The 144,179-nt window shown below is 35.0% G+C and overlaps 6 protein-coding genes across 10 annotated transcripts; 2 read left to right on the top strand and 4 right to left on the bottom strand.

The window, feature by feature from the left end:
* Window positions 1–3,977: 3,977 nt before the first annotated feature.
* LOC123547387 (protein farnesyltransferase/geranylgeranyltransferase type-1 subunit alpha-like) lies at window positions 3,978–41,800 on the bottom strand. Of its 2 annotated transcripts, XM_053551659.1 has the most exons (7): window positions 41,633–41,799; window positions 33,400–33,514; window positions 18,334–18,438; window positions 11,970–12,242; window positions 10,836–10,898; window positions 9,487–9,661; window positions 3,978–8,540 (listed from the first exon to the last, which is right to left on the bottom strand). In XM_053551659.1, exons 1-7 carry the CDS (start codon window positions 41,769–41,771, stop codon window positions 8,409–8,411), a joined length of 1,002 nt encoding a protein of 333 aa, XP_053407634.1. In that variant the 5' UTR covers window positions 41,772–41,799; the 3' UTR covers window positions 3,978–8,408. The 2 variants fall into 2 exon arrangements, with proteins under 2 accessions (XP_053407634.1, XP_053407635.1); XM_053551660.1 differs by lacking the exon at window positions 10,836–10,898 and having other exon boundaries at window positions 41,633–41,800.
* An 11,687-nt stretch (window positions 41,801–53,487) lies between these two features.
* LOC128559327 (uncharacterized protein K02A2.6-like) lies at window positions 53,488–54,672 on the bottom strand. Its single transcript, XM_053550639.1, has one exon. It carries the CDS (start codon window positions 54,670–54,672, stop codon window positions 53,488–53,490), a length of 1,185 nt encoding a protein of 394 aa, XP_053406614.1.
* Window positions 54,673–55,820: 1,148 nt separating this feature from the next.
* Window positions 55,821–57,422, top strand: LOC128559326 (uncharacterized protein K02A2.6-like). Its single transcript, XM_053550637.1, has one exon. It carries the CDS (start codon window positions 55,821–55,823, stop codon window positions 57,420–57,422), a length of 1,602 nt encoding a protein of 533 aa, XP_053406612.1.
* A 4,228-nt stretch (window positions 57,423–61,650) lies between these two features.
* LOC128559325 (uncharacterized) lies at window positions 61,651–62,349 on the bottom strand. Its single transcript, XM_053550636.1, has one exon. It carries the CDS (start codon window positions 62,347–62,349, stop codon window positions 61,651–61,653), a length of 699 nt encoding a protein of 232 aa, XP_053406611.1.
* Window positions 62,350–62,716: 367 nt separating this feature from the next.
* Window positions 62,717–81,890, top strand: LOC123547386 (synaptobrevin homolog YKT6-like). The gene is made up of 8 exons (XM_045334439.2): window positions 62,717–62,905; window positions 70,142–70,268; window positions 71,290–71,372; window positions 72,229–72,388; window positions 74,796–74,841; window positions 76,545–76,610; window positions 77,222–77,323; window positions 79,332–81,890. Exons 2-8 carry the CDS (start codon window positions 70,162–70,164, stop codon window positions 79,365–79,367), a joined length of 600 nt encoding a protein of 199 aa, XP_045190374.1. The 5' UTR covers window positions 62,717–62,905; window positions 70,142–70,161; the 3' UTR covers window positions 79,368–81,890.
* A 3,588-nt stretch (window positions 81,891–85,478) lies between these two features.
* On the bottom strand, window positions 85,479–143,851 carry LOC123547385 (protein FAM53A-like). Of its 4 annotated transcripts, none has more exons than XM_045334436.2 (6): window positions 143,827–143,851; window positions 112,556–112,738; window positions 106,996–107,056; window positions 105,985–106,790; window positions 92,789–92,842; window positions 85,479–92,624 (listed from the first exon to the last, which is right to left on the bottom strand). In XM_045334436.2, exons 2-6 carry the CDS (start codon window positions 112,646–112,648, stop codon window positions 92,322–92,324), a joined length of 1,317 nt encoding a protein of 438 aa, XP_045190371.1. In that variant the 5' UTR covers window positions 112,649–112,738; window positions 143,827–143,851; the 3' UTR covers window positions 85,479–92,321. The 4 variants fall into 4 exon arrangements, with proteins under 4 accessions (XP_045190371.1, XP_045190370.1, XP_045190369.1 ...); XM_045334435.2 differs by lacking the exon at window positions 143,827–143,851 and adding an exon at window positions 125,089–125,275; XM_045334434.2 differs by lacking the exon at window positions 143,827–143,851 and adding an exon at window positions 115,451–115,647.
* Between the last annotated feature and the right edge of the window lie 328 nt (window positions 143,852–144,179).

Here is a 144,179-nt window from a genome sequence, read left to right as displayed (position 1 = left end):
TTCGCTGCCAAATCGGTTTAGTGGTTAGGGCAGTGTTAGTGATTAGGTTTCAATCTAGACAAAAATTGAAATTTTACATAGCATAAGGTTATATACATGGTATATAAAATGTTTCTGTCTCTGGTTGAATTGTTTCAGCTTCCATATAACTCATCCATATACGGCACAACGCAAGTGAGAACTGCACTTCATATTACAAGCCTTAGTTATATCGGTCAAATGTGACTTCAGAATTTGTTGCTCTGTTGCAATGAAAAAAACATCTATTAAGCATGTAAATTACAGTGTTTGTGGATTCATTGCTGAATCGGGGCAGTGACAGTCTCATTTGGACAAAGAACTGAAATTGTAGAGGTTACTATGTCCTCTAACCGACTGCATCCCCACCCCCCACCCCCCGCGCCCACTACGCGCCAAAATAGGGGTCTACTGAAAATTACCCAAGAGTTGATCTGCTGACCAAAGGCAATCATCCTGTGTAATTTGACAACTGTACTATAGGCCATAACATTCTTTACTTAAGCAGAAATAGTTCTCAGTCTCAAGGCCACTATGACCTTGACCTTTGGCCTTCTTATCCCAAAACAATAGGGTCATCTCCTGACCATAAGCAATCAACCTATGAAGTATGACCATTGTGAGACAAAGCGTTCTCTACCAACCAATCGAAAACCATTTTGGTCTACCAACTGAACAGGAGTTAAGCATTATACCCTCTCTTCTAATTCTTATGGAACTTGGTCATATAGGATGCAGCTGATGATGTGGAAAAAACTGTTTCATGTATGAAACAAATCTATTCAGAAATCACATAGACTGAATGAAAGCACACAGTAACAAAAATGGAATATTTAAGTATAAAAGGGGCAAAATTCACAGAATATTTCTCACAGAGTTATGGTCCTTGTATCACATGATGTGGGTAATGTTGAATATTTATTTTTAGTTTGAATCAAATCCATTCAGTAATATTTATTTATTTATTTGGGTTTTACGGCGTACCAACACAGTACAGGTTATATGGCGCCAAACAGGACTACAAATTTTGGTTTCACATCACATTTACATCGAAATAAAAACACGAGGTATGGAATCAAAATTTGTATACCTGCTGGAATCACAGCAAAACCAAGTGTTAAAACCCTATTAGTCGCCTCTTACGATCATGCAAGGGTAAGGCAGTGGTTCAAATTCTTTTCATACACAGATCGTCCCAGAACCACATGGGGCCCATTCAGTAATAACAGAAATAAAGTGGAAGTGAATCAAAACTCAAACCTGAAATTCTAAAAGTGGGAATAATACATGAAATATTGGTAAGTCATTACCCTTGTGTCATATGATGTGGGTGACAATGTGAAAAGTTGAATCCAATCCATCAAGTAATAAGAATGACAGAATGAAAGTGCATCAAAACTTTTACCCGATATTCTATGCAAGTAAATGGGGGCATAATTCATGAAATATTGTTGCCAGAATTATGGCCCATTTGGTCAGACACTGCTATTAATTTTTCCATAAGCTTACATTGTTAGAAATGACTCTGTAGGACCCCCTCAAAACTTTTGTTGACACATGAGGTGCCATTTACCCTGTCAAATAGCCTTCCAGACACAAAAATGTAACATTTTTACATGGGCATGCGCGATCCATTTTTTTTCTATTTCCATTCAAAGACAGCCACCCTCAACTGCGCATGGAATTTAGTGGTGAATTCCAACAAGTACTTACTTTACTAAATTGCTAATTTCAGAGTTAAATATATAGCCAAGCAGCTATAAAATACTTCAAAATGCACAGAAAACATTACATTTCCAGATTTTAAGGATATTTTCATGATTCAAAGCAACATATTTTTAACCCATCAGCTGAAGTCTCATTGAATGCTACAGGTTTTCCTACACATTTATCAACCAATCCAAAGCCAGCAAATAATAACAACATTTGACCAACAACATTTGACCATTTGTAAAATGAATTTGCTGTAAATCCATTGTGCAATAATAACCGAGATAAAGTAAAAGTGCATCAAACCTTTAACTACACTTCGGATGCAGACCCGGATACAAATGCAAGTAGGACAGCTAAACATACACTTCATACTGTTAATATAAAAATATTCAACATCCGGAGGTATCTTCCCCTAAACTATTCTTGTGATGTGCAACACTTTCCATTATATAGAAACTATAGGATAAAGCATTTGAGGAATACTTCATTCCCAGATACAGAAACTGCTAGCATCCAAATCCTAAAGCTGTGGTCAGAATAATTTGTTTGATTGGGTTTTATCCCATTTTCAATAGTATTTCAGTTATGCAATAACTTAACCAGTGGCCCTTGATTCTGGTCAAGTACTAACCTGTTCTCCACAAGCAACTGTCATCTTCTCAATATGACTCAGAGGTGGAGGACGAAAAACTTCAGGCAGCCAGTTTTGTCTCAGATCATCATCAAAAACTTACCCCACTCCGAGTACAAGAGGGCCATGATGGCCCTATATCGCTCACCTGTTATCATTGCACTTGAGGACAAGAAGGTCCTCAGAAAATAAGTCCAAAGGACAGGAAAAACAAAGGAAAGAAATTTAACCAAAAAGAAAAAAAAATTCTTAAAAGGTACAGATATGTCAAAATACACCTAAAAATTGGAGGTACCATCCATGTTGTACCACAGAAAAGTGGTCTCGGTTTTTCCCTACGGCCAATAATAAAAAAGTTACTAAAAATAAGCTATTTATATTAACGTAAAAGGGAAGTAATTAAAAAGAAAATTATTGTAAGTGGACAAAAGAAGGATCTGCCAAATAAATCTGTTGACATAAATGAAATTTCAGATCAGTACATGTATCTTCATTAGTTACGGAGATATACCCATTTTAATTTGAAAAAAAGGGAGGTAATTATCAGTCCATAGTTATCTACCCTGATTGACTCAGTCCAACTAATGATAATAATGAAATTTCAAATAAGTCCTTTAAGTACTTAATGATGTAAATCCATTTTGACTACAATCAGGGGAGGTAATCAGATATAAAATAACTCCGGAAGCTACGATTGGATCTGATTTGTCATGGAATCCAAGATTTATTGTTGTTGAAGATATTTTGGAAGTTTGTATCAAATAAAACCATAAATGAAGTCTCTATATGGCTGCAAAAGCCAAAATAGCCAATTTTGGACCTTCAAGGGGCCATAACTCTGGAATCCATAATGGGATCTGGCCAGTTCAAGAAAGGAAGCAAGATCTTGTGGTGATACAAGTTGTGTGCAAGTTTGGTTAAAATCAAATCATAAATGAAGTTGCTATTGTGCAGACAAGGTCAAAAGAGCTAATTTTGGCCCTTTCAGGGGCCATAACTCTGGAACCCATTATAGGGTCTGGCCGGTTCAATATAGGAACTGAGATCTTATGGCAACACAAGTTTTGTGCATGTTTGATTAAATTCAAATCATAAATGAAGCTGCTATTGTGCAGACAAGGTCAAAATAGCTAATTCTGGCCCTTTCAGGGGCCATAACTCTGGAACCCATAATGGGATCTGGCAAGTTCAAGAAAGGAACCAAGATCTTATGGTGATACAAGTTGTGTGCCAGTTTGGTAAAAATCAAATCATAAATAAAGCTGCTACTGTGCAGACAAGGTCAAAATAGCTGATTTTGGCCCTTTCAGGGGCCATAACTCTGGAACCCATAATGGGATCTGGCCAGTTCAAGGAAGGAACCAAGATCTTATGGTGATACAAGTTGTGTGCAAGTTTGGTTAAAATAAAATCATAAATGAAACCACTATCGTGCAGACAAGAAATTGTTGACGGACACACGGACGGACACACGACAGACGACGGACGAAAGGTGATCACAAAAGCTCACCTTGTCACTATGTGACAGGTGAGCTAAAAACAAACTTTTCACGTCTTGAGCCCCAGTCCCGTGTTCCATCAGGCAAGATGGTACAAAAAAAGTAAAACAACAATCTTAAAAGGGTATATTAGACCTTTATTTCAGTCTCATTATTTCTTTGACAAAATATTTCACTGAGAGGTGAAACATCCTGGTTTATATCGAAAGACCCTTTGTCATGATAACAAGTAAAAACAATTTTCTTAACATATGCTGATTTTTTTTCAGAACTATTTGTTTGCTTAATTTTAGCACTGTTCTTTAAATAGTATTTCATTTATATTATGGCTGTCAATTAACCTAACCAGCGTTCCTGGATTCTGTACCAGTAGTAACTTGTTCTCCATAAGTAACTTCCAACTTCTCCACATAAATCAGAGGTTGAGGATAATGATTTCAGACACTATGTGTTTCATCCATTGTCACAGAGAACACGTGCCTTGCCCAGGGATTAAACTAATCACTCTGCCATCTGTATAGATCTGCACTCTCCCAACTAAGCTAAGTGGGCAGGCTTTTTTATTCAGTCAGAGATTTCCCTGTATGAAACATTCTCTCCATATCAGAGCTTGCAATTACATACTTGTACTGGTAGGATTACGCGTAGGGTTTCACTTTTTATTTCAATAACAATCTAAGGTAAAAAGTAAATCATTCACAAAACTTGAGTTACGTCCTGTAGTTTTAAGTTTCTGAAGTGTTCAAATTGATATGATTTATCAGCAAATCTTTAGCAGACATTTATCATTTTTATGTTTAGGATTATTGCAGGTATCCCTACCCACACAAGTACAGAAATCACAATCTCTCTATTATTATTTTCATTTCCAGCCATGATCTTTTTTTTAACTCCAGTACAACAAATACATATAAAACTGACAAAAGTCACATACATACAAAGCATATTAACAAAAAAAAAAAAAAAAAGAAACATGTTAAGACATTTTAACAGTAACTAAATCCATTTGGCATTTGAAGCTAGTAAGTCTAAATTCAAACAAACAACCAATTAGGATTTTCTAGAATTTTACAACGAAGAACTATGTTGAGCACCTTAACTTTAATTGATAGAAAACAAGTGAATATAGTAATTGGTTAAATAGCCTATGTAGATAAACTTATACAATTCTGCTATTCCTGGATCCTACGTTATAAACCCCCAAGTTAAGAGACAAACATAAAATCTCAAGCACCCGATTGGCTGTGAACATTTTTCAAATTGACCAATGGCAACCAATCTACTCCAAACTCTGTTTTTTCCTAACCTAAGACCCTGGTAACTTCAAAATCTAGGCAATTTCAACAAATTGTTTCATACATCTATCAAATCTTAACTGATGATTTCCGCTTAAGTTCATTCCAAATCTAGGAAAATAATTACCTCCCTTTAATCAAACTATCACAATAAGTGCAAATAATTACCTCCCTTTCATCAAAAGTGAATGAGCAATAGCTGCCTAACTAAAAATAACATTAAATCAGAATTTAACACCATTCAACACGATCTGCAAAAAAAAATTCTAACAGAAATACATATCAGTTGTAATTTTATTTCCAAATTTTTATTTCATTTTTCTCCCCTCGTATAATGACTGTGAAATGTATAAAATATTTACAATGTTTCCATTGTATAATGTCAAATTCGGAATAACACTGTATATTATAACAAAATATATCAATCTTATTGTAGTCCATATTAATATAACTGTTTGACAATTCCTTCAAATCTATTAGCAGTGGAGAAACATCAAAATTAATATTGAACTTAACAGTAAATTCAGTAACAAAATCATATGAATAATTATATAAATTATAAACAACAAAATTTTTGCAAATTACATGTTTGCTTCTTCTCTGCATTTAAAAAAAACAACATTTGCATGAGACATTTCTGGTGTTTTCATCTTTTTCCAATATTTACATAACAAAAACCTCTCATATACTGCATTTATCAATTTGTATTTTCCCTCAATAGACTTGATTTTTATTTCTACTGGAGAAAAAAATTGGAAGTAAATGTTTAAAAAACTATAATACAAACCGACAAATTAATCATCAATTTATTAACTTCTTTCAGGTTATCCATTTTACTGTTCAAATTAAAAACAAAATAAATTTGAACACTACCTATTTGCAATCATTTCAGAAAAATCATATCAGGCAGTCGCCTTCGTGTCATTTGTGAAAATAAAAGTTATTTTCAGTATAGTAAATAAAGGCTATATATTTGCCCTGTCTATGAAAACTCTACTGGAAGTATAGCATCTACACAGAGAGTATACTATGTCCACGAACTACTTAAGTATAGCATCTACATAGAGTACATCAAGTCCATGAACTATTTACTAATATAAAGTAAAAATGCCCTAAACCTCGGACCTTTGCAAACATCTAATATCAATTGAGCAATACAATGAAAGACCAAAAACTAGCTAGTTTTTTTTTGTGCTGTAGGAAACAAAAAACTTTTTTTAGTATTAACTCGGAGCATGTTTTTACATTTTTTTCCTTATCATCTTAGAAACAATGGAAGAAACTTTAACTGCTAGATAAAAATTGTAAAATTGTCCTAGTTCAAGGAAGCGAACACACACCAAAAATCAAATGCTCACCAACACTATAACAGCATACAGTAAAAACAACACCAGCCTACTCATCTGAGTATATTACTGAAGAAAACACTTGGTAATGGAAATCATGTAAAAAATAGCAAGTAGTTTACTTTATGTATAACAAAAAAGTTTTACAGCAGGTCTTACCAGAATCTCTATAATTACAGTAAAAACGCTGTTAATTCCACCTCCAAAGAGAATTGACTTCGTCTGTACAGAAAGGAAATGGGCCTGTGTGGCCAGTAGTTAAGCCGTGCCATGAGAAAACCAACATAGTGGTTTTGCGACCAGCATGGATCCAGACCAGCCTGCGCATCCGCGCAGTCTGGTCAGGATCCATGCTGTTCGCTAACAGTTTCTCCAATTCCAATAGACTTTAAAAGCGAACAGCATGGAGCCTGACCAGACTGCGCGGATGCGCAGGCTGGTCTGGATCCATGCTGGTCGCACACCCACTATGTTGGTTTTCTCATGGCACGGCTCAGTTAAGGTCGCTGTCTTTAAATCAACTGCCCCTAATTGATGTGTGTTCAAGCCTCACACGGATATTGCTGGCTTACTGAAGGTCGATGGTTCTACCCAGGTGCCAGCCCTGATAGAATAATGCACAGAGGGACACCTGGGGTCTTCCTTCACCATCAAAAGCTGGAAGTCACCATATGACCTGTAACTGTGTTGGTGTGACATTAAACCAATAAAAAACAAAAACACATACAGAAAGGATGTTATTTTCTTTCCCATTAGAAAAAGTTCTTTAGAAAATTAACATCTTCAAAACAACAACTTCTGTACGTCAATAAACAAAACAGTATCTTCAGATCAGTGTATAAGAGTGGTTGCATTGTTGTATAAACTGGAAGTCTATAATTAATATAACCAAAGGGTTAGGCATACAAACTGAATCTCAGTAAAGCTTAACAATACTCAAATGGTAAAAAAATCAAATACATGCACACTGTATAACAATGCTGATACATTCTGATATAAAAACAGATAACCTGTTTATTAAACATTATAAATATGTGAAAAACTGAAAAAAAAATGAACATGTGACCTGTCACCCCTTATACACCTGCGCAACATTTTTCTTTGTAATACTTTAAACCTCATCTTATCAATGAAACTAAGAACATCTTGTGTCCATCTATGGTATTTTAAATTAACATTTGAGGTTTTGATAAGTATGATGCATATAATGGAAGTCCTGTCTACCAAGAAACCTTCCATTCTTTGATTTTCTTGGCATGTATCTTTTTCATGAATTCACATTCATCAATATTATCACCTGTAAAAATTGGTGTTTACTTCTTTGGGGAAAGACTTTATTTCTCTATTTAAAGCGTCTATAAAAGGATTTACTGTTAAAACATTAATATTGTTGGGATCTTATTTTCATGGATTTAATCCCTACAAAAAAGTGAATTTACAAATCATGTTATTTTCAAAAGCTGAAATCCGCGAATTTATATCCATACTAAAGGATTTTTTATCAAAACAATAAAATTTTGTGCCCATGAATTTAAATAAATTCACTGTAGTGTACACCTTTTCTATCATATGATCACAAGAAAAGTGCTTTATAGACACATAGCCATAATAGCTACACTATAAAAGGACAAATCCATTAACAATTTGAATCAGACATACTTAAGACTCGAGAATTCAAAAGAAAACACTAATATTTTCTGAACAGACGCTTAAACAAATTATAGTTTTGCAATAAACCTAAAACTCTATTTCCATTGCTGAATTCTCAAAATAATCTTCAACATCATAAATGCTAGGAAAGGTTCCATTTCAGAAAATGATCCCCATTTTGTTGTATTGGACTGCTCCGCTATTCTATCCAGGTTGATCCATTTTTCATTTCCAAGGGGTGACAGAATGGTTAGCATTATGAATCACATTCCTGCTGAACATTTTGTTGTTGAATGTCTGCACCAAATTTCATATTCAGCGACCTTGACACATAGTTCCAATATTCACTTCGAATTTGATCATATTCATCTGCTAGGCAATTACATAGCTGAAACAGAAATATCATGTTAGATATTTTGACAACTACGATCCTATGGTACAGAAAACTTTAGCTGTGATAGTCAGAAATACGAAACATTTCGCCAACAAAGACATTTCCAATTTTCTTAATACCTGTCCAATCTAGGAACGACAATAAGAAAAGTTCATAAAAACAGAAGAGCAATTAAATGCTTGCGACCAGTAAGCAGTTTAATTAAGGCCCATCTTTTAACTGTTTGTATGCATCTAAGTTTATCTATTGTCGCTATCGGTTACCTATATCGGGGACTCAAACAGAAATGTAAGTTATCTAAGGTTTTGGAGAATAGTGTATGATATACAAGATGCTCAAATTCCAGAAGCTTCCCCTGGTCCTGTCATACACTTACACAAGGCATCAATTTTGAGTCACATGAGACTGTTAGTATTCAAGTCTCTGGTGGTGTTTGAACCCATAACATTCAGCTTGTGAGTCACAGCACTAACCACTCAGCTATACTCTATTCCTATTTTTTAACTGAATTCATAACAACAGTTTATGTTGTACTATAAAGGATGTTTTACCAACACACATAAAATTCAAGGATCTAAAGGAAGCCTTACATCTCTTTACATAATTGGACTTGTTGAAATCTAAACAGCCAACTTGAACAAACTTGAAATAATAGCTGAATCTCAGTATCTCCAATTCCAAGGGATGGGGCTTTTTATTTTACTTCTAGATAATCGAAATTCAAAATATAAAAGTGATATTTGTGCAGGTTTTCAGGACAGGACTTGAAAATGTCTTCGACATAGCTGTAATTTTGAGCTAAGTGAGTTCGATATATCGAGTTTCAATTTATGTTGACACAGGACGACAGAAGCAGGACACCTGACCATCCACCTATGTGGGAGACAAAATTAGTCAAATTTCTGAAATCTTACAGTAACCTGTTAACATTTGATTTTACCTCTTCTGCCTTTTTAAGAGTTCCCATTTTATCTTTACATCCTTGTTCTAACATTTCCTCATATGTGTCAATCATGTATGCAATCAGATATGGTGAACGATATCTATCATCGTATAATTGCTGACAAAATTCCAACACTGACGGGTATTTCTGTAGCTGACGATCCATTAGTACACTAAAATAAAAAGTTCACATATACGTGAATCTCGATCAAAATATCTATCTAAACATACAAGAGCTGCTGTTTTAAACAATGCCTGTATTTTCAAATTGGCGAAAACAGAAAAGATAAGTGGACAATTTAGGCTCATTTAATATCTTGGTTCTAAACCTGCTACTAAACATTACCTGCAAATTTTCTTAGGTTTTTGAAACTTTCTGTTACATCTGTTTTATTTCCTTATTTATTTTAAAAATATTTCATGATTTATTTTATCCATTTAAAAAACAACTGCCGTTTTTCTGTTAAGGTCCAACTCATCATTATATATGCATTCAGATTCAGACTTTTATATATAATTGTAAATGAGATGTGAAACCAAAATTTGTAGTCCTGTTTGGCGCCATATAACCTATACTGTGTTGGTGCGCCGTAAAACCCAAATAAATAAATAAATATATAGATTGTATCAAAGTTCACTTTATAATCTGATTTAAGAAATACTGAAAAATCATTCAATTTTGTGGGCATGAATTTGCATGGTTTTGGCCAAAATGTCTATTAAGTGTGGATATGTATTTGTGTGGTTTTGGCCAAAATGGCTATTTAGTGTGGGCATGAATTTTTGTAGTTTTGGCCAAAATGGCTATTTAGTGTGGGCATGAATTTTCATGGTTTTGGCCAAAATGGCTATTTAGTGTGGGCATGAATTTTTGTGGTTTTGACCTAGTGTGGATATGAATTTCGTGGTTTTCAACTTCTGAATAAATTAAATGAATGGAAATTTTGTTTTTTTTTTCATTAGAATTTTTTTTCATGGATAGATGCAACCATGAAATACAGATGAAACTCAGTATCTTGAATTCTAAAGGAATGATGTTATACTTCGTGATAAATAAAATTCAGCTTAAAAATGATATTTTGTGCACATGTTTTTGTGGCAGGACGTGAATAATTCTTCGACATAGCAGGAATTTTGTGATAAGCGATTTCGAGGTACCAAGTTTCAAACTGTAAAAGGAAATTAGTCCCCCATGAATATTAAATATTTCAGAGTACTTCTTAAATCAGTTTGTGGTGAACTTAATACTCAAATGCTCTCTGAACAAAAATTTCGTTACAATATTCATATAATACTTGTAAGAAACTTTGTCTGCCCTAGACACAGGCTAAACATCATTGACTTTACCCTTTTAAATAATTCCAAGCACTTTCATTGTTTGGAGCTTTTCTGATATAGTCCTGGGTAAATCTGAAACAAATAATCTCATTAAACATACAAAAGCAAACAAACAACAACCTGTATAGTCACTAGCTTAACCCCAAATTATACTTGTATCCTATATCTGTACTAAAAAAAAATTCTGACGCGCAATGCCAAGTACGCAAAGCATAGAAGACAAGAGTTGTGTGTAAAACATACATGCCGATGGTCTGTTGGAGTTAATTATTTGTGTACATATGTGACATAGATGGCCATCTGCTTACACATTCTCCAACTTGAATGTGATCATAATCTGGTCTTAATATTTAGGCTGGTCTGGATCCATGCTGGTCGCAAACGCACTATGTTGGTTTTCTCATGGCGCAGCTCATATAATAAAATCATGGAAGTTGCCGATTGGCTGTATGGGTTAAGTAATGATTTAAGCATGCTGAAATAACTTGGCATTATTAGTCCATTACCTAAGCAAGCTAAAAAACATCAAAATAATTAACAGAATTGAAATTGGTGATTGCCCATAGGGGTCCATTACCTTAAGTATATTGTCCTAAGCATGCCGAAATAACATACACGAATACCGGTAGGCAATAAAATGGAAGTTGCCAATTACCATTATGCGTCCAAAACCTGAAGTAACGACCTAAGCATGCCTAAATAACATACTTGAATATGATACAGAATTTGAACTGCTGATTTCCATTATTGGTCAATTACCTTAATAGAAATATTTATTACGTTTTACAGTGAATTATCGAAATATTAGATTGAAATATACTAGTATTATCACAGTGAAAAGTATCAAATATATTTTTCACATGTAAGAAACTATAAAATCTGTAGATAAGAAAAGAAATTGTGTTTGTTTAACATGTAAGATTAAAATATCTTTCCTTCATGAACACCATATCCAACATTTTCACTCATAGCTATGCCACTTGTGAAAATATTGCATCTGGTATTCACTCGTGAAAGATATTTAAATCTGACACTGAAACATACAAATACCCTCTATGTCACTAAACTTTAATATAGTGACAATTATTCATATTCTCTAAATGCCTAATGTTTATCTATTGTCTCTATATGCCTAAAGTTTACCTTATCTCCCTGTCAATCACTTCATCAGTGAACTGTGATGTGTTGTTGATTACAAAATAACGCTGGTTCCATGCCGAATTGTTCCTCAAGTCCTCCCGTAGTAACTTCTCTACATATTCCAGCTCGTTATCCCAGAGGTCAAACTCGCGTATAACCCACTGACGATGCTGCCAGGCGTGGTAGTTCTTGGCATCGTCCTGTAAGATTTTAGCCGTGAAGTCGAGTTCCTGTGCTGGGTCCTGTAACCATTCAACTATCACACGTCTATGATGCCTGTAAAGATACAGAATGTTTACAGTGGCAAGAAATCTACACAGGGATATCCTATCTATTTATACTGCCACGCCCTCTTTCCGAGTATTACGTGCAGGTGTGCATCTGTGCGAGAAATTTAAGAGTGATGTACACATGTTAAGTCTTCAAAAATCAACGTTCTGCCTATGTTTGGCCTATCATCTCTAAAACCTTTGAAACACATGTTACTTACATAAAGGACTTCGGACACTATCATGTGCTTCTAGCCTACATTTTAAATGCAAATTTCTCCTTAAGTATTTAAACAATACCCAAATCGTTTCGAGTCAGTGATAAACCAATGTGTTAGTTAACTTATTACAGCAGAAACTGATTTGTATCTGTTCCTATCAAGATGTTTTTAATATTTTATCTGGGCCAGGATATATTTTCTTGAAAAAATAAAATGTTTAATTTCCGTAAAAATATAATGTCATCACTTTACCGAAGTTTTAAATATTTGAATTCCAGTCGAAAAAAGTGACACAATCTGTTTATTTAAGGAAAAAATAACATTTTAAGATTAAAATCGTATAAATAATTAAACAAGAGGGCCAAGATGGCCCTAGGTCGCTCACCTAAGAAACACTCCATAACAGTGTAAAACATGTTTGACCTAGTGATTTCATGGAAACAAATATTCTGACCAATTTTCATTAAGATTGGACCAAAAAATTGGTCTCTTGCGATAAAACAAGCATTTTCTTAGATATGACCTAGTTTTTGACCCTAGATGACCCATGTTCAAACTCAACCTAGATTTTATCAAGGCAATCATTCTGACCAAAATTCATGAAGATCAACTGAAAAATACAGCCTCTATCACATACAGAAGTTTTTTCTTTGATTTGACCAAGTGACCTAGTTTTTGACCTCAGATAACCCATATTCAAATTCGACCTAGATTTCATTAAGGCAATCAACCTGACCAAATTTCATAAATATCAACTGAAAAAAACAGTCTCTATCGCATACACAAGATTTTTCTTTAATTTGACCTAGTGACCTAGTTTTTGACCTCAGATAACCCATATTCAAAACCGACCTAGTTTTCATCAAGGCAATCACTCTGACCAAATTTCATGAAGATCAATTGAAAAATACATCCTCTATTGCATACACAATGTTTTTCTTCGATTTGACCTAGTGACCTTGTTTTTGACCCCAGATGACCCATTTTCGAAATCAGCCTAGATTTTATCAAGGTAATCATTCTGGCTAAATTTCATGAAGATCAGTTGAAAAATACAGCCTCTATTGCATACACAAGGTTTTTCTTTGATTTGACCTAGTGACCTAGTTTTTGACCCCAGATGACCCATTTTCGAACTTGGTCTAAATTTCATCAAGGCAATCATTCTGACCAAAATTCATGAAGATCAATTGAAAAATACAGCCTCTATCGCATACACAAGGTTTTTACGCGATATGACCTAGTGACCTAGTTTTTGACCCCAGATGACCCATTTTCGAACTCGGCCTAGATTTCATCAAGGTAATCATTCTGACCAAAATTCATGAAGATCAATTGAAAAATACTGCCTCTATTGCATACACAAGGTTTTTCTTTGATTTGACCTAGTGACCTAGTTTTTGACCCGAGATGACCCATTTTCGAACTCGGCCTAGATTTCATCAAGGCAATCATTCTGACCAAAATTCATGAAGATAAATTGAAAAATACAGCCTCTATCGCAAACACAAGGTTTTTCTTTGATTTGACCTAGTGACCTAGTTTTTGACCCGAGATGACCCATTTTCGAACTCGGCCTAGATTTCATCAAGGTTATCATTCTGACCAATATTCATGAAGAAGAATTGAAAACTACAGCCTCTATCGCATACACAAGGTTTTTCTTTGATTTGACCTAGTGACCTAGTTTTTGACCCCAGATGACCCATTTTCGAACTCGGCTTAGATTTCATCAAGATTATCATTCTGACCAATATTCATGAAGATCAATTGAAAAATACAGCCTCTATCGCATACACAAGGTTTTTCTTTGATTTGACCTAGTGACCTAGTTTTTGACCCGAGATGACCCATTTTCGAACTCGGCCTAGATTTCATCAAAGTTATCATTATGACCAATATTCATGAAGATCAAATGAAAAATACAGCCTCTATCGCATACACAAGGTTTTTCTTTGATTTGACCTAGTGACCTAGTTTTTGACCCCAGATGACCCATTTTCGAACTCGGCCTAGATTTCATCAAGGTTATCATTCTGACCAATATTCATGAAGATTAATTGAAAAATACAGCCTCTATCGCATACACAAGCTAAATGTTGACAGACGACGGACGACAGACGACAGACGACAGACGACGGACGACGGACGCCGGACATCGAGCGATCAGAAAAACTCACCTGAGCATTGCTCAGGTGAGCTAAAAAGAGAACTATATTTTTGCAAATAACCTGTACTTGATTTATCTATACACTGTCCGTAATGTAAAGTTATTGACGCATTACATGTGTGAATAGGTATACATGTATAAGTGACCGGTCAGTTTTATTACAGTGGTTCAGGTAGTTATTTAAGTACATGTATATGTCTTTATAGCTCTGTTATAAGTGATGGCAGATATTTGTGTGATGTATAACATTAATACTAAGAAAAGGCAGTAATCTTATCAAGGCCGTAGGGTGGGTTCTTGCTTGGGATAAGTACCAGTGGCACACATAATATTTGAGCCGCGCCATGAGAAAACCAACATAGTGCAATTGCGACCAGCTTGGATCCTGACCAGCCTGCACATCTGCGTAGTCTAGTCAGGATCCATGCTGTTCGCTAACGGTTTGTCTTATTCCAATAGGCTTTGAAAGCGAACAGCATGGATGCTGACCAGACTGCGCAGATGCTCAGGCTGGTCTGGATCCACGCTGGCCGCAAAGCCACTATGTTGGTTTTCTCATAGCACGGCTCATTTTAAACATGTAATAAAAATGTATCCGAAATGACAGTTCTTTCTGAGGCTTGCCTAAGGAAGCTGGATCGGAAAAAGTTAAATCAGGATAAGTCTGACAACAACCCATCTATAGATAATGTTGTCTATTCAGGGCTGAAGTTGTGGGCAAAACATATTCGAAATGGGTCATTTGTAGGGCTAAAGTAGAAGCAGGTCGCTGCATAAAAATTCCACCTGAAACTCGGCTGGACCGTTTAGTTCGTTTCCGCGTCTAGCCGTATTTGTATATGCCATCTGCATGGAAAGCGACTTGACACATCACTTTCGTGGCAACAGACTGAATGTGAAACCGTCACTGGTATGACCTGCCAAGAAGCTACTGTTCTTGACCTATGCATCACAGGCATATCAATGCCAAGCTTTATTTCTGTTGAATAGACTATAGTCAGAATCAGATTAACTGCTGTACACATATTGCCCCTTTTTTGTTGTGTTTAGGCCTAGTCCGCCGCAAAGAACAATCTTCTATTCAGTTTTCACTGAAGGAAGAACATGAAGTAATGAATGCGTGTCACATGTAGTATGTGTCTAAAAGAAATAAATATAAATGCACAGAAAAAGATGAAGAAATAAAGAAATGAAAAATATATATAAAATAAAAAACAACAAAAAAATAATAAAAACAAAATGGAAAACAAATTACATCCTCATCGCTAGTGGCGTGCGCGTCGCGAGGAGGGCATGCAGAAGATTACCTGGTGTGTTGCTAGTATTTTACAGAACACATTTGCCAATCTACTACAACAAAGAACCAGGATAAACCAATGAAAAGTTAACCCAACAAATAATAATGAATTAACAGTATTTGCTTCTCTCACTACTCTACATGTATGAAATGCCTATATGTGCCCATTCAAACATTTGTATAGTATTTTAGTTACAAACAAATGTAAAAATATGTGACCATCAAATTATTAAAAATGAATATAAAAAGTATTGGTTACTTTACATTTGGGAACACCCTGTAGTTATATTTTTTGTTTAAAAGTACTGCTCCACCCCTTGCATCAACAAAACAGTCACAGAAAATGTGTATAATTAATATCTACATATGCTGGCCAAATATGGTTTTAATGCACGGGGGGGAACAATGTTCTTTAAAGCAAAATAGCTTTTATATGTATATAACAGGGTACGTAATTCTATTTAGAGCAAAAATTACCATTTTATGAAACAAATATTGAAAAATTTGACTTTAAGAAATAATCTCAAATATGTATTTTGATGGTATATGTAATTAAATACTTATTTCTTAGTGGTTTATTTTTCACTCTTGGAGTAGGCAAATTCATATAGAAAGTGTCCGAAGTCCTTTGGTTTTAAACATGTAAGAAAGAGAATTTCTAAAACTTAGTTACTGACAGTTAGACAGTTAGTTTTTTTAATTTGAGCACTGAAGCTCAATTAATTTTCTTATACATGTACACACAATATGCCCATTTTTTATCCTTGAAAATGATCTGTTGACCTACATATCTTTTACATTTCGATTATGTAATTGGAAAGAAAAAACATTTAATTTCTCAGGCCTAACTCATCATAGATGAATTATTATCAAAATATGGAAATGAATTGCACTAAAGTCGGTTAATATATGACTGAAACATTACCAACACAGTTTGTTATATGTGTAAAAAAAAGTTCGTACAATTTGATCTAAATCTGATAAAACAGCTTCCTGAGTGACACTTGATTCAATTTCATCCTCAGGGTCTGAACCCACGACAGTATGAAAGGCAAATCTTTCAAGTCACTGACATTTCCACTCAGCCACGTAAGTCCTAGTATAAGATACAGTCAATCTTGCTTGAAGGACCAAATTTATTAAGAGACCACTTGCATTAAGAGACCACTTTTCAGCTCCTTTTTGTCTTGTTAAGAACAAATTATATTGTATTAAGAGACCAACTGAGTTAAAGATACCATTACGGCCTTGTCCTTTAAGTGGTCTCTTAATACAAGTTGTACTTATGAAAACATAGTTGTGCACTCAACAATAAAACCATTTTGTACATACAATGTATACACCTCCGCTAGTTTTTTTCTTTTTTTCATTTTTGATTGTTCCTGATATTCAAAAATTCTGTATTGATCAATATATCTCTTATCTATTCATATTTTTTATACATTAATACTGTAATCAATGAGAATAGCCCTAACACATAGCTTGTGATACATTACCGCTAAAACGGCCATTACTTATCCAAAAACTAAATTATCAATTTCTGCTCTTAACAAAAACCAGACATTACTGACAATGATTCTTACTGTGATATAAGTAGCAAAAATTTATAATTTCTGACATTTAGTAGAGAAAAATTGGTCCAATATTGTAAGCCTACAGGCTGAACTATGTTCTTACATTTTGCTTCTATTGTTATTTTGAACAAAACATCAAGCGTAGTTTATTTTAGGCTGTCCACATATTACACTGACCTCCAGATTCTGGCTAAAAATGATCTTTCTTTAAAACTGAAGTTTGGTCATATTATGAACATAAGAATACGAGTTTTTGTTTCTAAAGTATCTAAAAATGCGTAAATCAAGAAAAAAAGATGCTCGAGTTGGGAATAGAACCTGGGCCGCCTCGGCAATAAAAACTTTCTCGCGGTCTTAACCTTAACACTGAGGTGGAAAACATTATACATCGTCTTAAATATAGATATTTATAATTAAATCAAAAGCAGCTTACCCCGAGTAAAACGTTAAACTTTTCAATTTTCAGTGTAAAAATTAGCAGAAACAACTATTTCTCATGTGTTTCCATAACTTATTGACGTCTGTCAGTAATTAAGTTTCAAAGCTTTCTTAAGAAATATAGCATTAATTTCCTAATACCTAATAATGTTCTCTTTTTTTTTTGTTGGCGTATGATCTGGAGACCAGTGCCTTTAAAAATTGTAACTGTCTCTCTGCAATTTTCTGCAAATAAAGAAGTTGAAGGTGCCAGCCTGATACTTTCTACAAAAGTCTCCAGCAGGTCACCAGTTTCCTGAGATGGCACCAAGTTGCAAGCAACAAGCTGAATAAATAAGACAGTCTTCATTATTAAGCTTATGGTGAGTTTCCAAGGCCTATAAAAGCAGCTGTCTTACCAGACTTGATAATTTTTGGGATGAGAGTTGATGACTTTGGTGATATAACTGAGTTCCTCTTTCAGATCTTTGTTCAGTTCTTTCACTAGTACACGTCTAAAGTGCCTGAAAATAAAGAAAAATCACATCACCAGACTTCAATGCATCGATCAAGAACTATAAGCCCGATATTTTGACAACTGACTAGAACTTTTTTTTGTTTTTCGGGCTTGTAAAGTTTATAAAGTACCAGTCAGGATATCAATAATATCGCTTCATTTGCGCCATAGCAAATGAATTTTACTGCAAATGCAGGAGACCATAATTATTTCACATCTAATTTGAGTTTAGTTAAGGATTTGGGTTACCAGTTGTATATATCCTTACTAGTAGAAGTATATTCATGCAACAAGGGTCTGTTGACCTAACCCTAAATTCCTTACTGATACTGATTTGTTCTCCACAAGTATCAGATACCAGCTATCCCACTGAAATCCAATGTGAAAATAACAGACACCTTCATTTTCCCACCAAATAAGCTGTAAATACATTTTCTTGCCTACCTTAAAGCAGGGAGTACAAAACTGTTCGGGACTGAGATCACCTTACTTTCTCCCGAAGGGAAAAGACAACTTACAATTTGCAAAGTGACATCATATTATGACATCATAAACTGTATGCTGGAAATTTTAGTTAAAATGATATTAACGAAAGGTAAGAAAAATTATTCAGCATGTCTGCCTGTATAAAACAGGCATGTTTCCAACCCTCAGGATAATGTGGGACTTAAACTAGCACTTCATTTTCTATTCCAAACTGTCCCTTGGGTTTGAAAAACCCCGTGTCACACAGGCAGGCATGTAAAATCTGGGGACTAAACGCATGACCTCTCTGTACGATGCCTTGCACTCTTACTATTGAGCTTACATGGAAGACAGTGCTAGCCTAAGTAGAAGAAATGGTAATGCAAATTCTATCGATTCCAGATGAATGCATTGGCAACTATCCTAGTATATGCATTCAAGTCATTTAAACAACATCAAGAGGCCAGACTAGCAACTTTAGTTTGACAAGACAGAAATTAACCATTTGTTGATACTGCTACCTTAAGTCTACTATATAATTAAGGTGTCAAACAGTTAAAAATGACACTTTTTTTCCTAACTACCATACATATTTCAATAAGCACACCAAAGCAGTGAGGAAGGGGGTAATTTCTTGCCCTGTTCAGAATGCTTGCATTTTCAATGAACTTTCATCTTAATTTCTTTATAAATCATTCTGTATTTGGATAATACTTTGCAATTATCAGCTGTATTCTGTTGATATTTTTTTTTAATTCAGAAAAGAATATTTAGGAGTGAAAAACGTACTTCACTTTTTTTCTATGTAAGCAGAGGAGAACTTATTTGGGGTAATACTGTAATGATTGAAAAGTATTAAAGGGCTGCTGCAGTACAGGAATGAAACTGATACTGTATGTTTTATTATAAACCAGGTTAATGCCCTTGTCACCTATGGTCATACTGAAACTTTGTAAACAAAGACCATAAATAAAAGTTTGTATTAAAAGAAAACTAGGACCACTGACACTTAAATGTGGCCCAGCCTTCTTCTATTTCTTATACATTTATCTATTGCTACAAAAACTTACATAAGGCCTTAGGTATATTTCGCCTCTCTTCATTTCATTTCATGTTTTAACTGTCAACATCATTTTCCCTTGTCGAGACTTAAATGTGCCATATAGCTAGATCAAGAGATTTACATTGTACCTGGATAATATATTTAGAAATACTTTAAAAGTTTAAGCAACTTTTTATATGACACTTATCAGTTTTCCTTAAGATTCAAATAAGGAAAAAGTGTCCATTAGATACAGATAGATCCCTAATTTCTGAAATATATGCTGAAATGTGATTCTTTTATATATATCTTTTAATTATTACCTCCTTTAATATATAAGTATTAACCTTTAGCCTGCTAAATTTCTAAAATGGACTGGTCCATCGTTCAATTTGGGCAAAACTATTTATTATTTGAAGGGGCATTCAATGAAAATTTACTGACTGAATAGGGAACAGTGCAGACCATGATCAGCCTGCATGGATGCATATTTATTCTATGCTAAACTTGGTGGAAATGAACAATGTTAAATGTAAACATAAGAAAGTGTAAAATGTTTCCAACAAATCCACCACTTTCCCAAATCTGATTGAACACTTTTAAACTTGAGACTAGCTTTGCTTGGATTCCCAAAGGCAATACCATTTCCAATAATATCAGATCTACAATAGACTGTATTCTAATTTGATAAATTATCGAAGTATTCAGTTTTTCCATCTAGGACAAGTTTTGTGCAAATGTCTACTAGTATTGAATTCATGCACATTCTAAATTTAGAAATCTATAACATTATGGAAATATTGATTCCTGCAGTGAAACAAATATAAAATCTGAGTCATACTGCAGGCATACAAATGACATAAAATAAATTCTTAATAGAAAAGAATGACACTACAGATGTCATGAGAAAAGAATCTTATTTCCTTATTCATTTATTCAGACATGTCTGGCAGATTTAGAGCAAACCCTTGCATTTTAAAGCAACTTGATTGATATAAAAATTTGAATACCTTCCTGTATCTGTAAATTCATGGCTATAGCTTGGTTTAATCTGACGCATGACATAATTACAGGACACAACTGGGGAAACTTTTTTGCAGCTGTTACAGTTGAAGGGCGACCCGCGGTGCCCATCTTGGCTTAATATCAGGTTGGGTGGACACTGGGCAGAACCACCAATCTTCAATAAGCCAGCTGGATGGCTTCGGCACATTAAAGAATTCTACACTCCAAGATAGGTTTAATTGAACCCACTGGAGTGAGGGGCAAGAGATTAAAACTCAAAGACCTTCACCACTCGGCCATGAATACCCCACTGGAAACTGGTATAATTAAGACATCTGCAAAAAAAAAAAAACACACAAAAAAAAATAGCAAAATCTCCATGCTGTTTGTTAGTGGTATCCGTGAGACAGATTCTCTTGTTTTTAAAAGAAGAGATTTTAAACTAAGAAAAAACTTTCCATTGCCTAATCTCTTACATTTACAAGGCCTTCACATGTGAAGGACAACCAACTGAAGTTCATTCAAACTGATTAGTTCTGGACTTTCTCCAAGAATGTACTAACACTAACGGTATGCAACTAGAGCAAAACACAGTATGTTGACAAAAAGCCATGGTACCAAAACATTGAATGGCAATATAATGTATACAATATATATTTTGGCATAATCTAAATAAATACTTATAATGGCTATAACTTCTTTATAGTATAGTAATTATCAAATTCAAAATAAGAAGTGTTTGTTTAATTCAAACTGTGGTTAACCCTTAGCCTGCTGCAGGCGAATTTAACAGCCTTTGCAAACAGCTTGGAACCAGATCAGACGCCGATTAAATCGGCGTCTGATCAGGTTCCAAGCTGTTTGCTACTCTGACAATATTTCTTCCAATTTTGGAGCAAATTGAATGAACTTTACAATTTTAGCAGACGACATTTCCAGCAGACGACAATTTATCTAGCATGCTAAAGGTTAAATGGTGTTTTTTTACAGTATTTCAGTTAAACAATGGAAGCCAGTTAACCTAAACAGTCTTCATGTAACTTGTTACAGCACTTAAACTAATGTTCTCCTCAAGTAACTCAAAACTTCTCTACATGGATCAGAAGCAGAGGACAAATGACATTCACACTGCTAACTGTTAAATCGTCTTGGACAACTTCCAACCTAAACTCAAAACCTTTTCTTAATCAATAGCAAGGATTGGGAAATTCTGTAAAGACAAAATCTTGTCCCACTACACTTTAATCGACCCTACCCAACCTATCATTTTAATACAAAGTAATATTTTCAAAATGAGTAAATAAATTAATATGTCTTTCAATTAAAAATAATTTACCAGTCACCATAAGTAATTATACATTGTAACAATGATAAAACCGGTGTTACCCTTACCATGCTGGACACGACTGATTCTGCCTTTGCGACCAGTGTAGATCATGTCCAGCCTGCACATCCATGCAGTCTGATCATGATCTCCACTGATTGCCATTCTGTCAGTATCTTTTTGGTAAGCACCACTTTTAACAGTTAATGGTACTGTCGAAATTAGAAGATGGACAAGTTCATTATAGAAATTTAGCAGTGTTAGAGAAACTGGAAAGGAAAAATTTGCACTTTTTCCTGGCACAAAATAAAACAAAGTGTAAAATTCAATGATTCTAAAATTCACCATTGTGAGATATCAATAATATCAAGTGATCTTTGATTTTATTCCTTTCTGTTGTATTGTGCTGCAGCTATCAATAGTGCCTTCCACGATAATCCAGGAATGCTCCACTGGTAATGACCACATGTATTACATACTAACATTATATTTTCAAGTCTGCAGAAATGTTTCTGACTTTAAACTTAGCAAGTAACTGTTGTGAAGAATTATTTTTCATGGAACCAATCAAATTATCCTATGACTAAATGAAAATGCACACTTCTGAATGACTTTTATCTCTGTATGTCTGCAACTCCGCTTATTCATGGTATTTTCTTATTAGAGTTCTTAATATTTCAATTCTGTGTTCGACTACTAAAAGGAAAGGATGCTAATGTTTAATCACCAAACAAATGATAATGACTGTTCTTTCTCTTACTCTTCCATACCTTATGTTTTTATTTTGATGTAAATGAGATGTGAAACCAAAAACTCTAGTCCTGTTTGGTGCCACATAACCTTTACTGTGTTTGTGTGTCGAAAACCCAAATAAATAAATAAATAAATTCTCTTTCTCCGTGAAAAATTATTAACTTGCCGATCTACCAACCCTAACCTGAAGTGCATTGGAAATGGCAAAAAAACATATTTCTAAGGGTGGCCCTAACAACTTCCCTGAGGGGTGATAAATGTTTGAAGTGTACTGTGCCCCTCATCTCTAATTAATGTAACGAATTTGAAGTTGTCCAGTATGAAATCCAATAATATTGGTTTGTTTAACTGACTGCTAGACCGAGGTATTAACATTTTGACATGTTCAGGCTTTTGCAGTATACATCAATGACCTCTTAACCAATACATAAAATTACTATATCAAACAAAATACAACTTAACAATAACATGAAACTATATAACTGATCGATAATATAAAACTGACTTACCCTTAAAAAAATACCAGAAATAGGGTTATGATGAAATCTTAAAGGTCAACAAAAGATTTAAAGATTGAGCCTCTGTATTATGCCATTCTTATTTTAAACCTATCAAGATTAATCTGAAGTTAAAAGGATATTATGAAGATATACTGAAGTATACCAAAATTTCTATCATATCTGCATTACCTATTAGATGCCTCTGGTTCCATTACATCTATAGAAAACTAAGTACTGTGAAATCATTAATATTCATGGGGGACTAATTTTCATGGATTTTGTGGTTGACTCAATCCATGAAATATAATCCCAATAAACAAGTAAAATTCACATTCATTTTATGTTCAAAGGTTGAAATCCATGAATTCATATCCCCACAAAATTGCCTTTTAATGAACAAAACCACGAAATTTCATGCCCACGAAATTAAATGATTTTACAGTATACCAAAAATGATGTCAGGATGATATATTTGACAACCGGCTTTACTTGCAGTGAACAATTGTAGATTGTTGGAATTTTTATCCCCCACCAAAAGCAGAGGGATATGGTTTTAGAGTTGTCTCTTTGTGTGTTTGTGCTTCTTGCCATCCAACCGCCTGAAGCCACAGGTAAGATATTTCGAGTCTTTCAATAAAACATGGTAGAAAAGAAATCACTTACAGATTTTTATTTCTTCCTCTCTTTGGCCCTAAAACCTGGAACCAAACCAAACTATTTGACTGCTAAAGACCAAGTTCAGTAAAGATCCATCAAGTAGTTTGATAATTAGTTGTTTTAAGGTTTTTTTCCTCTATTTTTCGCTCTGGCAGCTCCTCAAAGAGGCCAAGCTGAACCATTTGAAAAATCCATCAAGTGGTTTATAAGGAGCCTTTTAAAGATAATTCTTTATTTTGCTCTAGCTGCACTTCCATAGAGACAAAAGGAACCATTTAAAAAATTTGAGAGAGGTCCATACAAGAATGATACAGACCAAGTTTGAAGAAAATCAATCAAGTGGTTCACAAGAAGTCATATAAAGTTGATTCTTTTCTTCAATTTCTAAAATATGAGAGAGGTCTGTGCTACTGACAAAGTTTAGTGAAGATAGTTCATGAGCAGTTGTTTAAAAGTGGGGGGTTTTTTTGTTTTGTTTTTTGTTGTTGTTTTTTTTATCTCCGGTGGCCTCTAGAAGGGGCCAATACAAGCCATTGTAATAAATTTGAGAGATGTCAATAAATGGATGCTAACCCTTATCATGCTGAACACAACTGATATTGCCTTTGCGACCAGTGTACTCACAGTTCGCCATTCAGTCAGTATCTTTTTGGTATTAAGCACCCCTTTTAACAGTTAATGGTACTGTCCAAATTGAAAGATGGACATGTTCATTATAGAAATTCAGCAGGGTAAGGGCTAAAGATCAAGTTTGGTGAATTATATGTATCCATTGTGTGGTTTATAAGAAGAGTTTGTTTTAAAAAAATGTCAACATAGGAAGATGGACAGTTCGACTGAGCTAACTGCAACTATTTGGCTATATTAGTGGAAGTAAATTGGAAGTGGAGACAGCAATATATTTTCTTCTATGACGACAGAATGTCCTTGCTGTGCATGAGAATTATTTTCCCCTTTAATATTTCCTCAGGCTTTCACAAAATTTAATTCTACACTTTTCAAAATGATCAAAATGACCATGAACAAAATTCACTGACTTTTCAAGGTTAATCGCAACCCTACTAATGGATATAAATCACAACAATACCTGTTCTTGGAGAAATATAAAGTCTTAACAAGAGCACCGCCTTGCGGGTGCTGACGCTCATCTGATTTTTTTTGTGTAATAGAAATATTGTCCTACCCATGATTTTCTAAGTCTAAAAAGGGCCATCACTCTTGCAAAAAGCAGGATAGAGTTATGTTTCTTGATGTACAGTGTCCACTTATGATGGTAAAAAACTGTTGCAAGTTTTAAAGCAATAGCTTTGATAGTTTATGAGAAAAGTTGACTTAAACATAATATTCAACCATTTTTCTAAGTCCAAAAGGGGCAATAATTATTGCAAAAAGCAGGATGGAGTTATGTTGCTTGCTGTACAGGGTCAGCTTATGATGGTGAACAAGTGTTGCAAGTTTCAAAGCAATAGCTTTGATAGTTTAAGAGAAAAAGTTGACCTAAACATAAAACTTAACCAAGAAATCTGATATTTTCTAAGTCCAAAAGGGGCCATAAATCTTGCAAAAAGCAGGACGGAGTTATGTTTCTTGCTATACAGGGTCAACTTATGATGGTGAACAAGTGTTGCAAGTTTTAAAGCAATAGCTTTGATAGTTTAGGATAAAAGCTGACCTAAACATAAAACTTAACCAAGAAAACTGATTTTCTAAGTCCAAAAGGGGCAATAAATCTCGCAAAAAGCAAGATGAAGTTATGTTTCTTGATGTACAGGGTCTGCTTATGATGGTGAACAAGTATTCCAAGTTTCAAAGCAATAGCTTTGATAGTTTAGGAGAAAAGTTGACCTAAACATAAAACTTAACCAAGAAATCTGATATTTTCTAAGTACAAAAGGGGCCATAAATCTTGCAAAAAGCAAGATGGAGTTATGTTTCTTGCTATACAGGGTCAGCTTATGATGGTGAACAAGTATTCCAAGTTTCAAAGCAATAGCTTTGATAGTTTAGGAGAAAAGCTGACCTAAACATAAAACTTAACCAGGCAACGCCGACGCCGACGCCGACAACCGCTCAAGTGATGACAATAACTCATCATTTTTTTTCAAAAAATCAGATGAGCTAAAAAGACTACTTTCCAAAAGTACAAGGACTTGTAAAATTTGCAATCACGATAAAGGGTTCAAACAGTGTATGTAAACTAATAAATTTTGATAAAACTAAAAATGGAAATCAAACAGTATCTTTAGCATTGAACTTTCATTTAGTATAAACAAAATGCAAACACTGCTATTTCTATTTACACTTCCAGGTTAAGGTTAATATTAAGCAGACAAGTTTTCAAGCCTCCACTGAGTATACTCTATATGTGTAAAGGTAAGAATTCAAGTAACTCTATATGTGGTAAGAATTCAATAATCTGCAAAGCTAAATTCTCTATGAACAACTATTTTCATCATTATTTTTACAGGTGATTACTTGATAACCTTTAAAATACAACATTCCTTCTAGAAACCTTCATTATGCACTGAAGTTCTGTCAGCACAACTGGGTTCATATTCAGACAGATTCATGCAGTGAAAGTTGTCAATAACACTTTGTAAATGTTACATTTCAAAAATATCAATAAGTATGGTGGCATATTTCTGCCACAGGTAACTATAACCTTGATAATTAAAACAAGATTGGCAAATTTTTATAATAAACGCCTGTCACTACAAATTATTTTAGACTTTCAAAATACCCTACTTACTGAGCAGACTAGTTGTCAATTTTCTCAGTTTTTGGCTAATTCAAGGACCATGACAACTTCAGAGCAACAAATACTATCCAACTGGTTATCAAAGTTGGCCAATACAACATGCCTATAATTTGCCATAAATACTCAGTTAGGTGAACATTGGATAAGAACTTGCTTATGATTATAGACACTGTCAATTTTTGCAATTTCAGGAAATTCAAGGGCCATAACTCCAGACTGACAAGAAGAATCTAGCTAGTTATCAAACCTGTCTGAGATATGATACCCGTTAACACTGTGACCAAGAATGGTGAACATATAAACTACTCAAGTCAAAGAGCAGACACTGTCAATTTTCACAATTTTTAGTAATACAAGGGCCATCACTCAACAGCCTCTAGGACAATCCAGCTGCTTATCGAACCTGCCCAAAATAATACGCCTATAGATAAACATTGTGACCAAGTTTGACTTCAAATCACTTGCCCCTCATCGATGTGGGTTCGAGCCTCACTCGGGGCGTTGAATTCTTCATGTGAGGAAGCCATCCAGCTGGCTTACGGAAGGTCGGTGGTTTTACCCAGGTGCCCGCTCATGATGAAATAATGCACGGAGGGGCACCTGGGGTCTTCCTCCACCATCAAAGCTGGAAAGTCGCCATATGACCTAAAATGTGTCGGTGCGACGTTAAACCCAACCAACCAACCTAACTGCCCTTCCTTTCAAACTTTTCTGAAAAGTTCATCTCAATATTGTTACCTTAAGATTTAACAAGAGCACCGCCTTGTCATCTGATTTTTTTGTCTCTGTATAATAGATTTTCTAAGTTCAAAAGGGGCCATAATTCTTGGAAAAAGCAATGTAGATTTATGGTACTTGCTGTGCAGAGTTAGCTTATAATGGTGAATAACTGCTCCAAGTTTTAAAGCAATAGCTTTGACCGTTAAGGAGAAAAGTTGACTTAAACGCAAAACTTAACCAAGGAATCTGATATTTTCTAAGTCCAAAAGGGGCCATAATTCTTGCAAAAAGCAGAATGGAGTTATGCTTACTTGCTGTACAGTGTCAGCTTTTGATGGTGAACAAGTGTTACAAGTTTTAAAGCAAAAGCTTTGATAGTTTAGGAGAAAAGCTGACCTAAACACAAAACTTAACCAAGAAATCTGATTTTCTAAGTCCAAAAGGGGTCATAATTCTTGAAAACACAATGTAGAGTTACGGTTCTTGCTGTGCAGAGTCATCTTTTGGCAAGTAACTGCTATAAGTTTTAAAGCAATAGCTTTGATCGTTAAGGGGAAAAGCTGACCTAAACGCATAACTTAACCAAGAAATCTGATATTTTCTAAGTCCAAAAGGGGCCATAATTCTTGCAAAAAGCAGAATGGAGTTATGCTTACTTGCTGTACAGTGTCAGCTTTTGATGGTGAACAAGTGTTACAAGTTTTAAAGCAAAAGCTTTGATAGTTTAGGAGAAAAGCTGACCGAAACACAAAACTTAACCAAGAAATCTGATTTTCTAAGTCCAAAAGGGGTCATAATTCTTGAAAACACAATGTAGAGTTACGGTTCTTGCTGTGCAGAGTCATCTTTTGGCAAGTAACTGCTATAAGTTTTAAAGCAATAGCTTTGATCGTTAAGGGGAAAAGCTGACCTAAACGCATAACTTAACCAAGAAATCTGATATTTTCTAAGTCCAAAAGGGGCCATAATTCTTGCAAAAAGCAGGATGGAGTTATGGTTCTTGCTGTACAGAGTCAGCTATTGATGGTGAACAAGTGTTGCAAGTTTTAAAGCAATAGCTTTGATAGTTTAGGAGAAAAGCTGACCTAAACATAAAACTTAACCAGGCAACGCCAACGCCAATCAAGTGATGGCAATAACTCATCATTTTTTTTCTCCAAAAAATCAGATGAGCCAAAAAGAATGCACAATTTTCCTGACAAAATTAAGAATATTATCATGATAATTGCCCAGCAGTTCCAAGCATTAACAGGAAATATAAAAAATATCTAGAAAAAGTAATGTTTTCAGGAAAATGCACACATTTCCTGGACAGTGTTGAATATTATTGTGATACCACCTATCTATCATAAGTATGCCATCATAACAAACAAAATCAGCTTTCTATACAGGAAAAGTAGTCACATTTGTTCTTTATTATAGTGCTTGATTAAGAGATTCTTATGTAATTCCCAATGTTGGCGTGACAATGCTTTTTGTGTTGTCAGGTATTGGCGTCCAGTCAAAGACTCCTGAGAGGAAAATATAGTTAATGTATATATTGTATTGATTGAAAAATACTTGCAAAAGACAAAATGCAGTAAATATTGGTATCTGCACAACATGTGATCAATGTTAAATGGAATTAAGTTGTTAAGTGGGAACAGTTTTCAGTCCCGATGTCATTATGACCTTGACCTTTGACCTATGGACCCCTAAAACTAAAGGGGTCATCTACTGATCAAAGGCAATCATCCTATGAAGTTTGATGACTGCTGGCCAAAGAGTTCTTTATGCATTTAAAGGAAACTGTTTTTCTGTGTCCTTGACCTTTGACCTACTGACCAATAAGATAATAGGAGTCATTTACTGACCATAGGCAATCATTCTATGAAGTTTGTCTTTTGTGTCACAAAATATTCTCTAGTTATTTATTACCATGTAAAGTGCCTAAAGTTGAACGGGTTTATCATAAAATGGGCTCTATTAAACTGGTATAATAATATTATTACCAACATACAGACAGGCTGACAGACAGTCCTACAGACAATGAGCAAATCAATATATCCCACTCTTCCTCAAAAGGGGTAGGGGAGCCTTATTAAAACAATCAAAAAGGGTGACCAAAAAATGACCTAAAACGACTTACGATATTTTCAAAGATGAATGGGGGTACTCAGTGTCAACATCGGTGTAAAGAGTGACTGTCGCAGTATTTAACTCATCAGTTCGCAATATTAACTAATCAGAAAGTTGCTATATGATAATGTGAAAATATCCAGAATGTTTTGTCTTTTTGTCTAAAACAAGAGCTGTCACTATTGGTGACAAAAGCCGCCGAAGTAGGCCCATGAATGCCACAGCTGTATTCGCAAAAAAATCACATATCATTTTGTGACCTTGACCTAAGAGGTCTCGATCATAAGTGTGACAAATCTTCTCAATATGGTTAACATTTGTGTCAAATTATTTTCAAATCCCTTGATAAATGGCAGAGTTATGGACCAGACAAAAAACACCTTTGACTTCTAAGTGTGACCTTGACCTTGGAGCTAGGGGTCTTGGTCTTGCACACGACACCTCATCTCATTATAGGGAACATTTATGCCAAGTAATTTCAAAATCCCTTCATCAATGGCAGAGTTATGGACCGGACAAGAAACAGACCATGTTAACCTTTGTGACCTTGATCTTGGAGCTACGGGTCTGGCTCTTGCTCATGACACTTCGTCTCATTATGGTGAACATTAATGCCAAGTTATTTCAAAATCCCTTTATGGATGTTAGAGTTACAGCCTGTACAAGAATTTACCAGACGCACACACGCACGCACGGACAGTGCGATTTTAATATGCCCACCTTCAGGGGCATAAAAAATACATAATTTGAAAGGAAAATGAAGAGTTTTCTTTTGTTTTCATCTCCTGGAATGTGACTAAAACTGGAATACAACATTTTTAAAGAATTGAAAGCTGATCATTACAATACGTGTCAGGCTTCACATTTAGGATTGTTCTGACATGACAACCACTGAAGCTTATGCTGTGGCATGGGGGCTGTTTCAAAATGTACAGGTGTGATAATTATTATTGCATCATTTGCCAGTAGGTAATAAATGTCTGATGTATTAGCCACGTACTGGATAATAATAATAATACTAATAGGTTACCTGATTTTCTTCCAAGAGCTGGAAACCAGCCAGAGTATATTACTGAGACGAGTGTGCCAAGTTCATTAACACCTACACATGTTATAAACAAGCTTACACTTTAGTACAAGACAAGGACTATGCTTTTCATTGATAAACAAGAGCTGTCTCCATAGGATGACATATGCCCCCGATGGCACTTTGAATGAGTAGTTATGGCCGATGTTAGAGTTTAGGACCTTTGACCTACGGAGCTGGGTCTTGCGCTCGACACGTCGTCTTATTGTGTCACACATTCATGCGTAGTTATTTTAAAATCCATGCATGAATGACAAAGATATGGACCGGACAGGCCCATCAATGCACTATCATGAAAAATGACCTTTAACGTCTAAGTCTGACCTTGACCTTTGAGCTACGGACCTGGGTCTTGCGCGCGACACGTCGTCTTACTGTGGTACACATTCATGCCAAGTTATTTGAAAATTCATCCATCGATGACAAAGATATGGACCGGACACACCCATCAATGCACTATCCTTTAATGTCTAAGTGTGACCTTGACCTTTGAGCTACGGACCTGGGTCTTGCGCGTGACACGTCGTCTTACTGTGGTACACATTCATGCCAAGTTATTTGAAAATCCATCCATCGATGACAAAGATATGGACCGGACACGCCCATCAATGCACTATCCTTTAATGTCTAAGTGTGACCTTGACCTTTGAGCTACGGACCTGGGTCTTGCGCGCGACACGTCGTCTTACTGTGGTTCACATTCATGCCAAGTTATTTGAAAATCCATCCATCGATGACAAAGATATGGACCGGACACGAAAATTGCGGACAGACTGACAGACTGACAGACCGACAGACTGACAGACCGACAGACGGTTCAAAAACTATATGCCTCCCTTCGGGGGCATAAAAACAAAAAAACACTACCATACCAATGTACACAAAACAGCTACCATACAATATAATTATATATTATCTGGATACCAGATGGTAAATGATAAAATAATCATATAAGATTTATCATTTGATCTACCCTGTTTTCATTATCTGCCAAACTATAACAATCCCAGAGCCTTGTGGCAGCCTGATGCAAATGAGACTAGAAATGTATGGCAAGAATTTGGTCATCATAACAAAAACAACGCTGACCTTTTCCCAAAAATGCAAACAATGGCATGTCTGCCATTCTAAAATGCAATATATGCTAATTTGCTACCAATTTTGTATGAGCTGTATCTTAGACGTTTTATATTTTCTACAATTATACAAGTTACAGTTATTTCCAGAAATCTTCCTTGACTTTTAAAATGTGCAAACTTCCAAATGCACATTACAATTTTTTTTTTTAAAGACATTACAACTTGACCTTATTTTGTTTCCTATTTACAGAAGAGTGCTGAAAAGTGTGAAATTATTATGCAATAAAATCGCTGCAAACAGATCATAGCATCTTATGTTAATATTAGAGGCACATTGAAAATGGAAACAACAAAAGATGGACAAAATGCTTGTGTGTGTGTGTTCGTCAATGTCATGTTAGAATAATTCATCTGAAGACATGATTTAATCATTCAATAAAATCATATTTTTCATTCAGTTGCATGTTATTGTACAATTCCTACAATATATCTGAGACAGAAACAATGATTTTATTATTAGAGGATGAATTCTCTATTCTTTAAAACCAATGTCTGGAAAATAAATACAAGTGTGATATAAAGCTCAGTTACTTTCCTTCTTTTTTATATCAACCTTTTACTGGGTGACTAACATGTTATATAACTTTTGTGACTAGCAAGTTAATAACTTTTCTACATCTATTTAAAACTGTAACATCATTAATAAACCTGAGGAATAATATTTGCAGATTCTGTGGTTGCATCAATCCATGAAATTAAAACCGTAATTTCCAATTTCATTTCTTCAAAATTTCATATTCCCTCTAAGCAACCATTTGGTAAAAACATGAAATGTCATGCCTACAAAATTAAGGATGTATGATAGAATTTTGAGCTAATTTTTTCCCAATAACAGAATTTCTTCAAACTTTGGATATTGAAGAACAATCATCTAAGAAACAAAAATATGCGATAAAAATCATAGGTCACAGGTACTGAAAAAGAGTTATATGCCCTTGAAAACGGCATTTCCCCCAAAAATGATGTTTTCAAGGGCAGATAACTCTTTTTCAATACCAGTGACCTATGATTTTTATTGCATATTTTTGTTGTACGCCTTTAAGTGATTTCACAGTACTACACGTTTTTTTATGAACCAATGCTTCATCAAACTCATTTTACCTTTTTATTTACAGTAACAAACAAATGAAAGCACTCTCTAAATTTCAAAATATTTGACAATAAATCCCGTTGTAACCTTACAAAATCTGTTATACATATTACATGAAAATTAAGATGCGTTGAATAAAACAGAATACTTCAAAATGTGTCCATTACAACTATGTCGCTTGTAGACCTTGGAATGTTGACACTTACTCTGAATAACGGTAGGTGTCGTTCATTCATCATACATTGGCAGAAATAAAAAAATAAGTCTACTATATAATATGAAACTTCAAAGGAATGCAAAATTGACATACCAGACAGTGTAGTTTGCAGGATTCAGGGCCGCAGCATCCTTGGTAAGGTTGAAAGCTCGTTCGCTGATTTCATTACGTTCAACAACAGCTCGGAAGTAGTCATATACATCTCGAACTGAAATCATAATTATAATAATACTTTCAGTTTTTGTTGGATTTAAACCTGCATCAACAAAAAATTTAAGAACTTTGTATCTAAATTTCATGAAAAAACTTAAGTAATTGCTTAGCTAAGTCTGTTATTTCAAGTGCTTGTTTTTTCCCTTAATGCATCTTCAATGTTGACTTTTTCGTCGCTATCTGAACCGTTTCGGCCTAAAAAAAAAAATTCTTTGTTTCCGGTAACATGCTCAAAAAAATTAGGGTAGGTAGGTCGGAAATTTTTTTTTTTTTGGAAATTTTTTTTATTAAGGGAGACTTTTCGGAAATTATTTTTTTTGTCAAAAAATGATTACAAATAAGGGGGTTATGCATTCAGAGCATCAGTAAGTTGATTTCTAACATCACTGGCCATGTTTAAAGCATAAAAAGTGCAGTTTTGCATCTTTTTGTTAAAAAGTTGAAAACAAGAGCACCGCCTTGCGGGTGCTGACGCTCATCTGATTTTTTTTGTGTAATAGAAATATTGTCCTACCCATGATTTTCTAAGTCTAAAAAGGGCCATCATTCTTGCAAAAAGGCAGGATAGAGTTATGTTTCTTGATGTACAGTGTCCACTTATGATGGTGAAAAACTGTTGCAAGTTTTAAAGCAATAGCTTTGATAGTTTATGAGAAAAGTTGACTTAAACATAATACTCAACCAAGAAAATAATTTTCTAAGTCCAAAAGGGGCAATAATTATTGCAACAAGAGATCACAGAGTGATCTTGGCGCCCACCAATGTGCCATTTTGGAGTGTTCCAAATTTCAAGACTTACTGACTAGCTCAAGGTCAAATTTCATTTCCGTACACAACACTGTGCATGTGGTCCAAATTCGAAAGCTGTAGCTTGAGAAATGTGAAAGTAGGTCACTAGATCAATCTTAAGGTCAAAGTTTAATTTGGTACACAAAACTATGCAAGTGGTCCAAATTTGAAGGCTTAGCTTGAGAAATGTGTAAGTAGGTCACTAGGTCAAAATCAAGGGTCAAATTTCACTTCAGAACACAAATCTATGCATGTGGTCCAAATCTGAATCCTGTACCTTCAAAAATGTGAAAGTAGGTCACTAGGTCAATGTCAAGGTCAAAGTTTGTTTCGGTACACAATCCTATGCATGTGGTCTAAATTTGAAGCCTGTAGCTACAGAAATGTGAAAGTACGTCACTAGGTCAATCTTAAGGTCAAAGTTCATTTCGGTACACAAAACTATGCATGTGGTCCGAATTTGAAGGCTGTAGCTTGAGAAATGTGAAAGTAGGTCACTAGGTCAAAATCAAGGTCAAATTTTATTTCAGAATACAGAACTATGCATGTGGTCCAAATTTGAAGCTTGTACCTTCAAAAATGTGAAAGTAGGTCACTAGGTCAATGTAAAGGTCAAAGTTTGTTTCGGTACATAAAACCATGTATGTGGTCCAAATTTGAAGGCTGTAGCTTGAGAAATGAGAAAGTAGGTCACTGGGTCAAAATCAAGGTCAAATTTCATTTCGGAACACAAAACTATGCATGTGGTCCAAATTTGAAGACTGTACCTTCAAAAATGTGAAAGTAGGTCACTAGGTCAAAATCAATGTCAAATTTCATTTTGAAACACGGAACTATGCATATGGTCCAAATTTGATACCTGTACCTTCAAAAATGTGAAAGTAGGTCACTAGGTCAAAATCAAGGTCAAAGTTTTTTCAAGTGCACAAAACTATGCATGTGGTCCAAATTTGAAGGCTGTAGCTACAGAAATGTGAAAGTAGGTCACTAGGTCAAAATCAAGGTTAACTCATGTCAAGGTTCATCTTGCCACTCAAAAATATACATGTCCAAATTTGAATGTTGTAGTTATTGACAAGAAGATTTTAAAAGCTTTTCCCTATATAAGTCTATATGAACCATGTGACCCCCGGGGCGGGGCCATATTTGACCCTAGGGGGATAATTCGAACAAACTTGGTAGAGAACCACTAGATGATGCTACATTACAAGTATCAAAGCCCTAGGCTTTGTGGTTTGACAAGAAGATTTTCAAAGTTTTTCCCTATATAAGTCTATGTAAACCATATGACCCCCAGGGTGGGCCCATATTTGACCCTAGGGGTATAATTTGAATAATCTTAGTTGAAGACCACTAGATGATGTCACATAAAAAATATCAAAGCCCTAGGCCCTGTAGTTTTGGACAAGAGGTTTTTCAAAGTTTTTCTCTATACAAGTCTATATAAACCATGTGACCCCCAGGGCGGGGCCATATTTGACCCCAGAGAAATAATTTGAATCATCTTGGTAGAGGACCACTAGATAATACTTCATACCAAATATCAAAGCCCTAGGCCCTGTGGTTTTGGACAAGAAGGTTTTCAAAGTTTTTCCCTATATAAATCTATGTAAATTATAGAAATAAACAAAGGGCCATAACTCACTCATAAATTGTTGAACCAATCTGATTTTCAGGGGGACACAACTAGGGTACCAATACATCATTCTGACAAAGTTTGGTCAAAATCCCCCCAGTAGTTTCTGAGGAGATGCGATAACGAGAAACTGTTAACGGACGGACGGACGGACGGACGGACGGACGGAATGACGGACGGACGGACCACGGACGCAGAGTGATTTTAATAGCCCACCATCTGATGATGGTGGGCTAAAAATCAGGATGGAGTTACGCTGCTTGCTGTACAGCTTCAGCTTATGATGGTGAACAAGTGTTGCAAGTTTCAAAGCAATAGCTTTGATAGTTTAAGAGAAAAAGTTGACCTAAACATAAAACTTAACCAAGAAATCTGATATTTTCTAAGTCCAAAAGGTGCCATAAATCTTGCAAAAAGCAGGATGGAGTTATGTTTCTTGCTGTACAGGGTCAACTTATGATGGTGAACAAGTGTTGCAAGTTTTTAAGCAATAGCTTTGATAGTTTAGGATAAAAGCTGACCTAAACATAAAACTTAACCAAGAAAACTGATTTTCTAAGTCCAAAAGGGGCAATAAATCTTGCAAAAAGCAAGATGGAGTTATGTTTCTTGCTGTACAGGGTCAGCTTATGATGGTGAACAAGTATTCCAAGTTTCAAAGCAATAGCTTTGACAGTTTGGGAGAAAAGTTGACATAAACATAAAACTTAACCAAGAAATCTGATATTTTCTAAGTACAAAAGGGGCCATAAATCTTGCAAAAAGCAAGATGGAGTTATGTTTCTTGCTATACAGGGTCAGCTTATGATGGTGAACAAGTATTCCAAGTTTCAAAGCAATAGCTTTGATAGTTTAGGAGAAAAGCTGACCTAAACATAAAACTTAACCAGGCGACGCCGACGCCGACGCCGACAACCGCTCAAGTGATGACAATAACTCATCATTTTTTTTCAAAAAATCAGATGAGCTAAAAATGTTCTCCAAGGCCATAAAAACATTTAGGGTCGGGCCAAAAATTTAGGGTAGGTCGGGATACCGGAAACAAACAATTTTTTTTTTACGCCTTATGACTATTTCATAAATTCTGAATTTTACAGAAAACCAAGTATAGAAATAAGAAATTATATACTTAAGCAAATACTCAAGTGCTTTATATCGTGCTTTAAAATAGAAATATCAAATTAACGTGATTGAAGTAAGTACTGCAGACAAATACTACAGTAACTAACCTTAGTATAATTTAGCTATACATATATAAGAAAAATTATTTTAAAACATTCAAAAAAATTATCTAGTTGGTAACTTGAAAATTAAAGTGTCATCACTCAGAGATGGAAGGTTCAAGAAAGGAACCCCACATTCTTACAGTTAGGCCAGGTAAAAAATATTAATGTCTAGGATTACTTGATGAACTCAAAAATCAAACTCTTGACACGCAATTTTTATTCATCTGGGATTTTTCTTTTCTTTTCTTTGATTGCCAGAAGTGAATTTGCCCTATTATTATCTTTTTTTCCCTGTTTTTTGTTTGTTTGTTTGTTTGGTAACCCCTAACACAGCTTTTTTCTAGCCTTACGTATTAAGTAAATTCAATTGTGTATAGTGTAAGTTTGGTTAAAACCCTCAGAAAAGCTACATTAATTATATTTTGAGCCTTTCACCAAGATGAGCTAAAATATTGATTTGTCTTTTTAAAAGTGTTAAAAGCAGGACTGTGAGAATTAACTTTGTATAATTTGAAGTGCCAAGGCTGGAATGCATCCAAAATTTCTTTTCCACCTTGAAGACATGAATATTTCATAGAATACAAATGTTTACAGATTATACAAAAATATTTCTAAAATAGGTATAAAATTCGTAAACAGTGCATGGAAAATCGATTTTCTCAACAATTCAGGTCAAAGTTTGTATGATTCAAATTTATTTGGGAACATGGATGCTTCAACCAAATACAATGATTTTTTTATTTTGGTTTTCAACAAAAAACTCTATATTAACCAACTAGAATTGTGTCCACAGACATGGCTGCACCATCCTTTACGGTCATATTCAGATAAGGTTGTGCATCTGTGCAACTTTGAACCCATTCTTGAGGAGCTGAACACACCAAATTTCTTCACCATGTTCACTATGGCCTATTCTTTGAAATTAAGAAACGGCCATAATTCTTAAAAAAATAACTGCAGGAAAAAAGACAATTATTCATGGTCATCTTTACATCAAGGTCCCTCATCTGTGAAACTTTCTAACATATCCTTTCAATAGTGTTTGAGGAGTTGGACACACAAGATTTTTCTCTGTATTCGTTAAAGCAAAACTACACTAAATCAAACTCCACTTAGATTTCATAAACATCGTGACCAGGATTCATAAAGATTAACAAGGTCTGTCTATCATTTGACCTACCGGTAACTGGGCTAGGGATCTAGTGGCCTAGTTTTTGAACCCAGATGACCCAGTTTCAAACTTGCCTAAGATTTTAATGAGACAAACATTCTGACCAAGTTTCATGAAGACTGGGCCAAAACTGTGACCTTAACCTGGATCAGAGGAGGAAAAATGACTACAAACTGAAAACTTCCCTATATGGATCAGAGGAGGAAAAATGACTCCAAAACTGACATCTTCCCTATATGGATCACAGGAAAAAATGATTTTAAGATTTAAAACTAAAAACTTCCTTATATGGATCAGAGGAGGGAAAAAAATGACATCAGACTTCAGACAAATTCCAAGGATGCTAAACATTCCCCTTGATGCAATACTTGACATTGGGCCAAAGAATATACTATGCACATTTTCATGTTTTTCTTACTGAAGTTGAATATGAATAAATGTAATCTTTTGTATTCCTATTTTATATTAAACTACCTCACTTGAAAAATATGTTTCCAAACATATATGTAATATATTATACATTTATTTTTTAATGGCCCTACATTTCCCAATTATTGAAAGAAGGCCTTTAAAATCTGTTACGGAACATATAAAACCAAGTCATCATCTTTCTTTTGTTCACCTATTTCGTTTAGTTTTGGTAACCTGCCCTCCTTGAAAGTATTGCTAGAACTTTTAAAAAAACAAGAGCTGTCGGAGGACAGCAACGCTGGTCTATTCTACAGCCTTGTCAGTTGAATGAATATAAAAGTTGAAAAAGGGGAATAATTTTGTAAAATTGCAAAACAGGGTGACCTTCACAATGGGTGTGAAGATCTCTAAAAACAGTAGAAAAACGTAAAAGAAGCATTGAACAACTTTAAAGAAGTTTGTTATCGACTTTTGCGAGGAAAAGCGTCTGACTGATCAAGATTTGTTACGTTCGTCACCCTATATTATCGGTCCTTGAACATTAATTTATAATGGTTTAGGTACGAATCATTTAAATGGTTTTCGTTCCAAAGTTGTTTCATACACCCCATTGAATAACATAGTATATCAGGGGGCAAATGGAAATTGTACTGAAACAATTGAGGACAAAATATTTCATGATAAGCGATCACGACATTTTGATTCACAAAGTATCAAAAAAAATCACAATTAAGGGAGACAAAAATCACAATTTTGAGAAAAACAACGCTAATTTTCACAATTTTTCTGGTACTGGACCCATTCACAACACTGCCGGGTGAACTAGTTTTTGACCACAGATGATATTTGAACTTGACCTAGATTTCATCAAGACAAACATTCTGATCAAATTCCACGAATATAATTATTCAGTGAAAAATGCAGCCCCTATTGGGCACACCAAGTTCTCTTTTGATTCAACCAGGTGACCTAGTTTTTTACCCAGATGATCCATATTCGAATTTGATCTAGATTTCACCAAGACAAACATTCTGATCAAATTTCATGAAGATCCAGTGAAAAATGCAGCCTCTATTGCATACACAAGGTATTTCTTTGATTTGAAATTTACTGATTTTTCAGTCTATAAATTTACAGACTGAGTGTTTGAAAACTACTGAAACTATATATGGACTAAAAATCGTAGCTTGAAATTAATCGATTTACTCATGGTATGCATAAATTTATAAAGGACAATTGTAAACTTCAGTCATTTTTGTTGACTTCAACTTTCTGAAAATGCCAAAAACTCAACAAAAATGGCTAAAACTTAAAATTATCTTTATTTATGGTCCTTATTTATGCCTAAGAAGAAGATAGTTTATATCATTGCTCCAGTTTATGCATACTGTAAATAAACCAATTAATTTCAGTCTGCTGTTTGAGAATACATGTAATCATATAATCTGTACTGGTAAACTTTATAAGAATCTTTCAATGGTTGCGGGTAAAGATGGGAATATCCAGCACGATGGTTACTGTTTAAGTGGTAACGAAGCTCCTGCCGAGTTACCGCCTAAACAGTTACCGAGTGCCGGATATTCCTATCTTTACATGCTGCCAATGATTGATTCTTTTTCTTGCATGCCTTATTCTTCAATTTGTAGAAGATATAAAGAAAAACGAAGGTTTTTCTTTAAGGCGCTATTTTGTTACAGCAGTGTATGAATTCATGCATTCATTCATAAATTATAGGCAGTGGCTACGATTACGGTACCGTAATCCTAGCCTCCGGTTCTAGGATTACGGGAGTTCCGTATTCCTAGACAACCCTATGAGAATAGGTTAGGATTACGGAAGTATTTTAAGAGGCATCAAATTTATGTTAGGACATGCATAAATGACATTGTCATAATTGTAAACTTACTCATTTCACTTAATTTCCCTAAATATTTCGTGCTATCGATCGGCCGTTTTGGGTTAGTATAATCTTAATGACGGTGCGCGGAAATATTATAGAATTATCTATATTTCGTATATAACTGCATTTTTTCATCAAGTCAACACAAATGGTATTTAATAACATACAATATGGTTATAAATCATAAAATTCAAAGTATAGATTTTTTTTTAAATCTAACTTTTACACTCATATTTCTAATATATTTCCGCGCGCCGCCATTAAGATTATACTTACCCAAAACGGTGGATAGAAAACACGAAATAATAAGGCAGGCATGAAAAATTAAGTGAAATAAGTAAGTTTACAACATCATTTATGCGTGTCCTAACATATACTTTATGTCTCTTAAATTACTTCCGTAATCCTAGCCTAACCTCATAGGGTTGTCTAGGAATACGGAACTTCCGTAATCCTAGAACCGGAGGCTAGGATTACGGTACCGTAATCGTAGCCACTGCCTAAATTATAGCACCCTGGTTGAGTTTTTCTAGCACCGGAAAAGCACAGGAAAATCCTGTCCCTCATGCAAGAAACCACTTTCTTAGACCTGTTTATATAAATGTCTGCATGGGCCAGAGGCCTTACAGCAAACATAACCTTCTATTCTAAATTGTAAAGTAACAGGAAACAACAAATTTGTTTGTTTGGCCTGATTATCCTACTTCTTTATCATCATCCCGCTGTAAATTGCATATTTTCTATAAACCAGTCTGAGTGAAATTAGCATAAACATGTGCTAAATCTCATAAACCCCACTACAAATGGGATAACTCAAAACAAAATCATTCTGTGAAAATGATAAGCGCCGTCCAATGCAATGACAACAACAAATGCAATATCAGTGTCATTGTTTGTAAACAAATAATCGCGAAAACATGTTGCATGTTCTAGTGCCGGTAAAAATCAGGGTTGAAATCTTTGAATGTAAACATACTCACACTTGTCAGAGTAAGCGATCTGTACGACAGGGTGTGGCCCATCATCCTGGGTAACAGGAGCGATGTCATTCCACTCGTCTCGCTCCGAATACGGAGTCCAACTTTCCTGACTACTTTCGTCCGAACTGGAGTCCGACATTTTGTTACCCGAAAGGAGCGCGGTGGAGTTCGATAGGCAATCCTAATGTTACTGGAGTAAACGTAAAAACGTATATCGCGGAAAGATATCCTTTTCGAGTAAAACAAACCGATACACCAAGAACCATAGGGGTTCAACTCATGCCTAGGTTCAGTCTCTACCCAATGAAAAACAACTAGGGTATTAGTTATTTTACACATAGGCGATTTCGAGATACATGTTGATGTGTATGCAGCTATTTAAATTATCAGTAACTGACGTCCGTGTATGTTTTTACTACAGTGATTAAAAAATTTTAATTACAATTTTCCCCGTTTAATTTTTAGAGAATTTATAATCGTAAAATACATAAAAAATCGAATTATCTTCAACAAAAATGACGAAAAATGTAACGTTACGCGTAACAAGATGTTAGTACAGCAGTCGTTTTTTTGACGATAAATCTGTCAATTTTAAAGATATCTGGACAAAATAACCAGCAGACGACATTGAATTTTGCCGCGCATCATTCAATGCGTTTATTTCACGTCATTTCCGTATTTATTCGCTTTAACAAAACCTTGACGGCTTTTCCTACAAGCGTTACGCTCGTCATCCTGGTGCGTATTTATTCAATTATACCGTAATAATTTATCGGAAAAAATACCAAAACTTATACTATCATAAAATGCATACATTAACAAGTATGTACATGTTTAAATCAATAATCATTAACAAGTATTAAACCACTACGGTATATTTTAAAAAATTACATACTGAAAATGTTACGTCAAAAAGTCCATTTCAAAAGCGAGTTTCCCCATTTTATGCGAGTTATTACTAAAAGTTGGCATTGATCTTTATAGATGGCTAAATGTGCATTGTATGAACTTTCTAAAGATATCTGACTTATCTTGTTAGTATAAAACTTTCATGAACCATCATTATGTGAAACAAGAAACATCTTTAAAAATGATAGTCGGCGAATTGTAACAAGGAAAGAAGTTTATGAATTTTTCATCTAACAGTCATCTTTCATCTAACATTTTTCAAATTGCAAAACTAAACAACGCACTTTAACAATTTAAATGGTTCTCTTAATTTTTTCGCAAAGGTTTCGTAGGGTTGCAATTTTGTTTCGTTTATCCTTAGACGAATAATTACAACAGTAGTTTGATGAAGATTCATGAAGCGGTTCATGAGAAGAGGTTATTAAACGTATTTATATTTTTAGCTAAATTGGTCCCTATCCTCATTTGTAACAAAATAGCAGGAGACCTTACAATATTGTTACACATCGAGTTTGATAAAAATCCATTACATTTTAGTGGTTAATGCGAAGAAAGGCATATCTACTTTTAGCTATAGTGGTCCCTAGTAGGGCCCAAGTTCCTATATAAATAAATTTGGAAGAGGACCTTATAATGATGCTCCAGACCAAGTATGACAAAGATCCACCAAGCTGTTTATGAGACGCTGTATAAAGGCATTTCTAGTTTTAGCTCTAGCAGCCCCTAAAAGGGGTCAAATGTCCCAGCTGAACAAAGTTGGCTGCGGGCCTAATAAAGATGCTACAAATCAAGTTTGATTAGAATACATGAGAATTGCGAACGACAAGAAGAAAGAATACATGAGAAAAAATCAATTAAAGGATTTTTTTTTATTTATTATTTTTATTTATTTCTAAAATAGGCCAACTGACCCCGCTTTAACAAATAGCATATTCGCTATTCATGAATCTTTGGACAATGACGTCACACCTATAAAAAAGTGAAGGTCAAGCAAAAATACAAGTAAAGTTTGACCGTAGTCATATCACATAGATAAACTGTATGCAGCGTACCTTCGTATCAGTGTGATGAGATTCAGTCATTATATAGCATATATATAATAAAACAGATTTCAACTGAGTTCAATATTTGCATACCATACTAAAGAAAAATATTCATGTATAATAAATCAGTTAAATAATATATAACAAATATAGCAAAGCAAACAAGTACTCATTTTAATATGCAATCTGAATAAGTCACAAAAGCAAGAAACATTTTCATATACAGACGACAATTGTAACAAGGAAAATCTTTTAATGTGCACTTCTCTACATAAAAGACTCTTATCACACCCTTATTCATGTGATACGCAGACCGTATTCAGCTCTTTCTTTAATTTGATATATGTTGGTATTTAAACAGGTTTTTATCATATTTATTAAACTTACTTATCATTTTGAGATATATCAATATTCTTGCTAAATATACTGAGCCAAAGTTAGCTTTAAAACTGTGAACAGCGTCGTTTAGGATAAACGCTTTGTCTACATTTCACTCAGCGTAGCACATTCAACAGAGTGAAAGAAACAGACACTCTCATCCAATCAGACAGAGTGTTACATAAATCTTCCACTTTGATAAATTATCTATAATGCGTTATCAAGTAGTTTGATTCGCAAACTGAAGTCACGTGGCATAGGTAACGAAAACGAATTTAGACGGCGTCGCCGAAAAATTACATCGTTTACAGTAAAGCTGAAAATATTAGATTGCATAACGTTACGTCGTATACTTTCACTTTGCTGTACATAAAAACGCAACGTTTTTGATAATTTTATTAGCTCGATTTACATTAAATAACTTTAAAGTATTTGGTTCATTTTATAAATTTGTGACGCATATTATAGATCTTTATTATCTTTCTTCTATATTTTCAGTATCTTCGAAATAATTTATTCTGAACATTGTGCCTAGAAGTAAACTTAAAGTATGAACGTCTCATCTATGATAATTTGAACAAATCACTTTTACATTTAAATCTAAGGTCCAGTCCCCCCGCCAAAAAAATGTTCTGTAAGAAAATTATACTGGACCTATAAAGAAAGAGAAAATTGCATGGCAAGCGTCATTTTATTTGATGTGCCACGAAAATGGAAGTATTTTTAAATTACTTTCTCAACGAATTTATATTACATATTCATACAGACCTACCATCTATGAACTAATCAAATGTTCCGTTTCCCGTTTAGTTTTTCCAAAGAGCTATAAAAATAAAAGTATTTTATACTTCTTTGGTTTTTCATAAAAACCAGTGTTACAGGTCTATATGAATGCATTACATTCAAGGAATTGTAATACCGTGATAAAATTAAGGCGATCAGTTAGCCTACGAAGTTTAAATAAATAAAAGTAATACTTTTTATCTACAATTAGTTAGGACAATTTTGCATTTTTGCTCGGAGTCGAATTTACATGATTTTATCATATCATATACGCATATGCATGTATGTATCATAATTATACAGCTTTCAAAAGTAGAACAGTCACTCTTGGATACTTTTCTAATATAATAAATCAAAGAGGGGAAAATATACTTTTATGTTCTAATGAGCACACAAAAAGAATAAAAATCATTAGGCACAGTCATGGTGTCTTAATTGATAAATTTCAAATGAAAAGAAGTCTGCTTCGTCCGCAGTCTCTCACACATAGTCACACAATAACTGCTCCCTCGCGTAGGTCATTTTGCTGTTTTTTTGTTGTTTTTTTTGTTTTGTTTTTTTTTTGTTGTTGTTTTTTTTATGTTATACAGCAGTAATTCGGTCAAAAATATGCTTCCGCAGTGTAGCGTAGTCGTAAAGATCTCTAATAAATGGAGGTTTTTTTTCTTTTTAATTTTTTATTACCCCAAAAACGAAAGTACGGTGTTTATTCTGCGGATCGCTTTCTGAAATGCGGCAATATGAGGGTACTTATCTTCAGTTGACTTGTATTCCACTGCAAACTTATCAACACCCTTTTATCTTTTTCGCTTTCTTAAAGCATATTCATAAATGTCTTTTTGGAAATAGGTCTATAACGTAGTGAAAAACTAGAAACTGTATCAAAAAGCACCTGAAGCAGCTAAATTGTATATTAAATTTCTTTCATAAGCATATAACCTAGATTAATGTATGTTTTGACAAACTTATCTTTATATATCATTCCATTGTTGTATATTTCGTTTGCTAATATAAAATTCGAAAAAGTTCGTACACAGCTTAGTGTCCGAATTTTAACTATAGCCGTCCAATTTTTAGTGTTTCGTTTTTTTCGCTCTATTTTTCCCGAATAAATGTGCAAATTGTGTATCATTTACTGCGGTACTAATAAAAGGTATAAATTAATATACATAACAAATAATGAAACGCAACATTCAATCGACCATCCAATCCATCCGCGTGTCTTTTGGCAGTTGAATAGCCGATAAGTAAGCACGAATTCATGACCAGTTGGTAATTATTTACTCGATCATTCATTTAGTCAGCCTGAAAGATTTGTTCCTTCAGCATGTCCGTTTATCTGTCTGTCTTACTAGAGATTATTACGGTCAGTGTCTGTACGTAGTTGATATTCAAATGTTATGAATTTTGTCAATGATTACTCAGTCTTATTGATATTTACACAAATGAAGTGTGATACCCCCTCCCCACATCCCCACCTCACCCTTGTCTGAGCATTGCGGAGAGGCGAGAGTGGTACCGCCAAAAGAAAAAAAACGGCCATTTGAACAGAAACGTGAACGCCAGATGCAATACTGTGACTAATATCGGATGTGAAGTTTCAAGGTTTTCCGCACAAATATAAAATATAAAAAGCTGATTTGACATTTTGATGCTTTACATGTATTTTGAATAGATATAAAGAAATCATCAAACTTAGATACCGAACTATGTTTTTTTCCTGCTTATAATACGCGGTTCTTAATATAGACAATAAACAAAATTTAATCGATAACGCCGTTATTTATTTATTTATTTATTATGATAGTGCACACAATGTCTATAGATCTATGTAAGTTTGCCCAAAGCACTGAGATTATTAAACTTTTTTTTACATTTTATTTCATTTTGAGCACGAAATATTTTTCATTTGTAGTGTCGCACATGATGTGAATAAAAAAGGTGTTATTTAAACGGTACTTAAGGCATCGCCTACAGTGGCAGCCATTTGACTCAAAATTTTACATGCAAATTTTCATAAAAATAAAAGATGACTAAGTGGTAACAATAAAGTCAATAAATTTGTCATAATTATGTTTTAAATATCTATGTGAATATATGCAAGTAGAAGGATATGCATTTCACTACATGTATTGTGCCTTTATTCGATATTTTTATGACAAAATTTTGCAATTTTATCTGCAGTCAAACTCAATATATATTCAATACATTTCAAAGATAATTACAGCCAATTGTAAAGCAGACCGTGAAGAATAAAGTCTTCAGAAATTATTTTGAAATTTTACCTGATTACTGAATTATACACGAAAATCCCAACACCATCAATTTATCCAATTTGTGTTATCTGTTCACACATAATTTACATGTATATAAACAGGTGGTATTATAGGATTATGTATAGGTTTACCTGGCTACCTGTGGTCAGTAATACATGTACAAACAACATTTTAAATTAAATGTACATGGGATTGTCTTTTTGTGTCTAATGCAATAACCAGGAACAATTTCGACAAAAATCCGTAGGAGTTTGCAATATACATATTGTACTATGAAATTAACTAAATTTTGTCTTTGTAATATTTTTTATATTGGAGTTCTACTGCACATAAAATTTCAATATTTTGGGGTAAATTTTCGGTCTAAACGAGACTCAAATATTTTACAAGCGGCATATGTACTATAAATCATTATATGCTTCTTATGTTGATGATAATTTGACCAGCTGTTAAGGCTTTAGTGCAATTTTCAAGAGAAAAATACTCGGCCTGAAAATATGAACTGATACTGAGTTGTGACTGTGGCGAGGCCTTAAGCTGGTTGAGAACTGGTTATAGGGCCTAAATAATTTCTTTATGAAATAATAACTTCCCAGTCGTTGTTTAACGTAAGATAACACGTCTTTTGATAAGAATATATGAGCCGCGCCACGAGAAAAACAAACATAGTGCGGTTGCAACCAGCATGAATCCAGACCAGCCTGCGCATCAGGATCCATTCTGTTCAGCGGCTAACAGTTTCTCTAATTCCAATGGGCTTTGAAAGCGAAGAGTATGGATCCCGACCAGACTGAGCGGAGGTACAGGCTGGTCTGGATTATGCTGGTCGCAAACGCACTATGCTGGTTTTCTCATGCCACAGTTCATACTGAGTGATTATATTGTTTCGCATAAGAAAGAAAAAATCGGGTTATCCTATGATAAATCACACTCGCGAATTTGTTATTTCGATTCTAACAAGACATACAAGTATTAACAGTGTTAGAAAAAAAGGTAACTACGTTTTACGACCGTGCTACGCACCTGGATCGGATGACGTCACTGCACGCACAGGATTATCGCAAAATAACTGTTGTCTCACTGGCGCCAGATCAGAAAGAAAATACCTCTGTACATATTATACCCTTCCCCTAGGTATTCTATAAGAACCATGGTCGTGAACGGGAAAATATACTAACCCATTTCAATCGCGCATTTCATACCTAAAACATGCAGTGGGGTAAATGTGTACTATGGATATCAAACAAATGGTAATTTATCTTCCGTTGTGTACTGGTCACATTTCTTCAATACATCTTATCTTAGAAAAACAACGCGTAGTTTATAGTAATTTCAACATTACACAAAAAACTTGCTTGAACTTCCCTGGTGAAGTTCCGTTCTAGATTACAAAACCATTCTGATTGGCTGTTGTAAAAATGTATGTCAATCGTCATTTTACTACACGTGTTCGCTAAAATGTGAAAATGCAGCAAAATGTGCAAAATGAATAAAATATACAGAACAGACGCAGATCAATGTACGATTTCAAATTAAAGATCATATACAAGATGAATTTCATTCTTCATTTCGAGTTTAAGTGTAAAATTTTGATTTTTTAAAAATCTGTTTTTGTTTGTTTACGTTTCGCCAAACATGTGCGCACTGCCGTGACCTCTAGACCGGATGTTCATTAGGGAAGTTCAAGCAAGTTTTTTTCTGTAACGTTGACGAAAGCATAAAATATGTTGATAATCTCAGCAATATGGAATATTGAGACAATGTGACTGGTGCACGATGGAAGATAAATTATCGCTTGTTCAATATGCTAGGTACCCATTCACCGAACTGCGCGTTTAAGTTGAGAAATGTATGATTGAAACGGGTTAGTGCACTTTCCCGTTCATGACCATGGTTCTTATAGAATACCTAGGGGTTGGGTATAACATGTACAGAGGCATTTTCTTTCTGATCTGGCGCCAGTGTGTTGTCTGATTTTCTTCTATTTGTAGGGTTATTTGTTGGTCGTGTTAGAATTAAATTTTTTGTGTTGTTTTAAACAAAAGTCAGAGTACAAAACTGAATTTAGCATGAAAACTGTTTTAAATCCACAGGACCTGTTATATTCTTAAATGCATAAAAAGTTCTAAAATTAACTGCTTTACGGTTTAATGAAACTATTTTTTTTTTCAAATATTTTCGTGCGACAGCACTGCCTCTTTGTCGGTTATAATCATCCTGATCACTGTTGATGCTAGGTTTGTTAACGTCCGGAAGTTGATATTTATATTTGCGATCAACACGGTACAACATGATAAAATTAATTGCAGTTTAAAATGCATATATATTTAATTCGAAGAACGGGCGGTAATAATTAATGATAAAAAACATAAATAACAAAAAAAGATAAATAACAATAACAATGTGTTCAAAGCAATAACTGTAAATTACGATACCGTCAAAGAGTATGCAGATTTATCTCAACGCATCTTTTGCTATTTATTTTCTCAATTAGTAATTTGTACGTCAAACTGACGTCGAAATAACGTTACGCATTTGTGCAAAATAGCATGCGACGTACGTTATATATAAATATGATGTTTAAATCAATGCTAACATACGGCTCTTTCTTTGCATCGTCGATTTTTAGTGTAGAAATCACATGTTACTGGTGTTAAACAAGTTGATAATAACTGGAACAACTGATACGTATTAGACCTTCCTGATAATAAATACTTAGACTTTGAGGAACATTTTTCAAATTAAAGCAGAGCTCTAGATTGGTTTATTGTTATTTTTTATGAAACTCAAGCGCCATACTTAAATTATTACCATATTCAGGCTTAATTAGTTTGTAAATGATCCATTAACTTTAAATATATGCTTAAACTTTCATGTTAAAAATGCAAGAGCCTATCTCTATTCTGGAAGATGAATTTTGCTAATATCTACTAATGATAAATCCCTTATAGCCGGTATATTTTCATAAAGTAAATATTTTGACGTAACGTAATAAACTAAAAAGAGGAAAACCACAGGTCGCTCAACACCAACTAATTTGATCAGGTCTGCATGACGTCACTTCTGGAGCAATCGATTACCTAGGAGGTGAAAGCAGGACCCGGTGAATCGTAGCGAATTAACTAACGGTGTGGGTTGTGATGTTTATTTTTTCAAATAAAACAAATCAAGATTCTTTTTCTTATTATCTGCAGGCCTTAGACTATGGTATATATTTTTCAAAAAAAAAAAATAAGTTTTTGTAATAATTGATTTTGTAGCATTTCAAAACGGTCTGGAAGAAGTGACACGTTGTGTATTGTCAACTCTTCGGCGCTACGGATCAGTAATGTTTAAAACAAGTTTCCAAGTTTATTCAACATTTTCTCAGTTTGCACATATACATACTAAACCATAGGAATAATACATAATAAATTTTACAGAAGTTATTTGATTTAGTCACGCAACATGACGAATGCCGATCTAGCTCTAGATCTCATCAAATATCTGACAACATAACATTTTTTAACTATCTATAAGTTTTAAACTTTTTGGCCTATTAAAATCGTAGCAGCTGTTTCTTTTATCTTTCAGAGAATTTCTTAAGTGTCTTGAAAAACCAGATCAAAAAAAGTAAATAAATAAATTTGCTTATTTTTTTATAATAAGCTGGTTTTCTAAATGTTTTAATGCTCTGAAATAATTATATAGTTGCCATTTTCTGAAATGTACTTTGTGCGATATATTTTTATAGTTCTATGTAAAATGATATAATGTCAAAGTACATTAAGTATAAAAGTCGTATGAATAAAGTTGAAAACTTATACTTTATTCTATGCATTCTTATTGCAATTAACTTTTAAAAAGTAATGTCCTTCAAGTCAAAAATTAGTTTGGTAAAATGATTTTACAATTTCAAATGAATTATATATTCGGGCATATGTAATTAAGATTATTTATGTAGCATTAATCCCTTTGTCAACTGACACGCAAATAAAAATAATGTGCATCTTTCAAATATCATAAGACCCTGAAGGCATTCATCAAAGGGATAAGACAGGAAATTACCATAAGGCCCTGAAGGGGTATATTGAAGGGATAAAACAAACAAGACATTAATTTCTTGTTATCACTATTAGTGATAGTCATTAGGAACTGGTCAAAACTGATTTTCATTAATATACCACATACTGACTGCCCGTTTCCATAGTGATTCAAGTGACTTATGATTTAGGCATTTAATTTTGTGGTATGCGGAAGTAGTCTATTGTGTCAGTTTAACAATTTAGAAAAATTACGGATATGGAGAAATATAAAATATGACTAAAATGATTCTAGACATAGCATGCAAATTATCGTTCACAGTTGTAAGTATTTGATAATTTGCAAAACAGTGATCAGTATTATCGTAAATAGATGTACATAGTAGTTTAAGCCATCAATTTTTTAATACGTCTTGGTCTGGCCCTTCGTAAAATGAAGCTAGCATGCAGTTATTATATATCTTTATATCTCCACGTGTAACACGGTAGATGTCATATTACGTTTAAAACAATAGTAACATACAAAAAAATTGCATCATGTTATAACTATGACTGTGATCCTGATACGCTTCGATGGAGAAAAAAATGCCTTCTCCAATTTTCACTCATAATTTATTGACTAATTAAGCTTTAAATTATGACACCTATCATTAAATCTTACACGACTCAGAATTTAGGTAGAGGTATTGATTTAATTAAATGGTGTGACTGAATCACTTTTGACACCACAGTATAAACTATCCTGGCTTTAAGAACTAACAACAAAAGTGAATTATAATTTTCTTCCAGTCCATCACAAATATGAAAATACTTTGCAGTGACCTTGCCGCATACACGGATCTATTTATACCGACAGGCAATGTTGAATATCACGGCTGAAACCTACAAAAATAAAGGTTTCTTTCTCTAAAGGGATTACTGGAACATCATGCAACATTAAAAATTCACTGACTTATTAATATTGCCCAAAATGTAACTTTAAGCAAAGAAAAACAACCAGCACTAGTGAAACACGAAACGCTCTCCAATTACAATTTGGTGTTTGCTGTCATCTCCGCTTGTTACTATGCAACGCGATACGCTGAAGTGACCTGATCAATACCAACCGAAAGCTAATTTCTTCTGATTATTTGGACTTATCTGAAATAATTGATTTAAATCAGGCAAAATGACCCTCGCTGTCTTACATGACAGGGATATCCCCTCCCATACATCAATATTTAGACCAAAAATGCACCACAGGCCACCGTTTCATACCTGTATATCAAAAACATTTGGGGAGGAAAACCCACTCTTTCCCCCCAATAGTGACAGTGAGAATACGGACAGAGCCCCCCCCCCCCACCGACCCCCCGCACTTACCCCTCTCGGCGCTATGCACCTCGCCGGTGACGCCCTTGTACTTAACTGGTGCCCCCCCACACTCCCCCAATCAAATATTTCTGGAGCCGGGCCTGATCTGTAATACTCAGAGCTCTAGGGAAGGGTAGGCTGTTGTGTAAATGATACTAACTCCCACCAGTAAAGTAACCAACCAGTCAAAAATTGGGCCCTGAAATATGTAAAAACCTTTTTTCCCTGCACATTGAGCGCTGTGATGAAAAGCAAGGATCCAGTAAACCCTACCCCGTCATGGCATACAGACACTAAATAGAAAAATGGCGCGAAAAAAATGGTAGTCGCATAATGGCGGATACAAATAGTCCTCAGTTTTTTTTGCTCTGTAGAGCTATTTTCCTTATTTTCTTTGAAATTTTTTTGCTAAAATCACATGACAGATGTATGCTTGACATGTAGGTAGCATTTTCATAATGAAATAACAACATTACAAAAATTTTCATGGAAACGTAGATCATACACCATCAGTATAATTTGGGGTCTCATTTTTTAGCTGATTTTGCAGTTTGTGTGTTTGACTGAAATTATTTTTCTTGCATCAAACATTACCCCCACTTTTCTTTTGATTTTTAGTTAGTACTGACAATATTCTTTAAGAAAATGTAGGTTACAGAAATTTAAAATGGGTCCTGATGTGTGCTGCGGTCATTGGAATAAGGTCAATTTTATATAGAATAAAGAACAACAACTATTAAGTGTGTAATAACCTCATGGAGTTTGCAGAGTTCAGCTCTTCAACAGGGAAGGTACGATTGGTGTACTAACTTATACCGTTCAAGTGGGTTATCAATTATAGATGTTATGTCCATGAATTACTAACAGTAATTCATATTTCAAATTTTAATCAACCATTGTAGAACGCAGTAAACAAACAATGACGTTGACGACGTTACCCAGTAACGACGCCATTTACAATAAAAGACGTTCTAAAAATAGATTATATATGTTTTGGGTTTCTTCAATTTGGTTATTGTTCTCCTGTGGATCTCGTTGAATTTGGTTTCTTTCCGGTATACGCAATAAGCGTTCTCTCCATTGGTCATCATTTACAAGATACCTTTTGATTTCGATGCATCTCTGTAAACTGTACGACCATCTGATTTCCGCTTGGCCAAAATGCTGGATCCATGAATGTCGATGATTGTATAATGTTCTTGTTCATAAGCTGTTGACCATTTATTCACCTTCATCTTCTTGAGAAGCACTTCATTCCCGACCTTGAAACTACTCTCGACAGTTTTCGGGTGTCTATGCTGGTCCTCCAATTTCTTCTTGTATATTTTGTCTTTGTTGGTTATTTCTCTCTCCATTTTACTGATGTTGGTTTGTTGAAATCCCGGATAGTCTAGTTTCGTACGCACATTTCGCCTCATTAATGCCTCATATGGCGTATATCCTGTAGCAGGATGCGGAGTCGACCTGTAGCCCATAAGCATATTTTGAACTGCCACGTTGGTGGATGTACCTTCACTGTGAGCAATCTTTTCTGTCTTATTCAAGACTTTCATGAATCTTTCTGCCTCTCCATTTGCTCTGGGGTGTTCTGGGGTAACTCTATGGTGATGAAATCCATATTCATCAGCAAATTTTCGAAAATCTAGGGAGTTAAATGGCGGTCCATTATCTGTCTCGATTCTTTCAGGAATACCATATGTAGCAAATATCTTCTGAAGCTGTCCGGATGTCGTCTTGAATGATGTTGACTTGGTCTCTTCAACAACTGGAAATCTGGTTCGCTTGTCTATAGCAACCAAATTATAATGTCCATCTGGATATGGCTCACCAAAGTCAACTGATAAGGTGTGCCATGCTATTTCTGGTATCTCTGTAGGTTTCACTGGTTCTTGTTTCTTTTCTTCAGTGGAAATCTGACACTGGAAACATCTCGATATTATGTCTTCAACCAAACAGTTCAGTCTCGGAAACCAATATTTTTCTCTTAACATCTGTTTGGTTCTCGTCATCCCGAAATGACCCATACTGTGAGCAGCTTTTATCGTTGATCTCTGAAGCTTCTCTGGAATCACTACTTGCCTGTTCCGTAAGATTAGACCATTCGCTCGATATAACTCGTGCCGAACCAAGTAGTATGGTTTAATCTCTGGTCGATCTTTGTAATCTTCCCAGTGGTTTCTTCTCATGATATCTTTGATCTTCCGCAGTATCTCATCTTCAGATGTAGCTTGATTTATGCTATCAGTGACAACGCCATGTTCGTTGAAAACAATCATTTTAATGTTTTTCTGTATCATCTGATTCTGTCTCTTCCAGAGGATGTCTTGAAAGATAATCCATTGGGTCTGCCTCATCTTTTCCCGGAACGTATGTCAATTCATAATCTACATCTTGCATCTCCATGATCCACTTTTCTATCCGTGGAGGGAGTTTCACACAAGATCTGTTGAACATGGGAATCAGGGGTTTGTGTGACGTCATAATTGTGAACTTCGGCGCACCAAGCAAATACATTGAAAATCTTGTCTTCGCCCACTTGACAGCCAGTGCATCTTTTTCTGTTTGGCTGTATCTCTTCTCTGCAGTTGTCATAGACCTGCTTATGTAATGAACGGGTTGCAATCCCTTGCTAGTTTTCTGGAACAATCCAGCTGAGAGTCCTTCGTGAAAACTTGCTTCTGCCCGAACAATGATCGGTCTTCTTGGATCGAAAAATGCCATTGTGTTCTTATCAGTGATGCTATCTTTCAGTTTCTGAAACGCAGCTTGCTCTTCTGGACCCCATGAGAAAGGAATATCTTTACCTGTCAATCTTCTCAAAGGTGCTGTTAAGACTGCATATCGAGGAATAAACTTGGATAAATATCCTATCATACCTAAGAAACTACGGACCTCTTCTTTTGATCCTGGAGCTTTGCAATCCTTCACAGCTTTCACTTTATCTGCAGTTGGCTTCAATCCTTCATTTGTGAATCTGTATCCATAGAATTCTAATTCTTGCACACCGAATTGACATTTCTCTTTGTTCAAAGTAATACCAAAGTCTTTTGCACGTTGCAGAACTGTTTGCAAGGTCTTGTTGTGTTCCTCTAATGTCGTACCTCCAATCAGTATATCATCTCTTTGATTCATGCATAACGGTATTGTAGTGTATCATCCTAATGGCTTATCTAAAGAATGTGAGATTATATACTTATGTTTGTATTGTTAAGAGTTCAGTTTAATCTGCGATGCTGTACTAGCCACATGCTTAATAAATATATAAGCTAGAACAGGTCTTAATGTGATATCTTACATTGGCGACGAGGAAAATATTTGTTTAAATTCGGATGGAGGAGGCATTGATTAAATTCGAGTGCCTTGACATTGATTCAATTCGAGTGCCATAATTGTTATCTTCTAAGTCAGTGCTTGGATAATTAAAATGGCAAAAGCGATTAACATTCCATCAATTGAACAGTTTGATGTTTCGGGTGACCAAACTTCGCTCTCACAAAGATGGGATAAATGGATGAAGCAATTTAATTTCTTCACAGTTGGTTCCGGTATAACAGATGCAACTCAAAAACGAGCATTGTTGTTACATCTCGCAGGTCCAGAAACACAAGAAATATTTGGGACATTGACAGAAACTGGGGAAGATAAGGATTATGACAAAGCTGTTGAAAAATTGACGGATTATTTCAAACCAAAAAAGAACATAGCTTATGAACGGCATATTTTTCGTTGTGAAATCCAGAGAGAGTCTGAAACTGTGGAACAATTTTCAACAAGACTGAAACATTTGGCATTAACATGTGAATATGGAGATATAAAAGATGACATGATAAGAGACCAAATTGTTGACAAATGTCGATCACACGAGTTACGTCGTAAGTTTTTAACAGTAGAAGATTTAAAATTGCCGAAATTACTTGACATTGCAAGGGCATATGAAGGTGCTTGTGCTCGAGCAGAAAAGATTGAAAACCCATCATCTACGCCCGTGGTAAATAAAGTTGCGGCCAAACAAAAAAGTAGTTCGAGACCAAAGCGGCGTTCTGAGCAGCAGAGGAGTAACACAGGTGTAAAATGTTATCGCTGTGGAAGACTAGGACATATGGCGCGGAAATGTGACGTTGCGAAAAATCAAGTTTGTCACAAGTGCGGCATCATGGGACATTTTGCAAAAATGTGCAAAAGTAGTAAATCTAAGATCACACAAAAAGTGAAAAGCCTTGATGAGTTATCAGGTTCGGATTTAGAAGAAAATGTTTTCATACTTGGAAATAAGTTCGAATACTTGCCTGGAACAATTAAAGGGACAAAGATAGATTTTCTTATCGACAGTGGGGCAAGCTGCAATGTTATTGATAAAATAGCATGGAAGAAACTTAAAAGAAAAGTTAAATTGCAGGAGTGTAGAAAGAAGGTTTATGCATACGGAGCAAGTACACCTCTGAATTTAATAGGGACATTTGAATCAGAAATATGTGTTGACGGGAAAACACAGTCTGCAGAATTTCTGGTGACAGATACTGTGTGTGGATCTTTGTTAGGATATCGTACAGCGACTGCGCTGAAAGTGTTAAAAATAGGTGCAAATATTAATAAGGTGGAAAGCAATGAAGAATTCAAAAGGAAATACCCGGAATGCTTTCAGGGAACTGGGAAATTGAAAGATTTTCAGTTGAAATTACATATTGATAAGACTGTTGAGCCGGTTGCGCAGCCAGTCAGAAGACTGCCATTCAGCTTAAGAGAAAAAGTTGAACAGAAAATTGAGGATTTAGAATCAAAGGACATAATTGAAAAAACAACAGGTCCTACACCATTTGTGTCGCCATTAGTTGTCGTGCCCAAGGGAAACAATGACGTAAGGATATGCGTTGATATGCGTCAAGCGAACCGTGCAATCTTGAGAGAGAGACACCCTATACCTACCGTTGATGAAGTGATACATGACATGAACTCTGCGACAATTTTCTCAAAAATTGATTTGAAAGAAGGATTCCATCAAATAGAGTTAGAGGAAAGTTCGAGATAAACTACAACATTTGTAACTTCAAAGGGACTATATCGTTATAAAAGACTCATGTTTGGTATAAATTCAGCACCGGAAATTTACCAGTATATCATTTCACAAGTCCTGGAAGGCTTAGCGGGGGTAAAAAAATATTGCAGATGACATCATAGTTTATGCACCAGACAAAACTACGCATGATCAAAGATTGAATGCAGTTTTTGAAAGGTTACGTGAACGTGGACTAACCGTGAACTATGAAAAATGCAAGTTAATTCAGCACCGGAAATTTACCAGTATATCATTTCACAAGTCCTGGAAGGCTTAGCGGGGGTAAAAAAATATTGCAGATGACATCATAGTTTATGCACCAGACAAAACTACGCATGATCAAAGATTGAATGCAGTTTTTGAAAGGTTACGTGAACGTGGACTAACCGTGAACTATGAAAAATGCAAGTTTTGTATGGATAAGCTAGTATTTCACGGACATGTATTATCAAAACACGGAATAGGACCAGAACAGTCAAAAGTAGAAGCTATTTTGAATGCAAGGAGACCTCAAAACGTTCAAGAAGTAAGAAGTCTGCTTGGATTAGCTAACTGGAATCACAGATTCATACCTGACTTAGCTTCCGTTGTTGAACCCTTACGTAGGTTGACTAAGAAAGGAGTACGGTTTAAATGGACAAATGAGCAAACGGAATCTTTTGAAAAGCTGAAAAGAAGATTATCTAGTGCAAAAACATTGGGGTACTTTGATCCCAAAGCGAAAACGACTGTTATAGCAGATGCTGGACCCATGGCACTTGGAGCTGTGCTTATACAGGAACAAAATGGTCAGCAAAGAATTATCCAATATGCAAGTCGTACACTCACAAAGACTGAACAAAAGTATTCACAGACAGAAAAAGAGGCTCTGAGTTTAGTTTGGAGTTGTGAAAAGTTTCGTATTTGGCTAATAGGTCTTGAGTTCGATCTCGTCACAGATCATCGTGCATTGGAGGTTATATACGGTCCAAAATCTAAACCGCCACCAAGGATAGAACGTTGGGTTTTGAGACTACAGGCTTTCAACTTCAATGTGAAATATAAGCCGGGCAAATACAATATTGCTGATCCTTTGAGTAGATTGACGCAGCAAAACGTGACTAAGTCGAAAGTGTCAGACATTGCTGAGGAATATGTCAAATTCATAGCTTTGAATGACGTACCAGAAGCATTAACTGCACGAGAAATCGAACAAGTATCGTCACGTGATTCTGAGATTACGCAACTGCGAAGAGAGATCCGTAAAAACGGTGATTTTAAGGATTTACCTGACTACAAACATGTTAGAAAAGAACTAACTGTTTTAGGGAAAATGGTGTTACGCGGAACTCGTATCGTTATTCCGAAATCACTACGATATAGAATAGTCAAATTAGCACACCAAGGTCATCAAGGAATCGTGAAAACAAAGCAGAGATTGCGCAACACTGTATACTGGCCTGGTATGGACAGTCAGGTCGAACGAGAAGTTAAAAAGTGTCATAGTTGTAAGTTAGTAGGTCAGCCGGAGAAGCCAGAACCGGTGTCGAGAACAAAACTGCCAGAGGGACCATGGCAACACTTATCGATAGATCTTATGGGACCATTTCCAAATAGTGGTGATTATGTGTTTGTTGTTGTTGATTATTTCAGTAGATGGTTCGAGGTGGATATTATGAAAAGCATAACCTCAAGTAAAATCATTGAAAGTTTGGACAAAATGTTCGTAACGCATGGATTACCAATTTCAATAAGGTCTGATAACGCACCAAATTTCAAATCTGAGGAATTCGAGGATTATTTACGTGAACATGCAATTGAACACTTAACAAGTACACCATATTGGGCTCAAAGCAACGGGGAAGTCGAACGCATGAATAGGACAATATTGAAAGCAATTAAAACATTACAAGCTGAAAGAGGGAATTGGAAAAAACATCTGAATGAGTTTATTTTCGCGTATAGAACAACGCCGAACACAGTGACAGGAGTAAGTCCTGCTGAACTGATGTTTCGTAGAAAACTTCGTACTAAGTTACCTTATTTGGTTGACAGTGAGACTGAAAAATGTGACTTTCGAGAAAGGGACATGATCAAGAAAGAAATAGGGAAGGAGTATGCAGATACTCACAGAAATGTGAAATACAGTAACATTTTAAAAGGTGACAAAGTTCTCGTTGAACAAAAAGAACAAAATAAGCTTACACCACGGTTTGAACAAGAACCGTATGTCGTAACAGAAAAAACAGGTAACCAGGTATCGCTTGAGAAGTCAGGAGTAACTATTGACAGAAATGTGTCACAAGTGAAAAAGTATCATGAAAATGATAAATGTAGTACGGAACTAGACAGTGTTCCTGACGAAATTGTCTTAGAGAATACGCGACCAAAAAGGGAAATTAGGAAACCCAAGTACTTAGACGACTATGTGACATAGACAACAAATATTGGAATATGCTTAGCCTAATAATCTGCTTTTATATATTTGCTGTGAAAAAAGTGTGTTTGTTGAGTAACTTGATAAAATAACAGACCAAACCCAAATTTCTAAGATAAACTTGTTTTGAGTGGTGATAAAACAGGGACAGTATAAATTGCCTAATTAACCTAGTTAGAGATTATATCTTGTTACCAAGAAATAATAAGACACTACTTTATCTGTTATCTTAAGAATCCTGGTATGTTTACAAAAGTTGATTACATTGCATTGTTTTCTGAATGAGAAATTTTGTGAATGAAATTCCATAGTAATGTTTCATATATGTTTAGGTTTAAGGTTGTTGTTTACATGTTTTCAAAATTTTAATTAAAGTTTTAAAGTAATTTTAAATCTAGGTAAAAGGGAGATGTAGTGTATCATCCTAATGGCTTATCTAAAGAATGTGAGATTATATACTTATGTTTGTATTGTTAAGAGTTCAGTTTAATCTGCGATGCTGTACTAGCCACATGCTTAATAAATATATAAGCTAGAACAGGTCTTAATGTGATATCTTACAGGTATATCACCGAAAATTCTGAATATCGCCTCATCGAAAAGATCCTGAGAAGCTTTGGCACCAAATACAAGTCGTTTTGGTTTCATATTACCCCAAGGTGTGCTGAAAGTCGCAATAGATCTAGAGTCTGGGTGTAAGATCAGCTGGTGATAGCCTTGTCGCAAATCCATCTTCGAAAAATACTTGCATGCATGGAATTTGCAAGTGAAATCTTCTGCAATTGGCGCCTGCAATATCCTATTTCTCTCCATATATTTGTTCGGAAAACACAAATCAACACTTGCCCTGATCATATGACGTTCAAGGTTCTCTTTGTCCACACCTGCATAACGTGGTTTTGGTTGAACCACTAACGGCGAACACCAAGTGATAGGTTCACCTGGTTGGACTTCCTCGTATATATCCTCTTTGATACACTCATCTAACCATTTACGTAATGGTTCTTGTAGATAGTAAGGTACTGGACGGGGTTTCTGTGCAATCGGGACAGCATCCGCTTTCATAGAGAACTTGACCAGAAAATCTTCATTTTTCCTCTTGTCAAATATCTTCCCAATGCCTTGAAATATTTCATCATAAGTCTCCAGTATTTCTGCAATTTCATGTCTCGTTGAATCATGAACTACATTCATTGCAAATGTTCTTCCAAGACCTAACTCATTCTCTTCTTTCAATGAACCGTCAGCCCTAATTTCAAGCATACCAAGTTCTACAAGCGTTTTCCTGCTGATAAGTGGTGGAGAATTTATCTTACCCTTCACGACAATGATAGACGATTCTGTCCCTCTAGTAGCATTCCGAAGTGTAGCACTGAACTCACCAGCAATAGGTAATTCGTTTTGTAATGTGCTCAGTTTCGTGTTGCTTCGCTTCAAGTCAATATTACCCTCTATCTTACGCCTAAGAGTTTTGTATTGATACTCGTCCATAACATTTGCATCAGCTCCACTGTCTGGTTCCATTCGCACAATTATGTCATTCACAACAATGGGAATAGTTTTCTGATAGTCACTAATCTTATTGACCTTTATCTTACCGATCCTGAGGTGTTTAACATAATCTTCAATGAATTCTGATCTCGGATATTCATCATCTGAATCATCTGACACATATTCATCCCCTGTTTGTCTGACACTTTGTCTCGAATCACGGAATTCATCCTTACCTTGTCTCCTAGGAGGTCTTCCCGAAATACAAACCACAGCAAAATGGTTCTGTTTCTTTCACTTGGAACAGGTCTTTCCCCAAGCCGGGCACAATTCCTTCTTCTTGGGGGGCTTTCTGTCGCAATATCTGCATTTTTCGTTCGCTTGATAATTCCCAGAATGTCTCTTTAACCCGCTGGTGTCGCTTCGTCTATTGATCTTGGCTATCTCACCTCCTTGGCTCATTTCCTTTACCTGCCGTGACGTGTCTTCAATCAACTGCATTGCTGCCGAAGTCTGCGGCAAGTCTAATTTCTTATATATCACCTTTCGGATCAACTCTTCATTCTCCGATGTCTGTATTAGATGTTCAAGAATCCTTTCATTGTCGTTATGAAAGTCGCATCCTACAGTTTTTTCTCGCAACCTTGCAGCATATGAACCCGTTGATTCACCAGGTTCTGGTCTCATCTTCAGATATATATATCTGTTATAATATATATTCTTCTTCAGGGCAAAATGTTCAGTTAATTTTGACCTCAACTTCTCGTATCTATCACCGGTTTCCGGATCAGTCAAATTCTTTTCCAATTTTCTTATCTCCTTACCTCCATATAGTAACAATGCATCTTTCTTCTTCTGAGGATCCGTTATTTCAAGGAACCGTAATTCAAGTTCAAGCTCGTCTATCCATTCCGTCCATATTTCATTGGACATCCTGTGGTCTTCGCCACCGATAAAAGGAGAAATCTTCAAAATCCGGCTGTTCTCCGCCATAATTCTCCGTATAAACAAACTTCAAATGTAAGTCGACTGCTACATTCACTTTTTCCTAGTCGCCAATGTTATGTCCATGAATTACTAACAATAATTCATATTTCTAAGTTTAATTTAAGCAACCATTGTAGAACGCAGTAAACAAACAATGACGTTGACGACGTTACCCAGTAACGACGTCATTTACAATAAAAGACGTTTTAAAAATAGATTATCACAATAGAGTCGGTCTCTACTCTACTCTAGAGCTTCGATGTGAACTTACCCACTATGTACTGCAGAACGTTTCGCACTTTAAGTATGCCCACTATAGTTATCCCAGTCGAAGTAATACAATATTTCTTTAATTAGTGTACCAGTCCAATTACAATCTGGCACTTCCGGTTGAGTCAGGAAAATAAAAAATACCTAATTTTAGTTAATTTCGTCAACGTTTATGTATAAATGTAAATATTTTTCACATATTTCATATAAATTTGTTTTTAGTCAGAAGATAATTGTTAGACAGTGACAAACGATTGACGACTACAAAACACCAGCAGTAAAAGTGGGCAGGGTAAGTTTGACAGTTCGGATAAAAAAAATGTTTGTAATTATAGACATGTTGTGATGTAGGTCGAATACATTATAGGCTGTTTTTGTTTTCTAATAGATGTAAATTATTAGAAGTCGTGATAAGTGTTTGTATGTGTTCGCAACATGTATTGAAATTGAAACTGCATAGATCTCTGTTCTGTGTGATTGTCTTTTGTCTCGCACACCATTTGGATGGCATAATAACCATCTTATATTTGATACTGACATAATTATATTGAACAATTGTTATTGGTTTTATAGCTATATCTAGCTATATATAGCTATATCTAGCTATATGCTCAGTAGGTAGAGCATCGGTCTACGGATCGTTGGGTCGCGAGTTCGATTCTCAGGCAGGGCGTATGTTCTCCGTGACTATTTGATAAACGACATTGTGTCTGCAGTCATTAGTCCTCCACCTCTGATAATTCATGTGGGGAAGTTAGCAGTTACTTGCGGAAAACAGGTTTGTACTGGTACAGAATCCAGGAACACTGGTTAGGTTAACTGCCCGCCGTTACATGACTGAAATACTGTTGAAAAACGGCGTTAAACCCAGCCCAAACAAACAAACAAATATATAGCTATATGTAGCTATATAGCCTGTTACACATTAAACCGGAATCCACCTAAAAACCGGAATACACTTTTCATAACAGGAATACACAGGTCTGTATTTTTTAAGTTAAAGGTATTTTTGAAGGGTTTTTGATATAATTCAATCATATATATCATAAATAATTAACATACGAAAGGAAAATAAAATACATTTACGCAAAATGATTTTATACGAGAATGAAGTTCGGCGACCGCACGGGAAATTTCCATAACTGAAATACACCCGTATTTTATTAATAAATGGTATTTGTGTAGGGTTTATTGCAGAAATCATTCGTGTATAATATAAATAATAAGTTTACAAAAGGAAAATAAAATACTTTAACGCAAAACGATTTTATACGAGATTTGAATTTGGCGAGCGCACGGGAAGTTTCCATAACATAAATGCACTCGTCCTTTTTAAAAAAATAAATAGTATTCTCTTAAACACTTTTTATCATTTTTTTGTAAGTTGTAGAACCATGTTTAATCAGATTAAATATGAATGAATATTTGAGAGAAGTTTATTAAAAGTTAATTCTGTATACGAGATTATAACTTTACGATCTTACGGTAATGTTTTACGCTTACGTCGCTATGACTTGATTATTAAAATTTAATTGTTTCTTCAAATAATAAGAAAATAATTTAAGATAAAAAAAATATCAATATTCGATTCTAAATGAATCATAAACAAAATACGGGTCCCGACATAAACTGCGCGGATCGGAAAGGGCTTAACATGATCGGAAAGGGCATTCACATGTTTATTATTGAAACTTATTTAATTGTTTCTTCATATTTCATTTAACAAATAAAAAAGAAAATAAACTATGAATGATAAAATAGCAATTTTTGATTTTTAAATGAATTATAGACAAAATACGAGTGGCATAAACCATGCTGATCGGAAAGGACATAACATGATCGGAAAGGGCATGTCACATGTTTATAGTTGGAAATTATTTAATTATTTCTTCATATTTCGCATTTCGTTTAACAAATAAAAAAAGAAAATTAATTAAGAAAAAATATCAATGTTCAATTTTTAAATGAATTATTATGTTTAATATATAAATATAAAAACGTTTATTGCGCTTATTTCCAAAGCACAATTAATATCCTTTGAATATATGCAGCATGACAAACACGTGCCTCTGATTAGTCCTGATAGAGTTTGATTAGATTATCACACCTATTGATTATATCAATTAATCAGTATATTTGTAAGCACACACATGCGACATGTGACAAATAATGTCTGACAAGGTATGTGCAGTTAAATATGACAAGCTTTTATTTAATTTCATACTTGTCATTATAATTGCAAATAGAAAAATTGAAGAAAAACAGGTACATTCAGTATGTTTTTTTATTTTTCATGTACTTTAACGTATCAATACTAATTCAATGTTTTGCTTAAACAGCGATGTATTGTAGATTTAAACATTTTTATTCCTCCTTCCTTTTCTCCAGGATGCACTAAGTATCGATCATAATGTCTCGGGTATCGTAGTCGTTTTCCTTTATCAACATAGTCTTCCTATAAATAATTGTTCAGTGTTTCATTTACAGAATTCCTTATTTTGTTAAAATCAGTTTTATTAATTCCAGTCCACACCGGAAATTTAGGAAAAGTGTTTTTATGTCGTAACTTTACCAAAATTCAGAAATTACATCGTGAAAAACGTCAAAAAAACTTATTATTTGGATTGACTGGAATTTACCCGGAAATCGTAAAGATACAAAACATCATGCCGGTAATTTTTCATTCCACGAGCCAGGCAACCTATCGTAATATGTAATTTACATCGCTCGGCGTTACTTTTGTTAATCAACACGTACAAAAAAATGCGCATACTGCATTCATTTTTTAGCTCGACTATTTGAAGAATAGTCTAGCTATTCTACACACCCTGGTGTCGGCGTCGGCTTCACACCTTGGTTAAGTTTTTGCATGCAAGTACATACAGCCATCAATTAAAGGCATATAGCTTTGAAACTTATTTTTTCTTTTTCTAGGTCAATAACCAACCTCTCTGGGACAAGTCCCATAACTCTGACATGTATTTTGAGCAAATTATGCCCCCTTTTAGACTTAGAAAATTTTGGTTAAAGTTTTACATGCAAGTTATTATCTCCAAAACTAATGCAGATATTGATTTGAAACTTCACGTGTGTCTTTGGGGTTATAAAACTAGTTGATAGCAGCAAGTCCCATAACTCCGACCTTCATTTTGGCCAAATTATGCCCCCCTTTTGGATTTAGAAAATTCTGGTAAAAGTTTTGCGTGCAAGTACATACAGCTATTTCTAAAAGGCATATAGATTAGAAACTTATTTTTTCTTTTTCTAGGTCAATAACCAACCTCTCTGGGACAAGTCCCATAACTCTGACATGTAGTTTGAGCAAATTATGCCCCCTTTTAGACTTAGAAAATTTTGGTTAAAGTTTTACATGCAAGTTATTATCTCCAAAACTAATGCAGATATTGATTTGAAACTTCACTTGTGTCTTTGGGGTTATAAAACTAGTTGATAGCAGCAAGTCCCATAACTCCGACCTTCATTTTTGGCCAAATTATGCCCCCCTTTTGGATTTAGAAAATTCTGGTAAAAGTTTTGCGTGCAAGTACATACAGCTATTTCTAAAAGGCATATAGATTAGAAACTTATTTTTTCTTTTTCTAGATCAATAACCAACCTTACTGGGTCAAGTTCCATAACTCTGACATGTTTTTTGAGCAAATTATGCCGCCTTTTAGACTTAGAAAATTTTGGTTAAAGTTTTACATGCAAGTTATTATCTCCAAAACTAATGCAGATATTGATTTGAAACTTCACATGTGTCTTCGGGGTTATAAAACTAGTTGATAGCAGCAAGTCCCAAAACTCTGACCTTCATTTTGGCCAAATTATGCCCCCTTTTGGACTTAGCAAATTCTGGTTAAAGTTTTGCGTGCAAGTACATACAGCTATTACTAAAAGGCATATAGATTTGAAACTTATTTTTTCTTTTTCTAGATCAATTACTAACCTCACTGGATCAAGTTCCATAACTCTGGCGTGTATTTTGGGCAAATTATGCCCCCTTTTGGACTTTGAAAATTCTGGTTAAAGTATTACTCGCGAGTTTCTATCTCCAAATCTAATGCAGATATTGAATTGAAACTTCACATGTGCCTTAGGGGTTATAAAACTAGTTGATAGCAGCATGTCCCATAACTCATATGCATTTTGGTCAAATTATTCCCCCTTTTGAACTTAAAACTCTTTTGATATTTAACCTTTTTAGGTAATATTTTCCTGCCTCTGGGACAATATTTCGAATAGTCGAGCTTGGCTGTCTTACGGACAGCTCTTGTTAATATTATTGCTTCAAGTTTTCAACACTGCTTAAGAAGTAATACAATTTGGATTCTATAACGATTTTAATAAGATATCGACAGTAATGTAGGGAAAATTCTATAAAAACGGTCTAATTTTCACATAATTATTTGTAAAACATCAAACAGCGCGATCTTTATTACTTTTTTCTTTCTAAAAGTAAATAAATAATACATACTATGGACATAAAATTCAGACTTTTGACCAGAAAGTACAAAGAACAGAATAAAAAAATCTTAAATAATGAAAAAGCGGCAGCAATTTAAATAAATGGAGTAAAACGATTTTTGGCAAACAGATTTCGGTTAGTGTGGAATAATAGGTTACGTGACCTCGTGAAAGTAAATAGAAATGTGGTTTTAAATAAAGCAATATGATGTTGTTGCGGTTTTAAATGCATCTTTGTACATGCATATTTTTGACACAACACTTTACTTTTAAGATATTCTTCTTAAACAATAATGTAAATTCCTTGAGGGCAAATAGGTCATAGAGGTAGGATATCCGCTATTACCCTTTGACACATTTACCTGTCAGTTTATGCACATTTGCTTTTAATAACAAATTTAAGAAGCTGATATGGTTACACTATTATTTCATAAAGGAATATTATATTATAGCATAAAAAGACTATTTTGAAATAATTTGAACCAAAATATCGAAACTTTAAAGAAATTTACCTACCTAAGTTAAAATCTAACAAAATTATGGCGATTGTGGTTCATGCACGAGTGCACAAATTTGCCGTGCGCTCAACAAATTTGCAACCTCGTATAAAACGTTACGCACATTTTAATTTCCTTTTGTAAATTAATTATTTATTTTAGATATGATTGAATTCTATCATAAACCCTAAAAATACGATTTATTTAAGAAATACGGGTGTACATTAGAGAATTTTAGGGCATGGAAATTCATTTACGAATACACAAATTTCCAGTGCCTTCGCCGATTTTCAATCATGTACAAAACATAATGCGCAAAAGTATTTTAATTTCATTTTGAAAATTAATTATTTATGATATATATTATTGAATTCAGTCATAAACCACTTCAAAAATAGCATTTGTTGAAGAAATACGAGTGTATTTCGGTTATGGTAATATCCCGCGCGATCGCCGAATTTTAATCTCTTATAAAATCGTTTTACGTGAACGTATTGTATTTTCCTTTGGTATGTTGATTATTTATGATATATATGATTGAATTATATCAAAAAACCTTCAAAAATACCTTTAATTAAAAAAATACAGGTGTATTCCGGTTATAGAAAGTGTATTCCGGTTTTAGGTGGATTCCGGTTTAACGTGTGACCCCTATATAGCTAATATGTGACTTTTCTGGGACCTGATTAGGTGAATATCTAGGGCTGTCATCATAAGAACATTCCATTGCCAGGTTAGGTTACAGTCCATGTTATATTAGGTGGGCTCAATTAACAACACCAATCTCACCCGGTACACTTATTTTGCCCAATTTAGACTTGTTTCAATTTGACAAGTTGTACGTGAATTGATTCGGTACACATGAGGGACATGCTGATCGAAACATCATGGCGTTTTCATTGTATGAATCAGTGATTGGGATATCATAGCCTGATGTTGTATGAATAGAACCCACTGATTGATTCTTGATATGGCATATAAAAGCAATAAAACAAATGTACCCTTATTGTTCTGTCTAAATACAAGTGGGTTCTTATACTTAAAACAAATATACTACTTGTGTTGAATAAGTTCTTTCTGGCAATTATCTACATGTATTTTCATTTTCATAAAATAAATATATTTATTAAAACTGATCATTCTCTCAATCAGCCCAATCAACTTTAAGTTGATAAATCACTATTAAATTCCTTCCAATCAGTCAGAGCACCTACTGTTAAAGTGAATTAATCATCATTTAATTTAACACCTTTTCAAATACCCATTGTATAATTAAATTAAATAAGTGTTAAAGCAGTTTGGAATCATGATTGACAGGTGATTATTTGGCAATTGGCTTAAATATAATATAATTTAAGGAAGAAAATCAGCCAGATTTGTGTCTATATAAATTTATTAAAAATGAATATAATAACTTTATTATAATATATAACAAAAGTATAAAGTATTACCATGTTTCTTACAGTGAAAGTAATCTTCACTTGCTTCATTATATGTTTCTGTCCTACAGTCACTAATCTATTAATTAATAAACCCGCCTGCTTAGCTCAGTAGGTAAGAGCGTTGGTCTACGGATCGCGGGGTCGTGAGTTCGATCCCCGGGCGGGCCATATGTTCTCTGTGACTATTTGATTAACGACATTGTGTCTGCAATCATAAGTCCTCCACCTCTGATAATTCATGTGGGGCAGCAGGCAGTTACTTGCGGAGAACAGGTTTGTACTGGTACAGAATCCAGGAACACTGGTTAGGTTAACTGCCCGCCATTACATGACTGAAATACTGTTGAAAAACGGCGTTAAACCCAACACAAACAAAAAAACCCTCCTCTGCCATTTGCCAATGTAGCCAAATGCTACAAATACAAAGAACTGGCTACAGATTTTTGAAAGTGGCGACAAGAATTTTATTAAAATGTGGCCAGATTTCAGCAATTCAGCTTCAATTTGGCAGTTTCTCTCAAAAAGTGGCTACAACTTTCTGAGGCCCAGTGGAGGCCCTGAATGCAGTAGACCATCGTGAAACCCCACCCACAGGTCGATTAAAACGCACAGTATTGTAAAAAAAGAAATAATGTATCCCCAACAATGATTTGTCGTTGAATAAAATCATTGTTTGGAGTTTAGATGTGAAAGAATTTATACGCATCTGAACGACATAAAAATGATTTTATTCACGAGCAAATCACTGTTTGAGATATATATTATTTCGATTCTAACACGTTATCAAGGATTATTGTGTACGACTTTGACGATATCCATCAATTATTTGCCCGATATCTGTTGATTTCTTTTCAAGGGCGCCGTTATGCCATCTAACGCTATTACGTAACAATTGTAACATCAGAAAAATGAATTGTCGAATAATAACACACAGTTTTCAGCCTTCTTTGATGAACAGGAAACAAATCGGTTTGTGTTAGAATTCTGTATAAAACTATCGACAATACAATAAATCACTATCAAGAATGATAGTTCTTTGTATGACCATCATTTCTACTTTACTCTGAAGCAGCAGTATGCTTAATTTACATGTCTATTAAATTGAAATTTTGTCTCTTTCAGGATCAGTCTTTCTGTTGACAATGAAGTTATATTCTTTATCGATACTGTATAGAGTTGGAGATGGCAAAGCAAACAGGCTTGTGTCAACACATGAACTTACTTCTTTTGGGTTTTTCCAAAGAGCAAGGTATTCTTTAATTTTACCTTTTTAGCTCGACAATTCGAAGAATAGTCTAGCTATTCTACTCACCCTGGCGTCGGCGTCACACCTTGGTTAAGTTTTTGCATGCAAGTACATACAGCTATCATTTAAAGACATATAGCTTTGAAACTTATTTATTCTTTTTCTAGGTCAATTACCAACCTCACTGGGTCAAGTTCCATAACTCTAACATGTATTTTGAGCAAATTATACCCCCTTTTGGACTTAAAAATTCTGGTTAAAGTTTTACATGCAAGTTACTATCTCCAAAACTAATGCAGATATTGAATTGAAACTTCACATGTGTCTTCGGGGTTATAAAACTAGTTGATAGCAGCAAGTCCCGTGACTCTAACCTTCATTTTCGCCAAATTATGCCCCCTTTTGGACTTAGAAAATTCTTGTTAAAGTTTTGCTTGCAAGTACATACAGCTATTACCAAAAGGTATATAGATTTGAAACTTATTTATTCTTTTTCTTGGTCAATTAGCAACCTCACTGGGTCAAGTTCCATAACACTTAACATGTATATTGAGCAAATTATGCCCCCTTTATTTTGGACAGTTGTTATAAAACATCAGTTATAGCATCAAGTCCCATAACTTGAATATATTTTGGTTCAATTTTTAGTCCCTTTCGGGTCAAAACTTAAAACTCTTTTGATATTTAACATTTTGGGTAATAATTTCCTGCTTCTGTGACAATATTTCGAATAGTCGAGCTCGGCTGTCTTACGGACAGCTCTTGTTATTTATATGCAGTACTTTATCTTTGAATATTCAATCTAGTGGCGTGATTTACATAGAATATCATATATCATATTAAAAAGATGCCTGTACTGTGTATTCGTTTAGTTTATACTGATTTTATGTATGAAGGATCTTCCTGTTAATTGACCATTTCACTCAGAAGTTAAGGAAAAACAACTTACTTTAAAGTTAGTCCTTAAGCTACTATTACTAATAACTTTGTGGTGACTAGTAATCATACCATGATTTTGTTTCAGTGTAAAAGAGTTCATGAATTTCACCACAAAGATTCTGGTTGAACGTACATCACCATCTTGCAGATCTTCAGTTAAAGAGCAAGGTAAATTCCTTTATTACAAGATCCTTGAAATGATGATTGACATGTTCAAACATCATAAGGTGATTGCCTGTTGTAAGTAGATGACCCCTTATGGTATTGGGTCAGTGGGTCAAAGGTCAAGGTTGCAGTGACGTTTAGACTGAAAATGGTTTCTGATCAATAACTTGAGATTTCTTAAGCCTGCAGTAGTAAAACTTATAGGGTGATTTTGCGTAGCTATTAGCTGACCCCTGTTGCTTTTGGGGTTGTAAGATCATAGGTCAAGATCAGAGTGACCTTGAGACTGAAAATGGTTTCCGATCAGTCACTGGAGATTGCTTTGGCATGCAGACTTTAGATTTCATAGGATGGTTGACTTTGGTTAATACATTAAGATGGCCTCTACAGCTTTTGTGGTCAGTAGTTAAAAAGTCATGGTTACAGTGATCTTGAGACTAAAAACAGTTTCCAAGCAATTACTCAAGAACACTTTGGCCTACAATTATCAGATTTCCTAGGATAATTGTGACCCCTATTGTTTTTGGGGTCAGTAGGCTTAAGGTCAAGGTCACAGTATATTGGAGACTGAAAATACATGCACAGTTACATCTGAAAGGCCATCATGGGGAGCATGTATGTTTTACAGACATTTCTAGTTTGCTGTTGGTATGCCTTTCCTCTTCATATTCTAATATACCTGCTTCAATACCATCTAACTTAGAATGTTCATAGCTGTCATAACGTAAAAGTTTTAAAGTTTACTTTGATTTTTCCATACAAGTAGGTTAAGTTGACTTATCAATACTTTTTTCAGATGATAATTTAGTTGAAATATTTAAGTTTGTGACAGTAACAATGTTATGTTTTCTGGTTTCAGAATATGTTTGTCATGTATTTGTAAAAAGTAATAACATAGGGGCAGTTGTGATTGCCGACCACGAATATCCACAAAGAGTAGCTCACACATTACTGAATAAAGTCATTGAGGACTTTGAAGCGAAAGTCGAGAAGAAACTCTGGTCTATAGCGAAGGAAGAGTAAGTTGCATGAAATTTTTTTAAGTGAAAATATTACAGTGACGTATAAAATGTGTCAGCAGAATAATGCTGTGGTAGCATGAAGAATGAAATTGATTTGAAACTTCTTTGGCCTCTAAATATTTTATACACTGGAAATAAGACTCTTTTTTATTACTGGTACTGGTAGCTTACCTGGTGTTACTAGTCTACATATAAGTGAATGCTGGAGTCTATTATCCATTGTGAACATTTTTTATTGAAATCACTATTTCTCGTAATCTGTTAAGTGTATCTTCACCAAACTTTGTCAGAAGCATCTTTGTGAGAACCTGTAGCGATATTGTTGAAAAAAGATGGACTCCAAGAGCTAAAAATGAGAAAAGCTTAAAATGACTTGTTGTCTTGGACCACTTCATGGATGTTGACGAAACTTGGTCAATGGTAACATAGTTTACTACATTTAGGGAGCTTCAAGGCTAAAAAAAAAAGGTTCCTGAAAAAAAAATGTCTTTTTAGCTCATCTGATTTTTTGAAAAAAAATGATGAGTTATTGTCATCACTTGAGCGGTTGTCGGCGTCGGCGTCAGCGTCGGCGTCGGCGTCGGCGTTGCCTGGTTAAGTTTTATGTTTAGGTCAGCTTTTCTCCTAAACTATCAAAGCTATTGCTTTGAAACTTGGAATATTTGTTCACCATCATAAGCTGACCCTGTATAGCAAGAAACATAACTCCATCTTGCTTTTTGCAAGATTTATGGCCCCTTTTGTACTTAGAAAATATCAGATTTCTTGGTTAAGTTTTATGTTTAGGTCAGCTTTTCTTCTAAACTATCAAAGCTATTGCTTTGAAACTTAGAATACTTGTTCACCATCATAAGCAGACCCTGTACATGAAGAAACGTAACTCCATCTTGCTTTTTGCAAGAATTATTGCCCCTTTTGGACTTAGAAAATCAGTTTTCTTGGTTAAGTTTTATGTTTAGGTCAGCTTTTATCCTAAACTATCAAAGCTATTGCTTTAGAACTTGCAACACTTGTTCACCATCATAAGCTGACCCTGTACAGCAAGAAACATAACTCCATCCTGCTTTTTGCAAGATTTATGGCCCCTTTTGGACTTAGAAAATATCAGATTTCTTGGTTAAGTTTTATGTTTAGGTCAACTTTTTCTCTTAAACTATCAAAGCTATTGCTTTGAAACTTGCAACACTTGTTCACCATCATAAGCTGACCCTGTACAGCAAGCAACATAACTCCATCCTGCTTTTTGCAATAATTATTGCCCCTTTTGGACTTAGAAAATCATTTTCTTGGTTGAGTATTATGTTTAAGTCAACTTTTCTCATAAACTATCAAAGCTATTGTTTTTAAACTTGCAACAGTTTTTCACCATCATAAGTGGACACTGAACATCAAGAAACATAACTCTATCCTGCTTTTTGCAAGAATGATGGCCCTTTTTAGACTTAGAAAATCATGGGTAGGACAATATTTCTATTATACAAAAAAAATCAGATGAGCGTCAGCACCCGCAAGGCGGTGCTCTTGTTTCTGTAGTGCAGCATTATGTCAGATTTTTAAAGTCTTTTTTAAGGTTCCCTGTGTAAATATATTTCAAGAAATAATGAGCAGCTATGAAAGTGTTCGATGTTTTTACTGAAAAGAAAAGACAAATCACTTTGTGAAAATGTTGAAAGTTATTAGGTTATATGAGCAAAACTTCACTGAGTTAGTACTGTAAACATTGCATGATGAAAAGTTTGATACATTAAATCACTTATTGGCCAGATATATTGGTGTGTATATATACCTAAGTTAAGCTATTGGACCTGTAATAATTATAATCAGCAATTTCTGTGCAGTTATGTGTGTTTGTATGCTATTTTTGCATTCTTTGGTCTTTAATGTAGCTCAAACAAGCACACGACATTCCATACTAACAGAGACATGTGAAGAATACACAATTGTACAGAAATTCTTGATTGTCTCTTCGGATCCGCTATCTTAATTTAGAGTCCGCAACAATAACCTATATGGGCAACTGTTCTAGAAGAGTGTGTGTTATTTATAGCTTTGGGATAGTACAAAATACAGAAGCTCCATTTCCTGGAAATTCCAGAAACTTCCCCAGTCCTTTAGCATTCCAGGGATAATGTATCCATTAATGGGACTCTTGTCCTAATTTTGGACAGTTAGTAATTTTATTTGGAGGAGTGGGAGCACCAGATCATTACCCTGATTTCATAATTGCCACTGGACCATTTTGCCCCTCTTCAGATAGTTAAACCTGTTAACAGCACAGTAACTGTATAAAAAATATTACAATTTAGTGTGTCAGTGAATTCAGAGATATTCTGATAGATTGTTAAATTTGTCAGTCTTGCTTGGTATCTGTGTGTATTTATTAATGTTTATTGATGTTTTTCAGTGAGATTAAATTCCCAGAGCTGGAACAATTTTTACAGAAGTATCAGGTATGTTAAAAGAATGTTGGACAGACTCCACAGAGGACAAATCCCTCTAACTCAATTTTGACCAAGGTTGACAGGATGATCTATTTGATAGTATTATATAAAAGATGGTAAAATTGCAGTTTTATCAAAATAAACTGAAGATTAACTTTTAGGTGAATATAGTTTTATCAAGAAATGATAAGTGTTCTGTATGAAGTTTGAAATCTACATTAAAAATTCATATTGGGTACAGTCAGGCCAACATTATGAATATCTTTGTTCCCCCTTCTGTGACACATATTAAAGTCTGGGTAGGTAGGTAGAAAAAACCTTTTTTATACAATTTTTTGTGTCAATACATTTCCATTTAGCATTCATTCATATTAAACATGTGTGATATAAAGTCAGACTGTGCCCCAGCATAAGTACCACTTTTTCAAAAAAATCTTGTCCATATTAGATGTATTAGTTATCTATGATCAACTTGAGTTGAAACCCCCAAAAAATGATACCGCTTTTATATTGGTGATAATATATTTTTGGTGTGGATAATTTATTGTGGGATACTAAGGTTACTGTAGCGGGAGGGGAAGCAAATTACATTTTATTTGAGGCCTTTTATCACACTGAATTGAGACTATGAACAAAAACTGTTGTCATTAATATTCTTGGGGAACAATTTTTGTGGATTTTGTGGTTGTGTTAACTACAATTATATCTTCAAAATTTTAAGTCCACATACTGATGTCCCCATAGATTAGCTGCTTTGAAAGAAAACAAGAAAATGATAATTATGTCAGTTGAAAGCAGTAGGTTGTTCAGAAGCTATTCTGATGATACTGTAAAGTCAGTAATTAAGAGACGATTTTGTCTTCAGTTTATTTGTAAACTGCCTGTATTCACAAAAAATACTGTTATTGTTATATTACTATAGTCGTGTATGTTTCACAATTTAGTCAAACATATCTGATATTCCACTATGCAAACTAATCCCAATTTTAAATGTGGTTAATTTTAAGTTCAAAATCTTGACACTCACATACAAAGCCATGCACAATGAATCTCCCAAGTACATTGTCGATATGCTGGACATGTACAAGCCTCGTAGAGACTTAAGGTCGGCAAGTGGCCTTGTGTCTTTGGTTGTACCGAGGAGTCAAACAGTAAAGTATGGTGACAGAAGTTTCAGGCATGCAGCTCCAAAGCTTTGGAATGCCCTCCCAGCAAGCATCACTGAGATTCAAGCTCACTGTCCACATTTAAAAAATCTTTGAAAACGCATCTCTTTCACATATGTTATATAAAATAACAAAATTTGAAATACTGTTGAAAATGGCGTTAAACCCAAAACAAACCATGACAGATTTGTTTCGTGTTGAGAAAGGAATTGCTCTCGTAATGTAATTTAACGTTGAACATAATTTATGGATGATCTTGTTTTAATTACTGTTCCGTTTAATCTTTTACCAATATATTTACATGTATGTATATGTATGTATGTGTTCTTTATGTTTTTGTAGAGCACTTGAACGTACATATTCTGTATGAAAAGAGTGCTATACACAGTGAATGTGGTATAATAATAATAATAATAATAATAAATAAAGCCATGTGAAAATATCTAATTTTACAGTTCTTAGATGGTTGTAAGTCAGAATAAAATATTAGTCATTTTGACTCGCAGACATATAAAAAGAATTAGAGCTTTTATAAATTTTTTGCAGAATCCTCGAGAAGCTGATGCTATGTCAAAGATCAATGCAGATCTTGATGAAACCAAAATTATATTGGTGAGTTTTCTTTTGGTTTTTCAATCAGTGCCTTGTTTATGTATCAAATATGGATGTGCAGATGCACTATATTGTAGTTTGGCTGTAAAGGGAAACACTAATAATATAGTTTGGCTGTCAAAGAGTTGCCACACATAGCTGAACCCATTTCAGAGAAAAAAACTCATACCTCATTTTAAAGAATTTTGATAAAACTGAAATAAAAAAAGAAAAGTAGGATTCATGTATCTTCTAAGTGAGGTTTCTGTTGTTACATTTGCTTAATGTTAAATCTCTTCAAAATCGCTGACTTAAAATCACTTAACCCTCACTGATTTGAGCCGTGCCATGGGAAAACCAACATAGTGGGTATGCGACCAGCATGGATCCAGACCAGCCTGCGCATCCGCGCAGTCTGGTCAGGATCCATGCTGTTCGCTAACAGTTTCTCCAATTCCAATAGGCTTTAAAAGCGAACAGCATGGAGCCTGACCAGACTGCGCGGATGCGCAGCCTGGTCTGGATCCATGCTGGTCGCATACCCACTATGTTGGTTTTCTCATGGCACGGCTCATTTGTGTTATTTTTGAGATGCTTTGATGTTGTTATTGATGGGTTAATTTACCTTTCAGCACAATACAATAGAAGCAGTATTAGAGAGAGGGGAGAAAATTGATGACCTGGTGGAGAAGTCAGAGGGACTCAGTTTACAAAGTAAAACTTTCTATAAAACTGTAAGTATATACATGTATTGATAAATCATTGACTTGGATGGTCCCCTGTGGACAAGTGGTTAAGATCACTGAATTTCAGTAAAATTTGCCCTTCACCATGCCTCTCACTAATGTGAGATTGAGCCTCATCCATGTGGATTCTTCCTGCAAAGAAGTATCTTGATGTCATGCTGATGTTGGTAGTTCTTCCTAGGTGCCTGTGACTGTCTGAAATAACGCCTTGAGGAGCACATTGCATCTTCCCTTAAACATTAAATTTAGAATGCCACAGGATGACTTTTACTTAAAATGTGACTTTAAGGCTACTGACCTGGAATTACTCGCCTCTCAACACTGTGTGTTCGAAACCTCACTTGGAATGTAGAATACTTTCATGTGAGGAAGCCACCCTTGCATGAAAGAATGCTCAGAGTGGTGCCTGGGGTCTTCTTTCTCCATGAAAATCTGAAAGGTTGCTGAATGACCTGTAATTTTGTTGGTGTGATGTTAAACCCAACAAAGAAAATCTTACAAAACAAACAATAACCTTATTCAGAACTGTCAGACAGTTGTGTCTTTTTGCTTACTGGTAGACCCTTGGTAACAGTTATTTGAGAACTGGATATTCCCATCTGTTTCTAAAAGTGAAAAAAACATACATGTACATGTATATTTTTCCGCATTAGAAGATGCATTTCAAAGCTACATATTTTTCATTCATTTATACAACTGTTTCCAAATTTAGATTTCTAAAAGTTTGGTCTGTTTTGATAAATAGTTTAATTTCAAAGTGTGTTGGTGTATTTCAAATATTGCATAATGTTTGACACTTGTAAATATGAAACAATAAAGTGAATGATCAATCATAGACCATAAAGGGCAAGGTGTACTTTTAGCCCAGAATGACCTTGAAACTGGAAGCCTTTAAATGTAGCAAATTCTAAGTTTCCTTTCATCAAGAACTACAGTGTTTTATCAAACTGCATGCAGTATATTACTATTTATTTATTATTGAAGAAAATAGCTGACATATAAGAAAAAACTTTTAGCATTTACAGTATGTAACCCCTGAAATTTACACTTTAGCTGTCCACCATAAAGTCTGTGAAGTAAGTTGGACTAATGGCCAACACAACTAATTACTTTATGATCCTTGACTGTGCATGTAGCTAAAACAATCCTGTATGTCCTAAATGTGACAAAAACTACCAGTTTTCTTAAAACTGTTGTCTGTAGCAATATTTAGTGACGTGCTTTGAACGAAATAATAATTACAGTCAAACTTGGTTCACTCGAACTTAATGGGACAGGCAAAATTAGTTGGAGTTATCTGTAGTTCGAGCGCTTGAACAATATACATTATATAGGAATTTTGCTGAGATCCGACTTAGACTTCAAACGAAGTGTGGTATTTGAATTATCTGAGTTTGAGCTAACAGTTATGTATGTTCAATAGAAAATAAGATCGGTAAAGAAGAAAAACATTATGGTAGGAAACTTTTTTCAGTTATTATTAAGTTAAAAAATGTTCAAAATTTGCAGGCCATTTAAGGCTAAAGTACACCTTGCCCTTGTACTCCAGACCTATAAGTCTTTAGCTCGACTATTCAAAGAACAGGTAGAGCTATTGGGCGCGCCTGTGTTTCGGCGTCTGCGTCGGCATCAGCTTCCCAATTTGGTTAAGTTTTTGTATGTAAGCTGGTATCTCAGTTACCACTTGTGGGAATGGATTGAAACTTCACGCACTTATTCACTTGTGATAAACTGACTTACATTGGACAGGTCCCATAACTCTGTTTTGCTTTTTTTTTTTACAAAATTATGCCCCTTTTGTGACTTATTTTCATTCAGTTGACAAGGCTGTCAAACAGTTGAGTGTTGCTTTCCTACGACAGCTCTTGTTATTTTCCAATTGACCATAGAAAGTGTGGAATCTTTAACATTGGACATTATCGTTCTTTCGATTGAAATAAAAAGAAACCATTAGAGAGAAGTATATTATACCCATTGATATTTAAATGAATTTCAGGCAAGAAAGACAAATTCCTGTTGTGTTATACTGTAACCATGGCAACTGGCTAGAGAGTAAATGTCGTCTGGTCAAGTGTCGTCGAGGATGTCTCAAACAGCGTGGCAGTCAGAAAACTCCTCCCACTTCAATCATGTGATCATTGAGGTCATCTGAACAATCTAATCATGCTTATCTTTCTGGTCTTGTGATGTTTCTGGTCATGTGATCTAATCCCTTCCACATGATAAATAACAGAATCTATTTTTTTTTCCTGCGCTTAAATTTTTATATCGTAACACCATGCCGTATTTTTCTCTGATGTTATAACAAATATTTTTCAAAAGTGTGTTTGCTTTTTGAATTTCAAGAAATATTTTTTATTTGCCTGTTCTCTTGCTTATTGCAGAAGAAATGAGTTTTCTTCACAATCAGTGAATGTTTACTGTGAACTATTTCGTACATTGAACTGTGATAATGGAGTTGTGCCCCTTGAACTGTAAACTGAGTATTAAGCCATGTTTACTTTTAAACAAACCTCATTTCTATTGTTTGCCAAATTGCTTGTTGTAATAATAAATTGTAATTTTGAAAGAAACTGTAATATTGTAAATGTATTTATATATTTCCTGACAGTTTGTTCGGTGTTACAGAATGTAAGAAAAAACTACAATATTTATAATATATATTTTAATTTTTTGAGATTTTATAGGTCTTGTGAACTGAAACTAGTCATGCATAATGAACTTTGTTTGAACAGATATGAAAATCTGAAAGCAATATTACATTTCGAATTTAATGCCATCGTTTATTTATCGTAAGTGTTTAAAAATGATGGGACCAATCCTTATGTCTGTATGTTAAAGTGTTTTTGTGAATCTGTCCGTCTAGTTGTTTTAAAGTTGCTTGCTCACAGTAAAGATGAAATTTTTGAGCATGCTTAATTCACCAAGTTTGACATAGAATGTATGACTGCAAAATGATAACCTTAGTGAAAAAAAGTTAAGATATTGGTAAAAAAAGCAAAAGAAACACTGATTTTCTCCATGATTCCTTAAGTGTTATGGATGGTTTATTCCATTCTGCACAATGTTTAGGTCATTTTGCTAAAATCTTATGCCTTTAAATCTGAGCCACTGGTAATTTTGGCAATATCCATATTTTTTTTAGAGAAAACAAATTTCGCTAAAAACTGTGAAGGAGTGGCTTTAAGACTGAGTATTGTAGTATAAGTGCTAGAATCTGCTGGATTATTTTATATAGTGAAGGAATGTTTTGTAATAGTGTATTGAAGGACATTTCATTGTTTGTGCTCGTCTATTTGTGCCATTGTTCTTTTTTCCATTCTTGTGTTGGTCTGATTGTGCGCTAAAGCGGGAGATTTTTTTTGTACTAGAATATGAACTACAACTAGCAGATCAGAGCATATTTCGTATTTTCCCCTATATTAAAGCATTTCTATTTACCAGTACTGACAGGGTAAATTTGTACAGGTTTACAGGTCTAGTTTTTATGATGAAGAAATTTCATAATTATTGAGATAATATAGAAATAAATGTGCTTATTTTTACATGACACCATTTGGATGTCATTCTTTGATACAAGATATTCATGAATTCAATATATGAGCCGTGCCATGAGAAAACCAACATAGTGGGTTTGCGACCAGCATGGATCCAGACCAGCCTGCGCATCCGCGCAGTCTGGTCAGGCTCCATGCTGTTCGCTTTTAAAGTCTAGTGTAATCGGAGAAACTGTTACCGAACAGCATGGATCCTGACCAGACTGCACGGATGCGCAGGCTGGTCTGGATCCATGCTGGTCGCAAACCCATTATGTTGGTTTTCTTATGGCACGGCTCAAATATTTACCAAGTTCAACAGCTTCTATGTTTTTTACTTTATTGATTTACTCCTGTCTGTGTGTCCATCAGTCAGTCACAAATCTTGTCCGCACTCTTAAGTCGAACATTTCTCATTCGATCTTCATCAAACTTGAACAAAATGTGTTTTCCAATAAGTCCTCGGCCAAATTCAGTAACTAGCCAAATCGGCCCAGGCACTTTGGAATTACGTAACTATTCAGATGATTAGGCAGTTGTGGGAGACATGCACTTTTCTCAAAAGCAGCTCTGGTTTTATATAATGTAACAAATAACACATTACAAAATGTCTTATCTTCAGTTGAAGGGATGAGTAGTCGGACCAAAAATTGTGATGCATCAGTCTTTAAAATTTTGGTCTGACTGTCCTACTTAATAAGCTTTCACATGGACTGACCTCTGTGCCATCTATTCTTTTTTCTATCATTAATTCTGAAACAAGGTGCATAACTCATTGCTGAATGACGTTTCAGGGTTAACCGAATGGAACAATGTCTGTATGTACCTATTTTACTCTGTCTTTTGTCATTGAATTTAGAATATTTAGATATACAATGTACCTAATCTCCACTCTCATCTCCATTGATAGTGTGTTCTAAGGTCTGAATAATTTATAAGTTATGTATAAATGTGATATGAATGTAAAAGCTATATTTGTCAGTTTGGGATATTTATACAATAAACTAATATACCTACCACATGCCTTTTTTGGCAGCTTTTCAGTTTTGTTGGTATTTTCAACCACATTAGTGTTGAAAATTTTTCAAATTTTGTTTTTGATAGTTTTGCTGCTAAAATGCATATTATTTTGCTATAAATCTACGGTGAGAATTGAGAACAAAAGTCATTGGCCAGTAAATACCGTAAAATCCTTTTATTTTGTAGGCATGAAATTTTGTTGTGCCCAAACAGCTTTTTCACAGGCTGGGGACATAAATTCATGGATTTCAAATTATATACATACGGTATAAATGGAATTTTATAACACAATTTGTTTGGGTTTTTTGCAGCATAAGGTCCTTGAAAGTTGGGCTCCCACGTTCGCAGTACCAAATTTAAATATTAGTCAGTACTGTTTTTTTTTTACAAGTAAAAAATATAGGGAAGAAAAGATGGAGATAATGCAGCTGCTTCTATCTGTGATGACTGTTAAACCTGACTTAGTTGCCACCTGTATGAAGCAGCCACTTAATTCCCACCTATTGGATGTACACACTAAAGGATAGGGTTGGTATAGACCCAAAGTTGGTTTAGATGACTCTGTTTGACCCCTGTTAGTTGCAGCACAGCTCTTAAATTAGTAAAATCTTAAAACATATACGTGTCTTGTGAACCACTTGATAGACCAAACTTGATCTGTAACAACCTTGATTGGACCCTTTCAAGTTTGTTCAAATAGTTGTGCAATTTGGGGCTTCCAAAGCTAAAAAGTGAAAAGAAAAAAAAACTTCAAAATTTTTTAATAAACTACTTTATGGATGATCACCAAACTTGGAGAGAAACATAGTCAAAAGGTCAAGGACCTACTATGTTGAGCAACACAGACCTATTGTTTTTGAGTATGTATCAATATTTGGACAGTTGCGTTTACTACAATCACAAACTAGTTTATGCTTATAATTGTGTGAATTATAGTCGACTGAATTATTTCTCACCTAGCTGCATACATGTTTCATCCGGTAGTGCATTTTATGTGTGCAATATGTCATTTAAATGAATATATTTTTACCATGCATTATATTAATGTATGAGCTTGTGCTGAATCAGATCTTGAAATTATTTTTAGTAACGAGGTAATCCTTCACCCTTATAATAAATGTTGATGTCGCCAACAAACATGAATAAAATTATTGTAATTGTATATATTAGTGTATTTCTGTTTTACAGAAACTTAATAAATATGAAAAAAAACTGCAGACTTTGTAGTTAATTTATACAAATAACAACGTGTGAGGAAATGCCAATTTTCAATAGCAATTCAAAAGTATTTCAATTATGTAACAAGGGTCGGGTGTTTCTAGTTAAGGATTCCATAGCTGTGGTAATTATTCTGACAAAATTTCATGAAGATCAGTTGAAAAATACAGCCTCTATCGCATACATAAGGGTTTTCTTTGATTTGACCTAGTGACCTACTTTTTAACCCCAGATAACCCATTTTCAAACTCGGCCTAGATTTCATCAAGGTAATCATTCTGACAAAAATTCATGAAGATAAAATGAAAAATACAGCCTCTATCACATACACAAGGTTTTTCCTTGATTTGACCTAGTGACCTGACCCCTGGGTGACCCATTTTCGAACTCGGCCTAGATTTCATCAAGGTAATTATTCTGACCAAAATTCATGAAAATAAAATGAAAACTACAGCCTCTATTGCATACACAAGGTTTTTCCTTGATTTGACCTAGTGACCTAGACCCGGATGACCCATTTTCGAACTCGACCTAGATTTCATCAAGGAAATCATTCTGACAAAATTTCATGAAGATCAATTGAAGAATACAGCCTCTATCGCATACACAAGGTTTTTCCTTGATTTGACCTAGTGACCTAGTTTTTGACCCGAGATGACCCATTTTCGAACTCGGCCTAGATTTCATCAAGGTTATCATTCTGACCAAAATTCATGAAGATCAGTTGAAAAATACAGCCTCTATCGCATACACAAGCTAAATGTTGACGGACGACAGACAGACAACAGACGCCGGACATCGAGCTATCAGAAAAACTCACCTGATCATTGCTCAGGTGAGCTAACAAGGAAACATATGCTTGGCCAAGCCAAATTCTTGCCCTCAAAGTTAGTAAATACTTTGCTAACCACAGTACGGTAGTCGCCCCCCCTCCAAGCAGTAACATTTAATTTTATTAACAACATCTTGGTCGCAACTATGTTGACAGTGACCCATAAGACATCAAGTGGAGCAAGAGAATGATATCTTAATATAGGTATTCAAGTGAGCTCACAATCATATGCTTAGTTACAGCTTTCGATATCTCACTATGTCTTCTTAACTGCCCTCTTACAAACTTCACATAAGGATTAATCTTAGCAAGGGGCAGACATTTTTTGGTTTAGGGTCAGATACCTCAATGGTCAAGGTTACCGGGCATCAAAATGTGCTCTGGTATTTGTTAAAGTTTTATGTTATTAACTATCACAACAGAAGTCTTCAAGCGCTGTAAGGTGACTATACAATGTCTACCCGTAATCTGACTCGGAGTTATGTTTTTAGTGTCCTATGGGGAGTCAGGGAGTACATTCAATTTTAAGACAGAATTCCGCTTCAGCTGGTGCAAGAGTGCACAAGGGATGAATCACATATCCTTTCCGCAGCCTTAACGTACTAAAACGTATTAGCGTCTGATGGCCCTTTCACGCTTCCGTAGAAACAACATTTATTACACGAAACTTATTTTGAAAACTTTTCCGAAATGTCTAGGTCTGCAGCTCTCAAATACGGTTATATCTTACATCTGAGTCATATACTCACACTCTCAGACAACATCAAAAATGACATTTTGAGCGATTTGATGAAGTTCCAAAATTATCGATGTACCCTTGGTCCGTTACGGACCCCTGTGGGATTTCTGTTTATCCAGAGCTCAACTATTTTTTCATAGATTAAAAGCTGACATGCTGTTCTAAAGCCCAGGTAATTTCAATTCCTAATAAAGTGCTGAAAATTGGCTCCCCCGATAGCAAAAAAAAAAAAGTCCACGCGCATTTAGACGGGGTGACCCCTGCGCGTGACCCCCGACTATCTACGAATCAAAATGCCGCTTTTGTTTTCAAGTTTAGCATTTCTACTTTCATTTTATTTACTTCCGGAAATAGCTGAAGGTCGAGTGACATCATTTTCTGTGTTGTCAAAAATATACATGTGCCTGGCGAGATTGCATAAATATGTGCTGGCCGTCCCAAGGATATCACTAATCTTTATGAACAAACTACTTCAAACTGGGTCTGCTATTCTATTGCTTGGCTGCATTCTGTACTTCAAAGAGACCTTATCAGTTTTATAATTTATTCTATATCTACCTAACCTTTAGCCTGCTGGTGGCAAGTGATTCTGCCTTTGTGACCAGTGCAGACAAAGATCAACCTGCACATCTGTGCAGGCTGATCATGGTCTGCACTGTTCGTTATTTAGTCAGTAAATTTTCAGTGAACACCCCTTTGAATAATAAGTGGTACTGCCCAAACTGGATGATTTAAGAACTATAGCAGGGTAAAGTTAGTAACACTTCTTTCACTAAAAGAAGGAAAACAACACATCTGGACACATTCAGCATTTTAATAATTGCAAGAAATGTACACAAAATTCATGTCATTTTGTGCGAAAAAATATGGCAATACAAATTCAATCATGCCATTTTCATTCATAATAGTTGCAATATATATACGAAAAATTCGCTAAATAAAATATCTCTACAGATAAGTAAAATGTGCATGTACATGCATTTTAAAACAAAAATTCCATATATTTCTAACTTTGCAAAATTAACAAATATAACACTATTTAAGACTACTTCAGAAGCGTGAAGATTTAAGCAAAATAACATAGAATACCTCACATTTTATAACAGACATTGCCCTTTGTATAAATATATACATAAAATGTATTTGATCACAGTTCCTTCCACATTTTAAAAATAGACTAAATATCCAAATTTGATCACAGTGTTCTTACTTTTGCTAAAACTTTAGTATAATTATCCCATTTTGATCACAATGTTCTTACTCTTGCTTTAAATTAAGTCTAATTTTCCCTTTTGATCACAGTGTTCTTACTCTTGCTAAATATTTAGACTACTTTTTCCCATTTTTATCACAAGTGTTCTTACTCTTGCTTTAAATTTAGTCTAATTTTCCCTTTTGATCACAGTGTTCTTACTCTTGCTAAATATTTAGACAAGTTTTCCCATTTTGATCACAGTGTTCTTACTCTTGCTAAATATTTAGACAAGTTTTCCCATTTCGATCACAAATGTTCTTACTCGCAACCTGGCATAAGTCTTATCCTTTGTCATGCATTAATTCCTACCAAAGTGCAGTAGAATCGGATTTATACCAGTAAAATAATGTTAATTCAAATACTGATGTTTAAGCAATTTTTGGTATTTCTTTGAAATACAGCAAATGAAAACATGCCCAATTTACAAACAAACATACTCTCTTCATTTATGTAATACGAGTTGAATTTGGCCATGTTCTTCTTTAACCTTTAGCCTGCTGGCGGCAAGTGATCATGGTCTGCACTGTACGCTATTCAGTCGGTAAATTTTCAGTGAACATCCCTTCTTATAATAAATGGTACTGCCCAAATTGAATGATTTGATGACCAGTCCAATTTAGAAATTTAGCAGGGTAAAAGTTAAGTAAAGAAACGACAAAAGATTTTCAAATAGACAAAGACATTACATTCTGTATACAATGTACCAGTACTGTCATTTACAGTACAACTACATACAGTCAATAGTATAACATACATAATCATGAACCATGCTATGCAAGGAATAAACATCCAACATCTAACTTCGGATGCACTATATCAAAACAACCAGAAAATTTAATTTTAAAAAAAAATAAATACAGAAATACACTTGAAACTTCGTAATCTCCAACTAAATGGCATTATCTTGAAATTTTAGCTATCTGGACAAAAATTTAAAACTTGTTTTAAGATTACTACCAGACATGTATTTTTTGCTCCATTTTAGTCGAATCTGACATACAGCAACCTTGCTGGTGTTGGAGAGAATCCGAAGTACCAGATTTCTCTGTTTTAAGGTGCTGATTAGAATAAGTCCAATGACATTGTGTTACACTATTTGAACCCCTCCGACATAATACCAGCTTACATGAAAAACTTTAGCCGAATTTTCTATGTTGAAAAAGGGGAATTATTAAGTAAAATGCAAGTCAAAAATATGAAATCTGGCTCAGAATGGCCATTTCAAGTAGCCAAAGACTCATTTAGAGTTTGAAAGCATTCAAAACAATTGCTCCAGACAAATTTTAGCTTACATGCAAAATTTTCACAAAAATTTCTAAGTAAAAATGGGGCATGAATTTGCCAAAATTTAAGTCAGAGACAATTAAAAACCTGCCAGATGAGGTCATTTCATGATAATAAAGATGTTTGCAGAGATTAAAGAGTGTTATTTGAGAAACATGCTTACATGCAAAACTATCACAAAATTTCTAAGCAAGTAAAATTGGGCATAACTTTGACAAAATATAAGCCACGGTTACGAAACCTGATCTGTAAGATGAACACATGTTGCAAAAGACTTGTGATTGAGTCTGACAGCATTCAGTCAAGTACTTTCTGAGAAACCCTCTTTCAGAAAATTTCTATGTTTACAAGGGGATACTTTGACAAAATAAAAGCAAGAGTTGTGTAATTTGCCCTGTGAGGTCATTTCATGATGCAAAAGATACCTGTGAAGTTAAAAAGGGTCATAATGTTGACAAATACAAGCCAGAGTTATGTAACTTGCCTGGAGAGGTCATCTCCAGATGTCGAAGATATAGATTATTTTAAGTGTGAAAACATTTGCCTCATTAGTTTTTGAGAATTTGAGATACCGAGTTTCAACTGTATTCCAGTTTCATTAAGAATACCTTAATACTTATCTGACACACAACTTTCAATTACGTAGTAAATGTACCATGCCACATCACTTGTGTTTGAAATATGGAAGTACATGTAATTTTTTTAACACAGAATGACCCAACTTTCTAAGAATTTATATCATTTAACTTTGTCAACAAATAAGAACATTAGTTAAATTGCTACTGTAATCTTTTCAAAGAAATAAACAATTTATTAGTACTCCTTGCTGCCCCAATATATTTTCAGTCTTAACTAAAAACAGGAAAAAACAGGTAATTTGTGTTCTTATCAGTTTACCGTTAAAACATCCTTGTTCGGGAAATATTTTGGTCGATTTCAAGGATGTGTCAATCCAGGAAAATAAATCCCTCCAAACAAGAAATTTTATCTTTAAACCCAAAACCTACAAACTCATTTACTTGTGAAATAGCTATTTCAGCTGACATTTATAATTTTAATTTCCGAAACTTAAGCTTCATAAATTTTACTTTAAATTTACGTTTATTTCAAACCGAATTTCAGTGAAATAAATTCATCCTTCTCCCTACCACCTACCACATTCTGACTGAACTATGTTCTTATTTCTGAAAAGCTGTCTGTAACACAAAGACAAAAAATATGCAAAAGAAAGACTTTGTAGAGTACATACTGTGAAATCAGTACATTTTGTGGATTAATTTTTGTGGATTTCACCATTGCATCAATCCACACAAAAAAATCACAATGAACAAACACAATTCCTATTCATTTTATGTTCAAAAATCGGAATCCATTGAATCACATTCCTAAGAAACAGCCATTTTGACAACAACCACAAACTCTTATCCCTACAAAATTAAGTGATTTCACAGTAACTGTTAAAAATCAACAGTTACCACATTAATATAATTCAATTCTAAATACATTGAAGGAATTCATTCCATATTATAAATAGCACTAATATATTTCATATTTCACATAAAAATGTAAACAATGATTTCTTTTTTAAATTATGTAACATCTCTTATTCAAATTACATTTTAGAAATATATTGCAAACCATTATAAAATAAATGGTTAAGGTATTGGACCCCTAATAGTAAAATTAAAAAAAAATGGCATTTGCTTGGTATATTCTTAAAGTTGACCATGTTTGGCACTGTGTTGCAAACTTTAAACAACTTTTACCGCGCCGTTTTTTTGTAAATTTTGTCTAATTTATGGTATTTCCTCAAGCTCAAGTAGAGACAATTTTCAATGTGATGGCCACTATCTTAAACGTTTGTAAAGAATTCATTTAAGTGTTAATTTTGATAAAAGAAATATCAAACTATTGGTAAACAATTATAAAACACAAAATAAAACTGTAAATATCATTTTTTTCTAGGGTGCCTCAAGTAAACAGATTTAATGAGACAGAATTCTAACTCCAACATTGAAACATTACGGTTGAATACTGTAGATCTGTTCTGAATTTTGCTCACTTCATTCAAAAATAACCTAGTGGCAGAAGTAAAACCTACCTACATTTCTTACACAATATGTAATCTAAAGAATGAAGGCAAAATAGAGAACTTTTACCACATGTAACTCAGTATTTTTAAAGATGTCTAACTCTACCCCTCCTGATTTAGAGGTAAATTCACTTTGAACAGCAAAGAATTGCTTATAAAATGATTTTTTTTTACTTTTGTACAATACATCCATAAGAAGTCTTGAAAAAAGTAAAAATTTGCCGGGAAAAAGGAAAATATGGAAAAAAAAAAAGAAAAAGATTTGCTCCTAGTGGGGCTTGAACCTACGTCGCCACCCCCACCCCCCTTGAGAATTGCAGTCAAAGTAGGTTTATGATAGGAACTGAATACTCTTCAAAAAGGAGGTACTCCATTACGGGTCCAATACATTAAATTTCAAATCCGTAAGAAACAAGAAAGAAGTTTTTCTAACTGTACTCCAATATAATTTTCCATGATATGCGAGACAAACCCGATTTAGCAGTATTTTCGTTTCCAACCAATTCATTTTGTCAAGATCATTAACAATCTTTTCATTAAAATTGCTTACTAATGGTGATTTTATATTTCTCTTCATTTCCTCTATTATTTACAAGTCACGATTTTCTTCACTTTGCAGATATAAACTTGAAAATGTGGGTGTACATCAACTGCAACAAACACTGATGGATATCTCAGTGGGAACATTTCATCATCTTAAGTGTTTAAACTATTATATTTACTGTATGTAGAGTCAAACCTGAATATAAAGACCATAACTTGAAGAGTAATAACTGAGCCACACCATGAGAAAACCAACATAGTGTGTTTGCGACCAGCCTGCGCATCTGTGCAGTCTGGTCAGGATCCATGCTGTTCACTAATGGTTTCTCTAATTGCAACAGACTATGAAAGCGAAGAGCATGGATCCTGACCAGACTGCATGCTGGTCACAAACGTACTATGTTGGTTTTCTCCTGATGTGGCTCATATAATGGGCATTATTCTTAGGTGGTCTCTCTTCTGAGGTGGCCTTTGTTCTCAAGGTAAAATACGTTGCAAAAGTTCCTACCAGAAATGACATAAGTGTCCTGTGTTTAAAAACCATGTTTGGGAGTGCAAAAAAAAAAGCATTTTTTATTTTATTCGCAGGTGGTCTCTTTTCACAAGCGAAAATACATCCTAAATAGTGAAAAGTAGTGTCCAAGTAGTCATTCTTTATTGGAGGTCCTTGAGCTTAATCATGCCTGCCGCAAGTGATTTTGCCTTTGCGACCAGAGCAGACCAAGATCAATCCTATATACAGTATATTGGGTAATTTTTTAGAAGGCTTTATTTAGCGATTTCATGGTTAGTTGTTAAGAATTTGTGAAACGGAAGTGTTTTTGTTTTAGGAAAAGATGTAGATTAATATTCATAAATTTCTTAAAATTTGGATTGGCACAGTCAGCGAATATTTGCGAAAATAAAACCAGCAAGCATATTGCGCAATCTACAATAAACTCAAAGCATTTTCTCCCCTACCTGAAGCACACCAGAACATACAGAAGTGGTTTATTTAACCCTTACCCTGCTATATTTCTATAATAAACTTGTCCATCTTTCAATTTGGACAGTACCATTAACTGTTAAAAGGAGTGTTGACCAAAAAGATACTAACTGAATGGCGAACAGTGCAGATCATGATCAGACTGCATGGATGTGCAGGCTGATCATGATCTACACTGGTCGCAAAGGCAGAACCAATCGTGTCCAGCATGGTAAGGGTTAATAATACTTTACAGTTCAAGAATATAATTATAGTTACATTTTGATAAAAATATCAGAATAATTCATAAATGGAACAATATGACTAAAATGCCCTATATTTATATGATGCGAAAGCTCAGTAAATCTTTCATTCCATTTGTAGTGGACAGATGTCTGCATGATTATCTCCCTTGGCAAAAATTCAGTTGAATTGTAAGGATATTTGTATGAAACCACAAAAGAGAATATTACATAATTTATATCGGAACAATACAAGAAAAGAAAATACTAGTATTAGTCACAGCATTTCTGGAAATGCATGTGTCAAACTGCAGAATGACTCTCAAAACTGCATACAAGGGAGATGATCCATGCTATGAGAAAAGAATCTATTCCTAAAATGGTATATTTGGCAAGAAAAAATCGAAGGAGATTAACATTGTGCATTTATATAAAGTCTATATCCCTCCTTCCTACAGTTGCAGGACCATTCAAAACCATTCTATCTGTTTAAAAATGAACAGAAAAAGAGATCAATTTGAATACACATAATGGAAGATGAAGGCATTCTATAGCACAAAAATATAATAGTTTTATTTCTTCTTCAAGTAATAAAGGTGTTATATTTCATTTAAGTATCAAAATTCTGGGAGTAAGGAAATTTGAAAGAAAATGTCAAAACTTATAGCTACATATGCAAATACAATGTGGATATTTTTGTTTGTCTCAGGATAAAAGTGCCTTGTTTTGCCCAATCAGGAAATGTTTGATACTTGAACTCTGGTCAATTAGATAGATGATATTTTGTTGTTTCCATGAAGGATCAAAATATCTTTCAATGAGTAAACTCCAGTTGCAATACTTCATGTGTGGCATAGCAAAAATGTAACATCTAGTTCTCATAAAGCTCAGTTAAAGATATTTCAATCATTCATGTGAAGTAAGTAGATATTTTCCTCTTTAAAAATGTCTATTTATGCAGTTTTCAACCCAAGAAAAGTATGTTTCGATATTTTTCTCTGTGAAAATACTTGATACATATTTGACATTCTTATCTAAAAAACATAAAAAAACATGTAGTAATAAAGTGTATTATTCTAAACATCTACCAGTGTTTTAGGAAAGTGACTGCAGGTAACATCAAAATGGTAACACCAAGTCCTAATATCATATTTTTTAATAAAGGTTAATATCTGACTAAGTTATGAAACAATGTATGAACAATGACTACATGATTTTACCACAAATGGAACAAATACTTGTTTTAAATATTAGAAACTCATCAGTGATTTTCAATTTGTTCCAAATCAAGCTCCTCCGTCAACTGGAACACTTCCATGTCTGTTTCATCTCCATCATCATCACCCAGAAGCTTGACTGGCCCACAATTCCCCATTTCATCATCTGCTGTAGTCAGCATTGACACATTATCACGGATATTTGATTCAAGTTCATGAATTGGACTGTTGCCATGTTTTACAGGTATATGTCCATGTATCGGCACATCAGAATCTCTTGGTGAACTTGCTATCGGCATTAAACTCATAGCATTTTCCAGCTCTGCATGAAATCTTGAACTCAATCTCTGAAAAACAGATCACATATTCATTTGAAAGAAGGGTAAACAACTCTATCAGGTCTACACTTTAAGCAGGAATAAAGTTAAGGATTACTTCCCTTTAACTATAACTAATATAATATCAGCATGGCTTTTAATCAAAGAAACATTCAAATCCTACTTGAACCTACCTCTTTATTTGGAGTTGCAAGACAATCTGACCTCCTTGGATGACCATAGGCAGTCTGAAATATACATAAACTGATAATGCCAGTGTCAAATACAGTTCAAAAACTCAACTTCAATTCAAATACTACTTCAAATACTGTAAGTTCCCATCGCTTCTTCTTTATCTGTCATAAACTTGTGTATATTTTCTGTTTTCAAATACCTGTGACAGATGGCAGCTTGCCTCAATGACCTACAACAAACTACCTGCAATTGACAACTTATTTTCAGAACATTATAAAATTGGATAATAACATGTTGTTTTTTTTTTCAGCAGTATTTTTGTTGTAGAATAAGTCATACAACCTAACCAGCATCCCAAGATTATTAACCAGTATCAATCTGTTCTCCACCAGTATTTGTCAACTTCCCCACATGAATACTAGGTGGAGGGAGCAATGTCCTAGAGGTATTGTTGTCAGTCATACAGAGAATACATACCTCGCTCAGAATTCAAACATGACCAGATTGGAAGTCTAATACTCTATCTATTGAACAAAACAGGATGCATTAACTTTAGAATATATTTGAATAGGAAATCTTACTTCAACACAAATTGCAATAAGAGCACAACCTGCAGGTACCAATGCTCATTTAATGTAAGTGCTTGACATTAGGTAATAATTTATTCAAAAAGAGTTATGGTTCCTTGGCCTTCTTACTGACCTACTGGTGATAATGAAATGTAGAGAATGAAGAAATGTATATAGTATTCAAGAAAAGAAAAATGGATGTTAATAATAACCATGAAATACCAATTTTCTCAATTAGAAACGGCCCTAATTTTCACAGAATGCAAGACAGAGTTATGGTTCTTGACCTATTTATTTACTCATCTCATGAAAATAAACAAGATAAAAAGTTCCAAATCTACAGCTCTTTTAGTACTTAAGAACAGTGGACTTAACTAAACAAAATTTTAATCAAGAAAAAACAATTTTCCAAGTAAGAAAGGGCTATAATTTTGACAAAACGCAGATGCAAGATATTCTTCTTGGCCTTCTAACCTTGCCAAATTTGATCAACTAATGTACAAAGTTCCAAAACATAATTTTTTATGCTCTATTAGTTTTCAAGAAAAAGTGGACATAAACAAAAATTTAAACCAACACAATTACAATTAAATTACTACAAACCCTGATTTTTTTTTATATATATCAGACAAGCTAAAAGTAAGTAACCTGGTCAAAATGGATCAAACATTTTATTTTCTGACATAAAAAAAGATTAGTCAACTCTGGGTGGGGAAAATGTGCAATCATTTTGCCACACATTCTTATTCAGTCTGCTTCAGAAAAACAAGGCAAAGTTGAGGGAACATATCCTTTATTATGTTAAAATCTGTATTTATTTTCTGACATAAAAAAAGATTATCAACTCTGGTGGAAAATGTCAATCATTTGCACACATTCTTATTCAGTCTGCTTCAGAAAAACAAGGCAAAGTTGAGGGAACATATTTCTTTTATTATGTTAAAATCTCTATTATTAATGCCACACTTTTCTAACTCAGGTCAACAACACATAAAATAAATCTCATTTGCAAATAGGATTAACCTTAATGTGCACACACACCGTCTTTGTAAATGCTTAATTTACCATTCCCCGGAAAACTGCTTAAAACGGTATCGACACAGGAGATTTTATCGGTAGTTCAAACAAAAGGAAAGAATCGTGGTCATTCACCGTGATCAGAACAATGAGATATGTCTTTTTTAATAAGCCTGTCACCAAAATATTTGTCCGGCCTATTTCTAGACAAGACAAATCAATTTGTGTATTTTGAAATGATTACATAATAGAATTTTCATCTGACTGGTCTGTCAATATTTATGTACAAATACAATAATGAGTCCTGGAAGCAAGATCTGGAGATCAGTCTAATGCATTCTGTTACATCCTCTAGCAGTATATTAATCACTGTAATTAAAACCTCTCATTTCCATGAAAATTTCAATTGTTGCAAAGAGATTTGAAAATTATATTTATCTTTTAAATGTGTTTTTTTTTTCATGTCTTCACTAAATCTTACATTAGCCATATTTTTTTAAAATATATTAACCTTTAGCCTGCTGACGGCAAGTGATTCTGCCTTTGCAGGCTGATCATGGTCTGCACTGTTCGCTATACAGTTAGTAAATTTTCAGTGAACACCCCTTTGATAAACAAGTGGTACTGCCCAAACTGAATGACGGACCAATCCATTTTAGAAATTTAGCAGGGTAAGGGTTAAAAACAAACATCAACAACTAAAATCTAATGAAAAATGATAGACTTTATCAAAATTCTGCTAATAAAACAGTTTTGGTCCCTTAAGACACTGTATGGGCAGACCACCGCATAGGACACTTAGAAAGAGACTGGTTATAATCCTGATTCCAAGGTTAATAGAACACAATTTCCGAACATAGACTGTGCCAAGAAACAGCCAATCATCTTCTGACTTTTCAGACTGGTTTCCAAACTTGGACCAGTAGTAAATAATAAATGCAGCTGACATATAAAGAAATATTTTGCTGTCAGATCTAAAAAACAGACAGGACCTTTTTATCCTACTATCATATTTCTACAATCTCGAGAAAGAAACAGTATTTTGTGCCAATCAAACAATTAGTTACCACTGGTGGGCCTGTAATATAGACTGAAATCAAAACCTATATACTTAAAAATGAAATCTCATTTTCTTTTTTTTACAAGACAAATCTGAAACAAATGCTTTTTATACGCTACACCCTTAAGAGACATATTGTCTGTCTAACTTTCTATTTTCAAATTAATAACTATTACCCAACGCAACCAACATCCTGACTGTATTGAACAAATATGGAAATTGCGGTAATTTGTCAATACATTCAAACGACAAACATTCAACATTATCTTCCTAATTGGGAAAACTAGACGCAAAGTAAATATACATCAAAAGTTTTCGTAATACACAATCTGGTACGACAAGGTATGATAGTGGGTATCAAATAATGTAAAATTACGAATAATTTTCCCTGCGAGGGAATTGCACACACAATTTTCAAACGTTTGTGAGAGATTTTAACAAAGTAAACAATTTCGTATTCAGGCAAAGAAATTCTGCACTTCTATGCTCATGATTAATGCATAGTTTTTATTCCTGAGATAAAATTGGAGATGTCGGTGCGAAGAAAAAAAAAAAAAACACAACTCTATTGTAACAACATGCTTAAATTTCATGCAGCCCTGATCGTCTTTTTGAGAAAACCATAAAAAGTGTTTGTAATTTAAGGGTTTCATGCAGGCAATAGTTTCATCATATGGACAAAACCTAAGAAAAGATATCTGAATTGGTAATTCATTTCTTCTTGTATTTTCGTTTAACCACCAGTCAAGTCCATACAGCCACTTTTCAGCCGAAAACCCAATGTGCACCCTTGCTCTACTTCAGACAAAGCCCTTGTCTCTGAGGACAACCAACAAACATGCTTCTCCGCACCACAATTTTGTAAAATTTAGCAGCATTTAGAATTCTGGGACACAGAGTTGAATATTCACTTGCTAGGTTTTATTAAAGTCAAATGGGCACAATGTTTTAGGTAACATTGTGAATTTTCAGCTTCAGATGATGGAGAATACACAAGATGCCCCAACCAGCATTTCAGGCTCGAGCAGGCATCTTGGTAGAATCGCAATTTTCCATTTATGTAAGTCATCTGGATGGCTTCTTCACATGAAATAATTCTATAACAACAGGTGAGGTTTTGAACCAACAGGTTAGAAGGACAAGAGATTTGAAATCAGCAACCTTACCCACTTGGCTCTCATAAAAACGTATATTTTTCATTCAAATCACACAAAAATTATTTTTCCCAGGATCCTTAAAATGATCTTCTCAAACAATAATTTGCAATCTAATTACAAGTAATACTTTCGATCAATCAAACCAAATTATTTGTACCATTTAAAGTCAGATACACCTGTTCGCAAATTACCACAGTTATGTCACGGTACTTCAAGGTAATTAGGTAACATTATGAAAAGACTGTTTTTGTTGGCAGCTATTTTCATTACTTTTTGAAGACATTTATATCATAAATAACAATTTGAAGCAGAAAACCTTCTTGATTTTAGGAGGACCTTAAGAAATAAACCTTCACTTCTCCAGGTCATATGTTTTAAAATCAAAAACAGATTTTGCGGGTTTATAAATAAATACAATATAGAAAAATACAATGACTTAAAATCGGCTTGGAATCGAAGGGGATGAACAAAATCATTAATGCACGAGTGTTCAAGACTTGGAGTGATCCAGACATAGGTCAATGAGGAAAATGTAAAATTTCTACCAGGGTAATAAAATACTGGACTAAATTTTATTTTTTTGTTGGTTGAACCCCACACCAATACAATTTAGGTTTTATGGCCACTTCCCAGCTTTTAGTGGCTAGGAAAACCCAGCTATTCCAAGCACAGACAAGCCAATATTCTGCAATACAGCAGGATGGCTTCTTCAAAAGAAAGAATTTTACACCCCAAAGGTTTCAATGGGCAAGGGATTTGTAGTCAGCAACCTTAACCACTTGGCTACAGAGGTAAAGAGCAAGCGATTTGAAGTCAGTTACTATATCCCCTCTGCCATAGAGGCATCTAATGGACAAAAGAGAGCATAAAAAGATCTTTTTCTTCCAACACTAAAGATACCATTTATTCTTTTCAAGAACACTTTTAAGAGATTTTTATCAAGTAAGAAAAGTTAAAAGAGATGCTTTTAGGCATACAAAACTTCTCTCGAAATCAAACAACATTACAATCTTACAATCATTACTATGATTAAAATTTCTTTTTAGAGTACATTCTAAATTTCAAAAAAAAAATGTCATTAATCTGGAGGCATGCCCCTTTAGGCCAGAGTTTTTTTATTTTTTGTTACTCGGATTTTGGGCAGAAAAATGTTGACAGGAGGAGGGAAAAAAATAAAAATGCAGTAAAATTACTAAAACAACAGACGATAAGTGATCACTTCAAATGTGTTGCCTGAAAGGATTTTAACACTACTTTAATACACATTTAACATGTAATACAAAGAAAATTACCATTCTGTGTTTAACTTTTTTATTATCTTGAACATAAAATTGATGATTTCAAAAACTTTAACAAAATCACTCTTTGGGCATGGGTACTATTTGCCCTTGGTCATAACATCTCCAGCGAGTATTAAATAGATGACTGAATAGCAATTTTCAATGGTCTGATCGGCTGGTTTCATTTTTAGCATGTGCATACTTTTATTTTTAATTCATAAACTTTTCTGACCAAGATCTTTATTTAATACATTTTAATATTTATTTGTTGTGTTAAAGTCACACTGACACAATTTTAGGTCATATGGTGACTTTCCAGACTTAAATGGTGCTGGAAGACCCTAGGTACTCCTCTGGGCATCATCTCAGGCAAGAATTGGCATCTGGGTAGAATGGCCTACCTTCCGTCAGCCAGCTGGATATCTTTTTCACATGATGACCTGAGTGGGGCTCGATCCCACAGTGGTCAGGGGCAAGTGATTCAAAGTCGGGCCACTCTTTATTTTATATTCGATGGCCAGAAAATGAATGAAAGCATAAGTAGTTAGATAGGTCCCTGAAAAGGATTTGGATGCAATGGAATATATAGATAAATACCTCCAATCAGGCAACTTGTAATATATATATATGTCTTCATAAGCACATGGTTTTATCCCCTTCATAATAGGGTCCTTCCCTCAAAAAATAACTTTTAAATTATGCAGTTTTCCCCCAAAACTGACTTTACATAAGGTTTTTTTATTCCCCTTTGCCCAAACACCAGCTGTTTTTGCCCCAAATCACAGGCCTGGGACCCTTTCCCTCCTGGTTAAAAAAACCCCCAAAATCTGAAACGGATGACTCCTTTGGCAGCACTTTGTTGCTCCTATATGTTATCCTCATGTAAATATATAACTGGCAAAGGCATGTCAAATTCACATTCAATGTTGCCGTTGTTATTTACGTCGGGTAAATCCAAGTTTTTCTAACATTTTGAGACACCGTTACTGGCCGTAACCTTTACAGAACTTGTTTTTCGTTGTTTTATTGTCTATATACTAGATCACAAACCAAATATTCCGCTTTTCCATCGCGCATAAATCGTTCAAAGACAATCTTAAATTTCACTCAAGTTTTTGTTTACGTACGAGAGACGCTTCCATTTGAGCAGAAATTGCGCCTATATGACACTGACGGATAATGCGCTGACGAATATAGACGTTGTCGTCGTCAGAATGCAGCAAAACATCGATCGTCGCCTGAAAATTTTTTTGCAATTTTTGAAATTTCAATTTTTATTTTTTTCGAAAATGACGGAAAATAGGGTCGGCGGGTCTGAGTAACGAAAAATCAAAGAACTCTGGCCTTAAACTGAAAAACAGAATTATCATATTTTCCCATTAAACTGAGAAGATTAAATATAAGCCAAGCACCTCATGTGCAATGTAAAACATTATGTCAATATTGACACATCTCGAGAAAGTAAACAACTCTATCAGAATGTAACCTGATGACAGAGGTTATCTACCCATTTTGCCTATTTTTCTTGTAACCTGTTTACATGCAGACAACAAAGTAATCCTATTACAAATATTGAATTTTTTTGTAGTCAAAATTTTACGTATGTAAAACATTTTTATCCAGAACTTAAAGACAAATGTGGCATTAGAGCACTGGACCCCTAACCCTTGGGTTGAGGGTTTAAATTCCTCATGGGGGGAGGCGAGGTGCTGAACTTGGTAAGGTCACATTTTGTGACAGGTTGTTTTATAACCTCACTGTCAGTAAGCTGTTATCAAAGTGCATGTATACATGTACATACATAAAGAGAACAGTAAATTTTGGGATTTTACGCCATTTTTCAATAGTATTTCAATATTTACTTTTATTCTGAGCTACCCAAAGGCCTGAAATAACGCCTGGAGGGGAACCCAAGGTCTTCTACCCCTGATCAAGTTGTAATGTTACTACATCACCTAAACTGTGTATGTGTGCTTTATAATGATGAGTAATTATGCTCGCTTCAAATACCAAAAAGCCGTTTCAAGATGTGAATATTGTTAATCTGCAGAACACATACAATTTATCATTCAGCTTTAACTACGCATTTGCATCAAAAAGAAAATTCTTTCCATATCAATTATCTATAAAATATAGCTTTTCTCTCCAATGAGTCATATCGTTCTTGACATTAAATAGAGCTACAGGTGCCGAATATGTCTATCTGGTTTTAAACGTTTGTATTTAAAATGCAAATGATAACAGTACAGAATGGTAGTATTACTAAAGTGTGACATGAGCCACACCGAAAAAAAAAAAAAGCCTGGAATAAAAAACATCTGTCTGGTATGCTAGTTTGTCTTGACAAGCTCTGCTGAGATCGCAAAGCTCCCGTCATTTTTTTTTACTACATGCAGACACTTAAAGCGTTATTTTTTTCCTAAAGCTAATACGATGTTTCAAGAGACAAATTAATCACATGATCACATTATGCCAACTCACATATTCAAAGTCGCAACGAAATCCCCTAAAGTGATAGGCCGGAATCATACGACCCGTAATAATTGCATAATACTTGATCAATACTCTTCTGTGCTGAAAACAGAAATGGCCCCTAGCAACAGTCTCGAGACTACAGAATGTTAACGTCAATCATGTGTCCTTGCCAAGGCGATAACCAGGGAACAATCTGCAGTACGATTTTAATTCCCAATCTCGGGGAAAATCCTTAGACAAATATGCAACCAAGTATCTCTTAGCGCTTTCACACCATGGCACTCTGTCTGAGTAAAATGCAGCCAATCGCTAATACCCTCGTGTTAACTGTTTTACTACATGTACAGAAAATGCGAAACTGAATCAGTGAATATTTAATTCAACACAACCTTCAGTTCCTTAGAAGAAAATGATTCAGTTTTGTTCTATTATTATCTTTTCAGCTCTATTTCAAAAAGAAATACATGTAGTGACAGATAAAGCATTATTTTCTGTCTAGCTTCCAATCTATTAACAATTAAAAAAAGAAAGACAATCTATTTTTAGATAAATGATACACCCACACTTGTTTATGGTAGAAGTTTAATATCATTTATTAATGTAAAGTGGGATTATCTAATTTCAAGGTTGCTTTTAATATGCCATTAAACGGAGAATGACACTGTGAATTTTTATTTCGCCCAACTGAATAGCATTCAACATTTCAAGATACACTAAATGAAGTTTGGTTATGAAAAATGTTCGTATTTTCCTATAACGTTTGTACATTTTAATACCTGTATTTGCGTAAATGCTTAAAATTCAGATAATGTTCAAGTGTCCCATCATGCACTGCTAGGGTACAGTGTGATACTATCGCCACAAAGATACTTAAAATCTTTATAGACAAGATAAACGATCAAAATTAAACTACCATAATGCTTTAAAAATTTATGCCCTCTCTCAAATTTAAGTTTATGTGCTGACAAAAATGAATGAAAAAAAACTTTCATCTGTTTTACACAAGTATGCTAACCCTTACCCAGCTGAATTTCTATAATGAACTTATCCGTCTTTCAATTTGGACAATACCATTAACTGTTATAGGGCCTTTATTTTTTATTTTTTGGTTTACGAACCACCAGGATGACACATGGTCGTAGGAGGAGGGAAAAAAAATAAAATAAAAATACAGAATCAGAATTTTTTTTCTCCGTAGGAAACAGACCTTTGAAAGGAATATGGGTAAATTCTACGTAACATCACACAGGCTGCATGTTATAATCTTCTTTCCCATATTTGCTGCTTTTTCATTCAAAAAAATCTGTGACGTTGGTTATATTTGATTGAAAATGAGCCTTGGGGCTTGTCATAGCTGCTTGAGAAAAAAATTTTTCTTTGTATTTTTGTAAAATTACATGAATATACAGCTGGGCATTTAGCTGTAACATTTTTCTTGAAAGGACTATACTATACATAAAAACTATTCTCACATACTAAATGAGTGGACACATAGCAGTCATATGTTAAACACTGAAATTAATACCTTATGTTAAAACAACAGCTGGGAAGAATCTTATTCCTCACATTTGAAGAACACTGTTTGTCAAATCTTACACCCATGGATATGATTTTACACTCAGCAGCTATCAATCTTGGCTGTTTATGGACCCAACAACTATGACAACATACACTGCACTGTGCCTAGTAAGCATCCATTTATCTTTTTAAGTGTTAGGAATAGGAAGTTTCTAGCCATCTGGTAAACAGACACCTAGCCTATGTTCTGCCCGTCTGTTAACTGGAAGCCTTGCCTTTCCTCTTATGGTTTTCTTGGCATTTGTTAATTTATTTTATGAACAGGCTAATGTAATGCAACAGTTCATCTTTGCCATGATCTTTGAAAATTCTGTCAGTCAATATTTGTCTTGGCACATCTACTGCACAACAACATTGGAAAAGACAGTAATTGTATCTATAATCAACAATAATCTGATGTTAATCTTTAACGTACAATAATTTCATTAAAAAATACGTAATTCATAATTTATAAACAAACAGGTTACCGGACGCCAAAAAGCCCTAGTGGACAGGCTAAACGTATGTTACCGGGCCTTAAAATACACCATTTTGATATCCCCTGTACTAGTTTATTTCATCAAACAAAAGTACTGTCATCATTGTGTATATAAATGATATTTTTCGGGGAAAATTGCTTTTAAGTCTGCGTAATAAGCGGTGCCAAGAATCACCGTAATAAGCATTGCGCTATTGGGACGACAGTTACCATAAACGTAGTTGTATACTGAACTCAGACAGCATATCACCGACAATTGGCCATTTTCCCAGGAAAGCACTACGTCGCAACTTTGAATGTTGATGCATTTTCATTAAAATAACTTTAAAACTTTGGAAATAATACAGCCTGGGCGCAGCCATTTTTAAACGTTTCGTAAATTGCGTAAAAATCATGCTGATTGGGCGCAGTATATATCGGAAATTTTAATTGGACGTATACGTCACGCATAAGATATTAAGTTTAAAAATAGAATTACAGGAATTCCTAATGCTGATTTGACTAGCTCGCCGGACGGATATTCAAAGAACGAGACGTTTTTTTTTCTTTTTGGAATACGCGATGCATGTTTTCTTCTGCAAGCTGTTATGTCACAGCGGAGGAAATGAAAAAATTACGTTTTTTCAATATTATTTATTTTCTGAAAACTCATTTTTTTCGAGAGGCGGTTCCGTAAACCAAAAGATCAAAAATAAAAGGCCTAGAGGTGCATACAAAAAAGATACTGACTGAATGGCGAACAGTGCAGATCATGATCTGACTGCATGGATGTGCAGGCTGATCATGATCTGCACTGGTCGCAAAGGCAGAATCAATTGTGTCCAGCATGATATGGGCTAAACTTGTTACAACAATATTTCATTAATGTAATAGCAGAAATAAACTGACAATCAAGCTTTTACAGTGCTTTCTAGAGGACTTTAATACATGGTAATGTTTTATGTGAGCTTATAATGAATAAGCTGGTCAATTTTTAATGATTTTTTGGCTCCCTTCACTTGTACATTCTATTACTCAAATAAAATATTCAGTTATTTTTACAGTGGGAACTAAAATGATAAAAACGTCCAGGTACTGAATATATTAGCTACAGTGCACTTTTTCAAGTGTGTCCGCTTTAAATTTTCAATGGGAGCATATCCTCCACCCCGCACCTTTCTAGAAAACTTACTTCCACTGACTCAGAATTCTCATCGGTGAAGGATAAATAACAACAGAATGTGAAGTATCTAATATAGGACACAACTAAAACATGCCAGGTATTAACAAAATTAACCTATCTGAACCAAATAAAAATTATTTGCAAAGTTTATGCAGATTTTTTTTCCATATTTCATTCACTTGAAAATTGCAGTAATTATTTATTTGAACAGCATAAATCATTGTCTATTATGCCAATTAAAACTCTAAACCTAGCCTGATTATTCAATCCATGCATTTTAAGATTCATTTTACAATCTGTGCATTTTAAATTCATTTTACACTTTGGAAATATAACACTTAAAAAATTCTACAAATGGGTCGCTTTTAAGGGAATTAAAGATGATAATGCATAATTACTGCAAGCCTGAATGACTTTGAAAAGCAGACAGTTATAAATATTTTTTTTTATCCCAAACTCAATAAGATCCTAAATGTGGACCTGAATAAATTGCGTCTGCAGCTTTGCTTAATTTCCATTTTAATGAGAACATAAAACTAAACAGTTCTCAAAAAAACCTGAAGATGCATATCGAAACATATAATTTTTTTTCATCTCTCAGTCTGCCAGCTTTAAAGATTCACTACTGTGAAATCATTTAAATTGGCTGGCATGAAATTTCGCACAAATGTGAAAAAGGGCTGTTTCGTGCGGGCTTTAATTCGCGCATTTTCAATTTTAGAAATAAAAAATAAAGTCAAGAATAATAATAGTGCGGTCTTTAATTCGCGCATCGGTCCTAGCGCGAAATATGCGAAAATTCGTCCTACGCAAATAAAAATGATTTCACAGTATTTGCCGAACAAGAGCTGTCCCTAAGACAGCCAAGCTCGACTATTCGAAATATTGTCCCAGAGGCAGGAAAATATTACCTAAAAAGGTTAAATATCAAAAGAGTTTTAAGTTCAAAAGGGGGAATAATTTGACCAAAATGCATTTCAGTTATGGGACTTGCTGCTATCAACTAGTTTTATAACCCCTAAGGCACATGTGAAGTTTTAATTCAATGTCTGCATTAGTTCTGGAGATAGAAACTCGCATATAAAACCTTAACCAGAATTTTCGAAGTCCAAAAGGGGGCATAATTTGCCCAAAATACATGCCAGAGTTATGGAACTTGACCCAGTGAGGTTGGTAATTGATCTAGAAAAAGAAAAAATAAGTTTCAAATCTATATGCCTTTTAGAAATAGCTGTATGTACTTGCACGCAAAACTTTAACAAGAATTTTCTAAGTCCAAAAGGGGGCATAATTTGGCCAAAATGAAGGTCAGAGTTATGGGACTTGCTGCTATCAACTAGTTTTATAACCCCGAAGACACATGTGAAGTTTCAAATCAATATCTGCATTAGTTTTGGAGATAATAACTTGCATGTAAAACTTTAACCAAAATTTTCTAAGTCTAAAAGGGGGCATAATTTGCTCAAAATACATGTCAGAGTTATGGGTCTTGACCCAGTGAGGTTGGTAATTGATCTAGAAAAAGAAAAAATAAGTTTCAAATCTATATGCCTTTTAGAAATAGCTGTATGTACTTGCACGCAAAACTTTAACAAGAATTTTCTAAGTCCAAAAGGGGGCATAATTTGGCCAAAATGAAAGTCAGAGTTCTGGGACTTGCTGCTATCAACTAGTTTTATAACCCCGAAGACACATGTGAAGTTTCAAATCAATATCTGCATCAGTTTTGGAGATAGTAACTTGCATGTAAAACTTTAACCAAAATTTTCTAAGTCCAAAAGGGGGCATAATTTACTCAAAACACATGTCAGAGTTATGGGACTTGACCCAGAGAGGTTGGTAATTGACCTAGAAAAAGAAAAAATAAGTTTCAAAGCTATATGCCTTTAATTGATGGCTGTATGTACTTGCATGCAAAAACTTAACCAAGGTGTGACGCCGACGCTGATGCCGACGCCAGGGTGAGTAGAATAGCTAGACTATTCTTTGAATAGTCAAGCTAAAAAATTGAAAATGACAGATATCGAAAGAACAATAGAAAATGCCTCGTATCAAAAATTTGAAATTTTTTATTCAGCGTACTCTCTTGAAAAAGACTTTAACATCATTTTGTTTTGAAAAAGACTATAAAACCACTGATGTATCTGGTCAGCCACCTGCATGGTAAAAGTAACAATGGAGTCATTGGTATTGTAGAGGACTAAGAATTGAGAGGTCCCTTGTTTGATCCATCGGCAATGGGAATGCTTTAGGTGACAGTCGGACAAAAAAAACGATCACATATTACATTCATTTGTCCTTCAATTCAGAATTCATACGGGAAAAGTTGTCAGTTACCTGTGCAGATCAAGTCAGTACTGGTACACAATTACAGAAAGTCTGACCTTATTTTAGTATCAAGCTTCTAGAAAATGTTTACCTCTGTCATTTTGTTGAAGTTTAATGTAGGACGACAATCCCTGCGTCTTCTTCGTCCGGACTTTCTGTCATAGAAAGAAGGTTGTGACCGACACCTTGGAATTCTGTATCTGTGATGTGGTGAGGATGGCACGGAACTGTTCATACTGTGAACATTGCTGGCCGATCCGGTGTACGTCACAGAGGAACATGAGATCTTATCCTCAACTGAAAGACTTCGGTTTCTAAATTCTTGGATATGGTTGACTTTGTAATAGTCAGTGTATGAATCACTTGTAAATGGACTAATAGCTCCGTCACTGTACACCGAGTTTGGGCGAGGCACTGGTGATTCTGGTGGAGTCAAAAAGTCTTCAGGGGTTATATGCCCCGTTTCCATATGCCTCTGCACAGATGGAGCCAAACTAGAAAATTCGTAATTCCTACAATCAGACGGCGACCATCGTACTGTCCGTACATCCCACTTTCCGTCAAGACCAGTCCTAGAACTATTTCTCATTGTCATAGCAACAGGCTTCCACAGCCCTGATCCCTGAGGTTGCCATGTTGACTTTGCTGGGGGTACATTAATCTCTGTTTCCTGTGGTACAGAGATCGACCGACAATGTCGCTTCTTTGGTCTGTCCGACAGAACTTGATTATTAGCTACACTACTATCACATAGAGGGCACAGGTGCATTGGTTTTTTATGAGAACACATTATTTTTGTTACAGCTGTACTTTTAGGCATTGACGGCACAGTAAACTCTCCAGTCTTGGTCTTTGCTCCTGTATCAGACCCCAACGACACAGTGAACAACTTCTTCCCTGTAAAGCACAAACAAACATTTCCATCAAAAAAGAAGTCAAATGTTATACTCGATCAGAAAACCAAGAATGGGAATCTTCCTTTCAATTTTTTCAATTATCTAAAATCTAAAAAAGTTAATTCTACTGTAAAAACATGTAGTATTTCTTGGCTTCCTTTATACATTGCTAAAAAATAACTCTTTCTTTTATTACTTAACCATACCTCCAGCTCCAAGCTTGGCTTGCGCTGACTCACTAAGCTTGAACCCGGCATCATGGTTGATCTGAAAAAAAAACAAAGAGAATCATTTTTAAAACAATTACATTTCATTTATCTTCAAACAGAATAATTAATAATCAAAGCCAAAACTCCAAGATAACAAGATGCTCCCTCATTTTAATACCTTTGGAAGAGGACCTTACGATGATGCTACAGATCAAGTGTGGTGAAGATCCATCAGGTTGTTCATGAGAAGAAGTGGTTTGAAATGATTTCTATTTTTAGCTCTAGCTCTAGCTGAGTGCCCAAAATAAGGTGACCTAATAATGATGCTAATAATGATGCTACGGACCAAGTTCGATAAAGATTCATCAAGTGGTTCATGAGATGTTTACAGGTATTTCTTTTTTAGCTCTAGCAGCCCCTAAAAGGGGCCAAGCACCCAATTTGAACAAAATTTGGAAAGGACCTTGTAATAATGCTACAGACAAAGTTTGATAAAGATCAATCAAACAGTTCATTAAAAGAAGATGTTTAAAAGCTTTTCTAGTTTTAGCGCTAGCTGCCCCTTAAAGGGTCAAAGGGCCTCCGTTTGAACAAACTTGGGAAAGGACCTTATAAAGATGATATAGACCAAGTCTGAAGAAGTTCAATCAAGATCCAATTTTTTGCTCCAGTGGCCCCTAAAAGGGCCCAAGCTGAAACATTTCAATACTTTACAGATGCTACTGACCAAGTTTGATGCAATTCTAACCAGTAGTTTCAGAGGAGATATCATCTGAAGAAAAGTGTGGATGTACGGATGGACGACGGATGGACCAGAGTGATCACATTGGCACATGTTCAGGTGAGCAATGAAACTGTATTTGTAGACCAGTCTCAGAATGCATCTTTACCATTGGTCAATTTCAAACATGTGCTCAAAAACAACCAATCAGAGCTGGATTTTTTTAGACTGGTCTCCAAACTCAGTTTTATAACCTATAACTTAATTTCTTTGACCTACAGAGCTAACAAAATGGGCTTACATCAGGTCCTTGCTTATAATCATCAACTCTTAGTTCTTTTTTCAACTGGTCTTGGTATCTTAATCATGAAAATATATTAAAGAAAGTTTATATGACCTTCAAAAAGAAAAAGTCATTTTTTGAAGTTAATCCATTTAGAGAAATTAATCTGTTTCTTTTGGCCAAATGCACCCATTTGAAATTACTCTATGAAAGCAATACCCTTGACAGAAAGTCATTACGCATGATCCGTGCACATTTTTAAAATTCATTATCAGCTTTACAACTACAAACATGATCAAAAAAATCTCTTATCTAAAAAATTTGAAGATGAAATCAGCATGGCTTGCAATTTATATGATTGTACTGTTTTGGCAAGCTGTCCGAAAAATTTACAAACTTGGCAAGGATCGAAAAAAATTCATGCCAGCTTAATAAGTGTAGTACACTCCGAATACTGTGACAAGTGATTTGGCAAGAATTAAACAAGATTAATACAAACAACTGGCTTCTATTCAATTTGTACATGTATGTTTTAAAGGCACTTGTTATGGAGTGACCCTAGCAATCATATCAATATCAAAGAAAATATCGCTCAGACTATGTCCTACACTGATAGGAAACAAAAGACCTCGAGACAAGGTCCACGATCAGGAATCATGTTAAGAAGTTCAAAAACTTAACCCCCAAAAAAATTTATACAGCAGACAAAATGTACTTAAAAATAATGAAAGTTTTGTTAATTCAATAATGTCTGTCTGAGTAGAAAAAGCAGTGGTACCGAGCACTGGTGCCAACACCAGAAGCATGAAAAAGTCTAGAGAGGACCAAGTATTCATGGCCTGACAGAAAACTGTAAGTATGAAGTCATTCCTCTTTTGCCCAGAGTCCTATTGGAAAGTTAGGAGAACAACAGTTACTGTACTAAGTACAAATCCAGGAACAACTAAACTGTGAGAGTTATATGTTTGTTTTGGTGTTTAACGCCGTTTTCAACAGTATTTCAGTCATGTAACGGCGGCAGTTAACTACCAGTGTTCATGGATTCTGTACCAGTTAACAAACCTGTTTTGCAAGTAACTGCCAACTACCCAACATGAATCAGAGTGTGGGGACTAATGATTTCAGACACAATGTCCGTTTAATCAAATAGTCACTGAAGAACATACGGCCCAGCCCAAGGATCAAACTCACAACCCCGAGATCCGTAGACCAACGCTCTACCTACTGAGCTAACTGGGCGGGCGAACGCTGTGAGAGAGACACATAACCAAAATACCGTTGAAAAGTGGCATTAAACCCTCATGAAGCTATCTCAACCCTTAGCAACTACTGTGTAAAAAACACTTTCTAATCTCTGGCATTTTTCAATCTGTCAAAAAGAGAATTTTTCTTTTTCTACTTTAAATTGATTTTCTCTTTTAAAAAAGCCTCAAAGGCAAATTAATACTTCGGAAACCGGGAAACCCGAACCTACTTCATCCTCTAACAATTCTATTACAGTATTACCACGAACTGACATATGAGATCACTGGTAAAACATTACAAAGCTATAAACAATGTTAATTATGACAGAAAAACTATAAACACACATAAGCCAACTTTTTATAGAAGAAAAATCTGTGAATTATTGTGTTTGAAATACCATTAATGTCAGTATATTATTATTAATTTACACTGTATTTGTTACATAATACATAACTGGATCACCAAGGAACCTCAATCCATAATCCAATGTCATATGAGTACAAACTACAAGAGGAATGTCTTACTGACCGGCACTACATGTACTTAAATTGAAAATATGGTTCGTTTGACAGACTTCTTAAAGTTTAAAGTCTTTTTAAAAGTATTTTTTTCATTTATAGAAAGGCCCTCAAACTTAAGAGTTCACTAATTCTGTACCAGTACTGCACTTTCTTCCCAAGTAAGACAACTTCTCCACATGACTTACAGGTTGTGGAGTATGGGCAATAATGCAAAAATGCATTAACAGTGAAAAATGCACCAGCAATCTGGACACAAAGAGTGGGGCACACTAACATTACAAGGAAGTTTGTGACAAACGTGTAAACAGACAAGCAAAAACTGTAGATCTCCTCAGAGACCCTTAACAGGCTCAGAAAAAGAATCATTTGGAAATACGGCAACAGTGAAATTGTAATATGATATATGCTTTTAAGTCAAGAGTATATCAATATATATGTTTGTTTGTTTGTTTGTTTGTTTTGGGTTTAACGCCGTTTTTTCAACAGTATTTCAGTCATGTAATGGCGGGCAGTTAACCTAACCAGTGTTCCTGAATTCTGTACCAGTACAAACCTGTTCTCCACAAGTAACTGCCAACTTCCCCACATGAATCAGAGGTGGAGGAATAATGATTTCAGACACAATGTCGTTTATCAAATAGTCATGGAGAACATACGCCCCGCCTGAGGATCGAACTCACGACCCCGCGATCCTTAGACCAACGCTCTTACCTACTGAGCTAACTGGGCGGGCTTCAATATATATTATAAAATATCAGTTTTATAGAAAACAAAAAATAATCTGATCAGTTTGTTTTTCCGGTATATCTGACACTTTTAAGTAAGAACAATAGTGTTACAGTTACTGAACTGGGTTTACGAAGGTAGATTTCACTTTCATAAAATCATATCACGAATCAATGACTACCTAAAGACAATACGAGAAATTCTTAGACGTCATAATGTTTCCGATATATCCATTTACAGATTAAATTTAGATCAATACTACCTATGGTTAGAATTTTATGGTAATATATCACAACTGTTTCATCATACTTACATAAAAATGTTATAAATACTGCCACAAAGTAAAACATTCTATGAATAGTAGCACAAACCTCGAAAACCGCAGAATAAATTGAATGGTTTCTATTTTAGTAACAGGACTGGCACCGAATTTGGACATTTTGATACGAATCCCACCAGCAAGGGAAAAGGTTTGATATGTAACGTGCACGATTTGAGGCCGTGTTGCTTTATGCTAGATTCCTTTACAAACAGTTGAAATATCTGTCCCTCCAAGGTTCCACTTTAAACAAGGAACTTTTTCGAGTTTTACTAGAACTCTGAAGCTCTTCACCATTATTTATAAATAGTTCACTCTGACCTTGACCAAATCTGTCCCCTATCATCTGCATAATTATTCGTCAGAAATAAATGAAGCATTTGTCATAAAATATATGTTTGTTTTGTTTCATTTGGTTTAATGGTGTTTTTCCACAATATTTAAGTTATTTAGTGGTGGTATACCTAACCAGTGTGCCTGAATTCTGCACCAGTACATAACTTGTTCTCCGCAAGTAAACAACAACTTCTCTGCATGAATCAAAGGCGGAAGACAAAATGTTTTCAGACACATTATCTTCTGTCAATTCTTCACTCGGGAACATAATTATGCTGTGTGGGGATTTCCTGAATATAGCCCCTAACCATCAGGGTACTGAGATGATTTCTCTACAATCAATGCAGTCAACTGAATTCAAACCAGTCCTAACCAAAAAACAACCACCTCCGATGAAAGAAAGTTGGGAAATTTATTTTGCCAACTGTCAAACCAAGCAGAAGGACACACACAAAATATCGTATTATAACTGTCCTTGTGTAACACCTCTTAAAGATTTTAATGAGCGTAATTACTCATTTGTGTAATTACGGAAAACTTGAGACGAAATGTAATATTGTAAGTGTACACTTTTGAAGTGCTCAATTGTAATTCACCAACTGAACCTACACATTTTGTTCATTAAAACATAAGCAAATAATCGAGGATCTTTAAATTCCATGGCCATTTACAATAACATAATTATTTACTTGACAAAAAAGAAAGTTATCTGAAAACAATGAATTCACATTAATGTCTGAGGAAAATATTGTCAAAATCAATCATTTCCAAATTTTAAAATCTCACATTATCTCAAACAAGACAACCCACATACACATTCTTTTATCATTTGTAAACAGACCATTCATATTTAATTATGTAATGTAGGCGTTTGTGCAAGCAGGTGAAAAACTCAAACTCAAAAACTAGAGATTTTTTTCTCTCAAGATAACTAGACTTTGTTTTGTTTACATTAGTAATGCATCATCAAGTGCACTTGTAAAAATTTTATGCTTTTGCAGCAAAAAATTTCAGGAGAAGCTTCAACTCCTTACATTTTATAGAATTTGCTTAACAGAGGGTGCAAAAAGTCAATCGGTTACGAAAAACCGTCTTGACACAATATGTAAAATTTGTCTAATAGCAGGTATAAAAAGTTAACGGAGTGTACAAAAAAGTAAATTTTGTTATAAACCCTCTATTGTTTCTTGAAGTAAGATGTGTAAGTATGCACTTAGCTGACAGACTGGACAGTTAAAGCAGTTGCAAATAAAAACAAAATTTGCAGATAACATAAATCAATATCAAGTCAGCAACCAGCATGGTTCAAACCAATGACATCTAGACTGAGAGTCCAATACCTCACCCCTACAGCTAAATACCAAGAAAGAAAATTACTGGTAAGATACAAAGCAAGAGAGGCTTACCAGCTTAATATTGGACGTAGATGTCGGCCCCTCCTCGAGGCTTTGCTTCTGTAACTTGTTGGTGAGGAGGTTCACGTCCAGGGCCAGCATCATTGCTGGTTACCGTGGTAACTCCTTATCACTATGGTTACTTCATTATGTGATCAACCAAGCCAATCAAAAATACTGTTTTCTACCAAACACCTGAAAATATAGCAAGAAAATTTTTATAATTAGATGTGATATTAAACTGTAATATTTTTGGTGTCACTTTCATTTTGCAATTCGTTAGTTGTGCCTAGAATTCTAATTTTTTCGGACATACTGCTGCATAATACTAAAGACTGCTATGAATTCATGGGTGGTGACAATAAAATAGTCTGGTGGAAATAAAATTGCCTGAAATGTTACCCAACCTACAGCACCATTTAGTAATATATGTACTTAACGTTCTGTATTTAATGTAAATATTTTAGAAAACAAAAGTTGTTTTTTTTCTTTATGAGATTCCTGGATGAAATTACCTCATTTATTTAAGGTCATACCTAAACATCATGCTTAAGGGAACCTTTAAATTGGATAGCTGGCTACCTTGTTTGTTCATTTTATCCCTAAAAATGAGGCTGTCACAAAACACAGGAACCAAAACTTCCACCTCTGAGCAGATTCAAAAATATACACCCCTCCCCACACTTCCAATCCCTAAAACTTATATCACAATGACAGGAAAGCACAACAATTTAAATCTGACAATCTGACCAAATATAACAAATTGAATCATAAATACTAAAGCATTTCCAACTGCACTTCCGACTAATTAATTAAAATCTAAATATATAAAGAACTCTTATTTTACAATATAAGGGAAGACTCTACTTTGACTACTGTATATTGTGTAATATTCACAATGGCTTTACTTCCGCTAATATTATCGAATAGTGACACTTGCGAATATTTTAAATTCTGTGTGTGTGTGTTCGAGTTTAATGTCTTTTTCAACAATTTTTCAGTAATATAAACGACGGTGTGAGCACAATGCCCAACTTTATACTGCTGCCTCACTGGAATATCACGCCATAGATATGTGGCATGATATCCCACCAAGTCACATTATACTGACACCGGGCTGACCAGTCCTAGCACTATCCTCTTAATGCTGAGCGCCAAGCGAGGAAGCTACTAGTACCATTTTTTACGTCTTTGGTACGACGCGGCCAGGGATCGAACCCATGACCTCCCGCACTCGAAGCAGGCGCTGTACCACTAGGCTACCGAGGCGGTTTTGAATTCTGTATCATATCCTAAAACATAATCATTGAATGTTTTGAAATTCTTTACATTGCTAATAAAGTGCTAAACATTGAATTACTAAAATTACCTAAACTACAGTAATTAAAATGATATTTTCTTGTTTCAAATTATACACAATTCTTAGATCACTCAATTTAATTGCCAGTTAAACAAAGAAGTATATTGTGCAATAAAAAACGGTTGACATACGGACCCCCGACTGGAAAGAGAGCATTCTGATGTCAATTATGACGTCAAATTGCCGCATGACATCCGCTACATTACTACTCAGATAGAAGAAGCCCAGTATAATTTGTATGAAAATATTTCAATAAACATGTAAGCACAAAAACAAAGAGCTTGATGTTTTACTGTCTAATTTACCACTTTTCATTGTTCATATGCTAAGATATTCAACCACTTTGGCTAACGCCCTCAGAGTTCAATTCCTGCAAATCTGAACTCTGAACCACGAGAAAATACTCAGATTTGAACTCTGAACCATGAGAAATCACTCGAAGGCCATGAGAAATCCAACATAGTGTGTTTGCGACCAGCATGGATCCTCTAATGGCTTCTCTAATTGCAATAGGCTTTGAAAGCGAACAGCATGGATCCTGACCAGACTGCGTGGATGCGCAGGCTGGTCTGGATCTATGCTGGTCGCAAACGCATTATTTTGGTTTTCTCATGGTGCGGCACAATTTTGTTGAATAACATGAAAACTTCATTCAATTTTACTTTAAATGGAATTTAATCTGCTGTTATTTTTTGCTTGTTGTAAATGTAAATTTTATTAATACCAAAGTATCAACATTCCTGATATATAACTGTACAGCCAATTAACTTTTAATTTAACAGGGGGTCTTTACAGTCTTGCTGTCATTATTCTCCACAATTAAATGCCAACTTCCACACAGGAATCAGACAACTAAGTACTTCAGACAAATTGTCTTCTGTTAAATCTCCGGCCCACTCCCTAAAATCAAACATGCAACCTCCCTACTAGTTTTGTGATCCACCTACATATGTCTTTATCAAAGCATGCAAACATGCAATAGTGCTAAGTAAAAAGAAATGAGCCGTGCCATGAGAAAACCAACATAGTGGGTTTGCGACCAGCATGGATCCAGACCAGCCTGCGCATCCGCGCAGTCTGGTCAGGATCCATGCTGTTGGCTAACAGTTTCTCTAATTGCAATAGGCTTTGAAAGCGAACAGCATGGATCCTGACCAGACTGCGCAGATGTGCAGGCTGGTCTGGATCCTTGCTGGTCGCAAACCCACTATGCAGGTTTTCTCATGGCACGGCTCAAATTCATATAATTTATAAATTACCAAACTGTACCTTCAAACATAAAAGAAAGTAATTTTTCTTTTTAACATATCCCAATTTATATCAAAAACTGCAAATTAAGACACAAACAATCTCTGAAAATTCATAATTTATGCAAAATGTAAAACTCACTAAAAACAAGAAGTTTTATTGGGAATAAATTCTGCATGATTATATTTATTTTCTTACGGTCATTTTGAAACCAACAGATATAGAAGAAAACTCAAAAGAACCGAAGTTCTTGTACTATATCCAAGCTGAATGAAATAGTAAAAATATTATTTTCTTACCTAAAACCACTAAGTCCTTTGCTTTTACTGCAGGTTAAATATCCTTTGGACATAAATTAAAAGCCATTCAACAGAACTTTATTAACAAAGCTCATGCACTTATTTTCCACAGTACATATTTATATATTATACTAGTACGAAACGTGTCCCACATGTTCCCGACTGTGATATAGTATTCCAGTGGTACAAAACGTCTTGTCATTCATTATACAGGGGAATATTGGCAAATAATGTTGAGATATAATCTGCAGATTAGTGCAGTAAAGTAATAAATCCAGAGTGTAAACACTTTGGTAATAGCGCTGTATTGCATTATGCCTTTATCTTATATTATACCTTAGAGGACGCAGAAACGCTGTATATCATTAAATCTTTAAATCTTATATACAGTGCTACAGCATTAATGGAACAAGTCAGTCAAACAACAAAAATTGGCAAACAGATATATTTGTATAAAGGTATTTAAATTATTGATCTCTTTTTTTCATGTAATGACCTCTGATAAAATCCTTACATGGCATGTCACCAAAAAAAAAATTAAAATACAAAAGCCAGATAAATAGTATTACACCAAACATTCAATACTCTTTACACTAATTTAACAACCACCCTGTTAAATTAATAGCTTAATAGTTTTTCCATTATGTTAACTATAAACCTATATTTCTGACCTCATCAAAATTATGATTTTCAAACAGAACGCTTTAAGCAACTCCTCCCCCTCCCCCCCACAAAACCCCGCCACCCCCCACAACACTTTTGATTTGTCCATCTGTCAAACATCCGTGTTCTTAGCTCTGCCTGAAGTTTCCATCAAATTCAAATGAAACTTAATACAGCCAATCATCAAGGGCCACTTTAGTTGGAATGTCTTCAACCAATCAACAAGGACTAAACCTTCCAGGTAATGTTTTCAGTCATTCATCTTCGAAGAGCTTCAACATAATTTTTCTTCAAAGGCATAACATCTTTAGTCAATCATCAAGGAGGACAATATTTGGCATAATGTCTTCGCTCAATCATCAAAGAAACATACATATGTCATGTCTGAGATTCAAACCTATCACTGATTTAAAGACTTGTGCTCAACCGGCTTGCTATACCAGCATGGTAATTAACTTTTCTTGATCAGATGTTAAAAGGAGGTAATAAATTAACTGTTGATAAGTGGCAAAAGCTACATGAAACAAAATAAAGGCACTGACCTCCAGACTTGAGCTAAAACTGATATTTCTTTAAAAATTGAAGTTTGGTCATATTATATGAACATTAGAACATGAGTTTTTGATTCTAAACTCTCTGTATAATGCCAAATCAAGAAAAAAACATGCCCAAGTTGGAAACTGAACCGAGGCTGCCACAGCAATAACAAGAGGGCCATGAAGGCCCTGTATTGCTGGCCTATTGACCTAAAGATCATCAAGATTAACATTCTGACCAAGTTTTATAAAGATATTGTCATAAATGTGATCTCTAAAGTGTGAACTAGTTTTTCCTTTGATTTGACCCAGTGCCCTAGTTTTTGATCCCACATGACCCAGATTCGAACTTGACCTAAAGATCATCAAGATTAACATTCTGACCATGTTTCATGAAGATACAGTCATAAATGTGGCCTCTAAGTGTGTTAACAAGCTTTGCCTTTGATTTGTCCTAGTGACCTAGTTTTTGACCCCACCTGACCCAGATTTGAACTTGACCTATAGATCATCAAGATTAACATTCTGACCAAGTTTCATTAAGATACGGTCATAAATGTGGCCTCTACATTGTTAACTAGCTTTTCCTTTGATTTGACCTGGTGACCTAGTTTTTGACCCCAGATAACCCAATATTAAACTTGCCCAAGATTTTATTGAGGATAACATTCTGACCAAATTTCATTAAGATTGGGCCAAAATTGTGACCTCTAGAGTGTTAACAAGCTTTTCCTTTGATTTGACCTGGTGGCCTAGTTTTTGACCCCAGATGACCCAATATCGAATTCGTCCAAGATTTTATTGAGAGTAATATTCTGACCAAGTTTCATTAAGATTGGGCAAAAATTGTGACCTCTAGAGTGTTAAAAAGCTTTTCCTTTGATCTGACCCGATGACCTAGTTTTTGACCCCAGATGACCCAATATTAAACTCGTCCAAAATTTTAATGAGGATAACATTCTGACTAAGTTTCATTAAGATTGGGCCAAAATTGTGACCTCTAGAGTGTTAACAAGCTTTTCCTTTGATTTGACCTGGTGACCTAGTTTTTGATCCCAGATGACCCAATATCGAACTTGTCCAAGATTTTTTTATTGAGGGTAACATTCTGACCAAGGTTCATTAGGACTGGGCCAAAACTGTGACCAGTCTAGAGTGTTAACAAGCTTTTCCTTTGATTTGACCTGGTGACCTAGTTTTTGATCCCAGATGACCCAATATCGAACTCGTCCAAGATTTTATTGAGGGTAACATTCTGACCAAGTTTCATTAAGATTGGGCAAAAATTGTGACCTCTAGTGTTAACAGTCAAATTGTTGACGACAGACGGACGGACGACGGACACAGGGCGATCACAAAAGCTCACCTTTGAGCACTTTGTGCTCAGTTGAGCTAAAAACTTTCTTGCACTCTTGACCAATACACAACAGAGGAATACGTATTAAACGATCATTAAATATATAAAGATTATAATTAAAGCAGTTTACCTCAAGAAACTGGTTATAAACCCTTTTCAATTTTGAATGAAAAAAATAGCAAAAACAAGAGCACCGCCTTGTGGGTGCAGATTTTGTCTCTGTATAATAGAAATATTATCCTACATGTGTGTTTTATGATATTTTCTAAGTCCAAAAGGGTCCATAATTCTTGCAAAAAGCAGGATTGAGTTATGTTTCTTGCTGTACAGGGTCAGCTATTGATGGTGAATAAGTGTTACAAGTTTTAAAGAAATAGCTTTGAGTTTAGGAGAAAAGCTTATCTAAATAAAAACTTAAGGTTTCTTACTGTACAGTGTCAGCTATTGATGGTGAATAAGTGTTGCAAGTTTTAAAGAAATAGCTTTTATAGTCTAGGAGAAAAGCTGACCTAAACATAAAACTTAACCAAGAAATCTGATATTTTCTAAGTCAAAAAGGGGCCACAATTCTTGCAAAAAGCAGGATGGAGTTACGTTTCTGATTGTGAATAAGTGTTGCAAGTTTTAAAGCAATAGCTTTGATAGTTTAGGAGAAAAGCTGACCTTAACACAAAACTTAACCAGGCAATGCCGACGCCAACACCGATCAAGTCAGCCATTTAGTAAGACCATATATAACTGAGAAGGAAATAGTAATGGTGATGTAATTATCAACAATATTCATGAAAAGAGGTTGAACTAGTTTCTTACAGAATACAGCTCATTTCGAAAGGGTTTGTCCTCTACTCAAAAACTGCTTTGGAGCCCAGCTTACTGCTCAAAGACTGCTTTGAACCTCACTGGGGTCAGGCCCACTATTCAAAATCCAAATCCAAACATTGTAAGTTTCATTACTCAGTGATTCAAGCCCCACTAACTGTAGTAAGACTGAGTATTCAAAATCCTGCTTTAAACCAAAGTGGGGTCAGACCCACTACATGAAGTTCTAATGAACACCACTATGGTCAGGTCTACTTCTCAAGAACACTTTGAACGCCACTGGTATCAGGCCCACACTCTGAGCACTTTTAGCCCCTTTGGTGTTAGACTCACTACTCAGAAGACCGCTTTGAACCCCACTGGAGTCAGACCCACTACAACAGGAGTGCTTTGAGCCTCGCTGGAATCAGGTCTACTACTCAAAGAGCACTTTGACCCCAACTGGGGTTAGGCCCACGGCCCAAAGAGTGATTTGAGCCCCACTGGAGCAAATCCCACTACTCAGAGCCCCACCGGAATCAGGCCTACTACACATAGAGCTTTGAGCCCAAATGGAGTCAGGCCACTGCACCTCCTCGTCACGGTATTGGGTCTTTTTTACCAGGGAACAAATTCAAGAGTAAATTCTAGAAAAACCTAGATAACTTGATTTTTCCTCCTTTGGTGGAGGATAACATTTTGAGAAAGATGACTGACATGTGTCGTTTTTAAGTGGAGAAAGGAATTATCAGATGTTCTAGAAAAACCTGGATACCTTGATTTCTTGGAAGTCATTGAGGCCACTATTGACATTAGATTTATCTTATCACCGATCAAGAGATGGCAATAACTCATTATTATTTTTTCCAAAAAAAAAGATGAGCTTTTGTTTGTTTGTTTGTTTGTTTTGGGTTTAACGCCGTTTTTCAACAGTATTTCAGGCATGTAACGGCGGGCAGTTAACCTAACCAGTATTCCTGGATTCTGTACCAGTACAAACCTGTTCTCCACAAGTAACTGCCAACTTCCCCACATGAATCAGAGGTGAAGGACAAATGATTTCAGACACAATGTTGTTTATCAAATAGTCACGGAGAACATACGCCCCGCCCGAGGACTGAACTCGCGACCCCGAGATCCAAAGACCAACGCTGTAAAAGATGAGCTAAAAACTAATTCTTATAAACTTCCATAACATATAATCTGTCAGTCATTTTAAGTTTAAAAGTTTTCTTAAGAAATACAGCATTAATTTCCTGATACCTCAAACTTTTTTTTTTTTTCTTTGTTGTCATATGATCTGGAGGTCAGTGCCTTTAACTTCATATATGAAATCACTGACAATAAGGAAAAAGGCATACTGATGATTGAATCATTATTTGGGTACATCCTAATCTAACATGTACTAACAAAAGATAAACGGTTACACCCATAAACAAAAAATGTCGGGCCATCTTTTCCTCCTTGCATGAAGTACTCATAAAATATAATAAATCTTCAAAGAAAAACAACCAGACATAAAATACTTATTTCGAGTACACTTTATCATTCTATGCAGTACAAGTGTCACGTCATTCAGTAATTCTGGAAGCTGTTCACTGCATTACTTGTGCACTTCACATATTAGCGAAGTATTTATTATCCTATAATACATGTGGGTTAATGTACGGCTGACAGTTCGTGCTGCATCCTGTCAAATTCTTGCAGATTTGTACAATGGTGACTTCTACACTGAGAAAGGGGCCGGGCCTCCCTCACTTGAAAAAATTCCAGGGTTTTCTGCAACCAGTAAAGCACAGCAAGGCTTCCCACTATGTCTGTGTGTTATGTAAAAGTTTAATATATATTGACAATTCAATGTGATAGTAATGATTGAAATATATGATAAACCCATGTCAGTCACTTACGACAAGAGTGCCATGATGGCCAAGTCACTCCCATGACCTCAAGCATTTGACCTTGAATAGGTCATGATGCTATATCAAGTGTTTTAGTATGAAACCAGATGGACAAGGAAGTTTCATGAAAATTCAGACACATTGTGGCTTCTTGGCTGCTAATAATGATTAAAAACTGCAACTCAGGTAACGAAGGTGACCATGTTTTGTACTTGGGTAGAAACTGTGGCCTCAAGAGGCCTTAAAAGTGTTAATCCACAGGCCTCAAGTGTTATATAGTATTACTGTTATTTGACCTAATGACCAATTTTCTGACCCCAGATGACCTAATCTTAAAGCTGCATTTTACTGAGGCAAACAATGGACAACTAAACATGGATCATCTGCCTATACTAATAGCCCACTCTGACCCTTTGGTTCAAAAGCGCTAAAAAACGTTAAGTTTATACTATTCTATTTTTGCTAAATTGCTAGCACCTTGTATCTCTTGAAATATAGTGTCATAGGAGTTGGTTTGGTTGTCACTCAACCAGGGTCCAGGGCTGAGTAACCATCTTATTACAACAGACCTCACTGCCCCAGCCATTTCCCCCTTTGAAGATTGAAATATGGTGATAAATATTGTAATTCAATACTTCTTGTTAGCTGCTGGTTAAAGTGAAAATTAAAGAAGCAATAAATCATATTCAGTATAACTATTTCTGTTCTTTTGTGAGCCTACCTAAGGCAGGACATATACAACCCATTTATATTTATTTAAATAGTCTCTCAATAAGAAATCATTTAGCATAAAGGTAAAGGTAAAGTAAAGCATATCTTGTTTTCTGTAAGCATCAGTTATTTAGTTCTATGTGATGAGTTTGAATAAGGTTGGTGAGTTTTTTAGATCTTAATTCTTATCATGCACTGTTTGCCATTCTTCTTCTTCTTGGCGTTCACCGCCTACACCCTCACCCCTGATCCAGCAATGAAGGATGCCATCTTCTTCAGGTCCTCCGTCCTGCTATGAACTTTGATCCTCATTGGGAACACGTTTGGCCACACACTTTTCCTTTGGTTCTCCAGACGTGGACATCTCTGCAGAATGTGCTCAGCAGTTTGTTGTTCCACAGGGGCACAGCAGAGAAGGAGACAATTTAAGCTTTGTGCACATGTGGGCATTTAACCTGTTATGTCCTGTGCGAAGCCTAAAGATGATGACTTGTTCCCATCTGTCTAGTAGGTGGTAGTCATCCTTGACTGGCCTTGGCTTTGTCAGTGCTTTGATCACTGTCACCTTCTCCTCGTGAGTAATGGCATTTTGTGGCTGGTTATCTGTAGCTCCATGCTTGGCTAATTAATCTGTCTGCATTCTCATTTCCAGGTACACTACAGTGTGCAGGTATCCATTGTAGGGACACAACTCTTGTTTTGCATACGCTTAAGGTGCCCTGGAGATGGTTGTTTGGAATTTTCCAGTGCTTGGAGAACTGTCAGAGCATCCATAAAGATAACCACGTTGGGGCAGCTCTCTGGAGACTCCTCAATGAGTTTAATAGCCTGTTTGCTGTTTGTTGGGTTTAACATTACACCGACACATTTATAAGTCACATGGTGACTTTCCAGTTTTGACAGTGGAGGAAGACCCCCAGGTGCCCCTCTGTGCATTATTTCATCACGAGTGGGCACCTGAGTAGAACCACTGACCTTCCGTAAGCCAGCATGATGGCTGCCTCACATGAAGAATTCAATGCCCTGAGTGAGGCTCGAACCCACATCGATGAGGGGCAAGTGATTTGAAGTCAGTGACCTTAACCACTCAGCCACGGAGGCTCCCTTATTCAATCAGTATCTTTTTGGTAAGCACCCCTTTTAACAGTTAATGATACTGTCCAAATTGAAAGATGGACAAGTTCATTATAGAAATTTAGCAGGGTAAGGGTTTAAACATAACGAAAGAATAGTAATGGACTGCTCGCGTAACAATGCATAATAAGCTTTGTGTCATTTTTTTTATCTATAATGTCATCAAAGACAGCAGTGAAATTCAGTAAATAAAAACCACTTTTTTTCAGACATGATGAAATACTGGTTTTAATTCAGTTCACTATTTAGGACGAAAATGAAAAAAAAAAAAGTTAACTGAAAACTTCAAAAACCTTGAAAGAAGTGGAAACATTTTCTTTTAATTATTATCACACTATAAATTTCTTTGAAACAGGTTAAATGTTTTTTAACCTTAAGGTAGTTCTGCACGTTTGAAAAACCGGAAGTGATGGCGTAACGTCATTTATCCGGAAAACGCAGAATAAAGCCTGGATTCGGCGTACGGAAATGAAAATCAGTTTATGAATTAATGGAAACATGTGAGTAAATGTATTACAGTGGTACTGTTGCTATATTTCTAAAGTCAAAATATGACATTAAAACATAGTACACGATAAAACATTCAAAATAATGTCTTAGAATTAGCTTGAAATGTCCGGTTCACTTTAATCATGGTCAAATAGCTCAGAAATAAGCACACGGACCTATAAATTTTATTTCACCAAATTATAGGCCATGTGTTTATTTACAACTGTGAGAAGTTTTATCAAAATCTACATTGTAGAAAACATTCTATTACCGAAAATGTTATGAAAATTATGATTTTCCCATAGACTCCCATTATGAAACATTGCGTGATGTCCGGACTTTTCAAATCAGTCTTGCAAAAAATCAAGCACACGACCATATCTTTTTTATTTGCTGAATTTTCAAGGTATATTCTTAAGTTTTGAAAAGTCAGAGTTTAATCAAATTCTACATTGCAGAAAATGTTTCGATCCAAAAGTGCAGAACTACCTTAAGTCTGCTGGCAAGTGATTCTGCCTTTGCGACCAGTGCAGGCACAATCGTGCAGGCTGATCATGGTCTTCACTGTTTGCTATTCAGTCAATACATTTTCAGTGCCCCTTGATTAATATGTGGAACTGCTCAAATTGAACGATGGACCAGTCCATTTAAATTTTTTTGTTTTTTGGCAGGGTAAAAGTTTTAAAAGAAACAAAAAATCAGTATTTCTCTTAAACTAACTTATGAGAAGGAACATCTCTCCATATTTAATGCATATTGGTTAAATACTGTCAATATTAATGTATTTTACAAGCAAAGCATTTTTCTAATGGAAACAGCTGCAATGCACGATGACAATAAAATCTGTCTTACAAAAAGGATAATATAATTATCTCCCATTAATTTGCACCTTTTACTCAGTTCCCGGAAAGGGACCCTAGAACTGCTGGAGGCAAATATGACATATGCTACTACAATCTTGCAAAAAAAGGCTGTGGCAAATCATCAAACGATCAATATTACCTGGGGATTTTGAATAAGTGGGTAGAGTAATATTTACAGTGTTGTTATAGCTAAAATATGTAAATGCTGTTACACACAAATCAAGAACAATTGTAATTATTAAGCAGGATTATACCCAAAAGTATAACTACAAAACTTAAATTTTTAACCACCTGAATATTATATCTGTTGCTATGACAAGAGCTGTCCGTAAGACAGCCAATCCTCGACTATGCGAACTGTTGTCTCAGAAGTAGGAATATTATCCTTAATATTAAAATATCAAAGTATCCGCATTAGTTTTGGAGATAGGAACTTGCATACAAAACTTTTTGAAATTTTGATTTTAATTTCCAGAAATTTTTAAGTTCAAAATGGGTCATAATTTGGCCAAAATGCATGTCAGAGTTATGGGACTTGATGCTATCACCTGGTATCATAACCCCGATGAAACGTGAAATTTCAATTCAATATCTGCGTTAGTTTCGGAAATAGTAACTTGCATGCCAGGAATTTAAAACTCCAAAAGGGGGCATAATTTGCCCAAAATACATACATATATAGTTATGGGACTTGACCTAGTGATGTTTTTAACTGACCTAAAAAAAGAAAAAATAAGTTTTAAAGCTATATGCATGCCTTTAATTAAATGATAGCTATACATACTTGCATACAAAACTTTAACCAAGGTGTGAATGCCGAAGGGGACGCCAGGGTGAGGTGAGTACAATTGCTTGTACGAATAGTCGAGCTAAAATTAAATAACATAATAAAAGCAACAAAAAAAACCCAACTCAATCTACTATATAGATTAATTCACTCTCATAATTTCATCTTCAATCACCCAGAATCTAATAAATATTTCAGCTTAGGAAATAAAATCTTACTAGTCATAAAATTGTACTTCACCCCCTTTTCCTGGCCGCTAAAGGATCTGTAAGCTAAAAGACATATTTAGTGGATATTCATAAAACGTTATCTGATTGAGTTTAATTTACATACAGGTGATCAGCTAATGTTTTAATTACTTTGCACCTATCCAATTTACTACCTCCTAAAATTTCATCTTACCTAAATCACAACAACCTTAAAATTTTCTCTGTCACAGCCTCCACAAAAAGAAATTCCAAACAAATTCGTATAATCTTACAAATTTTCCATGTGCATGTATAAAAACATTCTTGCACGACCAAAATCAGTCACATGTAAATGCTACTAGTCCCGACACACGTTTCAGTGTCATTTTAAAGATTACTGTGTGAAAATCATAATGGTATTGGCAAAAAGTACTCCACACTTGACAGACTTCAAATCCACGTGCTGGTGAACAGCCAATATTATACCCTCTGCATATGGCACATTGATTGAATGTTCCTTAGTTTTTTAACATCAATACAACAGCCATGCAAAGGTATAAAGGACCTAAAATAGCATTACATAAAACCTGTTAACATGGAGAAAAGCTGTGGTTTCTATGAGATCGTGAAAGATACCATGTAGGCAGACAAAAAAACAAGAGGGCCAAGATGGCCCTAGGTCGCTCACCTAAGAAACACACCATAACAGTGTAAAACATGTTTGACCTAGTGATTTCATGGAAACAAATATTCTGACCAATTTTCATTAAGACTGGACCAAAAAATTGGTCTCTTGTGATAAAACAAGCATTTTCTTAGATTATGATATGACCTAGTTTTTGACCCTAGATGACCCATGTTCAAACTCGACCTAGATTTTATCAAGGCAATCATTCTGACCAAAATTCATGAAGATCAATTGAAAAATACAGCCTCTATCGCATACACAAGGTTTTTCTTTGATTTGACCTAGTGACCTAGTTTTTGACCTCAGATGACCCATATTCAAATTCGACCTAGATTTCATTAAGACAATCATCCTGACCAAATTTCATAAAAATCAATTGAAAAAAACAGTCTCTATCGCATACACAAGATTTTTCTTTAATTTGACCTAGTGACCTAGTTTTTGATCTCAGATAACCCATATTCAAACTCGACCTAGATTTCATCAAGGCAATCACTCTGACCAAATTTCATGAAGATCAATTGAAAACTACATCCTCTATTGCATACACAATGTTTTTCTTCGATTTGACCTAGTGACCTAGTTTTTGACCCCAGATGACCCATTTTCGAAGTCGGCCTAGATTTTATCAAGGTAATCATTCTGGCTAAATTTCATGAAGATCAGTTGAAAAATACAGCCTCTATCGCATACACAAGGTTTTTCCTTGATTTGACCTAGTGACCTAGTTTTTAATCCCAGATGACCCATTTTCGAACTCAGCCTAGATTTCATCAAAGTAATCATTCTGACCAAAATTCATGAAGATCAATTGAAAAATACCACCTCTATCGCATACACAAAGTTTTTCTTTGATTTGACCTAGTGACCTAGTTTTTGATCCCAGATGACCCATTTTCAAACTCGGCCTAGATTTCATCAAGGCAATCATTCTGACCAATATTCATGAACATCAATTGAAAAATACAGCCTCTATCGCATACACAAGGTTTTTCTTTGATTTGACCTAGTGACCTAGTTTTTGACCCGAGATGACCCATTTTTGAACTCGGCCTAGATTTCATCAAGGCTATCATTCTGACCAATATTCATGAAGAATAATTGAAAAATACAGCCTCCATCGCATACACAAGGTTTTTCTTTGATTTGACCTAGTGACCTAGTTTTTGACCTGAGATGACCCATTTTCGAACTCGGCCTAGATTTCATCAAGGCAATCATTCTGACCAATATTCATGAACATCAATTGAAAAATACAGCCTCTATCGCATACACAAGGTTTTTCTTTGATTTGACCGAGTGACCTAGTTTTTGACCCGAGATGACCCATTTTCGAATTCGGCCTAGATTTCATCAAGGTTATCATTCTGACCAATATTCATGAAGATTAGTTGAAAAATACAGCCTCTATCGCATACACAAGGTTTTTCTTTGATTTGACCTAGTGACCTAGTTTTTGACCCGAGATGACCCATTTTCAAACTCGGCCTAGATTTCATCAAGGTTATCATTCTGACCAATATTCATGAAGATTAATTGAAAAATACAGCCTCTATCGCATACACAAGCTAAATGTTGACAGACGCCGGACGACAGACGACAGACGCCGGACGCCGGACATAGAGTGATCAGAAAAACTCACCTGAGCATTGCTCAGGTGAGCTAACAACACCGAGGCAGTCTGAACTTTTTATAGGGTGTCTTGCATAAGTACTGTATTGCTGAGATATTTAGGTTTGCTTTTTCAAACTATTTCCCTAGAAAACATGCAGGCAGCCTCAGTGTGCCTCAGCATAGCTACGCCACTGCCATTATGCCTCAGCATAGCTACGCAACAGCCATTATATAAATATGTAATTGAGCATAATATTATGTATATGCAATATATATATATATATATATTATAACTTACTGATTATCTTTAATATCATTCAACAGTGACCTATTCACACTTTTTTTTTGTAAATTTATGTATGTTTTAAATCCCAAAAAAGCAGTGATAGATTATGCAATCTGTAATGTTTTAACATGTTTAATATGTTATTAAATGAGCTGCATCCTGAGAAAACCAACATAGTGCATTTGCGACCAGCAAGGATCCAGACCAGCCTGCGCATCCGCGCAGTCTGGTCAGGATCCATGCTGTTCGCTTTCAAAGCCTATTGCAATTAGAGAAATCGTTAGCGAACAGCATGGATCCTGACCAGACTGCGCGGATGCGCAGGCTGGTCTGGATCCATGCTGGTCGCAAATGCACTATGTTGGTTTTCTCATGATCAGCTCATTTCTTCTTTTTTAGCTTCTTTTGTTAATCATGCAATGTATATCAAATTTTGTGTAAAACTAGTGTTGATTCTTTCTTATCCAAAGTCTGAATGAATCCAACAATTAAGCAGCTTCATCAAATTAGTTATATGATTACAAAATGTACCTCCCTTAGTCACTTTTCAAATTTTGTAACAATTACCTCCCATTCGTCTGACAGTAAACTGGACAAAAATTTCCTCCTTTTAACTGGTATGAAGGTAAAATGGTTATGATCAATAGCTTCCCCTTCACAGGTATGACAGTCAATTAAGAACAACTGCCCCCTTTAACAGGCCTGACAATAAACTCACTGTTCTAACAATAACCACACTTTCATTGATCAGGTTAAATTTGAAATTTACAAAGGTCTGATTAAAATTGTTACTATGTTTTTTCTGACAGTCAATAATGAATATTCTGCATTTGAAGATTGGCTTAATATATACTTTGGAACACAAATATTTCAGGCACCTGGGACTTCAAATATCAAAGCATAAAGGTTACAGCAAGAAAAATCTTTCTTCCTTGGATTTTTCTATACAAGTAATCATTTCAATCCGAGATCACTTGAAAATCTAACAACAGCTGGATACTGGCCAACCCAGCAAGATATGATAAAATCTAACACAAATGACAAATCAAGTATCTAAGTCATTGCATTAAATCAACTGACTGGATTAATCAAAGTTATTTAACCTAATTATTAGATCTTCATATAACTTGCACATACAGAGCCACTGTTCTGTACTTTTTTCCCTCATTAGTCCCTGCCTAGAAGTTGGTGACTTCAGGTAGTTCTGCACATCTGATAAACATGAAGTGATGGCGTCATTTATCCGAAAAAAGCAGAATAAGGCCTGGATTCGGCGTATGGAAATGAAAATCATTTTATGAACTAGAGCTGCTTTTGAGAAAAGCGCAGGTCTCCCACAACTGCCTAATCATCTAAATAGTAAGTCAGTCTTTATATACTGTTGACTATGTCTCACTACAAAATTAATATACCTTTAAAGAGTAAAAAAGCTGGTTTTGGGTAATTCAAGGGCCATAATTCTGAAGTGCCTGGGCCGATTTGGCTAGTTATCGAACTTGGCCAAGTACTTACAAACACATTTTGTTCAAGTTTGGTAAAGATCGGATGAGAACTGCTCGACTTAAGAGCGTGGACAAGAGTAAAAAGGCCGATTTTCAGTAATTCAAGGACCATAATTCCAAAGTGCCTGGGCCGATTTGGCTGGTTATCGAACTTGGCCGAGGACTTATGGTCAAACACATTCTGTTCAAGTTTGGTGAAGATCGGATGAGAAATGTTTCACTTAAAGCATGGACAAGATTTGTGACAGACACACAGACAGACACACACACACAGACAGGAGTAAATCAATATGTCTCCCACACCACTGTGTGGTGGGAGACATAATTAATGGCAACCTGTGAGTAAATCTATAATAATATTACAATGGCACTATTACTATCTTTCTAAAGTGAAAATATAATATTAAAACATCTGACACGTTAAATAATTTAAAATAATGTCTTAAAATTAGCGTGAAATATGTGGTTCTCTTTAATCATGGTCTTTTATCTCAAAAATAAGCACAAAGACATATACATTTTATTTCACCACATTACAGGCCATATGTTTATTTACAACTGTGAGAAATTTCATTAAAATCTACATTGTGGAAAGATTTCTATTTGCGAAAATGTTACGAAAGTTATGATTTTCCCATAGACTCCCATGATAAAAACAAGAGGGTCATGATGACCCTGGATCGCTCACCTGAGAAATATGAGCTACATGTTTCAAATGTCAAACTGATGATTTTTAGAATTTTTTTGGAAGATTTCCGATGTACAATCAAGTAACTCCTGGGGCGGGGCCAATTTTACTCCAGGGGTCATGACTTCAACAAAGTTTTAAGAAGTCTACTAGGCAATGTTACATATCAAATATCTAAGATCTAGGCCTTCTGGTTTATTTTTTAGCAAATTTATGAAGTTTTCCCTATGTACAATCAAGTAACCCCTGGGGCTGAGTCAATTTGACCCTGGGGGGTCAAGATTTGAACAAATTTTGTAAAGGTCCACTAGGCAATGCTACATGTCAAATATCTAAGCTCTTGGCCTTCTGGTTTATTTTTAGAAAATTTTTGAAGATTTTTCTATGTACAATCAAGTAACCCCATGGGGCGGGGTTCAATTTGACCCTGGGGGTCAAGATTTGAACAAATTTTGTAGAGGTCCACTAGGCAATGCTACAAGTGAAATATCTAAGCTCTAGGCCTTCTGGTTTATTTTAAGAAAATTTTTGAAGATTTTCCTATGTAAAATCAAGTGAACCCATGGGGCGGGGTCAATTTGACCTGGGGGTCATGATTTGAATAAATTTTGTAGAGGTCCACTAGGCAATGCTTCATGTCAACTATCTATGCTCTAGGCTTTCTGGTTTATTTTTAGAAAATTTTTGAAGATTTTTCTATGTACAATCAAGTAACCCCATGGGGCGGGGTCAATTTGACCCCAGGGTCATGATTTGAACAAATTTTGTAGAGCTCCACTAGGCAATGCTACAAGTCAAATATCTAAGCTCTAGGCCTTCTGGTTTATTTTTAGAAAATATTTGAAGATTTTTCTATGTACAATCAAGTAACCCCATGGGGCGAGGTCAATTTGACCCTGGGGTCATGATTGATCAAATTTTGTAGAGGTCCACTAGGCAATGCTACATGTCAAATATCTAAGCTCTTGGGCTTCTGGTTTTTGAGAAGATTTTTTAAGATTTTCCTATGTAAAATCAAGTGACCCCTGGGGCGGGGTCAATTTTGACCCTGGGGTCATGATTTGAACAAATTTGGTAGAGGTCCACTAGGCAATGCTTCACACCAAATATCTAAGCTCTAGGGCTTCTGGTTTTTGAGAAGAAGATTTTTTTAAAGTTTATCCTTTTGGTTGCCATGGCAACCAGAACTCTGTATGGAATTCAATTCTTTGAACAATTTTTAAAGAAGACCATCCAAGGAACAACCCTGTGAAGTTTCATCAAAATTGGCCTGTTGGTTTAGGAGGAGATGTTGTTTAAAGGAAAGTGTGGACGGACGGACGGTGAGCAATCACAATACTTCACCCTGAGCACTTTGTGCTCAGGTGAGCTAAAAATGCAAGAGGTCCATGTTTTTCAAATCAGTCTAGCAAAAAATCAAGCACACAACCTTATCTTTTTTATTTGTTGAATTTGCTAAGTATATTCTGAAGTTTTGAGTTTAAGCAAATTCTACATTGTAGAAAAAAAATTGATTCGAGCGTGCAGAACTACCTTACCACAACAAGCGGAGTTGCATACAGGAACTAAATCCCATTAAACATAATGATACACAAGTGTTAACTAGATGTGTGTCCATAGGGCATTCTGTCAATGTACACTGGTTTCATGACTCTATGTGAAAAACTTTTCCAAGATATATGCAACACAAACTTTTAAGCACTTTATGTGTATTTTTACTAAGTGAAGAACCATAACTCTGGTCTGGCTGAGTGAAATCCCAAACAAAACACCTGAAGCAAAATTTTACATGATGAATAATATTCCTGTAATGTATAATAATCCCATGTCAAATATTTTTAGATACATGCAACTTAGGCCCTTTTATGCATTTTTTGACTAAGTCAAGGGCCATAACTCTAGCTGGCCTGGTTGGATGAGATCCCAATTAAAACACCAAGTGCACAACTTCACATGCTATATAACATTATCCTCTAATATTTTATGACTCTAGTTATCTAGGAGATACATGGGACATTTATTCCCCCCTTTTTGCATTTTTTGACTAAGTCCAGGGATATTACTCTGGTCTTGCAAAGCGAAATCAAAGTTCAACAATTAAAACACCAGGTGCACAACTTCACATGTATATAACAATCCTCTAATGTTTTTTGACTCTAGGTCAAATACTTTTTGAGATAAATTGGACACAAAATTTTATGCCCTTAATACATAGTTTTGAATAAGTCAAGGGAAATAACTACGGTCTTGGTCTTGCAGAGTGAAATCAAAAACTAAACTAAGGTGCTCAACTTCACATGCTATAATATAACAATCCTCTAAAAATTTTATGACCCTAAGTCGAATACTTTTTTAAATAAATGCAATAAAAACTTTATGCCCTTTAAGCATATTTTTTATTTAATCAAGGGTAATAACTCTGATGTATATAACAGAAATCACAAATGAAACCATCGGTGCTCAATCTTACATGCTGAATAATATTATAATTACATTTCATGACCCTAGGTCAAATATGTTTTAAGATATAAGCAAGTCAAGTGTTTGTGTCCTTTTATAAATTTTTACTGTCAAGGGCAGTGTGAAATCTAAAGCAAAGTCCCAGGTGCAAAACTTCACATGCTGAATAATATTTTTACAATGTTTCATAATCCTAGGTCATATACTTTTTGAGATACATGCAACTTTAAGGTCCTTTTTTTTGCTTATTTTTGACTAATCCAAGAGCCATTACTCTGATCTGGCTGTATGAAATCCCAATTTAAAACACCACGTGCACAGCTTCACAGGAAGAATGACAATCCTGTGAGGTTTGATCACTCTGGGTCAAATACTTTTTAAAATAATTTATGCACAACACAAATTCTGACAGACTGATGGAATGACAGACAGAATGTATGGACAAGGACAATTCTACCCAAATCTACCGTAAGTGCCAGAAGATTTCATCTTGCGTCTGCCTTATTAGAGGTCAGCTCATAAATAGGCAATATTTGTACAAACTTTATCAAAATTATGATGAAATACAACCATTCTTTTCACAACAAAATCTGTATCTCATCAATATTCATTGAAAACCTGCCAAACACCTCTCCCAATGATCAAGTGATATCTACAGGTTCTCCTCATCTATAAAAGATTTATTAATAAACATCTATAACAAGTAGCAATATAGTTTTTGCTGATTCGTTAATGGTAAATGTATGTTTGTTTGTGCTGTTTTTAACCTGTATCTCATGCAACTTCATCCAGTTAACATTGATAATGTACTGGCCAGTACTAACATATTCTCCACAAGTAACTGCCACATAGCTGACAGGAATCAAAGGTGAAGGATGCGAGATTTCACACAAAATCATCATAGAGAACTTCATATGCCTCGACTGGGATCAAACCAATTCACAAACTCCAAAATTGCTTGACATACCAAAGACGCAATTATTAAGAAAACTCTCTGAAATTGACCAGTTGCCGCATGTCAATCAAACTTATCTATGATCCCATCAGAAATCGATTTTTTAACGCACATGTGTGTACCGCTTATCGCTGCCATTTCCCTTCGACAAGCTGATTGTCCAGGTTAGCAGATAAGTAAGCATCTGTCTTCAAAATCTAGTTAAAACTCTGTATTTAATTGCTATAAACTCATGAAGTGAAGTTAAGAGTTGTGCAAGCTATTTCTTTCCCTAAACCAAAAGGAATCTTCGAGAGACATGCAAACTTTAGCCTTTTTACAATAATAAGCACTTGCGTCTGCTGAAGATGAATAAACTCGAGACCTTAAAACTTACATCAATTTTAAAAGGTTTTAAAACTGTAGCACTATATTCAATGTATTTATACGTTACATTTAAAAGTCAACTTTGTACTCTAAGTAAACTGCGTTTTAGCGAGGACAAAAATAAATTAGTGCAAATATCTACAAAATACATGTAATAAATAAACAAAGCAGACATATATATAATCATTGAATTCCAAATAAACTAAGGTATACAAGGTATTATTTAATGATTTTGTGAATGAACAAGTCCAGTCAGTAGTGTTATATGGCCAATTAAAAAGAACTGAAAGGGCTAACAATTTTTGTTCGTTATTGTTGTTTTTTTTTCTCGAAAAATCTTACAGTACTGCTCTACCTATAAAAGAAATAATGAAACTTTAAGCTTTTAAGCATTTCAAAACTTTAATCGATATAATAAATTCCACATAGATTTTCAGCTATAGACGAGGGTTTGAAATGTTGAAGAACTGAAACAGAATGATTGGCCTGATAATGAAATCTTAAGTTATCTCATTCCGTATTAGAGCTATTGAGCAGACACCATTTTTCTATTTTCAGTTACAGTGACCCTGACCTGAGTCATCCCTAAATACATTCCCAACCTTTGTGTTTGATAAAAGCTATCCACACACCAAGTTTGCTGACCATAGGTATACCCAAACTAAATATACTGAGTGGAAGCTGTTTTTCTATTTTTAGTAACAGCGACCCCAAATATCATCCAAAGCTAATTCTTCAGATAAGCTTGCTGTACATCAACTTTGGTGACAGTGAGTCCAAACTAAAATTATAAACCAAAAACCACCTTAGTCAAAATCTATTTTTAGTAACTGTGACCTTGACCCAATGGCATTAAAATAAAATTTTTATCACAAAAAAAAAGAAGGAAAAAGTTAGGCGTTTAGGCGCTCAGTGGGATTTGAACCACGACCCATCCATTCACAGCACAAAAGGTAGCTTTTGCCCAATGCTCTACTGCGCCATGGTGGAATTTTCTAAGTATGAAGATTAATTAGTTATACTGAACTTGACTTTGCCCCCTTGACCCCATATACAATAAAAAGCTTGGTTTTTCTACACTGACAAGATATGAAAATGCAACAAACATATGCCTGAATATATTTGTACTACAAAAAGCATCACCTTGAAATGTTCAACACACACACATATCGATACTCTATACCCATTTTGTTAATTTTACGGCCTGTTGTGCTGATTAAATTTGTACACAATGGGTATAGAGTATCGAGATGTGCGTGTGTTGAACATTTCAAGGTGATGCTTTTTGTAGTAAAAATATATTCAGGTATATGTTTGTTGCGTTTTCATATCTTGAAAGTGTATAAGCTACCTTTAGGCCAAGTTAAATTTCAATGCAGTCACATACATCAATGCGAACTAAAGTTATTGAGTGGAAACTGTTTTTTCTATTTTTAGCAACTGTGGCCTTGATCTTGACCCTAGTGACCTCATATGAAATTCCAAACACTGTCTCTATATACCAAGTTTCATTTGAATCGGTCACTCCTAACTCCAGTAATTAAGCAGAAACCAAAAGTTGACACCACCCGCCTGCCTGTACACATGCACGCTTGCCCAACAACATTCATCAATCTAATAACCAGTTTTTTTGAAAACCTGTTTAAACAAAAAGCCGAAGCATGCCCAAGAATGCTACAGTTGTCTGCGCAAAATATGCCAGAATAGTTTAGGTATGAATCATTTTGTGACCTTGACCTTGACCTGAGAGACCCGGGTCATAAGCCCACCTTCTCAATATGGTTACCATTTGTGTCAAATTATTTTCAAATCCCACTATGAATGTTGAAGTAAGAGCTCCGACAAGAAATATACCATGTTAACCTTTGACCTCTAAGTGTGACCTTGACCTTGGAGCTGGGGGTCTGGGTCTTGCACACGACACACCATCATGGGGAACATTTGTGCCAAGTAACTTCACAAGAGCTGTCACAGGAGACAGCGCGCTCGACTATTTCGATGCTGGATAGTGAAACTGGGCACATCTGAGGAAACTACAGCTGTCACTGGAGTGTTTAATGACTCTAATTGTGGATGAAGATATTGCACAATAGCCTGAGTCTATGTCAAAAATACCAACTTAAAGTAATAAGAGAGGTAAAGATAAAATGTATCAAAACAATATATAAGTATATCCTAAGCAAAAAGGGGCATAATTCATTAAATATTGGTGCCAGAGTTATGCACCTTGTGTCATATGGTGTGGGTGATGATGTTGAACAACTATTTTAAGTTTGAATCAAATCCATTCAGTAATAACAGAGACAGAGTGAAAGTGCATCAAAACTTTAACCTAAAATTCTAAGTAAAAAGGGGGAATAATAAATGAAAAATTGGTGCCAGAGTTATGCACCTTGCACCATATGGTGTGGGTGATGATGTTGAACAACTATTTTAAGTTTGAATCAAATCCATTCAATAATAACAGAGACAGAGTGAAAGTGCATCAAAACTTTAACCTAAAATTCTAAGAAAAAAGGGGAAATAATTCATGAAAAATTGGTCCCAGAGTTATGCACCTTGTGTCATATGATAACGGTAATGATGTTGAACAATTGTTTAAGTTTGAATCAGATCCATTCAGTAATAACAGAGATAGAGTGAAAGTGCATAAGACTTTAACCTGAAATTCTAAGTAAAAAGGAGAATAATTCATGAAAAATTGTGCCAGAGTTATGCATCTTGTGTCATATGATGTGGGTGATGATGCTGAACAACTATTTTAAGTCTGAATCAAATCCATTCAGTAATAACAGAGGTAGAGTGAAAGTGCACCAAAACTTTAACCTGAAATTCTAAGTAAAAAGGGGGAATAATTCATGAAAAAATGGTGCCAGAGTTATGCACCTTGTGCCATATGATAAGGGTGATGATGTTGAATAAATATTTTAAGTTTGAATCAAATCCATTCAGTAATAACAGAGAGAGAGTGAAAGTGCATCAAAACTTTAACCTGAAAATCTATGTGATAAGGGGTATAATTCATGAAATATTGGTGCCAGAGTTATGGCCCTTTTGTCAGATGATGTGGGTGATGATGAGGAATAAGTGCCAAGTAATTTCAAAATCTCTTGATGAATGGCAGAATTATGCACCAGATATGAAATACACCCTGTTAACCTTTGATCTCTGTGACCTTGACCTTGGAGCTAAGCGTGTGGGTTATGTGCATGAGATGTCATCTCATTATAGGGAACAATAATGCCAAGTTAATTTCATATCCCCCTATGAATGTTCAAGTTACAGCCCGGACAAGAATTTACACGGATGCACGCACACACACACACACATGGATGGACAGTGCCATTTTATATATGCCCACCTTCGGAGGCATAAAAATACTGGCACAAAATACTCAACAAAATGCATATGGACACCTATTCCCGTGTATTTAGATGAAAACTGTACATGAGTTGAGTACACCTGGAACGATGTAGTTGTAATATGACTAAGTGGACTAACCCACACGTTTTTGGCGAAAAAAAAAAAAATCTCAAAAATCCAGAAAAAGTGAGTACTTTGAAAGTGACAAGTGGTACAAACTTACTGATGAAAGATTTATGCAAACATTGTTATAAAAACAAGAATGAATGTGCATAGGGAATAATAGTTAATTACTAAAACCATGCAAAAAACTTGTTGAATAAATCCAGAAAATCAACATGTGCATTCATCTTGTATTTTTACCAATTTTGTACAATAGGCACAAATTCAAAAACTCCAAAAACACTAGTACAGTATCAAAATCAGGACTTTATCAAATCAATGCACTCTTTTTTTTTAAACTAGGATATTTTTTTATAATTTTACAACTATTCAAACCATTTTACAATTATCAGACTATTTAATAAAACTGTCTTACAATTTTTAACTATTTTACAAAACATTATGACCAAATCTTGTTACTGTGTAACAGTTACAGGATAATGTTGATGATGTGAAAAATTTCCTCACACTAGTACTCTTCTTACATCACGTAAAAAAATAGCTCCTCAGGGTAATCAATATTTAGTGACTGTTTTTATGCAGAAGCCGAGCAAAAAAGCATGTAGCTGTTTCTTTCAAAAGGTCTAAAATCAATAGTTACCAGACACTACTTAAAAATCAGCAAATCCTTCCAGTAACTGTGAAAAACACACTTGACAGATGACAGAGTAACATGTCTATTAAAAGAATGCACTCGACAGTCACGTAACTAGGCATGTATCCAGCATGCCTGAGTACGCAGTCCTGAGTGTATCACAGATATGAAACTAGAAAATGTATAAACGTGCAAACTCCTCATTTAGTGTGATAAAAATAAAGAGGAAGTGATTATTCTGCAGTAATTTACTTTAAATTAGCAAATAAAACTGAATGTTTTTACCCTGCGAAATTTCTATAATGAAATTGTCCATCTTTCAACTTGGGACAGTATCATTAACTGTTAAAAGGGATGCTTACCAAAAAGATACTGACTGAATGGCCAACAGCGCAGACCATGATCGGATTGCACAGATGTGCAGGCTGATCTTGGTCAGCACTGGTCGCAAAGGCAGAATCACTTGCTGCCAGCAGGCTAAGTGTTAGTACAGTTTCTACCATAATAATTTGAATGCCAATATGAAAAGACCTGATAAAATAAACATTTTGCAAAATGTTTAGCAATTTTCATACATGCAGTCATGTTTGGTCTTTCACTAGGCAGCAAGTTCTCAAATAATTTAAAGGTTAAATTAAGATAAATTTCCTGCTTTGTACATACATGCTAATTCAGCAAATATGAATGGCACTGTTCAAAAACAAGGGACCTTTGCATGTCCTCATATTGCCATCTGTATATATGTAAAAAAGAAACATGAAAAATCATATTTAATACACTTTTGTTATTGCAGAACTATTTTTGGACTTTCTGTTGCAACAGTTTTAAGAACAACCATAAAAGAATAAGAATTTAGATATTCATATTCTACATTCTGCCATCTATTTATACAAGTTTTATAAACAAAAATATTTCAGAGAAGAATGGGTATTTACAATTATTAAGTTTTGCTGCTGCATACCTGTAGGCCACTGGGTGCATGGTAATGGCAGGGTTTCCTAATATGGGGAATGAGATATCCTGTGAGATAACCTTCAGTTTCATTTGTACTTTTCACAAATGACAGTCTGAGTCTATATGCCCTAGAGATATAGCTTGGTTACGACAGCTGATGAATTTTTTTTTCTGTTTATGAAGGCTGCATCCGTTTCTAGGTAAGATGGCCAATATTTTATAGGTTTACTAGACAGGACTTGAGAAATCCATGTGTCTGCTCATTAATACAAATAGAAATTGGGAAGGGCGAATGAAACTTTCCTTGGTACTCATCTTGGAGGATGAGTGAGGTTCTGACCACAAATATGGTAAATCAAATGAAGGGAAGTGGAGAAACCAAAACATCCCAACAATCAGAACAGGAAGTTGATAAAAATATTGTAACATCTAAACTCTGAGTAAGATATGAAACTGAAAGTTGTTTTATTTCTGGCAGTGATAAATTTTGGTTGATTATAGTATACATGTATTTTCGAGGTATCTCAAGTCTTGTTGAGGGACACTTATCTGTATAGGTGACACCACTTAATAAGCGGCCAGGGAGCAAATCTATGACCTCCTGCAATCTAAACTGGTGCTCTACCACTAGACTACTGATATGTTATGATAAACATTCATTCTCTGGCCAGTTTAGGCTATATTAAATTGAAAACAAGGAATCAGTAAAACCGAATGATGCTCCTTGATGCATGTGCTTGTCCCAATATGGGCAGGGCACTGGACAACTTTTGGGGACAGGTACCCATACCCTCAGGAAGGGGATTTTTTGTAGTTTTAAGACAAAAAGGGCAAGTTTTTAGTCATATATATATTACTACTTTTCACACCTATTTATGTTGTTTTCAATCATTTCTAACTTAATGTAACAATATTGCAACAGAAACCTTCCTTAGAGGCACTATAACATAACCTTAAAGAGAGTTCATATCTAGTTTTGTCTAACAACCTATTATCAGGGTAATTTTCTTCTGAGAAAGGGGAAAAAAACATATTATTTTATGAGGGGAATGGGGCCCATATTCGGCCCCAAAAACAGCCAAACGAGTGCCCTGATGGGGAATAACGTATTAGAAACAAACAAACAAGAGAGCCATAATGGCCCTATATCGCTCACCTGTTATCATTGCACTTAAGGACAAGAAGGTCAAACAAGAGCTGTCCGTAAGACAGCGCGCTTGACTTTTCTCAGTGCTTGGCTCTGAATTAGAGCTTTGCCAGTAAAAAAATTCTAAGTTAAAAAGGGACATAACTCTGTCAAAATTCAAATCAGAGTTATGGGAATTGTGTCTCCTGGTGTAGACTTTGATAGTAAATAACTAAAAAAATAATAGTTGAAATTTTCTTAAAGGTACAGATATGTCAAAATACACCTAAAAATTGGAGGTACCATCCATGTTGTACCACAGACAAGTGGTCTCGGTTTTTCTCTACGGCCATTAATGAAAAAGTTACTAAATAAGCTATTTATAGGAACATAAAAGGGAAGTAATTAAAAAAAATTATTGTAAGTGAACAAAAGAAGGATCTGCCAAATAAAAACAAGAGCACTGCAATGCAACACAAATGCAGAGCAATATACACACAAAACAAAGTCATATGACCTTTGACCCCTAAGCGTGATCTTGACCTTAAAGTGAGCCATCTGAAACATGCGCTCTGCACATCGTTTCGATGAACATTTGTGTCAGGTTTCTTTGAAATCCTTCAAGGGGTTCAAGAGTTACAAAGCGGAAGGGAAATTGTTAACCAACAGACAGACAGACACCCAGGCGATAACGTAATACCTCCCTTAGGGCGTATAAAAAGGAATCGAGATCTTATGGTGATACAAGTTGTGTGCAAGTTTGGTTAAAATCAAATCATAAATGAAGCTGCTATTGTGCAGACAAGGTCAAAATAGCTAATTTTGGCCCTATTAGGGGCCATAACTCTGGAACCTATTATGGGATCTGACCGGTTCAAGAAAGGAACTAAGATCTTATGGTGATACAAGTTGTGTGCAAGTTTGGTAAAAATCAAATCATAAATAAAGCCGCTATTGTGCAGACAAGGTCAAAATAGCTAATTTTGGCCCTTTCAGGGGCCATAACTCTGGAACCCATAATTGGATCTGGCCAGTTGAAGAAAGGAACCAAGATCTTATGGTGATACAAATTGTGTGCAAGTTTGGTAAAAATCAAATCATAAATAAAGCTGCTATTGTGCAGACAAGGTCAAAATAGCTAATTTTGGCCCTTTCAGGGGCCATAACTCTGGAACCCATACTGGGATCTGGCCAGTTCAAGAAAGGAACCAAGATCTTATTTTGATAAAAGTTGTGTGCAAGTTTGGTAAAAATCAAATCATAAATAAAGCTGCTATTGTGCAGACAAGGTCAAAATAGCTAATTTTGGCCCTTTCAGGGGCCATAACTCTAGAACCCATAATGGGATCTGGCCAGTTCAAGATAGGAACCAAGATCTTATGTCGATACAAGTTTTGTGCAAGTTTGGTAAAACTCAAATCATAAATAAAGCTGCTATTGTGCAGACAAAGTCAAAATAGCTAATTCTGGCCCTTTCAGGGGCCATAACTCTAGAACCCATAATGGGATCTGGCCAGTTCAGGAAAGGATCCGAGATCTTATGGTGATACAAGTTGTGTGCAAGTTTGGTTAAAATAAAACAGTGTTCCCACTCAGATTTTTTTTCAGGGGTAAACTTACCCCCTGGGTACAAAAACTGGGGGTAAAACACAAATTTTGGGGGTATGAAATTTGCCGTGAAGCCAAACGCCGAAAGCTTCGACTGCGACATTCTTGCAGACGAGACAGTTCCCGGGGACCCGGATGTAGATCGGTAACCATTTAATAAGTGTACATTCATTTACCAATGCGTTAAAAGATACAACCCGTCTACATTTTTTGACGTCAGAGAGCTGTAAGCCAATCGATTCGCAGATGACGCACTGCGGCAGTATTTCCAAGGTTTATTTTTGTACACATAGCGTGGGATTCCAGCTTAGTGGATTCGTCCCCGGCAGTTTTGTACGCGCGCGATCTCGCACCGGGTAAAAAATACTTGCGTGAATTTTATTTTTATTACGTGATTTACGTAGTATTTTACGTGAGTGGGAACTCTGATAAAATCATAAATGAAACCACTATCGTGCAGACAAGAAATTGTGGACGGACGACGGACGAAGGGCGATCACAAAAGCTCACCCTGTGACTACTTGACAGGTGAGCTAAAAATGGAGATAATAAAAAGAAGAAAATTGAATAAAGGGAGATAATTCAAAAACCAGGTAAAGTAGAGTATGGTTCTTTGACACTGCACTTCCGTCAATGGCCTCTATCATTTTGCAAAGTTTCAATGAAATGCCATTAATACATTTCAAGTAATGCTACGGACAAGCCTTATTTTGTATAATAAAGAGATATAATTCAAAAACTAGGTAAGGTAGAGTTATGATTCTTCGACACTGCACTTTGTCTCAATGGCCTAGAGCTATGATTATGTGAAGTTTCAATCAAATGCCATTAATCATAACTTTTCAAGTTATACTACAGACAAAATGTGATGGACAGACGGACAAAGCGGCAACTATATGCTCACCCTTCATGGAGCATAAAAACACTGTTTATCTACTTTTTAATACGTCAACACCAACAAACAGGTCGGAGACATCCCCTGGATTGAAAGACATTCTCTCGATCTAAACATTGTCCCTCCTTCGAAAGACAAAATGTCTTTCGTTCGAAAGACTCAAATTAGCTTAAGCAATGAAAATCATTGAAAGAGTAATTAAAACTCTCTTTTTAGAATGCGCAAATTTATTTCAAATATAGTAAATTATCTTTCTTTTATCAAATTTTCAAAATCAAAATTATTTTGGGAATTTTGTTTAAGCATTATAATGCTTAAGCAAACTTCTATGACAATGTGTTTCTTGTAAAGTTTACTTGAAATAACAAGTTGTTTCAATGATTCAATAATGCGACTGTAAAGAAATGATTGTTTTAATAATGATTTCATGTTTTTTCAACACTTAAGCTAAATACAGTCTTTCGATCGAAAGACATTTTGTCTTTCAAACGAGAGACAGTGTTTAGATCTAGAGACTGTCTCTCAATCCAGGGGAAATCTCCGACCTGACAAATGGTGTCAAAAATGAGGTCACACTGTTGTTATGATATCTGAGTGTAAAGAAAGAAAAATACAGAGGTTTATGATTCCAATACAGTCAGGTTGAAAACTGGGTATAACTTGGTAAAAATGCAAATTAAATTATTGAACCTTAGACTGAAAGTCAGAGATCATCACAGTAAACAAGTGTGTGAAGTTTCAATTGATTCCCATTGGTGGATGCAATAGAGAAACAAGCTTACATAAAAAAACTTAGAAAGCAGGGATTCAAACTTAGAACAGTGGTCCCTGACCCTTTGACAGTAGCTTTTCAGGGGTACCAGTAAATCCTGAAAGCTGGCAAGTCCTATGGGCTACCCAAAAAATCTTAACTGAAATAAATTGCATAAGATATGACATTTTGTTGAATTTTTCTGTAAAGCAGTTTCCTTCTGCATGGTCACTAGGAAAAAATTGTTAGTGTTAACCGAAAAAGGAGTATAACTTTGTAGAAACGTAAGACAGATTTATACAGCCCATGCACTGCATATCAGATCATCACATTGAATTAGCTTGTGAAGCTTCAATCCATTCCCACGGGCTGTTACTCAATACTGTAGTCTGTACAAATATAGACTAGTTTACATACAAAACTTGCTTGAATGGCCAATACTGATGCAGAAACTGACTTATTGGTGAGTGAAATAGCTCTGCATACTCTTCAAATAATCAAGCTAAAAATGAGTTTGTAGAGGGTATTTATACAATATCCTTGCACTGCATTAAAATTATTTAAACAGACCAAAGCCTCTGTTCATTTTTTATTACATGAACATGATACAGATCATAGCCAGATAATGAGATTTAATAATCACAATTCAATCTAAAGCAGTTTTATACATGTGAGGTATAAAGTGAGAATAAAACACAGTTTCCGTCACTGGTTATTGTCAATCTGAAATAATGTGCGAAATACATCTGGTACGAAAATTATTGGATCGAAGCAAAATTCTAAATATAGTAACATGGAAATATCTCTGCATTTTCGTTTCTCTTTGTAGGAACATCAGAAATTAACGAAAATACTCCTAGATTGTGCATGTCTTGGCTGGAAGCAGTTGATGTTCATACATCGCTATAAATATAATTTCCAGCGGTAATTATTTCTTACCTTGCCCAACTTCATGAGCGGAAGTGACGATTTCTTTCAATCCGTCTCAAACCAATCGGATAAAAGCGCGGGAATTTATCAGCATCCCGTGCATAGTCTGCTTACATGCCTTTAAATTCGTCCCGGGTCGCAGTTTGTTGTTGTTAGGGATTTGTCACCTATACGGAATGTACGTGTGTATATCCAACCGCCCCTAATGGTTTCTGCAACTTATAATTTATTACATGTATGCCTCTTTCTGTATTTCCTTCATTCCGAAATGATAGTGGACGATGCGGGATCGGGTCTTCCTGGGCTACATTTGAACATTACCAGGATTATGCGTAACAGAACAGAATCAGTTTGATTGAGTC

This window comes from Mercenaria mercenaria, chromosome 9, assembly GCF_021730395.1.
Source record: "Mercenaria mercenaria strain notata chromosome 9, MADL_Memer_1, whole genome shotgun sequence".
NCBI lineage: Eukaryota > Metazoa > Mollusca > Bivalvia > Venerida > Veneridae > Mercenaria > Mercenaria mercenaria.
The sequence above is the reverse complement of the archived record's forward strand: the minus strand, read 5'-3'. Positions and strand labels throughout refer to the sequence as shown.

Bases quoted from the DNA above. Each gene is read 5' to 3' on its own strand.
- LOC123547386 (XM_045334439.2), top strand. From the start codon at position 70,162: ATGAAGTTATATTCTTTATCGATACTGTATAGAGTTGGAGATGGCAAA. The intron at 71,373-72,228 runs GTAAATTCCTTT...TTCTGGTTTCAG, and splicing joins ATCTTCAGTTAAAGAGCAAG to AATATGTTTGTCATGTATTT. The intron at 72,389-74,795 runs GTAAGTTGCATG...GATGTTTTTCAG, and splicing joins TGGTCTATAGCGAAGGAAGA to TGAGATTAAATTCCCAGAGC.
- LOC128559325 (XM_053550636.1), bottom strand. From the start codon at position 62,349: ATGGCGGAGAACAGCCGGATTTTGAAGATTTCTCCTTTTATCGGTGGC.
- LOC123547387 (XM_053551659.1), bottom strand. From the start codon at position 41,771: ATGTCGGACTCCAGTTCGGACGAAAGTAGTCAGGAAAGTTGGACTCCG. The intron at 33,515-41,632 runs GTGAGTATGTTT...TTATGATTTCAG, and splicing joins GATCGCTTACTCTGACAAGT to TTCGAGATGTATATGACTAC. The intron at 9,662-10,835 runs GTAAAGTCAATG...TTTTTATTTTAG, and splicing joins GCTTGGAATTATTTAAAAGG to TGTACTAATGGATCGTCAGC.
- LOC128559326 (XM_053550637.1), top strand. From the start codon at position 55,821: ATGGCAAAAGCGATTAACATTCCATCAATTGAACAGTTTGATGTTTCG.
- LOC128559327 (XM_053550639.1), bottom strand. From the start codon at position 54,672: ATGATTGTTTTCAACGAACATGGCGTTGTCACTGATAGCATAAATCAA.
- LOC123547385 (XM_045334436.2), bottom strand. From the start codon at position 112,648: ATGATGCTGGCCCTGGACGTGAACCTCCTCACCAACAAGTTACAGAAG. The intron at 106,791-106,995 runs GTATGGTTAAGT...TGTGCTTTACAG, and splicing joins AGCCAAGCTTGGAGCTGGAG to GGAAGAAGTTGTTCACTGTG. The intron at 92,625-92,788 runs GTAGGTTCAAGT...TCTGTTTTTCAG, and splicing joins TTGCAACTCCAAATAAAGAG to AGATTGAGTTCAAGATTTCA.